Source organism: Anabrus simplex, chromosome 6, assembly GCF_040414725.1.
Source record: "Anabrus simplex isolate iqAnaSimp1 chromosome 6, ASM4041472v1, whole genome shotgun sequence".
Classification (NCBI taxonomy): Eukaryota; Metazoa; Arthropoda; class Insecta; order Orthoptera; family Tettigoniidae; genus Anabrus; species Anabrus simplex.
Window position 1 is genome coordinate 117,534,628 of NC_090270.1, and position 144,179 is coordinate 117,678,806.

The 144,179-nt window shown below is 41.0% G+C and overlaps 1 protein-coding gene across 1 annotated transcript; it reads left to right on the forward strand.

Annotated features, from left to right (window-relative positions):
* The first annotated feature begins 21,405 nt into the window (after window positions 1-21,405).
* On the forward strand, window positions 21,406-88,066 carry Ggamma30A (guanine nucleotide-binding protein subunit gamma-e). The gene is made up of 2 exons (XM_068228241.1): window positions 21,406-21,488; window positions 87,961-88,066. The coding sequence occupies exons 1-2, from the start codon at window positions 21,406-21,408 to the stop codon at window positions 88,064-88,066; spliced, it is 189 nt and encodes a 62-aa protein (XP_068084342.1).
* The last annotated feature ends 56,113 nt before the right edge of the window (window positions 88,067-144,179 follow it).

Here is a 144,179-nt window from a genome sequence, read left to right on the forward strand (position 1 = left end):
CGTATCCAAGGTGAATATCTTTAAGTTAGACTATAATCTGCGGGTTGCATAAAACTGAGTAAATAGGGGCAGCTCTACCACGCAGTATATTGTTCCCATATGTGCTATACTTCGTAACTCGTAACTGAAAGATTAATATTATAAGCGAGGGGGCTATAATCTTGTTTTGAATTATTAAAATAATGTGCACTTTTGGTATTGTCACTATATTCTCATTGTGTAAACAATCATTATTATATTAATTAATGACTAGTGTATAGTAATTGAAAAAACATCACTCATAATAAAAATAGAAAACACCGTATGACTATGGTGGTGGCGGTAGCGGTGGTACGATTCTACGACAAACAAGGAAATTACCTGAAGGGGCATATTTGATACAGACAGAAAGGACCGAACATAAGCATACTCAGCCGGATCATTCACACTCGGTTGCAGTATACAATACTGCTTCACACGAATGATTAGTGATTTGCCTATATAGCTGGTCGTCAGATTATTTCTTCATACTCGGTGACAGGCCTCTAATAGTGATGGACAAAGGTGATTCTCTTTTGCAACTCAGATGCTTAACGGTGCTCACCTTCCATAATTGTGTACTTCTCTCTTCTAGTTTCTCCCAATAGCTTCCTTAGAAAGGTACGTGTATGTATAGGCCTATATGTGTGTACTACTACAGTCGGATTCGTCGTGCTGACCACACGACACCTCACAACCTGCAGGCCTTCGGGCTAAGCAGCGGTCGCTTGGTAAGTCATAGTCCTTCGTAGCTGTCGCGCCATGGGGGTTTTTACTACTACAGTCAATAAGTTCGTGGACTGGCACTCACAGTGTAGGCAACACAGTATTCATCTATGTACGTACTACAGTCAATATGTTCGTGGGCTGGCGCTTACAGTGTAGGCAACACAGTGTACATCTATGTACGTACTACAGTCAATAAGTTCGTGGACTGGCGCTTACAGTGTAGGCAACACAGTGTACTTCTATGTACGTACTACAGTCAATAAGTTCGTGAACTGGCGCTTACAATGTAGGCAACACAGTGTACACCTTTGTACGTACTACAGTCAATAAGTTCGTGGACTGGCGCTTACAGTGTAGGCAACACGGTGTACATCGATGTACGTACTACAATCAATAAGTTCGTGGACTGGCGCTTACAGTGTAGGCAACACAGTTTACTTCTATGTACGTATTACAGTCAATAAGTTCGTGGGCTAAAGCTTACAGTGTAGGCAACACAGTGTACTTCTATGTACGTACTACAGTCAATAAGTTCATGAACTGGCGCTTACAGTGTAGGCAACACAGTGTACATCTATGTACGTACTACAGTCAATAAGTTCGTGAACTGGCGCTTACAGTGTAGGCAACACAGTGAACACCTTTGTACGTACTACAATTAATATGTTCGTGGGCTGAAGCTTACAGTGTAGGCAACACAGTATACATCTATGTACGTACAACAGTCAATAAGTTCATGTACTGGCGCTTACAGTGTAGGCAACACAGTGTACATCTATGTACGTACTACAGTCAATAAGTTCGTGAACTGGCGCTTAAAGTGTAGGCAACACAGTGAACAACTTTGTACGTACTACAGTCAATATGTTCGTGGGCTGAAGCTTACAGTGTAGGCAACACAGTATACATCTATGTACGTACTACAATCAACAAGTTCGTGGACTGGCGCTTACAATGTAGGCAACACAGCGAACACCTTTGTACGTACTACAATCAGTATGTTCGTGGGCTGAAGCTTACAGTGTAGGCAACACAGTATACATCTATGTACGTACTACAATCAACAAGTTCGTGGACTGGCGCTTACAGTGTAGGCAACACAGTGTACTTCTATGTACGTACTACAGTCAATATTTCGTGGGCTGAAGCTTACAATGTAGGCAGCACAGTGTACTTCTATGTACGTACTACAGTCAATATGTTCGTGGGCTGAAGCTTACAGTGTAGGCAACACAGTGTACTTCTATGTACGTACTACAGTCAATATGTTCGTGGGCTGAAGCTTACAGTGTAGGCAACACAGTATACACCTTTATACGTACAACAGTCAATAAGTTCGTGGACTGGCACTTACAATGTTGGCAACATAGTGTACATCTATGTACGAGTGGGGATCAAATATACACTGACTGACAGTGACAATGCAACACCAAGGAGGAGTGGTTCGAAAGGGATGGAAGTTCGGGAAAAAAACAGACGGCACGGACGAATAATTGATGTTTATTTCAAACCGATATGCAGGTTACACAATGCGCACGGCATCGACTCAGTAGGATGTAGGACCACCGCGAGCGGCGATGCACGCAGAAACACGTCGAGGTACAGAGTCAATAAGAGTGCGGATGGTGTCCTGAGGGATGGTTCTCCATTCTCTGTCAACCATTTGCCACAGTTGGTCGTCCGTACGAGGCTGGGGCAGAGTTTGCAAACGGCGTCCAATGACATCCCACACGTGTTCGATTGCTGAGAGATCCGGAGAGTACGCTGGCCACGGAAGCATCTGTACACCTCGTAGAGCCTGTTGGGAGATGCAAGCAGTGTGTGGGCGGGCATTATCCTGCTGAAACAGAGCATTGGGCAGCTCCTGAAGGTACGGGAGTGCCACCGGCCGCAGCACATGCTGCACGTAGCGGTGGGCATTTAACGTGCCTTGAATACGCACTAGAGGTGACGTGGAATCATACGCAATAGCGCCCCAAACCATGATGCCGCGTTGTCTAGCGGTAGGGCGCTCCACAGTTACTGCCGGATTTGACCTTTCTCCACGCCGACGCCACACTCGTCTGCGGTGACTATCACTGACAGAACAGAAGCGTGACTCATCGGAGAACACGACGTTCCGCCATTCCCTCATCCAAGTCGCTCTAGCCCGGCACCATGCCAGGCGTGCACGTCTATGCTGTGGAGTCAATGGTAGTCTTCTGAGCGGACGCCGGGAGTGGGGAGTGCAGGCCTCCTTCAACCAATCGACGGAAAATTGTTCTGGTCGATATTGGAACAGCCAGGGTGTCTTGCACATGCTGAAGAATGGCGGTTGACGTGGCGTGCGGGGCTGCCACCGCTTGGCGGCGGATGCGCCGATCCTCGCGTGCTGACGTCACTCGGGCTGCGCCTGGACCCCTCGCACGTGCCACATGTCCCTGCGCCAACCATCTTCGCCACAGGCGCTGCACCGTGGACTCATCCCTATGGGTATCGGCTGCGATTTGACGAAGCGACCAACCTGCCCTTCTCAGCCCGATCACCATACCCCTCGTAAAGTCGTCTGTCTGCTGGAAATGCCTCCGTTGACGGCGGCCTGGCATTCTTAGCTACACACGTGTCCTGTGGCACACGACAACACGTTCTAAAATGACTGTCGGCTGAGAAATCACGGTACGAAGTGGGCCATTCGCCAACGCCGTGTCCCATTTATTGTTCGCTACGTACGCAGCACAGCGGCGCATTTCATATCATGAGCATGCCTCAGTGACGTCAGTCTACCCTGCAATTGGCATAAAGTTCTGACCACTCCTTCTTGGTGTTGCATTTGCTCTGTCAGTCAGTGTAAATAAGATTTTATTTTTATTTAAATTCATTTATTGAAAAACACAAGGCAATTACAATTGATTTTTCCACATAGTTTCCCACTTTGTCCCAGCATATGGGCAGCTTTATGAATCCCTCATCGTAAAAAGAACAGGGTCGTGTCACCAGCCAGTTGCGCACGAAGTCTTCCACACTCTCGTCATCTTAAAATCGTTGCCCTCCTAGAGCTTCTTTAAGCGGTCCGAGAAAATGGAAATCGCAGGGCGATAAATCCGGGCTGTAAGGGGGATGGTGAACTGTAGTCCAGTGCATTTCATGTAGCTTGGAGACAGTTAGAGCTTGCGCCTCGCATTCTCGTGGAGGAGGATGACCTGTCGAATCGGTTGGGCTCGTCTTTTGCGATAATATGCAACCTTCGCTTTGTTCAACAGCTCGCAGTAGTACGCAGCATTGATTGTGCGTCACTCATGCACGTCGATCGTCGTCAATAATGTCTTTAACCGCACGAATATTTTCGCCTTTAATGCTGGTCCGAGTATGGCGATCGTATTGCTGATTTTCCACACGTTCTCGCCCTTCATTGAACTTTTTATGCCGGGAAAACACACGCGTCCTTGACGATGTTTGATCACCGAACTGTGCACTCAATCTCTTGAAACCTTCTGCTGCTGTAACTCCTTCACGAGCAAGAAATTTTATAATTATGCGTTGCGCTACCTGTTGCTCCGACATCGTGAGAGTTGCTGACGAAACGGCGGTAAATATCTAACAGCACACACTCCCCACTCCTAACGGTCCCGCCTAAGCATAGCAGAAGCGCGGGGCCAGTCCTATCAACTGTTGGATTTAAGGAACAAAAATCCCGTTTATATTTTATCGACCTTCGTACGTACTACAGCCAATATGTTCGTGGGGCTGAAGCTTACAGTGTAGGCAACACAGTGTACATCTATGTACTACTACAGTCAATAAGTTCGTGAACTGGCGCTTAGAGTGTAGGCAACACAGTGTACACCCTTGTACGTACTACAGTCAATAAATTAGTGAACTGTCGCTTACAGTGTAGGCAACATAGTGTACATCTATGTACGTACTACAGTCAATAAGTTCGTGAACTGACGCTTACAGTGTAGGCAACACATTGTACACCCTTGTACGTACTACAGTCAATAAGTTCGTGGACTGGCGCTTACAGTGTAGGCAACACAGTGCACATCTATGTACGTACTACAGTCAATAAGTTCGTGGACTGGCGCTTACAGTGTAGGCACACAGTGAGCACCTTTGTACGTACTACAGTCAATATGTTCGTGGACTGGCGCTTACAGTGTACACCCTTGTACGTACTACAGTCAGTAAGTTCGCGGACTGGCGCTTACAGTGTAGGCAACACAGTGTACACCCTTGTACGTACTACAGTCAATAAGTTCGCGGACTGTCGCTTACAGTGTAGCCAACACAGTGTACACCCTTGTACGTACTGCAGTCAATAAGTTTGTGAACTGGCGCTTACAGTGTAGGAAACACAGTGTACACCCTTGTACGTACTACAGTCAATAAGTTCGCGGACTGTCGCTTACAGTGTAGCCAACACAGTGTACACCCTTGTACGTACTACAGTCAATAAGTTCGTGAACTGGCGCTTACAGTGTAGGCAACACAGTGTACACCCTTGTACGTACTACAGTCAATAAGTTCGCGGACTGGAGCTTACAGTGTAGGTAACACAGTGTACACCCTTGGACGTACTACAGTCAATAAGTTCGCGGACTGGCGCTTACAGTGTAGGCATCACAGTGTACACCCTTGTACGTACTACAGTCAATAAGTTCGCGGACTGGCGCTTACAGTGTAGGCACACAGTGTACACCCTTGTACGTACTACAGTCAATAAGTTCGCGGACTGGCGCTTACAGTGTAGGCAACACAGTGTACACCCTTGTACGTACTACAGTCAATAAGTTCGCGGACTGTCGCTTACAGTGTAGCCAACACAGTGTACACCCTTGTACGTACTGCAGTCAATAAGTTTGTGAACTGGCGCTTACAGTGTAGGAAACACAGTGTACACCCTTGTACGTACTACAGTCAATAAGTTCGTGAACTGGCGCTTACAGTGTAGGCAACACAGTGTACACCCTTGTACGTACTACAGTCAATAAGTTCGCGGACTGGCGCTTACAGTGTAGGCAACACAGTGTACACCCTTGTACGTACTACAATCAATATGTTCGTGGACTGGTTCTAACAGTTCGAGGATCACATAGTCTTTTGACCTGTCCTTTCGCGTCTTCTTTCCATCGTGGCGATCCCGACGATTTCGAATTGATCATCACAAGCGTTTCGCTAGCGGATTTGCCTAATTTTTGGCAGCAGCTGAAATTTGCCCCTTACCGAAACTACGACATTCACAAGTTCTGCCACTGACATTCAACTATCCTTCACAACAAGGACCGTAGTTCTACTTATACTGTATGCACACAACTGTCTCTTGTTGGAACTAGCGAAGAACTGTCACGGCAACATCCTGTGGTGCAAACTCTCGGCTGTAGTGCACCGCAGCGACACTAGACGGCCAGTCCACTTAATGACTCTGCTACGTATGTGTATGTATATGTGTGTATGTTCACCCCTTAGTCCAGTTTCCTGACACGGGGTCGAGGTTGATGTGAGATGAAATTTATGGCGTGTTGTTATGGCTGGATGCCTTTCCTGACGCCAACCTCAGTTGAGGAGCCAATGAAGATGAAGTGAACGAGTGTAGGAAAATGGAAGGAATCGGCTGTGGCCTATGAATCGGAACTTTCCCGGCATTTTCCTGGAAGTGAAAACGGAAAGCACCCTCCCTATAGGGATGGTGTCAGGAAGTGTATCTGGCCATAAAACTAGGCTGAACACTTTCGAAGTTCCAATCCCAGATGATTGAGAAGAGCTCAGGGAGAAGGAGTTATGTATATATCTTTTCAAACTTGGATTTATCTTTTTCATTGGGAACATGAAACATTCTCCCTGCTTTAGATACGCGTGAATTCTACTTTTCGACTTCATTTCCATCTCGACTTGCATTTATTCCTAACTAAGTAAACTCCTGCAGTTTCCGGAAGTGATGAACTTTAGTTCCTGTAGAGCTTCTCTCTTCTTTGTAATCGAGTGTTGTTTCTATTAAACTTGTTTTCAGTCTCCTCATATCGTGTCTTGACATATAGTGGTCTAAATTTCTAGCTTGGTGGAGGGGAAGCCTCATAAATACTCCAAGCTTACTTCATCACAGCTCAAATCTCAGGTTTCCTTTTAAGGTCTTCACTGCGGTAACAGGCAACGAAATTTCCCGCTATTCTTCATCGCTGTCAGTCATCCCCTATTCTATGTCGTTACTCGTCCCCCACGACGCTGGCGAGAGGCTGAACTTAGAGCATATTAACGTTAAAAACACAAAACCAAACCAAACCGCATGGTGCAACAGCCCTGATGGGCCATAGCCTGCCAAGCGACCGCTGCTCAGCCCGGAGGCTTGCAGATTATGAGGTATCGTGTGGACAGCACGACGAATCCTCTCAGCCGTTATTCTTGGCTTCCTAGACCGGGGCCGTCACCTCACCAACAGACAGCCCCTCAATTACAATCACCTAGGCTGATTAGTCCTCGAACCAACCCTCAGATCCAGGCAAAAACCCTCACCTCGCCTGGAATCGAACCCGTGGCCTCCGGGTAAAAGACAGACACGCTACCCCTACACCGAGGGGCTGGCTAAAAACACAAAATATTATCATATTATTTCAGTGACCGAGCGCTATCTGCACACAAAATGACTGGTGGTGGTTATACGATGAAGTACAACTGGGCAGCCATCCTCTCTGAACACTAATCAGAGAGTTTCGATCCTTTTAAGAATAAAGATATCGGCAAAACAAGAGAAGGAAAAGCCACGAATGGCGTGAACGTGAAAGACTTCCTGGGCCTCGCAAATCTAATACCGCCGGGAACAAGAGTTGACCAAGGAGGGCTGCATATCAAAGAGGAGCCTCAGACAAGTGGATGACATGCCAGACTCTGCTAGGGCCCCATGATTGTAACCACGCTCCCAATCTGAGTGCCCCTGGGGTACAGAGAGTGATTATCCTCGTCCCTACTTGAACAGTCTTAAGGAGCGAATACCACCTATCAGTTGTAAGAAGTTTAAAAGCGACGCCAAATCCTACACATTGCACTTTGTATAACATGGAATGGGATAGTACTTACAATGTCCTCGTTAACGACCGGCACCCTTTTGAAGGCTAGCGGGCAGGCTGTGTTTACATTCCTTGTCCGCATGATGCCAAGATTTCCCCACCTCGAGGCACAGCGTTGTCAACTCTACTTAGCCTCTGAAAGCGAGCAGCGAGACTGGACAAAATTGCGTGCAGCTGTGCAACACTGGAGACCTGACAAGCGAGCCGGCTTCAGGGCCGGCACGTTTTTACAGTACTGCACGTAGATTTCACTGAAAAAGCAAATATGCTGTTGGTCAAGAGCCACCTGCTATTGGTCACAGCAGAGGTGACTATAGACAGTCATAAATGTAGTTACTGTCGGGGGGTGGTACTGCTTAACGTTTGAGTCGCCGGTCGATAACGAGGAAATTGAGAGAAAGAAAAAACTGAAAATAAAGGGAACGTTTCGTTTGGTGAATCTGTAAATTAATACAGGATTCCGGACCTGTGCGGTCCCTCATGGAAACTGCGGAACTAGCAAGTGAAACCGGAAAATGAGTTAATATGAAAAGAGATCCTATTAATTAATTTAAATAATCACAGCAGAAATTGATTACTTGTCCTTCCGTTCTGCATTTTACCAATTATTATCCAGTCAATGAAAACAAAGAGTAAATATTAATTACAATGTGAACAGGAAATTACCGAGAACAATGTAAATTTTATATCTGTTTTCATATTGTAGTAATTTTGCAGAAGTAAGTTCATATTTGCCGACCCAGCGGTTAGGGGTATCATACCTGCTTCTTACCCGGAGGTTCTGAGTTCGATTCCCGGCCAGGTCAGGGATTTTTATCTGGATCTCAGGGCTGGTTTGAGGTCCACTCAGCCTAGTGATTACAATTGAGGAGCTATCTCACGTTGAGATGGCGGCTCCCATCTAGGGAACAATGAATAACAGCCTAGACAATTCGTCGTGCAGACCACACGACACCTAATAATCTTCAGGCCTTCGGACTGAGCAGCGGTCACGTATTAGCCTTTGCTGTTGCGCCATAGGGTTTGGTTTACTTTTTAGGTTCATATTTGGTGATTATTTCATGTTCTTGAAAATGTATACATGGCCTGATAACCTATGCATCTGTGCAATTGTATTCAACTCTAATTATTTAAAATTATGATTGAGAGCTACCTTAGGAAAGTCTATAAAATTAAAAGTAAGCACACCTCTGCACAGAACGAAGTATTATGGAGTCTCCAAAGGGACGAGGCAGAGAAGTGGTGTCTGAATGGAAGAGAATACTATCCCGTAGGAGTTCCTGAACCTATTCTACTATGTTTGTTTATAATGTGCTTTATAAATGTTACATAAAAATATTAACGTTCAATTAATATGAGAGATGAGTGAATCATATTACTCTCACGTGGCAGAATATCCAAAATTTCAAGTATCGTATATGATACCTTAGGTTACTAACCGTTAAATGAAATGAGAAAGTATTCATAAAATATTTATGTGATTCAGTCTGCAGTGAAAAGAATCGAAAGCAAAGAAAATGAAGCAGCAATCCAGAAAGGAGTGAACCAAGGCTGCTGTTTGTCCCCCATTATTATCAGTGTTTATGTATAACAGGTGTTAAGGGAAATCAAAGAGGCATTTGGAAAGGGAATCACAATCCCAGGAGAAGAAATCAAAACCCTGAGATTTGCCGATGATATTATTGTTTTATCTGATTCTGCAAAAGATTTGGAGAAATTTCTGAATGGTATGGAGAGAGTCTTGGTGAAGGAGTACAAGATGAAAATAAGTCCAAAACGAAAGTAGGAGTGTAAGTCGAACCAAGTCACATTATGCAGGAAATATTAGATTAGGAAATGAAGTAATAAGGGAAGTAGACGAATATTGTTACTTGGGTGGTAAAATAACTAACGATGGCAGAAGTAAGGAGGACAAAAAAATGCAGGCTAGCACAAGCAAGGAAGGTATTTCATAAGAAAAGAAATTTTCTTATTTCGAACATTGATATAGGAATTAGAAAGAGGTTTTGAAGCCTTTCTTCTGGAGCGTGACATTGAATGGAAGTGAAACATGGAGGATAACTAACTCAGAAAGAAAGAGAATAGAAGCTTTTGAAACGCGGTGTTACAGAAGAATGCTGAAGGTGAGATGGGTAGCTCGAATCACGAATAAAGAGATACTGATTCGAATTGGTGAGAGGAGATCGATTTGGCTAAATTTGACGAGAAGAAGAGATAGGATGATACAACACATCTTAAGACACACAGGACTTGTTCAGCTCTTTCTTGAGGGAAGTGCGGGTGTTAAGAACGGCAGGGGTAGACCAAGCTATGAATATGACAAGCAAATTAGTAGAGGTGTAGGATGAAGAAATGAAAAGGTTAGCACAGGATAGGGTGGCATGGATGGCTGTATCAGACCAGTCTATGCACTGATGATTCAAATAATGTATTTTTCGTAGTTCTTAGAGAAGCAGACACATCACAGTAGTGGATGTATTAGCCTAGGCTTCAGACATGGAAATGGAATCTAGTGGGAATTACCGGGATAATTCTGCAGTACCCGGTGAAATTGATGGCAGCTCTGAATCGTAATCATCTTACGATGTACTCCTAGGCAATATGTCAACAACTACGAGGCAGACGATGAACTAATGAATGAATGAATAATTAATTAATAAATTAATTAATTAATGAGGGACAAAGACAGCCAAATTTCAGATGTCATATACACCGCCTACGAGATTTTTAATACCTTAGGATTAATATTGACGTAAACCTCTAAGCTTGCTCCAGCGTTGCTAACCTCCGTAATTTTAAAACTTCACAGAAATCAAAGTAAAGCGTATTCTTTACCGAAAAACCGTACAGTAACAATATTAACCGCATGTTTACTTATTTAACATTCAAAATAAACGCCAAAGAAAATTATAGATTCTTAATTAATCCATAGTAATTTAACCAACAAGAAATTGAAGCACTGGACTGTCACGCAGAAGAATTTGTTAGTACATCACGATATTATTCATAAGTTTGACGAAATCACGTTATCCATAAGATTTACTACTAGATGCTGTACTGTTACATGTTTGATGTTGCACTACAATTTCACACTGGTTAAGAAACGAGTGAACGAGTTCGGTGCGGGCTTATCCAAGAGAGTGGCTGAACAAATACGCGACTACGAGTCCCACAGTTGATAAAGTTTGAAGTAGAGTGGTCCCGGCCGCAGAGTGGGACAGAAAAATACCACGTGTCAGTCCTATGTCGGCTAATCTGAAACCAGCTCAAATTTGAATCACAACATTCAAAGCTTGGGAGTCCCCTAGAGAAATGGAGGCCACGTCATATACGTCCAGGGAAAACGGTATGTTCAAACAGGAGACAAAATAATTTTGCATACAAAATCTGAACATTTCCAATAATACAAAATGTTCATTTAAATTTCGCAGAACCGTATATGAAGCGTACGGTTTGACATTCGAACTGTACGTCGTACATAAAGGATTGAAAACCGTAAATGTGCGGTTGGCAACGCTGCCTTCCTGCTTAATTTCTGTGTAAATTCGTATCTCGCCTCAAAACAGCGATTATTTTGTCTGTTATAATTAAAAAGTGAGTGTTATTTACAACACATAGCAGTTTTGTCGGCAATATTGTATTCTACACAGCGTGTTGTCACTCTTGGTCAGCGTCCTCCCTTTGCTATTGAGATGTAAATAAGGTTTTCGAGTCTCTAATGAAATTGTCAAGACACTGGCAAGGCCAGGCACTTTACTAGTCCGCGGTGAGTTATTGTGTTTCACAAGACAGGACAAAACTGAATTATAAACATAATAGGAATATAGCCGGTCACCTTCCCTGTATGTTCAGAGATACGACCTTCAATACAGAGCAGCCGTGTCCTATTTACGGGCAGGTTGGGTATTTCAATCGCGTGTAGTTAATTTCTCTGACTCCCGGACGGGGTGGGGTGTATGTGTCTGCCTCGATACACACCTCTTCATACGTAAACCACACACCACAAGACGAAGCACCAGAGGAAAACGCAAGACTGAACACATCCCTCCACATATTGCCCGGCTCCTTGGCTGAATGGTCAGGTTAGTGGCCTTCGGTTTGGGGGGGGGGCAAGGGTACGATTCCCGGTACTTCGTCCGGTCAAGTTCTCTGGATCGGGGGCTAGGTCTTTGTGTGCGCCTTAAATATCTAAGTTAAATTCATGAAGTTTGTAAAGCAAGGCCAAGTTCACACGTGTACACACAGTTCTCACCCGCGATCCCACCAGGGTGCGGGGAAAATTGTGAAAGAAGCAGAAAAATAAGAAGTAGTAAGATTTAGCCGGTCTGTGTTTCTTTATTATTACCCATTGTATCCCGACATCAGTTGTGAACACATTCCAATGAATAAAAAAAAGAAAAACAAGCATATGTTTAGCTCGCAATTCACCCACAGCGGAATTCAAATCAAGGAATTTAAAACCGAACATACCTTTGGTTTGAATCCACTTCAAACAAGAAACCATAAGTCAAGCTCACTTCCTTTATTTCTTCCTTGGAATGTGATTACAACTGTAATTGTAAAATAGCATTATTTATTTATTTATTTATTTATTTATTTATTTATTTATTTATTTATTTATTTATTTATTTATTTTGCCAACTATGGACCGCATAGGACTTAAGGCATCTTCGCCTTTCTTCTCTTATCTTCCCAAAACCTCTTCATTCTTTCGCTTCTCATCTTTCTCTCCTCTTCGGAAATAATCCGTTAGGGCCTCCGTTTTAGTGGTTTCTCTTCAAATGATTTTAGACCGTCGACTCTTCTTCTGAACTCTCCTCTATTGTGGATCACCTGTACTGTAACTCTAACTTCTTCTGCAGCCCTCTTGACCTCTTCTACCCAATTCGGGCTGGCCTTGAACCCCAGGATGTATTTGAAGATCGTTTTGATCTGTTGTTTGTCATCCATTCTTACTAAGTGCCCGTAGAATTTTAGCCGTCGTTTCCACATTATGTCCGTGATATTTTCAGTGTAGTTGTAGGGCTCCTTATTTCTTCTTTTCTTCAAAGTCCTATCTTCCGAGATCCCAGAATTTTCCTCAGTATCTTCCTTCTCGAATTATTATTATTATTATCATTATTATTATTATTATTATTATTATTATTATTATTATTATTATTATTATTATTATTATTATTATTATTATTATTATTATTTAGAACACTAATATCTGTATTTCTCTTTTCAGGTAAGTATCGGGCTGGCAGATCCCAACATTTCTTCTTAGCATATCGTAAGGTAAAGTAATAGTCTTCTCAACGTATGATTTTGTTTCGGAAAAGAGGGAAATCGTACGTTCCTGCAGTAAAGTTAACCTGGCTGTGAATTATTTGTTGTAAAATAACAGTAAATGTGATAATCATGTATGACAATTGCATTGATTGGAAATGGAGTTCGCTACTAATGGGGATTACTTCCCCAGTGGCTATTTTCCAACATGCAGTACACACCTTTAGATATTAACATTAATAGCTCCTAAATACAGACTGCTGTTTTCGTGGTTTATCCCGACAAAGAGATCCGAGGGATTATATCATGGTCGAATCACAATGATTAAAAAAAGTATACATACCGTTGACTTCAACATCACAGTAATAAACGTTCCTGTCCAGAATTAGCTGGAACAGCTCATAATTCCATGTATAACTCAATAATACAAATCACTATACATATTTCACGTTCATAGATACACTAAATTATCGTTACATCACCTCCCCTGACGTTTAATATAATCTACAGTACATTAAATGAGTATATTTCTTTAGCGAACATAGACTCCGAATGTAGTACATGAATGCCCAGCTGCTTATTTATGAGTCACTGCAATAGAATCGTAGTCATGAGTTTGAAGTAAGAGACATGAAAATAGCGAGAATGATTGCGGTTATAAACAAGTGGAAACAATGGAAAGAGGGTATTCGGAATGAATAGATAAAGAGAAAGTTAGGAATGAATTCTATGGACGACGCTATATGCATGATTTTAGATGGGACCATATTAAGCAAATGGAGGAGGTAGGTTACCTAGGAGAATAATGGGACCGAGTAAGTTGGCCGTGCGGTTAGGGGTGCGCAGCTGTGAGCTTCCATTCGAGAGATAGTGGGTTCGACCCCCACTGTCGGCAGCCCTGAAGATGTTTTCCGTGGTTTCCCATTTTCACACCAGGGAAATGTTGGGGCTGTACCTTAATTAAAGCCACGGCCGGTTCCTTCCAACTCCTAGCCCATTTCTGCCATAAGACTTACCAGTGTCGGTGCGGCGTAAAGCCAATTGTATAATAATAATAATAATAATAATAATAATAATAATAATAATAATAATAATAATAATAATAATAATAATAATAGACTGGGCCTTGGAGGGTAAGGGAAACGGAGGGAAACCAATAAGACGAAGGTTACACTCAGATTTAATTATTATTAAAGGTAAGATGGGCAGAAGTAACCCAGGTAAGCTATAAATAGAGGATTGTGGTGGAAGATAGCAAACTCACAGAAGCTTGCAAGCCGGACCGTGAAAAACATAACAGTCTATAATAATATATGTATTTATGTGTGTATGATGAACGTTCAAAAGAATCCCGTAACAAATTGTCGACTAAATCATAATAGCATCCCTGTAGTCAGGATCTGGTTGCTAGAAGCACCAGAGTGAATTTTTTTGACAGTGACTGTAGCTTGTTTTCCTCCAATACTAGCCGCTCATGCATACAACATGGCACCAGGGAGACTCGTTTATGAAGACGAATTATTCATCGGAGTACTAGGGCAGAAGGGAAGCGTGTAAACAAACAAAGCTCTGCGAACGGCTTTCATTCACTTTCCTAACGAAAGAAAAATTAAAATGAAACTCCACAGCCTGTTTCCAGTCATTCGCCGGGTCAGGAATGGAATGAATGAAGACCCCATCTAGCGGCGAGGATAGAAATTGCGCCGACTGCCGAAGCCTGTCGCACTCCTCTGAGCAATGATTAATGAATGACAGTTGAAATGATATTGGAGAGTGTTGCTGGATTGAATTATGACAGGGAAAACAGGAGTACCCGGAGAAAAACCTGTCCCGCCTCCGCTTTGTCCAGCACAAATCTCATATGGAGTGAACGCGCTGCTACCTGAATCACGAAGACTCACTCCTAATGAAAAAAGCTATTTCTATTTTTATACTGACCACTCAAGGAAGTGGAGAAGGTGTGATAAACTAGAATGAGATAAAGTAGCAGGAATAGATGAAATTTGACCTGTCTGTCTGTCTGTCTGTCTGTCTGTCTGTCTGTCTGTCTGTCTGTCTGTCTGTCTGTCTGTCTGTCTGTCTGTCTGTCTGTCTGTCTGTCTGTCTGTCTGTCTGTCTGTCTGTCTGTCTGTCTGTCTGTCTGTCTGTTAGGTCATCAGCCCAGAGGCTGGTTGGATCCTCAAATAGCACCACCAAAGGTTATGCGGTTATAAGGAAACCACCAAAACCAATGGTAGCACCAAAATGAGGTGTACTAGGCAAGACGAGGAGTGAGGTAGTTTGCCATTGCTTTCCTCACTGAGTCAGAAAGTGCTATTGCAGCGCGACTGACCCTATGAGCAACACCTTTCATAACACTCAGATGCACTAGTCATGCTCTGACCCCAGCAGCTTCCATATTGTCACAACCATGGATGAGACCGGTACCTCGGTGAAAGCTACACTTTACTCTGGCCTGTGCCAAGAGATGGATACAAAAGTACTGTATCCATCAAGAAATGGCAGCAGGCAAATTTGACCTGTAGTGATGAAAATATAATGGAAAGAGGCACAAAATCGGTTCATAAACTATTAGCATGGGATATGAGCAAAGAACCGGCTGATTGGATGAAATCAATAATTGTAATAATCTGCAACCAAGAAAAGAGAATGATTTGCAATAACTAAAATTTAGAAAAGAAAGAGGGATCTATAGTGGAAAACAAGTTGGATGGAAACCAGGTGCGGTTTCAGACCACGGTAGGACTGTCAGGACTAGACGTTCAGTACGCATCCAATGCTCATGTTTCGGCGATCTAGAGAAGACTTATTCCAGTGTATCGGGGGGGAAATGTATATACCATACTGATACATTTACATTGACAGCCAGGTTGTAGGTAGAATTAAAGGTAAAATTCTTAGTTGAAGGTAGTTACAGGATCTGGAGAAAGGTGTAATCGTCACCCGTATTGTTCATCTTTTACATGGAACATTTACTGGCCGGTATAAAATTGCAGAGATAGATGCAGATCCATGTAAATATGGTAAGCCTTCTGTCCTATTTCAATGCGTTGATCTTAATGAGAGTATAATATCTTGGAGTGCTTGAAGCGAATAAAAGACTTGAACAGGTGAATTATTTTAAGTATTTCGGGCGCAAATTCTACGAGTATGGTAGTACAGGTAGTAAGTGATATATAATCAAAGTGTAGCGAGGAAAATTCACCAAGTTCGCACGTCCGATCGACAGTGTTCTGTAAGAATAATGTGAGTTTGCATACGTAAGAATCCTTACATCACTGTTTTCGGTTCGCCTTTGCCGTGTAGAAATAAACGCTGAGTGGACGCACCGTAACTTAGTCATAAGTCGGAGGTACAAGGGAGGTAGGCCTACATGTCTACGGGTGTAAACAGGTGAGACCAAGGACAATTGCAATGAATTGGAGTGAATTGAATTGAATTGAATTGAATTGAATTGAATTGAATTGAATTGAATTGAATTGAATTGAATTGAATTGAATCGAATCGAATCGAATTGGGTACAATATGTCACTGAGGCTAATGAGCCCCTTTATGTACCATCTAGATTGAAAACAATACACAAAACAATTATTACAGAAAAGAAGGAAGGAGAAAATTAAACTAAAATCTGAAGTTTCAATCTGATTTATTTATTTATTTATTTATTTATTTATTTATTTATTTATTTATTTAGAACCAGAAACAGGATAGCATCGAAGTACAAAAATCCATATGTACAATAATTAACCTAAAATCGGAAATGTACTAACATTTACAAAGAGCACAGACATAATCAAAATATGCTGTACAACCCTAATGCAACTAAAACGCCATGTTTTGATAAATGCCATGAACGTGGGCTTCCTCTTCCTAAATTTATCCTCGAAGATCAGATGTAGAGTTATATTCAGATTTGCTTCTAATTACGGTTCTTGTAAAATAGTTTTCGCCGTATGTTCATTACTGTATGAGTAGAATATGTGGGACCAACCACGGATCCTGCGGGAATTGCTGGCGGGTCTAAACATCCTTTGTTAACCTGTGTAGTAAATTAATAAGCTCGTTCCGCACCTGACAGCTTTGACCACTTCTGTTATGAGAGATGACAACCTCAGGCTAAAGGTTTTAACCAAACAGTTTCAGAAATTTAACCTTTCTCTCAGAGACCTCACCTCTTTATATCCCGGCTAGAGAGAAATGTAATGAAACACGGAGCAGACGTGTCTTATTATTACAGATGTTCAATTCTTTCTTGCTTACTTAACGCAACTCTGTTTCTCCAGGCTAATTGTAGTAATACTTCATTTCCAGCATCGAGTGCACACCACATTATATTGTAGTTTTCTTTTCTGCCGTTTATTTTGCGTCGCACCGACATAGACCGACGATGGGATGGGGATGGTGGTGGTGGTGGTGGTTGTGATTATTGTTTGAAGAGGAAGTACAACTAGGCAACCTTCCTCTGTATAACACCAGTCAGAGAGAGACAAAAGAAGAAGGGATCCGACAATTCGAAAAATGAAGGTATCGGCCAAAGAAAGACAAGGGCCACGAAGGGCGTGAAAATTAAATATTTCCTTGGCGTCGGAAAAGAACAACAGTTGACCAAGTGGGGTCGGATAGGAGAGATGAAACTGAGGTGCCTGGCACAAGTAAGTGGAAACAATGCCACAACTCAGCTAAGGGACCCCCAAATTAAGAGCCCCTGAGACCCCTTTTAATCGCCTCTTACGACAAACAAGGGATACCATGGGTGTAATTCTCCCACCCCCACCCACAGGGACTTAAAGGACTAGGAGTGGGAAGGAAAATTATAAACCACGGAAAGCAACAATCTTCAGATCTGCCGACAGTGTGGTTCGAAGCCACTATCTCCCTACTGAAAGCTGACAGCTACGGGACACAAACCGCGTAGCCACTCACTCGGTCTTTGAGGTCTTTATAATTGATCGTCCTATCTCTTCATGTGGATGGGGGCGGTAGAATAACATCTGCTATATCCACTGCCTGTCGTAAGAGGCGACATAAAAGGATCCCTAAGTGATCTCAACTTGGGAGCCTAGTTTGGCGACTACGGGACCCTTATCCGACTTTCCCAGTCCTGGACCTGCTTTCACTTGTTTGTGCCAGGAACCTCACATTCATCTATGTTATCCGACCTCCCTTGGTCAGCTCCTGCTCTTTTCCAACCCCGACGATATCAGATTTCGAAGCCAAGGAAGTCTTTCATATTCACGCCCTTTGCGGCCCTTATCTTTCTTTTCTTAACACCTGCATTCGTCGAAGTGTGGGACTCCCTCTCATTAGTGTTAATGGAGGACGTTTGCCTAGTTGTACTTCCTCTAGGCACCTCCAACTCCCGATTATCCTACTAAGTTACATTATATTCGGTCCAGTACAACACAAACAGTTCCCGGGATCGAACTCACCAGCTTGAGTGCAGCAAGTGCCCGGCAAGTACCGTCAAATGCTAGTTTCCTCCCCTTTTCAATTCTCGCTCTTCATAGTCCATTTTTCTTATTCTATTCCATTCCTTAAGATCAGAAAAAAATTATGATCCCTCTGTAATGTACACTCATGTTCATGAAAACTAGAACACCTTGAAAGACCAGAGATAGGAAATTCATATTCACAGGACATGTGCATTAGTATGTTTGAAGAAATGATTAGCATTTGAACCATTTCGGCCCTCAGGTTGAAGATCCACATCGATATCTCGGCGCACCACCACCGATTGGTAAAATGTGTCTATGGCTCTCGTTGTCGCTGTAAACCGAAGGTAATGGATCAGTGTGACTTGAGCAGACGTGCAGGATGCCTCGCAGACATATGCGAGAACCGTATACTCAAATGAGTGAGTTTAAAAGGGAGCGTGTTATTGGCATGAGAGAACGTGATGCATCCATCCAGGAAATTGCTGCTCGCGTGGCCTTAATGTGTCGGCAGTGCAACAAGTGTGTACAGAATGGTTCACAGAAAACCGAAAAACACGACGAGATGGGTCTAATCGCACCACCCAGACCAGCCCCCGAGAAGATCGACACCTCATCCAAATGGCATTGCAGGACATATCTACGTTCTCCTCGGCTCTGGCGCAACAGTGGAACAGTGGAACAAATCGTACGCTATCAGGAGTGACAGTCTGTCGCCGTTTATTACGCTCTGGGTTATCGGCGCGTCGTTCACTTATCCACCTAGCTTCGGCTAATGTGCATAAACATGCTAGACTGCAATGGTGTATGGAACGACGTCAGTGGGAACAGGAAAGGCAGCAGATAGTGTTTTCGGACGAATCCAGGTTCTGTTTTTTTGAAAATGATGGCCGCTTTTTGGTTCGCCCCTGACAGGGGGAGAAGCATCACATTGCCTACATTCGCACAAGACATATAGCGCTAACTCAAGGCCTTATGAGGTGGGGTGCTATTGGGTACAACCACAAATCACAGTTGTTGCGTGTCCAGGGCACTGTGACCAGTCTGGCCTATGTGAATGACAACCTGCGACCCGTAGCCATGCCCTTTCTGCACGACACCCCAGACGCCATATTTCAGCAGGACAATGCGCGACCACATGTTGCTGCACAAACACGTGCCTTCTTGTTGTCACAGGATGTCGGACTGTTGCCCTGGCCCGCCCGATCACCGGGTTTGTCGTCAATTGAAAGTGTGTGGGACATGGTGAAACGTCGGATGTGGCGCTGTGACCCAATGCCAACCATCATAGATGAACTGTGGAACCAGGTGAATGCAGCATGGATGGCTATACCCAAGGACGCCATTCGCGCCTTATACGCGTCGATGCCATCACGCATGGAACAAGTTAACAGTGCTCATAGAGGACCCAGTGCCTACTAGGCAACAGGACACTTGCTGAACTTAGATGACTGAAATACTTATCGTTTCTGCTCAACATACAGTAATAATGGACATGTCCTGTGAATATGAACTTCCTTTCTCTATTCTTTCAAGGTGTTCTGTTTTTTTTATGAAAATGAGTGTACATAAGAGCCGCCGCCCCAATAATGTGAATCATTCGTCGAGTATACGAGTACGGAGATTCGAATATTGGAGATTATTTTCTAGTCTCGCTCCGGATTAAAAAAGTACAAAAGGAGAATTCAATTGGAGCAGCTGCACGACTCCAGCATATTCTCGATTAAGGAAATATGTAATTGCAGAAAGGCTATTGCAGAATGAAATTTATATATCAATAATTGATTCGCTACTGAAGCTCCACTCTTGATTCCTAAAAGATTTAATTAGGCAAACGAAACGGACACAACCCGTAATTAGATACACTCACTTCTCTCCTTACAGATAATGCTTATGGAAGAACAATACCGTTGGTGTTCTACAGTCACTCTAGTTTATTAGAATATTGACACAGAAGTGATGAATTGCAAGACTGAACAAAAGTTCAAGGCCACTGACGTACTTTAGAAAAAAATATTTTCTCCCGCGTGGTGATGTGTAGTAACATACAGGGTGGGCAAAATAAAACTGGCCCGGAAAATATCTAAAATACTGACACGGAATTGACAGGAGAACTGCTCGTCACAGGAAATGCTGGAAACCCTGATTTCGTTGCACCAACCGGTTGCTGTCACATGTCTGCGCCTGAGCATCTCCCGAGTACGTCGCTGTGTCATGACGTGTGAGTGAAGGAGAGAAGCAGACGTGTTTAGTGACCAGTTGAATGCAAATTACACGGTACCGTATAGCGTGGAGAATAGTATACTAAACGGTTACGAATGTTGGAGGACTCCTGTTCTAGTGTCAGCTCCATCAAAAAGTACTCTGAACAGGTAGCCTAAATGGGAAATGTTGAGTGTCGTGTCGGGATTTCCCAATTACTGTAGGAAAGACTAAAGCTGTGTGTAAATCTCTCAGACCAACAGACAGGAGTGTAACAGTGATTGCATGGCTATGTCAAAGATCAATTCTTGCTCCAAGAAATGAAGTTTTCAACGTTATCAACAAGCGACTTTTACAAGAATTACCCGGTGTTGTAAAAGAAATTCAAAGTGTATCGACACAACATGCAATACAGATGGAGGTTAACCTCAGGGACTCGGAACAGAGCTTGGAATTCTGAACAGTACCCTCGAACATCTTGGAGTCGATGATCGTGGCACCAATTATCCTTTTCAAGAATATGAATATGAATCCTCCTTCCCTCTGCAACGGAATATGACTCTGAGTCAAGAACCTGATGCTGAATATTATTGAAGACACTATCATGACTGGACATGCCGCGGGGGTAGTATTCATTCCTAGGATTCAAATGATCCCTTCGGATATCCCGTTTCAATTTATACATCTGCAGTTCCCCCATTTGTTTCAGTTTCGATATGTGCATCAACAAGGCACAAGGTCAGTCGCTTGAAGTTGTAGGACTCGATCATCGGAAACTGTGCTTCTCTTATGGTCAACTGTACGTGGGTTGGAAAGACAAACACACTATACATCTTAGCTCCAAATGGATGGAAGTACAAAAATTATAGTGTATCCGGAATCTCTGTTGTATTGTTTTAATATTATTTGCGCAATCCACCAACCCAGTACATCTTAACCATTGGATGTAAAAATATTTTTTTAAATAACATAATGTAATTATTGCAATTTATGTAAAAACGATGTGTGTTAATAATTTTATTTTTTGCTTTTAAATAAGTGGTGTATAACATCTAGCTGTTGAATTAAAAACGCAGGTGAAGCCGCGGGTACATGCTAGTGTATAATAATAATAATAATAATAATAATAATAATAATAATAATAATAATAATAATAATAATTTTATTTGCTTTACGTCCCACCTGCTACTTTTTACGGTTTTTGGAGACGCCGAGGTGCCGGAGTTTAGTCCCGCAGGAGTTCTTTTACGTGCCAGTAAATCTACCATCAAGAGGCTGACGTATTTGAACACCTTCAAATACCACCGGACTGAGCCAGGATAGGACCTGCCAAGCTGGAATCAGAAGGCCAGCGCCTCAACCGTCTAAAGCACTCAGCCCGGTGTAAACAAAATGGTCCCTGATCACACACCAACGTGGTTATATGGTAATTGCCACTCCTCGGGTGGCCAACAGCTACACAACGCTTTCTCGTTCTTCCGCCAAGGCACCACGCGTTCAGTTGAGGTAGGCGTTCCCACTCTTCCAAAAGGGTGGAAGGGCTTGTGTTAGGGGTGGTGGATTTCTCACTCGCATGGGTTGCTCCAGTTGATCCCTGACTTTTCCGATCGGATGCCAGTCGGGATGCATTGCACGTGGTGCTCTTGCAGGAATCTCTAAATCATTCACCTTAGTATTACCATGCATCAATACTGCGTTCCATCCAAGTTGTCCCACGCGAGGTATCGCATGTGGCGATAAGATTTCGTCAAAGTACCGTACAGCAGTTAAGGACCCATTGCGAATGATCAGGAGATCAGTTTTCATGTTAAGATTCATCCCTACCTACACCATAACAGATTCACCTCCTTAAGCAACGATGAAATCGCTCCCCACGTCTTCTCAACACTCCCAGACCACCATATGAACGATATGATGATGGTGGTGATGCTTGTTGTTTAAACGGGCCTAACATCTAGGTCATCGGCCCCTAAGGATAATATAAAGCGGAACGGGATTCGTCCGAGAACAGCACTGATTGCCAGTGTCTTAGCTGCCAGTGCAGATGATCTCTAGCAAACTCCATTCTCCTGCCACAATGTCCTATGTCTAGTGCAGGTACTTCATGCAGGTTGCTGGGATCTTAAACTGGCCCCACTAACTCATATTCCATAAGACTGCCGTATGTCCACCAGTAGGGCTAGTGCTTTATGTAACTTGACGACTTTGGAGATCTTGTTAGAAGCACAAAATGAACCTGCTCTGTTATTTTTCCTTTGGTAGCAACACTTCCAGTCTCCTGGAATCCTTTCCATAGATACCAACTCATATTCAGAACAACCCTTAGCATTCTGGAAACGTGCCTCTGCGAGTAGTCTTCTTGTAACAGAGTAAGTACACAAGTGGTTTCATTCACTAAGGACTGCTTTTCTCATTGCCCCCCCTCGGTCAGCACGATTAGCCGTACACTACACTCCACATCAGGGCCTTTCAAACGCCCAAAATCTCGCGCGTGCTTGCTGAGGCGCAGAATTAATTTTCACAGTGCATCGGTCCCACTCGGCTCGGCTCGGCTCGGCTCGGCTCGGCTCGGCTTGGACCAACGCTTCGTCTCTGGGCTACTCAGCTAAACTCGGCTCAGCTCGGCTAGGATTTGGACCGCTACTGAGCAAGTGAGGAAGGGGTAGACACGGAGCAAGCGAGACAGGCGTGGGGAAAGAGAGAGAGACAGCGCTATTGCTCCAAATCGAGGAGTGGGGGTCTGCACACTGGTCAACCAAGCGAAGTTATCTTTTGCACCGTGCGTAGCGCAATGCACTGTTGCAGGCACCATGAGAGGCCCTGTTCCACATAGACCAACTTTGGCACACATATGGAATTAAGGCACTCATGTCTTTCACCTGACACTGGCACCTCCCAACCATGCGGACGATAATGGAGATAAAACAGGACATGTTATTGCCATAATAGTCAAATCCCCATCCCACTACGTATTCGTACAATGTAGTTAGGAACATTTAAAGACGTGACCAATTTTTATTTTGAGAATGTATTTTTTTCAGAGTTCTTTGAGTTTTAAACTTCCATCTAGAGCACTTTGGTGTACCCAATTCTTCCAAATCACATAACTTACCTTCTTGTACGTTGCGGGCAGATTTTTGTGACATAATATTCCGTTACACTTGCCTAGCGAGAATTCCACTCAATATTATTATTATTAATATTATTATTCTTTCTTTTTTCTGTCTTTCTTTCTTTCTTTCTTAATCCGTTTACCCTCCAGGGTTGATTTTTTTCCTCGGACTCAGAGAGGGATCCCACCTCTACCGCCTCAAGGACAGTGTCCTGGAGCGTCGAGACATTTGGTCAGGGATACAACTGAGGAGGGAGACCAGTTCCTTGCCCAGGCGACCTCACTTGTTATGCTGAACAGGGGCCTTGTGGGGGTTTGGAAGATTGTAAAGGATAGGGAAGGAAGAGGCCGTGGTTTTAAATTAGGCACCATGCCGGCATTTGCCTGAAGAGAATGGCTGAGATGGGAAGCGAACCCCCTCCCCTCTGTTTAGTTGGCCTCCCTAGGCTGAGTGGAACCTGTTCCAGCCCTCATTCCACTTTCCAAATTTTGTGGTAGAGCCGAGAATCGAACCCGGGCCTCCGGGGATGGCAACTAATCACACTAACCACTACGCCACAGAGGCGGTATTATTATTATTATCGTCTGAAAAGGAACTACACCATTTTCTGTACAAACATTACAAAATCAGCACAGTGATTCTTCTGAAAATCGAACAAGTACTTCTCGAGAAAATATAATGTATTGAAACGTGCTTCATTTGCCAGCCGGGGAATGCCCTGTTCGATACGCGCTACGTATGAAACGGGAGCTAGCTGTTGACATACAGAGTTGCTTCATCTTCTTCTGACAGATAAGTATTCTCTCTACTGTATTCATAAATAAACTATGACAAATTGTATTATTTAACACCTATAATATTACCGTAGGTAACAAATAAATGAAAAAGCAATGAAACGGGATCTATGAGACTACATTATTATTCTAAAGTGACATTAAATCACACAGAACCGAACGAGCTAGTTGCGCTGTATGGGCCGCTTAGCTGTTGGCCTGTATTCGGGAGATGGTAGGTTCGAATCCCACTAGCGGCAGTCTTGAGGATTGTTCACCGTTGCCATTTTCATACGATTTTTCCTTTAAGTCCTTGACTGCTGCCTTCCCGGTCCTAGTACTTTCCTAACACATCGCCACCGAAAGCCCGCCTAAGTTAGTGCTAACGCTAGGAAGAATCCAGAGTTCTATCCCATCAGGCAAGCAACTCAATGTTGAAAACATCCTAGGGATATGAGTTACGAATTTTAGCTAAATAAAATATAATCAAGTATGAGAATATATTATGTATTTATTCCTAAAAATTACAATCCTTTTCTTAATCATCGTTATCCGATCAATTAGATTAACAGTTTGCCTTTTTCTACCTCTAAGAGCGCTAATGTGAGTCAATGCGTTGTTTCACTTAAGCACGACTACGAGCGCTAATGTGAGTCAATGCAGAGTTTCACTTAAGCGCCACTACGAGCGCTAATGTGAGTCAATGCAGAGTTTCACTTAAGCACCACTACCAGTGCTAATGTGAGTCAATGCAGAGTTTCACTTAAGCACCACTACCAGCGCTAAAGTGAGTCAATGCAGAGTTTCACTTAAGCACCACTACCAGCGCTAATGTGAGTCAATGCAGAGTTTCACTAAAGCACGACTACGAGCGCTAGTGTGAGTCAATGCAGAGTTTCACTTAAGCACCACTACCAGCGCTAAAGTGAGTCAATACAGATTTTCACTTAAGCACCACTACCAGCGCTAATGTGAGTCAATGCAGAGTTTCACTTAAGCACCACTACCAGCGCTAAAGTGAGTCAATGCAGAGTTTCACTTAAGCACCACTACCAGCGCTAATGTGAGTCAATGCAGAGTTTCACTAAAGCACGACTACGAGCGCTAATGTGAGTCAATGCAGAGTTTCACTTAAGCAGCACTACGAGCGCTAATGTGAGTCAATGCAGAGTTTCACTTAAGCACCACTAAGAGCGCTAATGTAAGTCAATGCATTGTTTCACTTAAGCACCACTACGAGCGCTAATGTGAGTCAATGCAGAGTTTCACTTAAGCACCACTACGAGCGCTAATATGAGTCAATGCAGAGTTTCACTTAAGCCCTTATAACTACATTTGGTGAGGACATTTTTCAAAAAACGAAAAACGCCTGAGAGTATTGAACCAAGGAACACATTACAGAAATAATTATGTAAATAAGTTAATTTGGCTAGGATTTGAATAAAAAAGAAAACGTGTAAAGAAACAAATGATTTTAGGCTGTTTCTCCGGAATTGCATTTAGCCCGGAAGTGATTTTCGAAATTTGTGGGGGTTTTTTAGATTCATAGAACTAGCCAAGACTCACATATGAAACATTTCCGGGACCTTTAGCCCTTCAACTTTTAGCACAATTGATGAAATTGCTTAATTTTACGGTCTTTTTTGTCTGCTAAAAATGTTTTGAACTTTTAAAATAAAAACCATACATTATTGACGTCAGGAAGAACATCTCCCGTAAATGCGGGCCACATCGATATGCGTGACACAGAAAAGTGGGAAAAGTGGTAGAGAAAGAAGGAGGAACATTAATAAACAAAAAGAAAGAAAGACCTAGTTTGAATGTTTTAAAGAAATGGTGGTAGCGGAAGTGAGAGCTATTTGAAGAAGTACTACTAGTGCAGCTTGACGATCACCCCTTCTTAACACTAATCAGATGGGGGGTGGGGGTGGGAAGAAGTGGTTCGATTATTCGAAAGAATAAACGAAAGAAAGGGAACGGCCACGAATGCTATGGAATTCAAATACACTCCCTAGGCTTCGCAAACCTAATACCATCGGGATCAGAAAAGAACACACCGGGCGAGTTGGCCGTGCGTGTAGAGGCGCGCGGCTGTCAGATTGCATCCGGGAGATCGTGGGTTCGAGCCCCACTGTCGGCAGCCCTGAAGATGGTTTTCCGTGGTTTCCCATTTTCACACCAGGCAAATGCTGGGGCTGTACCTTAATTAAGGCCACGGCCGCTTCCTTCCAACTCCTAGGCCTTTCCCATCCCATCGTCGCCATAAGACCTATCTGTGTCGGTGCGACGTAAAGCAAATAGCAGAAAAGAACAAGGGTTGACTAAGTTAACTCTGATAGAAGAGCAAACACATCACATACCTGCTTTTCCTTAACATGTTACCTACGACGATATTAAAGGCGTTTTCATAGTTTTTTTTTTATGAGTAAGGTAGAGAGAATACCTATTGTGTCTGTAAGAAGAAGAGGAAGCAACTCTGTATGTCAACAGCTACTCACGTTTCATACGTAGCGCGAATCGAAAAGGACAGTCCCCAGCCGGCAAATGAAGCACGTTTGAATACATTATATTTTCTCGAGAAATACTTGTCGGATTTTCAGAATAATCACGGTGCTGAATTTGTAATGTTTTCAGGTTTAAGGCTATGTGTAGAAAACAGTGTCGTTCCATTTAAGGAAGCAAAGTTAGCACCATTATCTCATAAGATATTGACGCCATTCAACAGCACTGTAAGTCCGATTATGAGCCCCTTCGTACAGTTACTGAAAGTGGAAATAGAATGTCGATTTCTTGAACGGTTCTCTAGTTATTTGAGGTGGACAACTTACCTGAATAACCCTGTATAAGAGGGATGTAAGTGAAGTCATGGTAATATTGATAGAACGCAATATTTAATGAACTAACAAGTACATTTTCCTTACATTCCTTCAGTGTAGTCACCTACAAAGCCTATTACCTTTAGCCAAATGTCGGGAAGCCATTGAGAACCGTTGGCAAGGCGTTCTCTGTTGATGGCAACGACGCAGTGCTCTACCGCGCGGAGTACAAATGCCACGTCAGGAAATCGGCGGCCTCGGAGGGGTTCCTTCAACTTCGAGAACAGGTCGAAGTCAACAAGGACTCATGTCCGGCAAGTACGGAGGATGTTCTAAGACCTCATTCCGACCCGCACGAAACCCCTTGATCCATCGTGCAACCGTCCTATACGGTAATGCATTCTCGCCGTAGGCTTCATGTAATCCTCGTTAACATTCTGATGCATTTACGCCACAGTAAACTTCGATTTTAATCCACGATCACTGATCAACTTTTGAAAACCTGCTTTAGAACGGTGAAATCGACTCTCTTCACTTCAACACCACACAGCAACGCCACTCCAAACTGCATGGTCGTCAAATGCACACTACACATCGACAAAAGCGCCACCTGACCACTCTCATATCCTATTTACGCATGCCCGATCTCCTGCGAGTGTCTGGACTACGTTGCCACTACTCGATTTACAGGCCTCGTAAAACCTCTCCTCACATTCTGCTATCAGTATCAAATTAAATCGGAAAAATAAAGGTGTAAAATATTAAAATATGTATTAAAATCCAAAGAATATATTAATAATGACAAATGTTAAAAATAAACGCGTTATTTTAAAATGTACTCACATTTTTTCAAACCAATTTCAGATTGTGTAGATCCGTTTGCAGAATAGGTAGTTACGTTTATTCGGGGTAAAATTCATCAAACAAGCAGATATTTTCGTTTTGTTACCAACTACGGACTTTATTACTATGAACTACTGTATGTTGCTTTAAATCATAACTTCTAATGTCACATACGACTATTCAGTCCAACTATTTCGTTCTAGTACACATCGGATGTAAAAATAGCTTTGAAACACGACCTAAAACGTGTCTTTGTTTTCATCTGCGAACACGCAGCAAAATCTCTGCCAAATGTGAAGAATTTATGTTTGTTTGTTTGTTTGTTTGTTTGTTTGTTTGTTTGTTTGTTTGTTTGTTTGTTTGTTTGTTTTTCCTACTTGTTTAACCTCGCACTAACACATCGAAGGTTTTGGGCGACGGAGGGATGGAAAGGATTTGCATTAGAAGGTAGCGGCCGTGTCCTTAATTAAGCCCCAGCATTTGCCTGATGTGGAAAAAGGGACTTCACAGAAAACCATCATCGGGGCTGCTGACAGTGGAGTTCGAACCCATTCTCTCCCGAATACAAACCCAACAGCTGCGTGACCCTAACCGCACGGCCAACTCGCTCTACAAGCATTTCAGTTTATGTTCCAGAATATTACCGTGTTCCATGAAAATTCTGATGCAAATGGAACAAGTCTAGAAACATGGGCTGAGGCTCATGACTTGCATCTGATCCACGATCCGAAGCTCCCATCTTCCTTCAACAGTGGTAGGTGGGAAGTAGGGTACAATCCAGACAATATTTTCGTGCCTTCAAAAGTAGGTGGGCAATGTGTGAACACTGTGGGAGAGCCCATCCCTCGCACTCAACGTAGACCTGTCATCTGCACCGTAAATCCCGTGGTGATGCCTGAAGAGGTACCACTCAAGAGGAGGTTTAGCGAAGAGCTTTCCATGGCTAAATGGTTAGCGTGCTTGCTTTTGGTCACAGGGGTCTCGGGTTCGATTCCAGGCAGGGTCGGGAATTTTAACCATAATTGGTTAATTTGGCTGGCTCGGGGGCTGGGTGTATATGCCGTCTTCATCACCATTTCATCCTCTTCACGACGCGCAGGCGGACACTCCCCGCACTAAAAGCCATACGCAATTTCATTTTCAACTCGAAGATAATAAACATTCCAACACATATGTAGGACACCTTTATAGAATGCATACAGCAAGTTTCAAGGAAAACTATTCCGAGAGGATGCAGAACGCAATATGTTCCAGGCTTGTCCGGTGATGATAGACTGCTATTAGAAAGATATCAGACCCTTTATGAAGAGGATCCATTTGCTGAATAAGTTGTTTTCCGTGGTTTCCCATTTCGCCTCCAGGCAACTTTAGGGATGGTACCCAACTTCAGACCACGGCCGCTTCCTTCCTCTTCCTTGTCTATCCCTTCCGATCTTCCCATCCCCCTCCCCCAAAAAGCCCCTGTTCAGAATAGCAGGTGAGGACACCTGGACGAGGTACTGTTCCTCCTTCCCAGTTGTACCCCGACCCAAAGTCTCACGCTCCAGTACACTGCCCTTGAGGTGATAGAGGTGGGATCTCTCGCTGAGTCCCAGAGAAAAACCAACCCTGGAGGGTAAACGGATTTAAAAAGAAAGAAAGAAAGGAAGAAAGAAAAAGAAAATTTCGATCTAAATAATAGAATAGCGTGCTTCGTCTAATCCAGATTCATTGTTTATTATTATTATTATTATTATTATTATTATTATTATTATTATTATTATTATTAAGACTGTTGTTGTTTAAATGGGCCAAACGTCGAGAACATCGATCAAACTTCAATCGACCAATCTCTATCAAAAATAAAACTTAAATTTCCTAGCGAGTTTCAGACTTCCTGGCATTCTGCCCAGTTGTCTTCTCGAGTGACTGTCATGCGTGGTGCTTTGAAATATATGGTTACACTGACAAGCTTCACATACTGTTCACATGGAGCGCTCAACCACTGCCGCTATCTCACGAGAAACCAGACGTGAGCTAATATTTATTAAAATTCATATCAGTCTGGAACGAATTTCTCGCGTGTGGAGGTACGGGTAAATGCTAGTGGTACCGAGCGATTTCTCTGCGCGGTTTTCGTAGCGCAGTTGGGAGCTTGTATTCGGGAAATGGTGGGTTCGATCCTTACTGTCAGCAGCCCTGGAGATATTTTTCAGTGGTTTCCCATTTTCACACCAGGCTCACCGTAAAGTCATCGTCAATTCCCTCTCAGTCCTAGTTCTTTCCTATCCGGTCGTCACCTTTAGCCCTGTCTGTGTCAGTGCGACGTAAAACAAATAAAAAGAAGTGCCAGTAGATTATAAAGTCATAAGCAGCATCCATCAACTCTAATTAAAATTTATCAGGCTAGCTAACATTAGCGTTCAGTATTATTTACCTCAATAAAACAGAATACTTTGTATGAAAAGAACACAGAAAGTGGAGCGAGATTAAAACAGAAATAATTACCTTTGTTGAGCTATAAAGAGTCCCTGTGCTGTTGTAGGAATTGAATTATCTAATAGTCGTTTCCTTCTTTTTCATCCTTCTATCTCGTGGATGCATACTCACGAATGTCCACTAAAAATCTTCTTGCACTCGCTAAATGGCAGCAGAGTTACTCTAATATAAATGTTATAGCTCTATACTGCTCTCCCGTTTGGTAAGAGAGGATATGAATGGATGAACATGTATCTTATTAAAGCGAGCTTTCTTCTTTCAGTAGTCTTTTCAAATGTTTGCATTTTAAAATTTACGGCAGTAACACCGGATTACTAACAATTTGAATGGAAACAGGAATTGATTATTATGACCGTTTGGCTAATGAAGATGAAAGGCCAAGAAAGAATCAATAGGGAATGATAACAGAATCTCTTCTCTTTATTTGTATGACCTATGTTCGGGAGATACGTGGTCATCATTACTGTACAAAGGAATTAAACGTTCCTCCTCTGTGGTGTAATGGTTAGTGTGATTAGCTACCAGGCCCGAAGGCCTGAGTTCGATTCCCGGCTCTGCACAGAAATTTGAAAAATGGTACGAGGGCTGGAACGGGGTCAACTCAGCCTCGGGAGATCAACTGAGTAAAGAGGACTTCCTACCTCAGCCATCCTCGAAGTGGTTTTCCGTGGTTTCTCACTTCTCCTCCAGGCAAATACCGGGGTGTTATGTAACTTAGGGACACGGCCGCTTCCTTCCCTCTACCTTGCCTATCCCTTCCAATCTTCCCATCCCCCCCCCCCCCACAAGGCCCCTGTTCAGCATAGCAGATGAGGCTGCCTGAGCGAGGTACTGGTCCTCGTTAAAATAGATTTACACAGCAATAATAAATACATCGAATTATTCATACACAGCACTTTACAAATAATACACAATTTGTTTTACTTTCATTTCTCTTGAGGAATGCGGCAATTTCCAAATCTATTTGAAAGTTTCCTGTGAATAGTAATATTTGTACACCTGTGCACTGTGGAACTCCAAGCTGCACAACGCCTCTGATGAAGAGTGATCGCCAGGCTGAATAGCTCAGACCGTAGAGCGCTGACCTTCTGAGCCAAACTTCGCAGGTTCGATCCTGGCTCAGTCCAGTCGTATTTGAAGGAGCTGAAATACTGGCACGTAAAGGTACTCCTGAGGAACAATATTTCCGCATCTCGGCGTTTCCGAAAACCGTAAAAGTACTCAGTGAAAGGTAAAATCAATAACGTTATTATTATTATTATTATTATTATTATTATTATTATTATTATTATTATTATTATTATTATTATTAAATCCGTTTACCGTCCAGGGTTGGTTTTTCTCTGGGACTCAGCGAGGGATCCCAATCTACCACCTCAAGGGCAGTGTCCTGGAGCGTGATACATTTGGTCTGCGATACAACTGGGGAGGAGGATCAGTACCTCTCCCAGGCGTCCTCACCCGCTATGCTGAACAGGGACCTTATGGGGGATGGGAATATTGGAAGGGATGGACAAGGAAGAGGGAAGGAAATGACCGTGGTCTTATGTTATGTACAATCCCGGCATTTGCCTGGAGAAGAACTGGGAAACCGCTGAAAACCACTTCGAGGATGGCTAACCCCCCGAGGGCTGGTGCTCGAGTGTCTTCCCCTTGAGTTGGCGTACCGTTTGTTGTTATCCGTAATGGATGAGGCTAGCCTCCCCGATCGACCAGCGTCTTGTGTCGAAACGCAACCTGCACGGAACTTGGTGCACCATTCCACAACGGTGGTTTTCGACAGACATACTGCCCCTTACACAGCCTTCATTCTCGGATAGATGTCCACCGGTGTTTGTCCTTCGGCAACCAAGGATATAATAACAGCACGTTGGTCCTGTTTGGACGCATTTGGTAATAACGTTCGGCATAGCTCACGAGGCCGCATTTAACGCACGAACCTCGACACGACCCGGCTGCCACACTAATCCTTTTGCCTACATGTCCGTGCTTATATAATCTCATCGGAGTCGCGCTACATTGTATGTCCGCTCTAGTAACGCCCTCAAAGGGAAACTTTTTGATCATGCCTTATAATTTATAATTGAAATTGGACGTTAATTGTTAACTGAAAGTATTCAAGCCTCAAATTACTCATATTTTCCAAGCAGTTTGTTGCACATATCAACATTCGGTGGCTTGCAAATCAACCTTAGCAAACAATCACGGAAACGGCGTAGCTCAGGCTGCACTGCACCCTGGGACTGAATGTAACAAAATTATGATTGTAATCGCCACGTAAGGCAATAACCCAGAAAGTAAATATCGCCGCCCGATGCTCTTCTTTTCTCTTTTTTGTAATGGCTGATCACTGCTGCCAACCTGCCTGTTTACATATTAAAATCACCAGACATAACCATAACGAACTAACCTCAATGTAAACAGCGATAATGAATGTTTCCCTACCCTAGTAAATGATAAAAGTTAAGATGAAATAAATCAAGATATTCATAATTAAGTCGACTTCCACGCTCAATGAGGAATTAAGGAAATAAACACACTTTGTCACTCAAATTAATGTTACATATCTCTGTCTTTATTTTGATATACGGTAGGCGTACTATGACCATATTCTTGAAAAGAGGGGCGTGTTAAACGATGCAATTTATTTAATAAGTCTTTGCAGTGTGATTTTCGAAAGTTCCAGACATCCAATGACTTCCCTTTCTTTTGCGCGAATATTTCCTTCTGTCTTCAATACCGGTAACCAGTAAGGAGAGAGATTATTGGGCATATTTTCAGCCTGCAGGCTGGTTATATCTTCAAACTTATCAGGTAACATATAGGAATACTAATGTGCCAAGCTCCGTGAACGGAAATTAGGTCAGCTTCCAAGTTCACTGTGGATTTGAAAATAATAATGTTATAAGTTCTACTGCCAAAATTTCGTCCCGCAAGAGTTATTTCATGTACCGGTAGATCTAGACATGAGACTGGCGTATTTGAGCACTTTCATCATTTCACACAAACTATGTTATTAAATGCATTATCCAAACATGGCACAATTCTACTTACCTGGTATTAGCCAAATATATTTACAATCCCACAGAAAAAGAAAATATGCTTTATATATTCTCGCAAATGTATCACTAGTGACTTTAACGGCAATGCGGTGACAACACGCAATTCACGCTAGAACAGTGATTGAACGTTGCCAACGTGCCAGATTAACGGTAAATGTAAGACGTCGTATCGGCAAGTAGGGTCCCTAAACGGTATGGTTACCGACACTGAAAAAGACCTGCAAAATACCCAACAGCAAGAAAAGTAACTATAAATCAATACCTTATTATTACAGGGGTGAAAGGGTAAGGTTGCACCCTTAGGGTACGTCCTTACACGGAGAGGACTATATGTCACACAACAATCACTACTTCCATCTCCCTTAAGTTCAAAATGTCTAATTAGTGAGTTAAGAGTGACCAACTTAATTTTAATCGATATTATTTTATAGTCGGGTACTGTTAATTTACTTTCTATAACATGCTCCTCGGGGCTTGTGAAAGAAAGAGAAGTATTCAAACATGTGAATCAGAATCTTATTTAACTTCTGTATATGTTAACAGTTTCTGTCATAGCGAGGGCTGTACCAACTCGCTTTCTCTCCCTTTCGTTTTCAGGTTTTGGTGATAAGTTTCCGTATTCCATACATAACTTTAACAGTGTTTGGGAGTTATAGAAGAGTCCATCTCCGTGGCGTAGTGGTTAGTGTGATTAACTGCCACTCCCGAAGACGCGGGTTCGATTCCCGGCTCTGCCACGCAATCTTTAAAGTGGTACGAGGAATGGAATGGGGTTAACTCAGATTCGCGAGGTCAGCTGAGTAGAGGGGTTCGGTTCCCACCTCAACCTTCCTCGAAGTGGTTTTCTGTGGTTTCCCACTTCTTCAGCATTGTCCTCTAAGAGTCTTTCCTGGAATGCCTTTGTGGGCCATAATTTCAAATGATGCAAACAACATAAGCACCATTGCTATACTTGGCATCAGAACTAGGACTAAGCTTTATGGATTGTGAAGCTGCAAGCTTACGTTCAGGAATAATGGGTTCGAACCATACCATCAGCATTCCTGAAGGTAGGTTACCGTGTTTTCTCATTTTCACTCCAGACAGTTGCTGGGGTTGTACTTCGCTTCGCAGAGCTCGAACTTCCCTAATTCCCCAATCTACTGGCATCGAAAACCAGGGAGAGAGAGCAGTGTTTCGTTTGGAAGTGATAGAGATTTTCTCTCTGACTTGCGAACGTATTGGGAATCTCGATGTGAAACAATAAAATTGGCCCTTACTATGGAGACGGTGATTTATTTCTTATTTAGTAGAGAGCTTACAATCTTCCAATCTTCCGTAAGAAGCACTGCCGCACATGATCTAGAAATTAAATTGTGTATGGTTTTTGGTGCCGGGAGGGTCCGAGGACAAGTTCGGCTTTCTAGGTGCAGGTCTTTTGAATTTACCTCCGTAGGCAACCTGCGTGTCGTGATGAGGATGAAATGACGATGAAGACGACACACATACCCAGCCCTTGTGCCTGTGGAATTAACTAATTACGGTTTAAATTCCAGACCTTACCGGAAATCGAACCCGGGACCCCTGTGATCACAGGCCAGCACGCTAACCATTTAGCCATGGAGCCGGAATATGATCTCGAGATACAGCCTATAATAACAATATAATTAGTTAGTCCGAACTGAATCTAGTTGATTGCAGAGCTGAGTAAAATCATGATAATGACATCGAGAGAGATGAGTGACGTACGTACAGCAAAACACTGCCCTATAATGAAGCTCGCAGAGTCCATTAATGATATACAAAGTACTGGCTGTCCCGAAAGTAGCTCCTCTCCCAAATGAGGTCCAAACCAAAATGTCAAAATGATTATATACTTACACTTTCCTTAATCGCGTATTAGATTAGTTATGACATGCTTAAATGCAACAAGAATGAATTCACCCCCAACGTGGAATTGCGGGCAGATGACGCAACAATAGCAGGTCCAGTGACACGGGACAAAGCAGGTAAAGTTTATATTGATGACTATGTCTGAATATAAAACTTGTCTCCCTTCCAAATGCTTTATTTAATTAAAAACATTCATAGGATATCGAGATAAAGGGAAAAAGCTAGCATTTGTTATATATAAGCATGCAGTGTATTATAATAATAATAATAATAATAATAATAATAATAATAATAATAATAATAAATTCAAATTTTAAAATTCGTGTTATATTTCTTTTCTCGGTTATCTTTTTTTTCTTTTTTCTTTTCAGAAACAAGATTTTACAAAATTCAGGTACCAAATTTTACTTACAAGCTAAGTGAACAACTTTTAGAAAATCGAATAACAACCACCTTGAGCTTGAGCTCACTAATTATAAATTTTCCAATGAGCGCTGGGGCTTCTTTCAAAAACAGTCTAGGAGACTACCCTCCCAATTTCTTTTACAGAGTATTCAAAATATACAGTGTTTCAAGAGCACCATTTGCACCACAAAATTTTCTAGGAGACCACACCGGCCTTTCAAAGGCACCATTTAACCATTACAAGGAAGGAGCACCTTTGCTCTATTCAAATTTTACACTTGGAAACCTAGTTCCAGAAAAGGTCAAGGCCTATCAAAGGCACAACCTGCATTTTACAATTCAAACAGTATTCACTGTCTTAGACACTCAACAGTCTAACCTCTTAACATAAAAGAATTAAATTGAACTTTACAGGGGTATCGAATACCCGTTCTACCGGGCCTTTGTGGGAAACAAAACACAGGTTAAAGTTACTGGCTCAAAAATCAAAATGATGCGGGGGCGGACACTTGTACTCCTTCAAATTTTCGCTTAAAAGATTAAAACCCTATTTGGGCTTCAGGCCCGAAGGTACAGAGGCTAAGCCTATACTACTGACGTGACTAGGTGGAGAAAATTTAAGTTATAAAAGCTACAGACAGAAAATGGTCACCTAAAAGTCAAGTTAATAGGAAACTCGAGAGGTGGTCACACTCTCTATTCCCGAATTTTGGCTAAGTTTCTTAGGCTAGTTTTCAAATTTACATTAGAAGATGAAATTTACATTATTGAAGATTGGAAACCTTCCCCTCATGCTAGCTTTCAGAGGCTATCACAAAGTTATAAAATGGCTGCCATTACCTTAATCTGCTGGAATACTTGATGATGGGCGAGACGCCCCCGCCTCCTCCATTAACACACAATCAGTAGACTGGACGATCAATAAGACGAAGAGGCTCGAAAAGATGCCAGCTTTTATACCCGAGAGAAAGGATCCAGAAAACTCTGGACTAAGGCCTGACACACCCCCAATTCTTGTTGGGTTATCAAAAAGATACAAGACGATCCTATTTGCTAAAAAATAAATATACAAAATTTTCTATTGGTCAACATTTGAAGTTGGCGGACAGAGATAGAAGTGTTGCAAACTGTAATACAGCAAAAACAAAGAATAATCAACTCAGTTTAGGAAACCTTAAAATAAAAAATTGCTTTAGGATTTTAATAGTTCCTCTTCACACTAGAGGGCATGACATAAGTTTTTTTGGTAGAGAGATCTGTAAAGAAAAATCCAAACTTCTTGCGCTAGTTGTTGCGACCGTCATGTATCAGATGGCATTCTTCGAGGCGCTTCATTTCAATGAACGGGGCGGGTGTACCTCGCGGTACAATTAGTATTACTAATATTAGAGCAAAAATAAAAAGCAAATCAAAATTAAGTATTAATAAAATACAATTTAGTAGTTGATAATAATAATAATAATGTTATTTGCTTTACGTCCCACTAACTACTTTTTAAGGTCTTCGGAGACGCCGAGGTGCCGGAATTTAGTCCCGCAGGAGTTCTTTTACGTGCCAGTAAATCTACCGACACGGGGCTGTCGTATTTGAGCACCTTCAAATACCACCGGACTGAGCCAGGATCGAACCTGCCAAGTTGGGGTTAGAAGGCCAGCGCCTTAACCGTCTGAACCACTCAGCCCGGCAATTTAGTAATTGAAATTAATAAAACACTGGTTGCTCACTAAACATGTACCGTGTATAATTTCTTGCAACTGTGTACAGGAATAAATTATTCACCAAGAAGTAGCTGGTTAGGCAGGGCAGGTCAACCTTTGAAACAAGGATGGTTTTTCTTTGTTTTAATTATGACGCACCCAGTGAGAGATTGTAATTGATACCATATATTGTGGGATTTATAAGGTCCCTACCGTAAACAAAGGACGTTAGTCACACAAATAATTATATTTGTTCTTACCGAACTATTATATTGTAAACAGTAAAAATCCCATAAGAATTATTATATTTCATTTTAAGTTTGCCAAAATGTATAGCATGTTTGTATCGATGTCCCACACGTCCCTGATATTTTGTGGAATTTTTCTTCCTCCAGTTTCGCAGAGAGGCATTTAGGACCTGCCTGCACTTTCAAGCTGATACCTCCTATAATAATAATAATAATAATAATAATAATAATAATAATAATAATAATAATAATAATAATAATAATAATGGCTTTACGTCCCACTAACTACCTTTTTACGGTTTTCGGAGACGCCGAGGTGCCGGAATTTAGTCCCGCAGGAGTTCTTTAGCGGGCCAGTAAATCTACGGACACGAAGGTGACGTATTTTACAACCTTCAGATACCACCAGTTTGAGCCAGGACTGAAACTGCCAAGTTCGGGTCAGAAGTCCAGCGCCTCAACCGTCTGAGCCACCAGCCCGGCGATACCTCCTATTAGAGTACCTATACCAAACCCAAACCCCATAGCACTACAGCCCTTGAAGGGCCTTGGCCTACTAAGCGACCGCTGCTCAGCCCGAAGGCCTGCAGATTACGAGGTGTCGTGTGGTCAGCACGACGAATCCTCTCGACCGTTATTCTTGGCTTTCTAGACCGGGGCCGCCATCTCACCGTCAGATAGCTCCTCAGTTCTAATCACGTACGCTGAGTGGACCTCGAACCAGCCTTCAGGTCCAGGTAAAAATCCCTGACCTGGCCGGGAATCGAACCCGGACACGTACGCTACCCGTACACCACGGGGCCGGCTCTTAGAGTACCTATAGCGGTTTGCAAATTGGCTCGAATGTTTTACTAATGTAGTTCTAACGGATCTGACTTGACTCAAGGGCCATTTTCACTTTCTTACTCGGCTACAGGCATTTTCTGCGCATAGTACGAGTCATAACCTACGTAGTGTCAATCTCCACTCGCGCGAAGAGCTATGGGCAGAGGCTGGTAGCAAAACGAGAGCAAAAATCACCAGTGGCTATTTCTCACAACACTATATTAGGTGATTAGCACATTTCGATGAGATTAACATCTTCAAGAGCAGTCGGTTGAACTTTAACTAGCACACTGTGAAGTTCCCTCTCTCAGACTTACCACGTCAAGTGGAAGCCTCAAGCACGCCAGGCTACACATTGAAGTAATCATCAGACCGACTCAATGAACCGATACTGTACTCTTTCTCCCCGCCCCACTCAGTAATCACCCAGAGAGACAGATCCGATACTGTTCACCCGAGATAAGACAGCGCCAGGAAATAGAGAAAGACGAGGCAGAGTGAAGTGTAACACCGCTCCTCCAAGCCAATGACCTGAGAACTACCTTCTCCTGCTTACACAATTGCGAGGAGGAATTATGTACAACCTGCTTCGCAAGTAAATTTATAATATGTCTACCTACCATGATTATAAGTAGTGCCCGAATGTATTTGACATGTCATATTTAATTTCTTTATATTATTTCCATGAAAAATACAAGTGAAGCATGATTTTATGTACGGTAACTAAAATTACGCAAATTTCAAGGGACATGAAATGAAATGTCGTATGGCTTTTAGTGCCGGGATATCCCAGGACGGGTTCGGCTCGCCAGGTGCAGGCCTTTCTAATTGACTCCCATAGGCGACCTACGCGTCGTGATGAGGATGAAATGATGATGAAGACAACACATACACCTAGCCCCCGTGTCATTGGAATTAACCAATTAAGGTTAAAATCCCCGACCCGGCCGAGAATCGAACCCGGGACCCTCTGAACCGAAGGCCAGTACGCTGACCGTTCAGCCAACGAGTCGGACTTCAAGGGATATATAATCATAACTTGGCTCTTTCAACGTTATTTGTCATTTTCCGGTAATTTTTCATAATATGGTCATATTTCCCCGTGAATGTTCGTGCTTTTGTCATATTCCATTTTGGCATATCTGCTTTTAGTCGTCTCAAAGACGGATTTTTGTCTAATTTCTTAGAAATATATATTTATATGAATTAGGAGGGTAAGCTGTATAGAAGGAGACAGATGCGTATAAAACTAGAGAATAGTGAGCCTCAATATTCAACTACCGGGCGAGTTAGCCGTGCGCGGCTGTGATTTTGCATCCGGGAGATAGTAGGTTCGAACCCCACTATCGGCAGCCCTGAAAATGGTTTTCCGTGGTTTCACATTTTCACACCAGGCAAATGCTGGGGCTGTACCTTAATTACGGCCACGGCCGCTTCCTTCCAATTCCTAGGCCTTTCCTATCCCATCGTCGCCATAAGACCTATCTGTGTCGGTGCGACGTAAAGCCCCTAGCAATATTCAACTCTAATGATTTGACGTATATGAAATATGGCCGAGTAACATCCTGCGATGTTGAGCGGTCTAATTCCCGTTACAGGTCAATGTTGTCTGTAAATAGAAGACCGTTCCTACTTTAAGACTTTAGCTAAGGTAAGGGTTATTCTGCCCGAAGGCAGGTCCGAACCTCCGCAGAGGTGTTCCTGAGCCGGAGTTTACGTGCAGTAGGGTGGCCAGTTCCTTTCCGCTCCTCCATTCCCTTACCCCCCACCAACAGCGCGTGGCAACCCATCCAACTCCTGACCACGTCCAATGTTGCTTAACTTCGCGGAGATCTCACGGGGTCCGGTGTTTCAACACGGCTACGGCCGTTGGCTTAAAACTTTAAAATATATGTAATTTGCTCTTGTAATTTTTTCGGATCGCCCATCAAAATGTGATGTTTATACCATTCTACAGTATGAAGAGTCGAGAGTTACCTCAGAATTGAGTAATTAAATAAATTCAAAATATAATAATAAAATTAATATTATTATTGAATGTTCTAGATTTTTAAAAGTATATTTTCAATATTAATTTAATTTAAAAAAGCGTCAAGATTTCGAAAATGTGGCCGAAAAACTTTTAAGTCATATTCACTGTCATATTTTAATACATTTTAAGTCATAAATGCTTGCATATTTCTAACATTTTTAGGTCATAAACATCTGGGCCCTAGTTATAGGCCTGCTTCCATTGTTTCTTTTATTTCTCTTAAATTTATGACCAAAACCTTTATGCTTGCTTCCACATTAAGTTTTAGAGCCATCACCAGGCTGGCCAAATGTTGAAGGAAGGAATGAGGGACAAGACAGTCAAAAAAAGGGGGACATTCCACAATTTTATGGGGCAACTACATTTTTAGCAGCAATTTTAAGACGACAAAAATGTTAACATTTTCAAAAGCACTGTGTTACAATTTTCCTCTTTTTTGGCCAAGAGTACTCTTACTGAAGTAATAACATAGAAAAAAATTCAATCATCTTAATTGTCTGTGGGCTGAATCCACTTCATCTATGAGATATACTGAACGTCTTGTTGCAAAGTTTACAACAAAACATCTTATGGATATTACTTCGATTAGGAGATAAGTATGGCATGATAGTTTCCCATTTTGCATTATAAGCACATACGCGTTTTTTTTTCCGTCATGCCTTCTCGGGTTTAAATAATGGTTTTCTTTTTTTGTGACGAGGTAGAAGTATTCATCCTGATCCGAAGCCGAATCCTTATTGTGAACATTCGTACCGATGACAATAACACAAAAAAATTTCGTTCAGATAGAAAACGAAATACCGTATAATGCCGGACGTCCTGCAAAACGCCGCACGGTTGGTCACCCTAGCAACCACTCCATCTCCTAAGGTCTTCGAGTTCACTCACCTAACCCATCACACTGTTCTCTTCCGGTTTTTAATACACTCTCTAGCTGTAGTACCCGGAGATTCCCGGTACTTGTTTGAATGTTTACTTTTAGGATTTGTATTACCTACTAATTATGTGTGAAGTGATTTTTGTAAATTTCTTTATTGTGACGTGGACGGATTTTTACGAACCATTTTGTAGTTTTTATTATTATTATTGCTAGGGGCTTTACGTCGCACAGACACAGACAGGTCTTATGGCGACGATTTTGTAGTTTTAGAATTACTGTTGTGTGCGTAATTTTCTTTATAACCCCTTCTTACCCTCGTGCCAACAGAGGCTGAATTTGGGCGTAAATGGTATGCAGTGTCACAATTCATCTCAGCGACCCCAAAAACTATGGATTCGACTCTTAATATCGGTCGTTTATGATTCTATTTACATGTCATCCCCTCCCTACCCCCACCCTAGAAGTGCTATGAGCGTCTTGTCCCCACAGTATTTTTGTTTCAGATAGTAAGTCATATGTATGCCAATTTTCGTTGAGAACTATGCTGGAACATACACACATGCATCCATGTGTTTTGGATATTTTCTTCTTCACTCCTTTACAGCCCCAAGCCAACGGGGCTAAACTTGGACTTAACGGCATCCGGAGTATCAATATCATTTCAGCGACTCCTAAATCTATGGATTTGACAATAATTTTGGTCATTTTTAAATATCACCCCCTCCCCCCCTCTTCCCTAGAGGTGCTGGTGGTGTTGTAATCCTACAGTATTATTTTCCGGGCAGTAATTCATAGCGTCATAGTATCTTCTTCTTCTTTTTCTTCTCCTTCTTGGATGTTGGCTGTCATCAGGGCGATCTGGTTCTTGTTCTCAGCAACTCGAAAAAGTGTGGGGGTGCAGAGCCCATACTATTCTCGTAGATTCCGTAGCCAAGATATTCTCCTCCTTTCCCTACTTCTTCCTTCAATTTTACCTTGTAAGATAAGCCGAAGGAGTCTTCTTTCTGACGTTGTGCATGACCTTTAGCTCTTTGTTCAGACGTTGGGGTACTTCAGTGTTACGTATTCTGTCCATACATTTCAGAGCTATGTTGGAGCATACATACATAAATTTGTATACAGTGAGATTGTAAAAAATAATCACTCTCCAAGAAACTTGTCAGACTCGCATGAAAAAAGATGATGTAGATCGTTGTAACGTTGATCTAAATAACTACAATAGCAGAACAAAAGGATGGTTTATTACAGAAAACTGAACTCTTGAAGGGAGACTCTGATATCCTGTGAGTCCACTTCTAGCTTGGATGCAAGATGTGATACGAGCGGACATGGAGTATCCTGCAATGTATCTGTCCATGTGTTCTACCGCTGGTGTTCTTGATCGCTCTAGACTGGCGCCATAGGTGATCCCAGACATGTTCAATGGGCGATAAATCGGGCAATAAGGCAGACCATGGAAATTTGGAAATATGTTTAAAGCATTCCTGCGATACCCTTGCTGTGTGTGGCGACGCACTATCCTACTGTAAAATGCCTTTTGGAAGGCCTGCCTTTAAGCAGTACATCTGCGGCTGCAGAATGTCCTGCACATATCGCTATGCTGTCAATGTGCCTTGTACCACTACTGGAGGTGACGGATTGTCCTACGGGATGGTCCCCTAAACCAGTCCAGCAGTGGGGATTGGATGGCAAACTACAGCAATGGCGGGATTGAGGTGCCTCACTATGTGGTCTCTACACGCGAAGACGGCCGTCATCAGTGCACAAAGAGAACCTAGATGCGCCACAAAAAACGACACGATTCCAGTCCTAAACAGTCCAGATTTGTTGTTCGCGGCATCACAGTAAATGGAGGTGTGGTGGGTGGATGCAATGAAACAAACTTTCCTTCAGAAAAGCACCTGCAAATGATTCTAGCAGGCACAGGGTCCTGTAACGATGATTCTACATGTACCTGGATGAACATCGTTAACAGCTGGATCTGATCTTGTCGGAGGATCGGACGACCCTTTCTTCTGGTGGTCAATCGAGGGCGTCCTCAACCCAGTTGCTGTCCCAACACGCGATAACATAACTGCCTAGGTGGCAAGCAATTCGTCGCCATGATTATCCAGCCTGCACATTCCAATAATGCGCCCTCTCACAAAGTCTTCAAATTGGCGAAATCTCTTTATCCGCATCATAGAGGTATGTTGAGTTGTCGAAGATCTTACCACAACCGGAAGCAGCGTTCTACAATGAACAAGTAGCGTCTTATTATTATTCTATGTTTCCTTCTTCTTCTTCTTCTTCTTCTTCTTCTTCTTCTTGTATCATATCTTCATTGGATGTTGGCTGTCATCAGGGCGATCTGGTTCTTGTTCTCATCAACTCGGAAAAGAGTGGGGGTACAGAGCCCATACCATTCTCGCAGATTCCGTAGCTAAGATATTCTCCTCCTTCTCCTAATTTTCCTTCCCATACTTCTCCTTCCAACAATTTTACCATGAAAGATAGTCTGAAGGAGTCTATATTTATCATTTCGAATAATATGGCGAAAATACCCAAGTTTCGTCTTTTTAATGTTGTCCATGACCTCTAGCTCTTTGTTCAGACGTTTGCGTACATGAGTGTTATGTATTCTGTCAAGATTCTGTCAATCCATGACATTCTTTTTTTTTTGCTAGGGGCTTTACGTCGCACCGACACAGATAGGTCTTATGGCGACGATGGGATAGGAAAGGACAAGGAGTTGGAAGGAAGCAGCCGTGGCCTTAATTGAGGTACAGCCCCAGCATTTTCCTGGTGTGAAAATGGGAAACCACGGAAAACCATTTTCAGGGCTGCCGATAGCAGACGTCGATAGCACCACATCTCAAAAGATCAAAGTTGTTTTGGTTGTGTTCTCTATTAGGGTCCAAGTCTCGGCACCATAAAATAAGACAAAAAATACATAACATCGAAGTAAATGGAGACGTAGATTGATCTTAAAGTCCTTGTTACAGAGAACTTTGCTCATTCTCTTGAATGCAATCCTTCAATCCGGGACCTAATTTGAACAGCATTTTTCCAGCTGTGATCAAGCACGCTGTCGAGATACTTAAAGCATTGGTCTTGCTCCAGTGATTGCCAGCACGTTCAGGATTCCTGGTGACAAGACTCTTCAACTAATCACGTCACTACGTTAATTATTTAACTATCTGTTCGATATGTAAAGTGCATATCGAGTTTATCAGCAAAATGACAACTCCTTCTTGATCTGTAATGTATTTTATTGATGAGTGTATTGCATGTCATCTATATATACGCGGTAATTAATTTTATTGATGAGTGTGGTGCATGTCATCTGCATATGCTACATCAAGGAGCGTTAAGTGGTGAGTTACGAAATGTTTTGTAAATTCGATAAGCGTCTGGAATTGTACATTTGTAACGAGATCATGTATCATTAACCGCAAAGAGTTTTACCAGGCGAGAGCTTGAGAGTAGTCAGATGTGTGGTTCTTTCCTCTTAAAAACCACAAGTGCCTTAAGAGACTCTAACTGTTGAAAATATTAATTGTTTCTGGTATGACAGAGCGCATAGTATTTTTATTTTTTTTACTTTTTACTTTTATAATAAGTTTGATGTATCCACAAAAATGCACACAAAATATTGTCAATTGTGTACACTGTTTTATTTACGAGTTATTTACACATATTCTACACACACGCACTAATATACTGCCATCTTGAAATAAAACACTTCTACGAAGAAGCAGTAGAAGAAGAAGACTGCCACAATAGCATGTCAGCGTACTACTAATTCACATACTCGATTAACGACTTGTACTCTCAACTCTTGTTAAACAACAACTACCCTCAAGACTGCCTCTTTCTATACGTTACCTGGCCAGGCTTCTAGAATAATATAACACAACACATTTTCTCGTAATTTTGAGAGTCTCCAATAGCCTATTTACAATGTAAGAAGTTGTTTTCTACACAATTCCAGGCGCACATTGCCTTGTTCTGGACTTATTACAGTGTGTTGTATAATTTTGCATTGGATTATACATCATATATACAGGTAATAATAAATTATATACTATGAATTACGTGTTCTTACATTAAATAAACTCATATTCATATACATAAAGCAGATGTTTCATGACATAACCTCACAAATAACACGACCACGATTTATACCAAATAAAGTTCGTACACAACTACGTAAATAACAATAATATTAATAATAGAATTTAATGCAGCCAATGGCCAAGAAATAAATACAATATCGTGCATTGATCATTCACTACAAAATGAGGTCAATGGCGTTGTTCTTTCCGTACACTCCCGAAGATGGTACCAATAAGAAGAAGAAGAAGAAGAAGAAGAAGAATTCCAGCTCGAATATTGTTTCCAATTATGCTAGTCTATTACACTTGCGCCAAGTTATTAAGATACTTTACAGAATAACGTGTTATACAGGGTGGTCGAAAACCACGTGAACCAGGTATATGAGCGTTAGAGGTTTGAGGAAGAAGAATTTGCTTTACGTCGCACCGACATAGATAGGTCTTATGGCGACGATGGGATAGGAAAGGCCTAGGAGTGGGAAGGACGCGGCCGTGGCTTGAAATAAGGTACAGCCCCAGCATTTGCCTGGTGTGAAAATGGGAAATCACGGAAAACCATCTTTAGGGCTGCCGATAGTGGGATTCGAACCCACTATCTCAAGAATGCAGTCTCACAGCCGCGCGGCCAACTCGCCCGGTCGTTAGAGGTTTGGTCACGCTGATAAATAACTGGAAAAATAAATATATATCTCGCGCCGTTGTAATTTTATCAGCTGCTGAAGTTAGCCAATCAGATTGCTTCACGGGCGAATTCAAATGGGCTGTACGAGGCGGTGTCGCTAAATCTGCACGTGGTTTGGACAGGCTCGAGTGCCATGTCGAGTAATGAGCCTCGAACACAAACACACCAGTATTTTTTTTTTCAAATAACATATCAGTATGACCAACGCTGTAACGCTCATATTCTTGGTTCACGTTGTTTCCGACCACCCTGTGTTTAATGAATCCGTCCCTCTATTCAATCATACCGCACTCATTAACATGTCCTCTATTTGCGTCCATGCCCCGAGCCAAGCCTCAGGGCAACTCCGTGGACACCGCTGGTGTAGCAAATTGCTCCTCACTCGATCAGAGTTAATGTTGAATAGGCTGTCCTTACCCAGCAAGGGCTTGAGGGTAGGTACAAACCAACACTTCTACCACGCCTTTAGAGTCTGTGGACTGGAAGTCGACTGCAGATGATGAACCAGTCACTAAGGACCTCTCGCAGACCATCTCTGACCATTAGTCGTTCGTGGAGGATTACCGGGTCCGACTGACGGAGGTACTTTGAGAAGTCAAGTTTAACAGGATTTGTCAAGCTGCCACTAAAAGCGTTTTCAGTAGTAATATTTTTGTTGTATCTTATTCGATCTACCCATTTTCTGTCAGAAAGACATATTCTCCGACACAACCCGTCCATGTTTTTGCTTTTGGTTTTACGGCGACCATGGGATTGGGCAGAGATTTTATTGGCATGGAATCGAACGTAGCCTTAATTACGGCAAAGCCCCAGGAAATTCCAGGAGTGAAATGGTAAGCCATCTTTCGAACTTCCGAAAGTGGGTTTCGAACCCACAAAAGTGACTTGAACGTCGCTGCCAACCCCTCGGTATGTCAAAGAGAACTGGCGCTCTCTCTCAATCGCCGGGCTGAGTGGCTTCCCGAACCCAAGTTGACAGGTTCGATTCTGGGTCAGTCCGGTAGTATTTGAAGGTGCTCAAATACGTCATCCCCCGTGGCGATAAATTCACTGGCATGTAAAGGAACCCCTGCTGGACAAAATTTCTGCACATTGACTTCTCCGAAAACCGTAAAAGTAGTTAGTGTGACGTAAACCATTATTATTATTATTATTATTATTATTATTATTATTATTATTATTATTATTATTATTATTATTATTATTATTATTATTATTATTATTATTATTATTATTAATCGTTAGGGCCACTAAGGACGCAGGATCTCAACTGTGTGTCTTCTTGCTGTCCCACCACGTTTTTATCCTTTCGGAGTGTGCTTCCTTCCACGCATCAGAATGGATGTTGGGACTTCTTCTTAGAGAACCTGAGTGGTGCTCAGAGTTGAATGTCTGTTTCTGAGGTTCCATGCTTTAAAAGATCTTTACCGATCTCCACCAACCAAGGAGGAATCATTTTGAGACTTCTGAAGTAGGATAACAAACGTTTACAGGGCGCGCGGCTGTGAGCTTGCATCCGGGAGATAGTAGGTTCGAATCCCACTATCGGCAGCCCTGAAAATGGTTTTCCGTGGTTTCCCATTTTCACACCAGGCAAATGATGGGGCTGTACCTTAATTAAGGCCACGGCCGCTTCCTTCCAACTCCTAGGCCTTTCCTATCCCATCGTCGCCATAAGACCTATCTGTGTCGGTGCGACGTAAAGCCCCTAGCAAAAAAAAAAAAAGTTTACAGATTCTCTCAGCTGGCAATCTGAAGAGCTGAGCGTAAAATGTTAGCCTTCTTTTCCGGATTACGCGTCATATCTTTTCAGTGTGGGTGTATATTTCTAAGTTGCTGCGAAGTCTGTAAACACCATCTTTGAGATTGGTAACAATAATTTTTCCTTAACTGCGAGTTTTTCAAGCAGGCTATGCGTTCGAAGTGTATTATTATTATTATTATTATTATTATTATTATTATTATTATTATTATTATTATTATTATTATCTCTATCCATCTATCATGCATCTACCACCCTGATGAAGACGCTGGTTCAGTATTAAGTCCTTACGTCTCAGAATACTGGCCGCTTTAAGGGATGTTATCTTCTAGACCCATCTCTTTATTTTCTTAAGTCATTAAATTATTTACTTAAAATTATAACTCTGTTATAATTCACATAAACCTAACAATTTTATATCGATGCACTTCTAATACGTATTCATGGAGCAACTGTGGTTAACAACTCTCGCAAATGTAATCCTAAAAGTTGTGTCATCCATGCATATTTTGAAACGTAACGTGTCATGTACACCACCTTTCATGCGAAAACTACTTGTTCAAAGTCTTATATTTCCAATAATTGACTATGGTTCAGTCGTATACAACGACTTATCTGAAACTTTGAACATAAAACTACAGAGGGTACAAAACGCATGTGTTCGTTACGTTACAAATGCCAGGCGTGATCAACACATAACACCCTATTACATACAGCTACAATGGTTGAAACTCCATGAACGTCGGGAAATCTCAGTAGCTGTTGCTACGCAGAAAATTCTCAAACTGAAGACACCATCCTACCTTTATAATGCATTTAAACCTATGGAGTCGGTACATAACAGAGATAATAGGTTTACAAAAACCACCCTTCAAATTCCCCTTCATCGTACCACTAAATTTAACAAATCCTTTGTTTGCACTGCATCACGTATCTTTAACGTCTTTAATCTTCACCGTTTCGCAAGTAACACTAACTGTACCCAACTAAAGCAGTTCTTAACATCTATCTTTCTGGAGGAGTACGTCAAGAGGCTGAGATCAGGCATTCTTGTGTCGAACAATCAGGAATATGTATATTTCGAAGAAAATTGTTTCTCTGCTTTAGCTTTATATTCTTTAAACCCATGTAGTCCAGAATAACAGAAGGGCTTAATGATTTACTTTCTTACTTTTTATATAATGTATGTCTTAACCTTACTGGATTTGGTATCTGTATTTTCATTTTTTTTTTAAGTTTCTTGTTTAGTTTAATACTTTAATATTATAAAAATGTAGTTACTGTTTTCATAAATCTGCATTGTATTATAAGAAGACGCTGCATAAAGGGGCTTTTCAGTCTCAGTGGCATGTAAATCATGATCAATAAATTCAATTCAATTCAATTCAATTCAATTCAACAGAGCCGTATCGTCCGGTATTGCAGTGGGAGATATCATTCCCCGTCCAGTTAGTTAGAGAACCACAGGTGTCACCAGGTACAATAACTAACTTCTTTGTGTCATCAGAGTACATTTGCGTGCTTCATGCTGGGCTGAGAGGAACGAAGAGTACTGTTTAGACATATACTACGTGGGGACCGAAGACCTACACCGAGTGACAGCAGTTCAGGCTACCCGCCCAACATGGTGGCAACCAGAGTGTGGTGCGGGCGTGTATATCCCCAAAAGTGGAAGGGTGAGCCTCCACTTCTCTCTTCACCTCACGGGGAAATACGAGAAGTTATGTTTTAATCTGTGTTTTCAGTACCCATTGGAGGTGAATAAGGCTGCTATTTTTATATGGTATCGAGTTCTACCTAAAGGCATATATTCCAGAAAGAATGGGTAAGACAAACTTGAGAATGTCAAGAATGATGTAATGGACTTTTGTATAAGTACGCAGTCAAATGAAAACCGAACACCCGTCATAACACACATTCCGCGGTGAAGTTGGCAACACTGGTGTTAAGTACTGGTACTGCCATCGCTGTGGTAGGAGAACTTCAGAGTGACAACTCACAGGTGCTCGCAGTAGTTGGGTTATGTCCTTGTTGGTGCGCGAACTGGTCTAGTGTGTTCGTCCAGCTGTAGAAATGGAGGCAAGCAAAGAAGAGAAGAGAAGTATGGTTCGTTTTCTGGTAACTGAGAGTGCTGTAATACGCAAAACTCATCGTCGCATGTCTACTGTTTATGGCGAACACTGCATGTCCATGACGAGTGTACACGAGTGACATAGGAGATTCAGAGAAGGGCACACATCACTGCAAGACGATGCGCCATCGAGCCATTACTCCCGATGTGATAGGGCGGATTGATGGCCTTATCCGGGAAAACCGATGAATCATGGAGGAAGAAAGATATTCGTAGACGTCAGTTTCATTCAGACGAGGAAGTGCAAGAGTAGGTGCAGTTGTAGATCCGTCAGCGACCTACCTCTTTCTGCAAAACTGCATTTGATCGTCGCGTCTCCCAGTGGGATAAATTTACTAACGCATTTGGTAATTACTTTTGAATAAAACCATGCCATGGTCACGTTGTAGCGGCTGCTCGGTTTTCGTTTCAATTAAATTCGTAAGCAATTCAGACGTAGAAATGTGTGAAGTGGTAGTCGCTTGTACACACAGCGAAGTTAAACACTAGAACTTAAAGTTATTTAAAAGATATATTCTAAATATGCTAACAATATTCATGCCCAGGGTAGCCCTCACCCAAGCTCCATCGTAGACTATACGTTCCTATTTAACGACTGCTCTATGGGCTAGTTTATTCTCTGAGCAGCCTCTTGAATCATCCGGTATTTCAGTAGTTGTTATGCCAGTCGCTGACGGCAAAATCACTTCGCATGTATATCATTAAACTCATAAACTAATAAAATATTTTGCCCTGGGTTCATGATGGTGAAAGTAATATCTGACCTCTTTCCTTCTACTTCCGTTAATCTAAAAAATGATACACTTGTGCAAGAGTAATTCAGTACCCCATTTTTAAATAGGGTGTATATTTTTTTTTACACTAATTGAGATATTTTCACAGTTCCACTTGTTGTTAAACATAATGGCTAAGATTATATTTATGAACATTTCGAAGTGTTCTTTATTCAGTCTGAAACGTTAAATTTGACTGAAAAGATATCGTTAGATGTCTGGATTTTAAGCATATCCCTTGAGTGAATATAAGAGTTCCTATTTGTGTATAAAAGTCATTTATCAGTTCTGCTAAGTTCAAATGTATTTTAACGTATTCTAGTTTCAAAGAGAATATTATTATTATTGAATATCCAGTTACAAACCCTATTTTACGAGTAGCATATCAGGGCTATAGATAGTGAGACTAAGTTAATACATGACAATTACATTCAAAATGGAGGTGACTTACAAATGAGGTGGAGGAATTTAGCAAACACGTTATAATAGCATCTTCTCTTAAATACTATAGTGAGAGATGGTTGGTATTCAATATTATACATTTATAAATGCATTAATAATTAATATTTACTCCTGTCAAAAATTGAACACTCAAATAAAAGATGAACCTTTTGTGGCATTTCACGAGTACAGCTATAGGGCTTCTGAATATTGATTTTAAACCCCTCGAAGTAGACCCAAACTTCCCATATCCTGTCAGAAACTGAGTTATAATATGACCGAGCTCGACAGCTTCAGCCGCTTAAGTGCAGCCAGTATCCAGTATTCTGGAGAGAGTGGGCTCGAACCCCACTGTCGGCAGCCCTGAAAATGGTTTTCCGTGGTTTCCCATTTTCACACCAGGAAAATTCTGGGGATGTACCTTAATTAAGGCCACGGCCACTTCTTTCCCACTCCTAGCCCTTTCCTGTCACATCGTCGCCGTAAGACCTATCTGTGTCGGTGCGACGTTAAGCAACTTGTAAAAAAAAAAATGTTATAATATGTTCATGTTGCAATAACGTACTTTGTAGTCTGTCTTGAATATGTGGAAATAACAAGTCCCTTGTTAGCCGGCCGTTGGTACTGGTGATCCATTGGTGATTCCATATATCCTGTGAATACTCCGTCAGTTCCTTTTTTACAAGAGACACAGGGCACTTTTCATATATATCAACAAAGCGTCAGAAGAAGTAGTAACTGCTTTGGCAAGTTCATTAGCTCTCTCATCCGGGAGATCGTGGGTTCGAGCCCCACTGTCGGCAGCCCTGAAGATGGTTTTCCGTGGTTTCCCATTTTCACACCAGGCAAATGCTGGGGCTGTACCTTAATTAAGGCCACGGCCGCTTCCTTCCCACTCCTAGCCCTTCCCTGTCCCATCGTCGCCATAAGACCTATCTGTGTCGGTGCGACGTAAAGCAGCTAGCAAAAAAAAAAAAAAATTAGCTCTCTCATTTCCATTTACGCCGTCATGACCTACGACCCATTTCATGCAGATATGTTTAGTGTAGCCTAATAATGTGTGATCTTATATTAAGAGTCACCGGATGAAAATCATATTTTTCTTGGATTGCTTTCAAAGCTGTCTGAGAATCACTCAATATTTGAGCAGCAAAACTGTGCTTTTTAATCCACATAACTGCCTCTCGTATAGCGCACAGTTCTGAATATGAGGAAGATAGTCTAATTTTTTCAGCACACACCTCCCTGTTATTCTGTAGCACTACAAAAGCACATCCTATAAACTAACCATATTTTTATTTGCTAATCCGGGTCCCATTCTTTTAAATATCGTAATGATGTTGTGTGTTGCACATTTCTTGCACCAAGATAATTGGCAAATTAACTTGGGTGACCTGCTATCAATCAATGCATTAGCTTGCAGCTCAGGAGTAACTCATATGAACCTATCAGGATACAAAACAATCCCTTTTTTTTTTTTGTTAATGTGAGCTTATCTTTGGCAATGGCTGTTAAATGTAGAGTGGGATTCCCGCCAGAACAAGGGCTGCTTTCGTGGATATTGTACGGTAAGCACGAATAATTCTGAGTACAAAACCTCTTTGAATTTGGAATAGTTTGGCTTGAACCCACTTCCCTTTCAATACATTATGATAAGCAGATGCTCCATACAGTAATAAAGGTTCAACTGCTCCATGATACATTGTCATTAATCATTCTGGATTAAGACCCCATGTCAACCCGTATCAATAGTGAAGCCAGACAGCAATTTGCTAGGTTTGGTAGACAGAGCGTTAAAGTGATCTCTAAATGTTGGTTTTCTGCCTGAAACAACACCTATGTATGACTTGGATCTACCAGTTTTATAACATGCCCATTCATGTGAACTATAGGTGTTTCAACTTTCCTCTTCTTCGTAATGAACATGCTGCTTGTTTTCTGAGGGTTAAACTAAAATTTATTTTCAAATCCCCATTATATAGAATTGTATAGAATTGTGCAGAATCCTGGACTGCATAAAGAACCTTGAGGACAGCCTTTTGTGACATTTTTGGTCAATGTAGTACCGCTCATTTTGAGCTTTCCCTTTCTATTATTAAAATAGTTTCTAATTATTATATGCAGGTTTCTAGGACATCACTTTTTCTTCAGCTGATGTAATATTTTCGGCCACCAGGCATTGCCAAGCGCTCCTGAGATATCTAACGAGATCAGCAGAGCGGTCTTATCTTTTGTAAATACCTCTTCTATCCACGCGACTACTAGTCGTATTGCATCCTCTGTTGACTTTTGTGCTGTGAACCCAAACTGGTTGTCATTTAAAAGATTGTTACTGCGCAAGTAGAACATACTGTAACTCGATCAATTAATAGCTTTTCTAATGCTTTTCCTAACTCTGGCCATAGACATATAGGCCTATAAGATTTTGCACTAGTTTTGTTTGAAGAATTTGGTTTTGGAATAATTTTCACTTCAGCCTCCTTCCAACAGTCAGGAATCACGCCAAGTTTCAGGCACATACTAAACATGTTCAAAAGTAATTTTAGGCAACACATTTGGATGTTTTTATTATATTGGCTGAAACTCCGTCTATCCCTGGGAATTTATTATCACGTTGTTTGTTTATTACACATTGAACTTCTTCAAGTGTAAAGGTGCAGTGTTTGTGAAATTTCTGACATATTTCTGAAAATTATTATCTTGTGATTTTTCGGGGAAGAATGTCTCCAAAAGTACTTTTGCTTTTTCTTGAATTGTGGTTGTGAATCCATTCGCTGTTTGCAAGGTTGTGATATTATTATTGAAATTTTCAGGTGTTCGTATCATTTTATACACAATGTTCCAAGGGTTACTGGTCTGTTGTGCAGAGCAAAAATATTTCCATGCCTCATTTTTTGTTTTAATTATTTTCATTTTAAAATCCGATTTAATTCTATTATAAGCCTCTTAATATTGTCGACGAAGTATTTCACAAGAAGATCGCTTGAATCCCCTTCATGACGCTAAGACCCTCTTTCTCATCCGATCTAGTTCCGAGTTCCACCAGTAACTTATTACAGGTTTCTGCGACAATTTCGGAAGATGCACTTCACAGATAATATATATAGTTTGTGTAAGATCATTTATCATCATATTAAGTTGTTTTCTCGTAGTTACTTGTAGTACCAGTTCTACTATTCTTTCAAGTTTCCGAGCAGCCATCTGATAATGAGTCCACTGAACATTCTTTGTTCTAAAAATACGTGTAATGGAATCATTAGCACTAACTGTACTTACGTCTGCTTTTATTTTTATAATAATAAGTTTATGATCAGAAATACTAGGAGCTTCACTCACTTCCCATTCCACAATGTGTTACTATTATTACTATTATATTACTATCATTTAGACAGAAAGTTGGAACTAGTCCATTAAGTATTATTAGATTATTGGAGGAGAAGAAATCGAAAAAGTGATTTCCACGATTGTCGGTCACAGGAATTCCCCATGCACTATGTTTAGCATTAATATCTCCAATTATTAAGAGGGGCTTGCCTCTCAAATTTACACTAAGTTCGTTGAGGTCATTTAAAACTTCACTGAAATCATTCTTAGATTCACAGTACATATTACATATACAGAAAGTCCTACCATTTAAGTCAACACCCACTACAACTCTGTCAGGATAACTGAAAAACGGACGTTGAAGTTGTTACGATAGCGGCACACGGTCTATCGCCGTTTTGCACATTATTATTGGTACGAACTGTACAGTTCAGACCAAATCCAATGACTTTGTTCCCTCTGGTGTTCGGTTCTTGTACGCACAGAAGTTTTATAACATGTTTCGAGTTTAAGTTATTAATGTTATGTATCATTTTCTGCGTTGGGACAACATTTTTGTAAGTTTTGCAGATATATATTAATTTCAGTCATGATTGATGTTTGATTTGATAATATTTACGAGTATTTGATAAATGGGACAGTCAGTTGATGTGGCAGGATGATCCGTCTTCAAGTGTTCATACCTTGTTCTAGAAGACATTTTCCGATTTCTGTTCTTGCAATTAATGCATTCAGTTTTACTTTTAGGACAGTCTTTTGTTTCACGTAAATCAGAACGCTGAGAACAGATTAAAGGAATTTCACACTCTTTCGCAAAATGATTGAAGCCGTGGCACTTGTAACACCGAATCACACGTGTATACTCGCTGACTGGACGACTATAATAACCGATATATAACCTTTTTGATAGCATTATGATGTTATAAACACTCGGTGACATTTCAAACACAGAGAACTGCGATCTTTCATTCCTTGACTTCCTTAGAAAAGTTTTTAGGAACGCACGCGTATCTAGGAGGCTGCGATTCACGAGAGGATTTTGTTCCAAGATGGCTTCCGTCAGCTCCTCCTCCGGAAAGTCCACCTCGATCCTATGTATCATAATTCGAGGATTTCCTTTCTTCGGGATTCGTGCATACAAGTTAGATTCCGTCTCCTGGAAATGGTTTACAATGTTCTTACACTCGTAATTATTTCTTAATTCCAATATAACACTCTTATTTGGAATTTTCTTGATTTTTAAACTCGTACATACAGTGAAGAGTTTGCTGCGAATCTTTAACTTTAGTAGCGTCCTTTGGAGACACCAGCACAACATTAGCTGTTTTCTGTGAAACTGGTTTAGTGGACTGTGTAGTGACCTGAAGAACATCCGAGTAGCTCTGTTGTTTGCTTTCAGCTGTAGTAAGTTCTTCCCTTAATTTGAGTGTTATTTCTTTAAATGAATTAGTTTTCTTGATATCATCTGATGAATTAAGTACTTTATTGTTCCATTGTTTGTTGGTCCTTATGTCAGAGTTAAGCATCTTCTTCTTTATGAAATGTATGTGATTTTCAGCACTACGATATAATTCATGCACATGAATACGCTCCGGCATGAGAGAACCAATCGAAGAATGAAACTTTGCCAGGGAAGAGATTTGAATACAGACTTCTGAGCTGACAGTATCGCGCCAAAGTACGCTACGGTGACACTGGCTGAAATCAACGGTGTGTTTGTGTTTGATGCTGATTTCTTTGGCGTGGCTCTCAAGTCGTTCTTAAGTCACGTGCAGATTTAGTAACACCTCCACGCAAAGCCCATTTCAATTCGGCCACAAGTGATCCGATTGGCTGACTTCAGCAGCTGATAAAATGACAATGTTGCGAGATATCGACTTATTTCTTTCAAATTATTTATCAGTATGACCAACCCTGTGACGCTCATATACTCGATTCACGTTGTTTCCGACCGCCCTGTATATATATATTAGCCCAGCATGTACTTGAAGTGGCGAACAACGAAAAGCCAGTTCTAGGATGGCCAAGATTGTAGTTTTGTTTTAATAATCCCGCGGCTGAGTTTATCACAGATGGTCAACAAATCAGGCTTCAGTTTGTGGAAGAGCTGAAAATCGGAACCTTGAACGGCATTATGCTAATCCTAGACTACGGTATCTGTCCATTTATAACGAAGGGCTTACAAAAGAATGTGTAAACATCTGTTTTATCAATATTACTGACCAGAACTCATGCTGCTAATGAACTCGAACACCTGATGTATCGTATATCAGTTTCATACCAACTGTGACCATTTCCATTTCGATGCGTAACTAATGGTAGCCTCGGGCTCAAATGTGTGGTAATAACCAGTCGCTGTGAAGCTGAATATAATTCTAATTCATATGTGACTGTCATAAAACCGCAACGTAAAATCTCTACCCATCAGACAAAATCCATCAATCTATCAGAATATTTAATGTGCCTGCAGCACTGACAGTTATAATAAATATAGGTTTAAAATATTTTTCATGTCGTTCGTTCTGCAAAATCAATATGTTAGTAGCTACACAATGTCATTCTGAATGAAATTGTAAAAATATATTTCTATATATAGTCGAACCTCGCCATAAGAATATTTTCTGGCCCAAGCAGGTCATAGTAATGTTACTAGTAGATTAAGGAAACAGAAAATCGCATGCATGATACTGTTTGTACAAGTTAATTCAAGGTAACATGCAAAGAGACTAAAAATTAAAAATCACACTTCGTTACTGTAGCGTTTTTCTAATTGAACTACGTGAAAATGTAATGCATCACACAATAGCACGGAAATATATTTTCCTACAGAAGAAATCAGTTCTTTGTTCGATTTTTTTTTATCAAAATGAAGGGATTTTTGTAAGATAATGGGACCTCATAGACGACCACTTTGAGCCTTAATTTTCATAACACCTCGATCTGCCATATTCAATCGTATGCGCGCAGGGTCGAATTTTCCGCCCGTAACACTATTTCCTCTGTTTTCATTTTTTAAGAAATGTTGCCAAAGTAGATTGCGAGAAGCACTATTTCTTTTTCAAGTGCTAATTATCAGTTTCATTCCATAGTCAAAATCTTTAAACGCCGCTAATTTTGTTTCTGAACTCATTGAATTTCGTTGAACCGAGTCCATAACTTCTTTACAACCATGCACTAGAAAATGACTGCTAAGATTGCCTATTTTTAATGTCATATACTTCAGCTCTCATCGATCCCTAGAAACCCTCTTCCTCGGGTCTTTAGCCATACCACGTATCGTCCTCAGGAACCAACTTATGGCTTTCCGAAAATCATTTAAAGTCAAATACGTATCGTTACAATAGGGTATTTCTGAAATTTCTTCATCGCTGCAAAGTATAGCGATTAACGTTTAAGACAGAATTTTCTAAGGCTATACAAATATATAGCATGATGAGGGTTGGTCGTTATATCGAGCATCGTTATATGGAGGTTCGGCTATATCTTAAGAATGTATAAAAAATTAAAATATTGTATTGTTGGCTAATTATGTACGTAATTGCACATGGTCCGACAGTTAATGTCCATCTTCAGGAGTTAAATTTGTGTATGGAATCATACACAAAGGACGTTAAAAATAAAGCGCGCTAAAAGGTTAAAGAGCACTAAAGGGTTAAAGCGTGCTAAAGGGGTAAAGGACACGAAGGCTTAAAGGGCTAAAGGGCACTGAAGAGCTAAAGAGTGCTAAAGGGCTAAAGGGCACTAAAACCCACTAAAGGGCGATAATGGGTTAAAGGACACTAAGTCTGGAACACTTAGTTTCTGATTTTGACTTTATAGAGTCTTTTTTGTGCACATAAATCCGATCGTAGTTCCTGTGGCTGCGTTGAAACGCAATTCCATTAGTTTGCACTCTAAAACGACTTTGCCCTCAGACTAAATTCGTGCATTGAGCGTGGAATGCATCACAAGGTCGTGGCTCAGACATTGCCTAATCGAGAAAGCTCAGACAAGCTCATGAATCTGGTGTAGGTTCTAATGGCGACACCGTTTAAATAGGCCCAATGAGCCGAACTAAGCTCGGTTTGCCAGGTAAGCTCATAAATTCGAGCGCCTTGGACTGACTGAGTCGACTGAGCTTGGAATTGTTTTGAGCTAAGTCAAAGCAAGAGTCAAGCTGGGGGAGATGCGTGAGCTGTTGTCAATTGTGCGTTGTTAATTACTTATATCGATACTGAAGTAACGAAAATATTATTCTATTTCACGCCTAAATGTTGTCAGTCAGTATATCACATAGTTTAGGCAATATCAACAACAAGCCGTTCATGGGACACTGCTAAGTAAGAATATTACTTTGCATTTGAGCGTAAAACGTTCATCAGAAACATGTCAAACCAAACCCCACGGCACAAGAGCCGCGAAGGTCTATGGCCTACCAAGTGACCGCAGCTCATCCCGAAGGCCTACAAATTACGAGGTGTCGTGTGGTCAGCACGACGGTTCCTCTCGGCCGTTATTCCTGGCTTTCTAGACCGGGGCCGCTATCTCACCGTCAGATAGCTCCTCAGTTGCAATCACGTAGGCTGCGTGGACCTCGAACCAGCCTTCAGATGCAGGTAAAAATCCCTGACCTGGCCGGGAATCGAACCCTGAGCCCCCGGGTAAGAGGCAGGCACGCTACCCCTACACCGCGCGGCAATGTATACACAATGTATAAATAAACATAAAAATGTCATGGAGACGCGGGTTGGAACCGATAACGATTGAGACGATACTGGGTGACACGGACGATGACGGATGGCGCGGACAGAGACAGAAATAAAAGGATAATATGAACCACGAGGTTGCCACGCGGGAGAGAAGGCAATAGCTGCCAGTTAATCTTATATTAGGTTGTGTTTTGTTAGGTTTCACTGGTATACAGAGTGTATCAGAACTGTACCGACAAAGAGTCAGAAATGCTCTTCGTGTTATGTTAAGAACGATGTTGCAATCGGATTGGCGAAGATAATTTTTGTTTTGGAGAAAATGACTTTACTTTGTTACTTCCAGGCGCGTGATTCAGATTGTCGAACTTGTATTTGCTATGCCACAGAGTCGGCTGCTGCCTGTTGCTGTGCTTTGAAGAAGGGAAGGGAAGGGAAGGGAAGGGAAGGGAAGGGAAGGGAAGGGAAGGGAAGGGAAGGGAAAGGAAGTGAAGTGAAGGGAAGGGAAAGGAAGTGAAGTGAAGGGAAGGGAAGGGAAGGGAAGTGGGAAGGGGGAGACAGAGGTAATGCTCGGTGCGAATACAAAAGTTTCTCGTTCGTTTCACATAGTCACTTCCCAGCCACAGTAGGCAGTGTACAGTTTATTCTGCACAAAATGATTACTATGCGAATAAAAGCAAAAGCAAAGCAAAGTCATCTCCGTACAGGCCATGAAGGCCCTTGGAGGAGTGGAAGGTAAAGGCTTCCACTATCCGTAACCTCAGCACTTGATGGGGTAGAGTGGTTAGCTCTACGCCCGGCCGCCTTTGCCCCCAGGAATTAATCTGGTACTCATTTTTGGTGTAGGCTGAGTGAACCTCAGGGCCATATGCACCTCCGGAAGTGGAAATCTCATTTCTTAAATTTTACGACTTCTTGACGGGGATTCGAACCCACGTCCTTCCGGGCGAACCGAGCACGCCTTTACCGCCTCGGCCAGGCAGCCCCTTATTACTATGCGAATCCCATACAAAGATAATATGAAATTGTACCAAGAATACAGGCGGTTTTGCAGGTCTTTCGCGACTTACCACACATCCTGAACAGAGTCCAAAGGTCACTACTACACCGTTGTGAACTGTGCATAGAAGTAGGAGGGGGGCACATTGAAGATCTACTGTAATCAAACTATTGGGCGTATTGTTTCCTTCGCCGAGCTCGATAGCTGCAGTCGCTTAAGTGCGGCCAGTATTCAGGAGATAGTAGGTTCAAACCCCACTGTCGGCAGCCCTGAAGATGGTTTTCCGTGGTTTTCCATTTTCACACCAGGCAAATGCTGGGGCTGTACCTTAATTAAGGCCACGGCCGCTTCCTTTCCACTCCTAGCCCTTTCCTATCCCATCGTCACCATAATACCTATCTGTGCCGGTCCGACGTAAAGTTAATTGCAATAAAATAGAAAGAAAAAAAAGAAAAGGTCCACAAATAACAATAGCAATGACTGTCATAGTGATATGTCAGAACTTTCAGATCCCCAATTATCATTCAACTTCTAGCAAGTACTTCTCGTATGGTTCTGATTTACCCAAGTTTCATCTAAGTAATAAACTTGGGCATTCCCTTCTGGTCTAATTTGATGCATTGTCTTCAATAATGCATCCCTTGTAACATCAAAAATCATAACGTTCCATAAGGGACTTTATTTCGTCATTACACTTCATATGCCTGAAACTCATACCCTTTAAAAGACGTAGTACTTCCCTGGAATCAAACAGACTCGTTTTCTTGCATAGCCGCCATCAATTTCTTTGCTGTTGTAAATTCACCTTCATCACACATGCCATGTATTTTGCTCCTAAGTACATCTTGATTAAAACCATTTAAATTCTTCACTGCCGTTTCACGTTTGTGACGTTGGCCTGGTGACTTTCATACTATGCTCCTAATTGCCTCTAATGAACACTTACTTTCCTTAATTATTCTCTGTATAGTTCTAAAGCTAATACCACACGCTTCAGCTGATCGTTCATGTGACTCGGCAAAGTCATAAATCGGCATGCCAACATCTTAAAGTACTTACACACAGCAAAGGTTCGCTCTCTGGCTTGCTTATGCAGAACCTTACGCTTATGCTGTTCACCTCCATGAATTTACTGTTAATGTCGCGAAATAAACACGGTTCACTTCATATAAAATTTACATTGAGTATTTACCTAGCCATCACAAGCTCAAGGGGTTTGCTAAGCGGATTGGCTTTCTGCGGAGTAGTGACGTAAATGCGCAGAATCTCACTAAACCGGGCCGTAATCCTTTACGCCGCGCGCCATAGCACTGGTTGATCTACAGCCATAGAGCGAAACGAACGCACTGAGCTACTTTAACATACTTTTTTGTGTTTTATTAGCAGCGAATTATACATAGTAAATAAACATTTTCAAATGCGCACGAAGTGACTTGACTTGATTTGGCAACTCTATGCGTTTGAGTTTGGGCCACGATAGTCGGCCACAATCGACCTAAGAGACTTCCAGAAACTCATTTCGCTAAGACTCAGTGCAGCTCGGTTATTTTTGTTTTGTTTTTTTGTTTTTGCTATTTTGCTTTACGTCGCACCGTCACAGATATTATGGCGACGATGGGATAGGAAAGGCCTAGGAATGGGAAGGAAGCAGTCATGGCCTTAATTAAGATATAGCCCCAGCATTTGCCTGGTGTGAAAATAGGAAACCACGGAAAACCATCTTCAGGGCTGCCGACAGTGGGGTTCGAACCCGCTATCTCCCGGATGCAAACTCACAGCTGCACACCCCCTTAACGCACTGCCAACTCACTAGGTTTTTTATCATTAATTACAAATGAACCACTAGGCCTGTTTCAAAACGAGTTATACCAATATTTCCCTTGTTTAATTCTGCATTAGAGTGTAAAAGACAAACTGTTTTGCTTTTGAATTTCGTTAATTATTTTTTATTTGTGGTTGTAGTTAATATTGTCTGCTCTCTCCTCAGTTGGTGGCTATCCGTGACTGGGAGAGAAGTGTTCATTCATTTATTCATGCATGCATGACAATTTTATTCGGTCATGGAATCATTCAAAAAAACTCATTCATGCATTTATGTACACCTATGTATAGTGTCTATGAAAATGGAGGAGAACTCTGTACAGACTTATGATAAATAAAATAAATTTAAAAAATAGTTAATATTGTCCAGGTTTTTGGCTTCCTCTCTACGAACCGCTCTCTTAAAAAAGAGATATGGAAAAATACTTGTCTGGCGGTAAAGAAATTTCTATATGTTACAGCCACATGTAATCGTAAGTGTAATACTCATGCTACAATTTTTTCAACCACCCCAAAAAAAGTTTTTATTATTTTTCTACAGCAACTTTTTCTCAGCCTAGGATAAACGTACAGCGGTAAACGTGGGCTTGTTTTGAAGCACTCAGTCGTGCTTATTAGAAACTACAACCACTGTAACCGAACAGCGTGATACTGAATGTATGAAAAATAATATTGATGGGGAGTTGTGTGCGCGCTGGACCGTGTGATTAATAGCAGGCGGGGTGGTGAAATCGGGTACAGCGTTGCTGCGTTCAGTAGTAAACACAACGCGCAACGACCACAGTTTTTTGTTTAGTTTGAATCTTCAATTTTATTTCCTCGTACAAATTCCTCTTCCCATCACCTTTTCTCATAGGGATATGGGGCGTTCAATTGAAGGTTTACAAATGTTTGGCTTCCTAATTTAGAAAAGTCACACTGTACAATTTGTACAAGGGTTATTTATATTACTAGTTACATTACTAATATATCTTTACAATATTGAATTCTGTCAATATTTTTCACCTGAAAAATTATTATTTTCCGTTGAATCGGAACTGCTGCCATTCATGTCGATTATGACTGGCTCGAAATGAGGGACATTTCCAGGCAGTTCATCTTCTTCCCAGTGGTTAGTCTTCCATTTTTCTTAGTTTGTTACTTACATTGTTTTCAGAGTGTCAAAAGTGTAGAAATTAACATATCAATAAAATCCCCCATATATTCCAACAGTTTCAGGTGGAGGTTTTTAATTGTGGTAAAGACCTTATTCATGTAAAAATCGCGTATATTATTTCGTATTGTGACCAAATTAAAACCATCGTGTTGAATTTTTGAACGCCCCACCTTTCAAACACTGCTTCTTTCTTGACCTGAATGACATATATCTATCAAGCAGTCTCCAGCCCACTTAGGCTGAGTACCGGCTCATATCAGTCGATTCGTTTGAGTGAGTCCTATTCTCAGGCCCATACAGACAGGCTAAATGCACACCTTTACCTCAGACATGCTCTTTTTATTAATTTGACTTACGCACTGGACAGACCATGTAGCCAGCTAAAGTAATAAAAAATACGCTTAAATTATACCGCAGTGAAGCAGTTTATTGCGTTCAAATTTGAAGAAAAGCTCCTTAAACCTGTCAGCATGGTCAACCGACTAACATTAGAAACTCCATATTCTCTGCGTATACATGAAAGGTAACATAACTGTCTAATTTCTGTGGGATCCTATATTTTAAACCAGGAATTTATCTTGTGAGCATTTTCAAATCTTTTAATTGCAGATCTGTTCCGGAATTCTATCAGGTCAAGTTTCCGTCACTCTCATATGACTCTGTTCTCTTGTTATTATTTCGTGTGGCAAATGAAATGGCGTATGGCTTTTAGTGCCGGGAGTGTCCGAGGACATGTTCGGCTCGCCAGGTGCAGGTCTTTCGATTTGACTCCCGTAGGCGACCTGCGCGTCGTGATGAGGATGAAATGATGATGGAGACGACATATACATCCAGCCCCTGTGGCAGCGAAATTAACCAAAGATGGTTAAAATTCCTGATCCTGCCGGGAATCGAACCCGGGACCCCTGTGACCAAAGGCCAGCACGCTCACCATTTAGCCATGGAGCCGGACCGTATGGCAAAGAAAAGGATGCATGAATATCAAACTTGCTTAAACAACAAAAACTAGCCTACAGTCTACAAATCTTCAGAGGTGCACATCCAGTGAAGATATCTAGTTGACAACTTGACAGCTCCTTCGGTGGCTCTCTGTATCTCTTCTGTGGCTCCATTGAACTTACGTAACAGACATTCCATTACCACATGGTGGATAGTTTGTGGCATATTCCCACACTCACAATAGGGATGGTGGTGATGGTGATTTGTTTAATTACAACTAGGTAATCATCCTCTCTGAACAAATTAAGTGGAAAAGAAATTTAAAATAAAACAAAACTATTCATTCAACGGAGGGATTTGAAAAAACAACTTTAAAAATACAACAAAATTATTGTATTAGCCCGAAAAGGTCACAAAAGTATCAAAAGGGAACGTAAGTTCCTTGAGTATAATAATTTCATGTGGCTATTTCTAGCCAAGTGTAGCCCTTGTAAGGCAGACCCTCCGACGAGGGTGGGCGACATCTGCCATGTGTACGTAACTGTGTGTTATTGTGGTGGAGGATAGTGTTATGTGTGGTGTGTGAGTTGCAGGGATGTTGGGGACAGCACAAACACCCAGCCCCCGGGCCATTGGTATTAACCAATGAAGGTTAAAATCCCTGACCCGGCCGGGAATCGAACCCGGAACCCTCTGAACCGAAGGCCAGTACGCTGACCATTCAGCCAACGAGTCGGACAGTTCCTTGAGTTACAGAACACTAAAAATTTAGATACCCATGATTAATCCACTCTCACACATACAGCGAATGACGAGCAGTACTCTCGTCATCGGCTAGTATGACTTCAAGTATCTCCAGAAGGCCGAGGCTCCGTCTTAGGTCATAGAGATCGGCGCACTGTATGAATATGTGGGCTACGGTGAAGTCGGTATCGCAAGAACACACTGGAGGGGTCCCTCTTTAGGAGATAAGAGTGCGTAGATATTCCGTGACCTATCCTCACCCTACACAAAAGTATGGTATCTCCGAATCGGAAGTGCCACCTTTACGAATAAGGCGGCAGCACTTACCCCTCACGTACGCTGCTAAAATTCGTGAAATGCCGCAACGTCCAAGCTATCAATGCATCTTCAGTACCCGATACCACCAGATGCACCAAAACCGACCGAACGCCACACGGCCAGTTGGGATTCGAATTGATAGCTCGTGTCGTTAGTTAGATGTGGCTATCGGTAGTTGTCTTCAGGGGACCTCTTGCTAGATGCCTCCGTGGTTAGTTCCGCGACCGGATAGGCTAGATGTACTCCGTGGTTCCAAGGTGAATAAGGATGCCTCGATTCATCAAAAGTATTTCCAGGACTTCGTCCATCATTTTTTTTTTCTAGTTGTTTTACGTCGCACCGACACAGATAGGTCATACGGCAACGATGGGACAGGAAAGGGCTAGGAGTGGGAAGGAGGCGGCCATGGCCTTAATTAAGGTACAGCCCCAGCATTTGCCTGGTGTGAAAATGGGAAACCACGGAAAACTATTTTCAGGGCTGCCGACAGTGGGGTTCGAACCTACTATCTCCCGAATACTGGATACTGGCCGCACTTAAGCGACTGCAGTTATCGGGCTCGGTCGTCCACCAGTATCCGGCCACGCAACTATATTCACATACGTTCTAAAATCGTTGAAAATGTGGGCTGCTCTTTCGTGTCCGATAATAATCGCACGAAAATTTTGGTCCCTAATATCTGTAGCGTGTGAAATGCGGAGTTCTGCAGTTTGCACTCAGTGACGAAAGAAACCACTTTCTCGTGTGTACCGACTCGTTAAGGTCCCTGCATTCTGTTGACACCGGATTCCTTCCACACCCGCTGGTACAGCAGATTTATGACAGGTTGTTTGATGTTGGCACCAGAATCACTTCCGCATGGTTCCCCAACCACGTTGGTATTGCGGGAAATGAACTTGCGGATGAAGCAATAAAAGAAGCGGTACTTTTACCTCCTATACCTGTGAATGTACCAGCTAGGGATATTTGTTCTTAGCTAATTCGAACCCTCTTGGTATCCTGGGAATCGGAGTGGCTACCTACCGGTCCTCTTTCCGGCACTTATGAAGTCAGAATTGTGACCTGCCATTATTTGCCCATATTCGGTTGAGGAAAGTCTCCTAGGTAAACTGAAATCAGGCTGGCAGGACCTGCTACAAATCCTAGCTGGTCAGAATTTGATGGGGCCCAATCTTCCCGCCACACTTGATCTAAATTAAATCCAGTTTGAATCAGTCTTTTGCACAGTTTCCATGGAGGGTTTATTGATTTCAATCTTTCAACCTTTTCCTGGATATAGTCATGATGAATAGGTATCTGTGGATTCCCTATACATTCAACTATATTTCCTTGAGTGCTAAATATCTACGAAGTGGATGATGTTGGACATCACTGGAAGCCATTTTTATATGAGTTGATCTGATGGTTCCAGATATTGTCCTCATTGACTCATGCAAATGGATATCTACCTTCTTCTTGTGCGTAGTGTTGAGCCACACAGGATGCAGTGTACTTAGCTACCGGGTAAACGAAACCAAGCGCTGTTGCTCGTAGAACAGCTGTATCTGCTCCTCAGCCGGTACCAGTTAATTTCAATCAGTCAATACTGATCTGCATTTAGGGCAGTCGCCCAGGTGCCAGAATCCCTATCTGTTGTTTTCCTAGCCTTTTCTTAAATGATCGCAAAGAAATTGGAAATTTGTTGAACATCTCCCTTGGTAAATTATTCCAATCCCTAACTTCCCTTCCTATAAATGAATATTTGTCCTCTTGAATTACAGCTTTATTTTCATATTGTGATCTTTCCTACTTTTAAAGACATCACTCAAACATATTCGTCTGCTGATGTCATTCCACGCTCGGAACATTTGTGCAGGATGTTGTTCGAGTTTTGAGTTTCACTGCATTTCTGTATAAATATTCCTTGCTTTGAATATATACAAACGTTAAAACCACTTACTCACACTAAACTCCATAAAAATGAAAATCCTTTATCTGATTATAAATTAATTGTATTTCAAATAATAGAAAAGTAATATCCTGCCAAAAATGTTACATCCGCTTTATGAAATTAAAATCATGTTTGCGGTTGGAAGTCAATCTTCTGATGAAATATTCTGCCTTCTTTCCATTTCGCATGAGGCATTTTCGCTTAATGAAGAATACTACACTAAGCGTCCGATCATCTTTCGGCAAGGAGGGAAATGTAGTAATTAATGTTATTGTTTTTACGTTCAGCTAACTACTTTTCTACTTTTAACGGTTTTAGGAGACGCCAAAGTGCCGGAATTTTGTTCCACAGGAGTTATTTTACGTGCCAGTAAATCTACTGACACGAGACTGACGTATTTGAGGACCTTAAAATACCACCGGACTAAGCCACGATCGAAACTGCTAATTAGGGGTCAGAAGGCCAGTGCCTCAACCGTCTGAGCCACTCAACCCGGTACGAGAGAAAAGTATATATGATTTGCTTCTGGCTAATAGGAAATGAAACCTCACGATGATTTCTATGTTCAGCGATTATGAAAATCCACAGCCTGTTTCCAGTCATTCGACCGGGTGAAGAATGGAAAGAATGAAACCCCACCTAGCGGCGAGGATAGGAACTGTGCCTGCTGCCGAAGCCTGCGGGTAATGACTAATGATTGGCAGATAAAATGATATTGTAGAATATTGTTGGAATGAAGGATGACAGGGAAAACCCGAGTAGCCGGAGAAAAACCTGTCCCGCATCTGCTTTGTCTAGCACAAATCTCACATGGAGTGACCAGGGAACCCAGCGGTAAGAGAACGGCACGGTGCCGCCTGAGCCACGGAGGCTTAGGTAGTGAAAAGTGATTTATAGTGGGTTTTTTTTTAACTTACAGGTTAACGGGGTTGTAAGGCCCGCTGAACATTAATGCAAGTAGAAGGAAGAATTCCAACCCCTTAACAAATAAGAATATCGGCTCAGGGAAGGGACGAACTACGATATTCCCTTGTCCTAGCAAACCTAATATTGCGGGCCGATTTTCGTAGCGCAGTTGGTCAGTTGTCATCCATACTTTTCCAAGGCAATGGAATGGATCTCACCTGAGACTGGTAGCGTTTGAGAGTGTTTGAATGGGACAACACCGTGTCATTGCTTTCCAGTACGTTAAATACGAGAGTCGAGGTATAAGTCATGGCAACTATATTTTTCCTCGCGAACAGGAGACAACACGAAAAATCTAAGATATGCATTTGAAAATATAGGGCATGTACTCATGCATAGTGCCTGAAGACAAATTCTGACTTCAGGAGATTCTCGTAGGAAAGTGGCAGAACACAAGCCATTGGTAAACATTGTTTTATTATGGTATAGACAGCAAATACACAAAACTACGTACAAATGACAGGTCTCCACTGGTTACAGACCTCATCGATCACCATTATCCGTGCATCTTTGTCCATGGACAATGGACGGTCTGGGCGAGGCAAATCGGCAGTTGATACTCTACCCCGTTTGAACGTCTCCACCCACCTCGCCACCGTTCTATAGGGCATGGCATGCACACCTAATGCTTCCCGCAGCTCTGCATGGCATTGGCGTGCATTTCTGCCTCGGAGAACTGCTATTTTAATATACGATCACTGCTCCTGCTTGTTGACTTTGTGACGCTCTCACTCACACACTGAAATTCGGGGCATGCTTAGACCAACACTGTTGTTTATATACACCATCTAGTGGCATCATACACAAGTACATACCGTACGTTTCCAAATTCATATCTTAAGACTTTCCGTGTTGTCTCCTGTTCGCGAGAAAAAAAAAAGTTGCCATGACTTACGACTCGACCTACGTAACTTATTTGGGAAAACGGCATAATGCTCAGGCGTCACGTTAAAATCTACGGGAATTAAAGGGACGTTAAACAAATAACAATGTTCATTATTATTATTATTATTATTATTATTATTATTATTATTATTATTATTATTATTATTATTATCTAACACCGTGTTATCGGAGAATTATACGAGGTAGAATCAGAAATTTCGGAAACTTAGCATGCAGTTCTGTAACCGCACTTGGCTTGATTACACAAATAATAATAATAATAATAATAATAATAATAATAATAATAATAATAATAATAATAATAATAATAATAATAATAATAACATACATTATCATTATAGACTGTTATGCTTTAAAGCGTTCAGTTTGCAAGCCTGTGTGAATTTACTAAATACCGGGCGAGTTGGCCGTGCGCATAGAGGCGCGCAACTGTGAGCTTGCATCCGGGAGGTAGTAGGTTCGAATCCCACTATCGGCAGCCCTGAAGATGATTTTCCGTGGTTTTCCATTTTCACACCAGGCAAATGCTGGGGCTGTACCTTAATTAAGGCCACGGCCACTTCCTTCCAACTCCTACGCCTTTCCTATCCCATCGTCGCCATAAGACCTATCTGTGTCGGTGCGACGTAAAGCCCCTAGGAAAAAAAAAATTACTAAATGTCGCCACAATCCTCTATTTGCAACTAGTGTTGTGGCCTCATTTAGTTCTATACCTCTTATCTTTAAATCATTAGAAACCGAGTCTAACCATCGTCGTCTTGGTCTCCCTCTACTTCTCTTACCCTCCATAACAGAGTCCATTATTCTCCTAGGCAACCTATCCGCCTCTATTCGCCTCACATGACTCCACCACCAAAGCCGATTTATGCGTACAACTTCATCCATAGAGTTCATTCCTAAATTAGTCTTTATCTCCTCGTTCCCAGTACCCTCCTGTCATTGTTCCCACCTGTCTGTTCCAGCAATCATTCTCGCTACTTTCATGTCTGTTACTTCTAACTTATGAATAAGATATCCTGAGTCCACCCAGTTTTCGCTCCTGTAAAGCAAAGTAGTAGTAGTGGTAGTAGTAATAATAATAATAATAATAATAATAATAATAATAATAATAATAATAATAATAATAATAATAATAATAATAATAATCGTATGGTCTCAGCTACCGTGTGCAGATATTTCAATTTGACGCCATCTGGCTGTCTGCTCGTCAATTTCGACGTTCCGTTTTACTCTACGCCACCACTAGATGGCAGACCGAGTAAACCGAAACTCTCTTGGGCGTCTGTGGCTGAGATTTTTAATGAATTTTGTCGGGTAAACACCACATGTGTCACCAGAGATCTTTTACATGCCGACATCGTACGACATGGAGTGTCGAATGGACTTTTTACGCCCTTCAAAAATCCGACTACTTCTGCCGGGTTTGAACCCGCTACCTTGGGATCCGGAGGCCAACACTCTACCGCTGATCCACAGAGGCAGCTATAATAATAATAATAATAATAATAATAATAATAATAATAATAATAATAATAATAATAATAATAATAATAATAATAATAATAATAATTGTTACCGTATTTTTGTGGTAGTTAGAGGTGAAAGAAGGTGCGGGGTGGTGAACAGGTCTCAAGCTACGAAAGTAAAATTAATTTAAAATTTAACAAGGTTATATTTTCTTTTCAAAATTAAGAAATAACAATTACGGCAGGTACAGAGTAGCAAGGCAACAAAAGGTGCAATTACAGTATTTACAGTATTTAGGCTTCGAGCCCCGAATTCACACTTCTAGGGCAATTAGCCCAACTTTACTCCAAAATAAGTTTTACCAGAGGGGCCGAAAACCCCATTCATAATCCAGAGCACTTGCTCCAAATTACACAGAAAAGCCTCCTCGAGGCATACAACACTTAATTTTCAAGAAAGAGCCACACGCTCTCAAACTTTAAGCCTCTCAAAGGCCACACCAAACTCCACCTTCAAGTTGTCCTCTCAGGACATAGACACAGGGGTAACATACCCAACCTACTGAGGTCTATTAAATGAAAAAGGGTAATTACATGACCTCTAAAATAACAATTTGAGAGGAGGCGATCTGCACTCCTAATGTATTTTTTTCAAAACCTAATTTGGCTCTAGGCCACTGATGCAAGGGCTAATCCCATACTACGGAGGTGACTTTAGAAAAGAAACAAATTTACATAATGTTAAGGAAGAATAGGTTGAGAAAATAAGTTCACCTCAAAACAATATGAGTGGGAGCTCGAGAGGGTTAAGCACTCTCTATCCCAATATGTAGTTTAAAAGATAGAATAGATACAAGTTTCTTTACATTTTAAGGAAGGTTACATAATGGAAAAACTTCGGACCCGCCCCGAGAGTTAAACTGCTGAGCTAGCAAGGAAAGAAGTTATTAATCGGCCATTACCTTGTTGTTGACCGCTGCCGACGAAAGAGGCGCTTCCCGCCCCCTGCTATGTACTTTACACACTGAAAGATGGAACAGAAGTGGCCCGGAGACCCTAAAATCAGCAGTTTATATACTCTCGCGGAAAGTTCGAGGCGTTAGGGGAATGAGAACACCCTCCCACAAAAACTTTATTGGCTGACCAAGGAAACCCCTACACAATATGAAGAAGAAACACATAATTGGTGGAAAATTAATTCAAGAAATTCGGGATTGGCTAAATACAAAACAAGGGGAAAGAAAGGGTTAATATTGCCAACTTAAACAATGACTGAAAGAAATTTAGCAAAGAACAAACTTTTGAAATTAAATTTTCTCCAAAAAAAACATTTCTTTCACTCCGCACTAGGGTGCACTATTGTTGATCTTCAGTAGTGTCCTCTAGAAGAGAAAGTTTACACTTCTTACTACAAGCAAAACAAAAATACGTCGAAAATGACACAGTTCAAAAACTCCAAATTTTCCACGTAGTGACATCTTCTGAGAAAGCAGAAAGTCAATAAAGTTCAGACTTCCTCCAGCAGAGGAGTTTCAATTGGCGCACATTTTAAATTAGCGGCGTGGAGGTGTACCGCCCGGTACAATAATAATGAAAATGAAAATTTAAACACGGTAAAAGAAAACTTAAGGTTCAACAAAACATCGCAGCACAAAAACGTAAACAAACAGGTTAGGAAAGACAGCAGCTACAGAATGGATGGAGCCGATGACTTAGATGTTAGGCCCCTTTAAACAACAAGCATCATCATCATCATCATCATCATCATCATCATCACAGAATGGATGTGGAAAGTGGCATGGAGCCCTGAGAGGTAATGGAACGTAGCCTTTTGCGAAGAAAGAAAACGTAGAGCATAATTGCCTTTGAATTACACACATTTATTTTAATAAAAAGGAAACAAATCAAAACTCAAAATAGAAAGATCTTTACAAGCGTAAATTAAAGTATTATACCGCACATGTAGACATGGGCAGTGCGCTAAAAGAAATTTAATCACGGATTGTGAATACATAGAATGACTATACAATGATACATGTTGATTAAAATGAGGGCTAAACCCAATCTACGCAAAAGTAGAAATAAGACCAAACGCAGAGGTACAGAATACCTGCATCACTACCTAAAATATTTCAGATAATGTGCATAGATTTTCCTTACTTATGTAAGGCGACACAGAAACACGGGGAAGCAAATCCGAAAGGTAATTACTAGGGAGCGGATTTTTATGTGCTAAAAATGTGAAAAATATTTATTTTTTATGTACTGAAAAACTTTAAAATATGTGAAATAAAATGAAATTATTTTCCTTTAAATATCACATAACTACTCGCGCTCAAGAAGTAAATAAGTATAATGTTTTGTATTAGAATATGGTGCTACCAAACGTGCTCCTTAAGGCAAAATGGTGTCTGTGTATGGAAACGTGCTGTATGGTATATTCATTTTTGATATGCCAGAGTAAATATTATGAATGGTTATTTTTTAAAGGTAATGTTTTGTTTAAATATGGCAAAAGCAACCTATCATCTTTGAAAAAACAGTACCAGTTCGTACTCACCCATCATACGCTGGACTATTATTTGCTAGAAGTAGTCTCAGAATTGCAGTGAACAACAAAGGTCATCTCCAAATTGTCCATCACAAATGCATGCCGATTATCTCTAAAGAACGCCTTATACTGCGAAAACGATCGCTCCACATCACAGGAAGTCAGACGAGCATAGTTAAAGAGAGGAATGTCACCAACAATAACGCCATCAATTTCGCCAACATGAGCACCCTCTAATACACTAGAAATTTGGCACATTGTTGGAAATCCTCTGGTTTTCCTGAACAAATTTTGATATTTGACCTTTAACAGTCCCTGTACCTGCGAAGCCGGGAGTGAATCTAATTTATTTTCAACAGCGCGCACTTCTTTCACTGTTTCGGACAACAGGTTTGTGGATTTTTCAAGTATGTCTATAGTTTTACACAAGAAGCTTAGATTGGCAGATATAAACGCCAAATCATTTTTCAAAGAGCTGTCTTTTAGTATCTCTTGAAGAATCTCAATTGACGACACGTCGTTTTTATCTAGCACGTTCACAACGGATGCAAAACTTTCGAAATTGTCTGCGTAGTATACCACAGCGCTAAGCCAGGTACCCCACCGCGTAACAATAGGCAGAGGAGGAAGCGCAACATCCGGGTTTTTCTCTTTAAAGAGATCGATTCTTGAGGGTGCTTTTACGAAGACTTTTTTGCCATTAGACACTAATTTATCCACTTGAGGATACTGAGCCCGCACAGTTTCACATAACCTGTGTAGAGCATGAACAACGCAAGTTACGTGTATCATTTTCGGAAAGCTCACAGAAAGGTCTTCGGCTGCCTTTTTCATCTAAGCTGCACTTTCAGTAAGGAAAAGCATTACATGGTCGTATTTTATACCTTATGGCCAAAGTAAGTGCATGGCTTCATTGAATAACCTAGCTACAGTGACATGGTTTGCAGCAAGCATTTCTTTACACGGTAGCAAATAATGTTCGCAAGCAGTTTTGTTCTTCAACACACCAACTACAACATTTCCTACTTTTCTGCCACTTGAATCAGTGGTTTCGTCAATGCTCACCCACATTTTTTCGCTATCACATACTGCCCGAATTCTCTGTAAAGTTTCTTCGTAACATTTTGGGAGATAGTTTTTCCTTAATGTGGATTCGTCTGGAGGCTTAAAATTAATGTACTTTGTTAGGAAATTTCTCAGTCCCGGATTATTTATTTTACCAAGAGGAATGTCGGCGCAAACAAATGCTCTGCACACATCTAAATAATACTGGGAATATTTAGTTGGGCCTGCATTTGAAGTAGCTGGTTCAGCTATTAGTAATTCTCGCGAATGCACACGCGAAGCAGCCGAAGTATGCTTATTTCCAGACAAATGCTGGATTACTTGAGAACGTTGATCTGCACGTACTGTTTTACCACACGGTTGGCAAAATAATACTTTTCCATCGGTAGTGAAAATGCTGTTAAATTCCACTACATATTGTTGAAGACGCGACCTTGTACTCGACTTCTCTTTTGGCATTATTTTGCAGGTTACGACACACGCATTTACGGTGAATCACTTCTTCAAAAAAAAAGAATAGCAGCGTACACTGAAGGAAATATTTCTTATAAATCCATACAAAATCACACGACCACGGGAATGATATATGGACCCGAACAGCTAACCTTACTCTTAGGAGTGATGGAATTCCACTACCTAATGGTGGGGCAATATTCGTCCGAGTTTCCCATGTCGTAACGGAATTACGTCACCTTATATCTCGGTGATTGCCTTACGCTGATATTCTATAAACAAAACCCGAGAGGGCTGACTCATTAAGAGTTGGAATGACCTCATGCAAGGAAACATCTTGTGCAGCAAATCAAATCGCTGTCTAAATGTAACGACGTAGCCAGTGACCAGCAAGTTTGAGAACTTATGGGGGGAAGTCCATAAATAACCGAAACGTTCAGATACATTATGTTAAATACACTGTTAAGAACAATACCGTAATCGTAAAATGAAAATATGAGCATTGTTTTATAACACAGAAGCATTTTAAATTTTATTGATCAACAAATATTGCCGATTTATGTGCTTATTATAGATTTTCTTAAAATATGTATTTACATTTTAAAAATGTGAAAATATGTGTTTTTATGTGAAATAAGATTCAGTTTTTACACTTGGGGATGCACAATAGGAATAATGAACTTCGTAACTTGCGTTAAAACTTACGCAAAAAAAAATGTAATTACATAAAAATCCGCTCCCTAGTAATTACATTGTTAGTTACAAAGTTAAGGAAAAGAATATTGCCTCCGAAACAAAGGTATAGGATCTTAACTGAAAAGCTAAGTCATTTCGACAAATTTAACGGTGAACGTGAAATTCGAGGATAAACTCCTGCGTAAGAAAAAGAAATTATTACATTTAAATAAAGTTGAAAACCGAAATAAACGTAGAAACAGTGCTGAGACCGGGTTTTCCCACGAGGGGACCGAAGGAGGAGTACGTCCGCTGACTAAGATTGTCAGATGATCAAAGAGTGTCCTGTCAATCGCCTCCAGTGTCAATCGCTCCCAGCGTAAAATGTGTGACAATCGCTCCCAGTCCGGTCCAGTTGTTCACCTTTGAAATCGCCCCCAGAAGGGGCCGTTCTCATTAAAGAGTATTCCTGAGAGTTTTCCCCACCACCTCTCAAATCCAGCAGTGTTCTGCAGGCCAGCTACGGTGATGGTGATGGTGAGTATTGTTTTAAGAGGAAGTACAGCTAGGCACTAATCAGAGAGAAAAAAAGAAAGACAAGGGCCACGTAGGGCGTGAAAATGAAAGACGCTTTATAGTTCTCGCAACCTAATAGCTTCCGGGTAAAAAAAGAACAAATGTTGACCAAGGAAGGTCGGATAGGATAGATGAAAGTGAAGAGCCTGGCACAAGTAAATGGAAGCAATGCCAGTGCCCCGTGGTCGCCATCCTACGGTCCCCAAGTTCAGACCCCCCCGGGGACCCCTTTAGTCGCCTCTTACGACAGGCAGGGGATAACGTGGGTGTTATTCTATCGCCCCCACCCACAGGGAGAGGTCAACTACGTACGGGCAAAGTGTTACACTGACTGTGTGTAACCATCAGTTGTGTTTAGGACTACTATCTGACTCCCATCACACTTTATCCAGGATTTGGACTGGCTACATACAATATAATTTGTATATAGGCGTGTTTAAAACCAGTTATTGGCTTCGTCAGTTACTTTGTGCTAAAATTAACCTCCGTCAGTTTTAAGCATGGACATTTACTATATTTTCATTTCTCCCTGATTCTATTTACACTATTTACATATTTACTCTCGCCAATCAACGATGAACCTACTGGATTTCATAGCAACTCTTCAAAGTTTTTGGAGATGAGAAATTGTTTTCAAGCAAGCGACAATATCACCACGTTCTTCATATTTTTAAACTGTTCTTTCCAGTCTGTCATCTAGAGCGATGTAAGCGGTCTTTTTTCGTTTACCTTCCATACTGAGCTGGGCCCTTATCAGCGCACATGCAGAACTCTCTGCTTCTTTCTTTAAACATTTGATGAGGTCTTTGATTCGAGGATTTTGTCTTCCAAGTTCGGCGTTAATTTTGTTGTGCCATCCCTCGACGGAGTTGGTGGTTCGATGACGCCTGCCGTAACAACTCCAAATCTCGACTGGAACTTCTTCATTCTCCATCCACCTTTCTACGAAATAGTCCAAAAATGCAGAACGTTTTTCATTGTCAGGTACTCTGGAATTAATGTATTTCCAACAAGCCATCGGAAACATCCTCAAGTCGAAGAAACGCTAAAGAAGCACACATGCGGATTAACATTCTCACTTCTTCGTTCTTCACATACTCACAAGTAAGTTCCAAATATTGAACTTTTCTCCATATGCACTTGTTCATGTGGAAGTAGCATCCCTTTACCTCAACTGCTGGAAATACAACTTTAATGGCCGAAATTGCAGCCGATTCAAAATCGACCATCACTCTCGCTGGATTCCACTCTGGTATGGCCTCAATAAGAAGGCGAAAAAGCCGAATATGTGCTTCTTTTCTTTTGTTTGGCAAGATAGCAAATACAACTGGTTATATATTTCTTTCGTTTTTTTTTTAGCTTCCAATGTCTACATGAATGGTATAAATTTGAGAAAACTGTTTACTGCAATTCTTAAAAGTTCCATCAATAAAAAATCCTTGCTTATTTCTCAAAGCTCCTTTTCCTAAAGTTCCACTAAAATAATAAGTCGCTCGCCAGTGGAATCGTCTTTCAAAATAAAATTACTCCCGTCTATCATGGTAAGCAGTTCCATTTCCAGGACGACTTCTTCAGACGATTCCGGTTCTCGTTGATTACCTTGTGATTTGGCTCTGTGACGATATAATGCCCGCGGCTGTGAGCTTGCATCCGGGAGATAGTAGGTTCGAATCCCACTATCGGCAGCCCTGAAGATGGTTTTCCGTGATTTCCCATTTTCACACCAGGCAAATGCTGGGGCTGTACCTTAATTAAGGCCACGGCCACTTCCTTCCAACTTCTAGGCCTTTCCTATCCCATCGTCGCCATAAGACCTATCTGTGTCGGTGCGACGTAAAGCCCCTAGCAAAAAAATATAATGCCCTCTTCGTAACTTGCTGTGCTGTTATTTCGGTTACGAAATCATGGCCCTTGCTGTGGAGATTACCCATTTGTTCGCAGTATATTTTATAAACTAGCGTGTCCTCGCGTGCTCTCTTCTTCGCCTGATTGAGAGCTTTTAATACTTCTAAGCGAGCTTCATCAGGAGGTCCACATTGATGCTCGCTTGAAGACAGCACTTCACCACGTTGGCTATTGATTGATCCTCAGCAACGTGCCGATCTCTTCCTTGTACAGCACCAAATTAGAGTTTCATCTTCTTTTGTCCTTTTAACTTTGTACGAGTAACCTTGGTAGTGGGCACGCGGCTTCCCGTGACTGTTCGTTGAAACTTCCATATCAAGCACAACTAGAATGCACTAAATATATATGACCAGAACACTATGACACTCGGAGCAAAAATGAGAGGAAGTAAGGGTAGCAGGCAAGTGCAATTTTTAGAGTCCCGTGGAATTTCCCGGGAAGGGGCCGGACAGTGAGTGAACAGCTAATGGACTGGGGGCGATTGTCACACATTTTAAGCTGGGAGCGATTGTCACTGGGGGCGAATGGCATATATTCGATCAAAGACCCAGCTCCTACTTCGTTCCCACAGAAGGAGCGGGGTGAGATCGAGAAACAGGAAATGGTGCATCCACCAAAGCGAACCAATCAGAATACGGAATTCACCTTCGAGTTTCACATTCACCAATTACATTAACTCTTATTTTCTCCAATCAAAAGTCTCTTCGTTCTTGCTGACACAGCGATAATAAATGTTCGAGGAAAGTCTTCATTTACGCAACAGGAAACGCGCTTCCAGAACTGCAGTTTCACAAGTTTTGACAACAACAAAAAACGAAAATATTAAAATTCACAGATAAATGACCATTTTGATGCATAGAGAAGATGGATAGATCCAGGTTTACGAAATCGAAACAATTCTTCCAGGTCCAAACAGAATAAAATCTTATAGAACAACAAAAAAATTAAAACATTAAATTAAGAAATTTTAATCAATTCCCACTGCTCTCTTTATACTGTTACAAGCTCCTTTGGAGTATCGATACAAATTTATTTTCAAACTACTCCCCATAGACATTATACTTCACTATTGCCAGCGTTGATAAAGCTTCTGTAAGCACTGCTGGAAGCCACCTTCTTACAAGTTCCCCTAATGCTTCCTGCGATGCTGTTTTTATTTCATTTCCTGAAGTAATGTAACGTTCCTTCCGATGTTTTTCAACCTTCAAGAAAATGGGGAGAGTAGCACTGCCGCAGGGTTTACGCGTGGCAACTTTGGAGTGTTAGTCACGTGAAAGAAATAAAAACGTATAGATGCTGGCATTTCATTTATTTGTCGTGCCACATCAGTACTTTGCTGTATACAGGGATATGATAAGAGAAGTATGAAATGTGAGGACTACACGAGCCATCGATTCACCGAGTGTCCCACGGCGTCACTTGAACTGCCAACAGCATCTGTCTCCATAACGTTTGCGCCTCTCAGCTTTGCTACGGTATCTAATCCGACGTATTCGTTCGGTGGACGTCGTTTTAAGCTTATTGGATCCCTCCTTCGCTCTGCTTAGTAGTTCAATACGTTCTCAATGTTGGGTTGTTTTTCTTTCCCCCGCTTATTTTGCATGTACTTGGACGTTCTGCTGCCTACACACCAATACTTCCCAGTTTTCACTCTATCGTCTGAAATGTTCCATTATCCACTACTATACTATATCAGCACTAGGTGAGAGAAACTACTCTACCTGCTGAAATCAGCTTAACTGAATGGTTGTAGTGTGAATAAGTGTGCGCCTCAGGATTTCTTTTTAGCTGTAAGGAAAACCATATTAGGTTATTATTTTAGCCTATTATGCATATAGTATATATTATGTGCTTTGATTTTATGTCATCATCCGAATTTTTTATGATGATGATGATGATGATGCTTGTTGTTTAATGGGGCCTAAAATCTAGGTCCAGTATTCGGGAGACAGTGCGACTGAACTCCACTGTCCGCAGCCCTGAAGATGGTTTTCCGTGGTTTCCTATTTTCACACCAGGCAAATACTGGGGCTGTACCTTAATTAAGGCCACGGCAACTTCCTTCCCACTCCTAGTCCTTTCCTGTTCCATCGTCGCCATAAGACCTATCTGTGTCGGTGCGACGTAAAGCAACTTGCAAAAGAAAAACATCTAGATCATCGGTCCATTAGAATTTTTACAATCAACTTCATATATTGTAATACTTAATAATATTATTGTGTTTACACTTGCTCCTAACTTTAATTTAAAGTTTCAGCATTTGTCATCACTTAACTTTAAAGATCTGAATTATTTGATTATTAATGTACTGTAAGTCTTAAATATAACATAAATTATGTACGTTTGAATGTTAATATAGTTTATTTATTTAAATTCGTTCTCAATTATATTAATTCAATGTTAACTATTTTAATTATTTTATTATTCTCTTGTAGAATAAAAACAGCGTGGTTAAGCGTATGAGAGGTATTACATCCCTATCTTCGCCACTGAACAAGGCACTAAGAAATAAATATGTTGCTGAATATTTGAACCTGATAAAAACAGGATTGGTCAAGAAGTTGGATCTGGTGGAGAGAAAGATTCTGAGGAAGATACTGGAACACCAAAGAACAGAGGATGGATCATACAGAAAAAAAGGAGACCAAGAATTATATTTCAAGACGGAAAAAACTCAGATACCATCCGGAAGAGGAGAGTCGTGTTCTTTGGACATATCTACAGGATGAACCCGGGAAGACAGGCTAATCAGATAATAAAGTTTTCTGAGATCTGAAAAACTACACTGCACTGGTATCAGGAGGTGAAGAAGGATTTGGAAGAAATGGGAATACAAGGATCGTAAATCAGCAACGGGGATGCGTATAAGTCGATGATCAAGGCCACCAACAGGTTTCAAGGAAAAGTTAGTTCCCGCACCCAAGCGCCGTGGACACAAGAAAAGAGATTGCAGAGTGAAAGGATGAAGGAGTACTGGACGAGGATTAAAACCCAGAAACAGATGAAGCTGAATTCGAATTAACGTGGTCCATAGTCGGTCAAAACGAAAGAAGAAGAAAGAAAGAAAGAAAGAAATAAAGTATCTTTGTTCTTTATTCCATTAGCTACAAAACCAGACATACCTTCCGACCGATCCTACCCCCTTCCTGTTCTCACGTATATAACTTCCGTGCCCTGTTTTGTTTGGTCCTTAGTCCTTCCTCTTTACAAATATGACATTACGTTAGATCTACGTGCAATGAAACCATGGTTTCTATGCGTTTCAAAGGTAAATTAAAATCCGTTTCACCGGGCGAGTTGGCCGTGGGCGTAGAGGCACGCGGCTATGAGCTTGCATCCGGGAGATAGTAGGTTCGAATCCCACTATCGGCAGCCCTGAAAATGGTTTTCCGTGGTTTCCCATTTTCACACCAGGCAAATGCTGGGGCTGTACCTCAATTAAGGCCACGGCCGCTTCCTTCCAACTCCTAGGCCTTTCCTATCCCATCGTCGCCATAAGACCTATATGTGTCGGCGCGACGTAAAGCCCCTAGCAAAAAAAAAAAAATCCGTTTCATCGATTTTTTGAACGTGACTTTGCAAAGAGCTAAGTTGGGTAACTAGGCAGAATATTTAAGAACTACAAGATTTCCAAGTTTGGTGAGCTAATCTGAAACCAGTATGGGCTTTTATTTTAACTATTTGCTTTATGTCGCACCGACACAGGTAGCACTTATGGTGACGATGGGATGGTGTGAAAATGGGAAAGCACGGAAAACCATCTTCAGAGTTGCCAACAGTAGGATTCGAACCCCTTACCTCTCGGATGCAAGCTGGCAGCTAGGAGATCCAAACCTCGTAGCCACTCGCTCGTTCAGTATGGGCCTACGAGAAGGATATTGACATGAAGAACATACGCTTCCTCACGGAAAATATGGACTGACGCCAGTATGGAAGAATCAGTCCCAAATTTCGTATTAAAAGTTCCTTCCGTAATAAAATACTTCTTGTGTATTTCTTTGTACATGTGTAGAATACACAATTTTTTGATAAATGTCTTAGTTCCTTTATGGTAGGAAAGTGACAGTGTATTGTACAATTAGTAGCAAACTTTGTCATTTAAACTCGTTCTAAAATATTAGGACAAGAGTGTAAATAAACCTCCATGTATTATTATTATTATTATTATTATTATTATTATTATTATTATTATTATAGTCCGCCTCTGTAGTGTAATGGTTAACATGATTAGTTGCCACCCCCGGAGGTCCGGGTTCCATTCCCGGCTCTGCCACGAAATTTGAAAAGTGGTACGAAGGCTGGAACGGGATCCACTCAGCCTCGGGAGGTCAACTGAGTAGAGGAGTGAGGGGTTCGATTCCCACCTCAGCCATCCTGAAAGTGGTTTTCCGTGGTTTCTCATTTCTCCTCCAGGCAAATGCCGGGATGCTACCTAACTTAAGACCACGGCCACTTTCTTCCCTATTCCTTGTCTATCCCTTCTAATCTTCCCATCCCCCACAAGGCCGCTGTTCAGTATAGCAGGTGAGGCCACCTGGGCGAAGTGCTGGTCCTCCTCCCCAGTTGTATACCCCCTACCCAATGTCTCACGCTCCAGGACACTGCCCTTGAGGCGGTAGAGGTGGGATCCCTCGCTGAGTCCGAGGGAAAAACCAACCCTTGGGGGTAAACAGATTGAGAAAGAAGAAAGAAAAAATAATAATCATAATTTTATTTGGTTTACATCCCACTAACAACATTTTTATGGTTTTCGGAGACGCTGAGACGGCGGAATTTTGTCCTGCAGGAATTTTTTCTTATTTGCCCATAAATCTACCCACACGAGGCTGAGGTATTCAAGCACCCTCAAATACCACCGGACAGAGCCAGGATAGAACCTGCCAAGCTGGGCTCATAAGGTCAACGCTCTACCGTCTCAGCTGCTCAGCTCGGCTACATGAATTAACTAGACAAGAAATGTCTACGATAATATGCTCCTTCCTTTAATTCGGGTTTATATACTGTACTTAGAATTTTTTTGTCGATCTCTTTTTGTTTTAGCATCTGTACCATTGTACAACGTAGACCGAGTATATGAATGTTAGAGGGTTAGTCATACTGATAAGTTTTTTAAAATCGATTTCTCGCGCTGTTATAATTTTATCGGCTTCTGAAGTTAGTCAATCAGATCGCTTCGCGGGCGACTTCAAATGGGCTTTGCGAGGCGGTGTTGCTAAATTTTGACGTGGCTGAAGACGGGTTTGAAAGCACGGCGGAGGGCGGGTTGATGCGTATACAATATTTTTTTTTTTTGCTTTACGTCGCACCGACGTCTTATGGCGACGATAGGATAGGAAAGGTCTAGGAATTGTAAGGAAGCGGCTGTGGCCTTAATTAAGGTACAGCCCCGGCATTTGCCTGGTGTGAAAATGGGAAACCACAGAAAACCATCTTCAGGGCTGCCGACAGTGGGGCTCGAACCCACTATCTCCCGATTACTGGATACTGGCCGCACTTAAGCGACTGCAGCTATCGAGCTCGGTGATGCGTACACAAATGCTACCAAAGGGCATTTTGAACATACGAGTTTCATGTGGTATGCCGGTACGCTCTTCTACTGGGGGTTTTCTATCTACGTGAAGTTGTAGAAAATGACTTCTAACAGGGAAATAAAACACTTCCGAATCCATGTTCATATAACACATCGTTACGCCTCAAAATAACGTTATGCGACAATTTTGAGCGAAGAAATACTGACCCGCAGCGATGATTTTCGTGCAATATAAAGAACGATGGCGCAATCACATTGGCGGAGAAAATGTTTATTTTCGAGAAATGAGGTCACTTTGTTACTTACAGGCGCGCGATTCAAATTGACGAACTGGCTGTATTCATTGTGCTAGAGCGCAAACCGCTGCCCGCCGCTGTGCTTCATAGAATGGAGGAAAAAAGAGGGTGTATGATAGAAGTAGACAGAGATAATGATCGGTGCGAATTCAGAGGTTTCTCCTTCGTTTAGCGCAGTCACTTCCCAGCCACAGTAGGCAGTATACTGTTTGTTCCGTCCATATTAAGTTTGCGGTATAAATGAGTGAGAATGGCTCCGTTTCGGTACATCAACTAAGAAATGGCTGAGATGCACCTAGCCAATGACAAATAGCAACGAGAGAGAAATCGCACTGATTTATGGCGTCCGGCACTTTAATCGCTGCCAACCTCATCATTCAATTTTCGTGTCCATTGGCAGGCGACGGCGTCGTAGTGCGCACGTTTCAGCATCGGTTTGGTGTCAATATTTGGGCCGGCTATTGCTGGTGGCTATTTGCTTGCTTGGGCCGTACGTCCTTCATCCTCGCCTGAACGGTGATGAATACTGCTGTTTCTCTGTAGAATCACTGCCTGGATTGAAAATCCACAGCCTTTTTCCAGTCATTCGACAGGGTCAGGAATGAAATTAATGAAGCCTCATCTATCGGCGGGGATGGGAATTGTGCCAGTTGCCGAAGCCTGTCACACTCCTCTCACTGCCTGGATTATTGTAAGATATTCCCGTAGGTATTCGGTAGCGAATGGGGCTGTGTCATAGTGGCGCTCAACCACATTTCACTTACACAGCACTTAAATTACCATTATCCTGGGAGATGAGTAGGCCATGGCGGGCTAGTTAAATGGCCTCCACGCTCGGAAAAATTTAACTTCCATGGACTTTTCTTGTTACGTGAAAATCGAAGTAGAAGGAGGGAATATTGGAAATTTACTGTTTTTTTCGTTCGATATTTCATTACTTTCACAACATTGTGAGTAAAGGAATGCACGATCGTGTAGCAGCAGCGATGAATCTTTGCGGATGTTAAATAATAAAGAACGTTACTAAGACCAACAGACGAGAGGAGAAATGATCAGGTGCATTCCTTGACTAACTATTCTGTCTTCATTACTGTGCGTGTTCTTGTACTGCGTGTGCAATTACGGCTACTTAATATTGGATATAGCCTGTAAGAGACACGGACAATTTCGCGCGAGGTGAACGAAGAAACTTGTGCAATCGCGCGGAGCATTATCTCTGTCTCCGTCTATCATACAATCCACTTCCCCTCCTTCCCTGAAGCACTGCGGTGGGCAGCGGTTTGCACTCTAGCACAGAAAATACGACAGTTTGTCAATTTGAATCGCGCGCCCGGAAGTAATAAACTAACCGCATTTTATCGAAAAAAGAAAACTTGTCTGCGCCAATCCGATAGCATCATCGTTCTTAACATAACACGAAGAGTATAGTTCATTTTTTGTTAGTATACTTTATATAATAATAGCCATAGTGGTCAATGTATAGTTCTATAGTTCATATAGCACTTAACTATTACAGAATTTTGTCAGCGAGATTTGTCTGCTTTTGAATTTTATCACATAGTATCTGTCAGAATCTTCATATTTTCCACAACTTATTTTCCCATGTCCCTCCTCGCCCATATACTCTGACCCTGCAAGTTACTGCCGTTTCTTAGCACAATTTCTGCCATTAGGATAGAGAAAAATTGCACCCTAATTGTTCTTCGTCCTTTCGCTTTGCCCACTCTCTCCACATCGTCCATGTCCACTTCACTGAAATTTATCTTCATCCTATCCCGTATGACGTCTACCACCTTATAGATTAAATCAATCTTTCCTTCCTTCTCACCTTCTTCCACACCGTATATAAATATGGCTTTCTTCATTCTCTCCTGCCTGTACCCTTCTGCTTCCTTCTTCATCATCAACACCTCCTCTTCTAGATGTTTCACCTTCCCTCTTAATAACTCTATTTCTTTCTCATTGTTGCACACTTTATTGTTCGATTCCTCAATCTTAGTTTCTAACCATTTCTTCATGTTCCCTATCTCCTTTCTCTGCTCTTACATCATGTCCTTTATATCTTGCACCTTATCCCAGTGACAATGTTCTCGTATCACTTCCTTCGCTACCACCTTAAGTGCTGCCAAATCTTCCATGCTGAATGTGCCACTGGTATTTGGGGTCTGTGTTTAATTCCACCCCCACCCCCACCAATGACCAGAAGCACTGCTAACACTGCTGCTACCAGCACCGCTTCACCCCATTTCACCTCCTCTTCTCTTATTGCCACTCCATTCTTGGCATCCTTCCTCAGCTTCAGCTGCCATCTCCCAATCGCGGCCCGGTACTGCTCGATACCAACCATGTTCCCGGCACGCACTGTACAACGCAACCTCGCTCCTCGCTCGCACAAGCCAGACTGATATGGTATCTATCACATTGGTTGCCACAGAGTTTACACTGGCACAGTTTACTTGGATCATGGTAGGTATCTCTCTTGCAGATTTTGTAGTGGAAACCATGGACCGCAAAGCGAGTCATGGTGTGCCTCAGTTCATAGTTAGCCGTTATCCCTGTTGATTATCGCGTCTGTGGAGAAGAAATCTAGCCATATATCTTCCCTTTTGTCCTGAAGTTCCTTTAATAGGCTCCGGTATGCACCTGACGTGGGCAATGATAATTCAAGCCTTAGATCTTCAATATAGAAGGGCTCTCTGGCGAGCAGGTATACCAAACGTGATGGAGTAAACTTAGAGACTCCCAATGCTTTTTTCAGAAAAATAGCTTTTTACCTTTTCAATTTCTTTGATGTCTTCCTTTTGCAGTTGGTCCCAGATTAGTGTCAGGCCGTAGGTTAATATCGGTGAGATCTTTCGCTTAAACAATTTCAACGCAGTTTCCAATGACATTTTCTGTATATTCTGAATCCTGTTCATGACAGATATGGCAATTGCCACTTTCTCCTTGATGTGGTAGCTGAACGTGTTCCCGATTGTCTGTACTGTTAATCCAAGATACTTAAACTGTGAGACAACTGTTAGTGGTTCTCGTTTGTAGTATATTATATCACTGGCTGCTGGCTTGCCACCTTTCCTGAAAGTCATTGTCACTGTTTTCTTCTCATTTAGTGAGAAGTAAGTGATGTAAGTTTATCGAATGTTTCTTAAAGGATTTTTAGTTCACGAGACACCAGTACCATGTCGTCTGCGTATGCATATATTTTCACATTTCCTGAAGCAATGATCCTGGGAATGTCCGCAGTCGCAGTATTGAAGAGCAAGGGGCTGATTGGATTTCCTTGTAATACTCCAATCTTCTGCTTTAGTGGGTCTGACACTTTATATATACACCCTGTAGTTCATGCAATACTGAACCATGGATGGCAGAACCTACCCGGCCAGAGTTCATAGATGAAATGTTATCACATAGCGGTTTTTCTAGGTTCTTCTAACGTGTAAGGAATGTGTCTTGGAAGTTTGGCCATACATTCTGTTTGCACAGTTGTACGAATGCGCTTACTTTAAACCGTGGATCATACTCTGACTGATACAAAACTTCTTGATTTTTAAATACGATTGAATAACTTGCAACGTGATGAAACGTGTTCAGCAGAATATGTTTTTCGTTGTAACTGTAAATATTTTTGCTTGCTTTCATTGAACTCTTTTCATCGTATGAATGTATAATTTCTTGTCTCAAAATAATGCATAATATTATAATTTCCATTACTTCCTATGATACTACTGAACACTCTACGACCTGATTTTACCGAGCTCGATAGCTGCAGTCGCTTAATTGCGGCCAGTATCCAGTATTCGGGAGATCGTGGGTTCGAACCCCACTGTCGGCAGCCCTGAAGATGGTTTTCCGTGGTTTCCCATTTTCACACCAGGCAAATGCTGGGGCTGTACCTTAATTAAGGCCACGGCCGCTTCCTTCCCACTCCTAGCCCTTCCCTGTCCCATCGTCGCCATAAGACCTATCTGTGTCGGTGCGACGTAAAGCAAATAACAAAAAAAAAATAACGACCTGATTTTTAACTTTTTGTTGCAGGATGCGAGAATATGTTGAAGAAAATGAGAAGAGCGACCCTCTCATCCATGCGCCTGACAAGAAGAACAACCCGTGGGCAGAAAAAGGGAAGTGCGTCATAATGTAACTGTTGCTACATCCACCAGGAAGATCTGCCATAACATCATGTGACAAGCAGCAAATTAAACCTGGACTGCGCATTTACAGGACGCTTTGGAAACGGTGTCGTTCGATGGTTCTAATAAATGAATCACCGATGATAAAGAACGGTGACAAAATAATACGATTGAGGAGAAACAAAAAACTGAGACCAAATATTAATAAATTGCTCTCTATGTTGATAGAAAGCAATTTTATTATGCACGTTGTCATTGAGCTAACATTAATATGGATGGAATGTTAAGGGCGATATTGAGGTTATGTATTACCTGCTCTAAACACAGGGAACAAAATATTGTTTGTTGTATATAGCGCAAGGGTTAGCATATTATTACCACCAGCTAAATGTGTTTCGCATTTTAATTACATTTTGAAAGATATAGCTGAGTGCCCAGGATTTGTTGAGAAGTGTATCTGCTTCATTAGTTCATGAAGTATTTGTTAAACTCAAGAGACAATTTAATCGTATAAAAATGTATTCTTAAACTGTATAATAGTTCCTCCATACGCTTGCCTTATCAGTTGAACAAAATTCAAAATTCCAAAGAAGTATTTTAGTTTCTTTCTTTTGTAAGATGATGATTTCTCAAGTACGAGATTTTTTTTTTCAGAAGAAAGATGGATGCTGTTATCGTGGAGGAAATATTGCAATAATATTTAATTAAAAGTTACGCTCCTGTAATGTCTTGTTACATTTGTTGTTGGTCGGGATGCTCTTTTTCGCAAGAATACATTTTCCTGTCAGTGTAATTTGGACGAGCATTTTCGTGTTTATCATAATTATTATTAACGACTGGAAATTTGTGTATTCGAATTTATTATTTATTCTCACTGCTAGCCATCGTATAAATATCACCTTGTGTAAGTCGATCATTCTCTTAAAAGCATACATTCTTTGAATTTATGTATGTAATTAATGAGAAGTGTCAAATATTAATGTAGGTTCTTGTTGAAAATATTCGTAATCCTTAATCCTTTCATTAAACGTGCCCAAACATGCATTTGCGTTATCTTAAGCTCTCGTAATTTTCAAAACTAAAACTATCCTCAGTTATGCGCCAGTTTTGCTTCTTAAGACTGTCAAATTTACAATAAAATTAGATACTTTGTACACATTTAAATATTGGAAATAATTTTGGAAAACTTGGGGTACAGGGCAAAGACTGATATAAATTTCACGAAGAACTGGAAAATGTTTTCTTTATTCTTGCGAAGAGAGATTATTGTAATAGAAGTAATATACTGTGCATGTATTTTTAATTCATGAAGTTCATTTCTTGAGTGGTTTCCACTAACTGCCATGAAAATTACTATTCAAGCGGTATATACATAACCTGGTTTCTATTGAGAAAAAATGTGTCCCTTTTTTTCACACTGATGGGGGTCTTATCGGACTTACGAGATGATTCCGTACGCATTTTTTAAACCAGTACAATTTATAAAAGTGGACCTTTTCTAATTATCAGTCCAGATCAACAGTTTATATGAGAACATCTAGTTAAAACGCAGTGTGATACTGTCGATAGATTTAAGTCCGAAAGTTCCCATATTGGTGGACAAGTCAGGTTAGTCTACAAAATAAAGAAGTGTTGAAACTAAACATCGCACTTTACATTCCTCAATAATGTATAGGGGCCGTAGTAAAATAGGACCATTACATTTACAGTATATATATTTTTAATTTTCTGTACCTTGCAGGGTGTATTGTCACTCTGTTTACTTTTAAAACTCTGAAAATGGTACCTCATTGTGCATATGGACAAGTTTCAAAGGTTAATTTTAATACTTAGTTAATACGGTTTAATTCAATAGCATTGTATGTTTTTACCTTCTCCGGTCATGGTTTGAAACGTCCACTTGTCCCAAGCCTCGAAGAGTAATCATAGTTTATAAGAGTATCATAGATTTTTTAGACTGATTATCATTTGTAATAGCTCAGTGTAGATGATGATGTTGCAGCAATTAAATCGCGTTTACGTGCAATTAATTAATAATATCCAACTAAACGTAAAAACTGCAAAATAATAATTATCGTAATATTCATCCCTGATAAATTTCCTAGTAGAAAGTAGGTCCTAATGCATAAACATTCATACAGCTGAAAATCATTTTTAAAGGTAATAGAATATTCTGTAGAGAAACATGTGAATTTAAATGCGTATGACTTAATAATATAAATGGAAAATAACATCTCATTTCATCTAAATTTATTTCAATCAATTTTAAGCATAAGCTAAACATTTTTGTCCTATGTCGGTATGTGATCTGTTGCTAATATTATTTTCTCGGCCCAATTAATTTGGTGACCAATTCTAAGACTGTCAAATATATACATACGTACTGTACCTATGAAACTGACCAATTTGAATAGCCTCCTAGTACTTTCAATTAATGTTAAATTTGATCTTTTCAGTTCTTATGATTACAACAACAAAGGTGAGGTTGTGAATCCTTCATGACATATATAATACAATCGACAATGAGCTAGAATTATCTTTTAAGCACGACCATTCTGAATGACCTAGTTATTGAAACAAATTCCTTCCATTGTGAATATTTCAAGCTACCACATTCATATAATTGAAAACATGTTTATCATTAACTTGTTCCATTATATTACCAAATCGATGTATAAATGTTTCTTCCGATTCCATAACGAAAAGTAACCATTCTTAAGAATAATGTTGTTTTAATGTTATTCATCTTTTACCCACAGTCAGTCTGCTATAATTCAATGATTTTCAAAAGTATTATCATAAATTGTGGTCGCCAGAAACACGCAATGAAGTTTCATTAAACAATTATTCTACGTGTAACCAAACTAAAATATTCTACATTGTAGAATGGAAAATATTTAAATGTAAAGAAATCCTATGTTGTGATCTAATAGTTCATGCATTTAAGTACATGAACGTAAAATTAGTTAAGATAGTTCTTCATTTCTTCGGAATTTCAAATACGACAGATGTTAAAAATAAAAATGTTCGATCAGCTGCGTCAAACTTATCTTATCATGTGAATTTAAATTTTAATATCGAATACATTGCTGTTATATGATGTATTTTACTGTACTTAACTTCTTTGTCGGAGATATTTTAAAGGAGTTAATGGCAAATATTGTTGTTTCGTCTAAAGTTTTAGTCTTTTCTTACAATGAAATTCATTCAACTGCTGTTTTCTATGTGTTAGTTATTGCCATTGTCATAAATCATTAAAGTAATTAAAACAAATTTTAACTTGTATTACGTAAGATAAATATAAAGTTTTGCAACTTTGTGTGCACGATACAAAGCAAGGAACTAATTTCTCTTCAATACGATCTCTACTCGTTTGCTGAATGCATACTGCGCAGCGTATTTTGAACTGTACCAATGAGTTGTTTACCCACAAGTAGAGCCATAATCTTTTTGCATTAACGGTAAACGCGGCAAAAAAACTATTTTGAAGCGATTTTGAAAACTCTTAACGAGTTATATGATTCTGGTTAAGAAATTACTGATTTCGTTTACACGATTTAGAACGAATTAAAGCTATAAGGCCAGTTTAAAGTGGAATTTACTTATTTTGCGATAAGTTCGAAATGCATGGAAAGTAACGAGCCTGAATTATATTCCAGTATTACGTGTGGGAAGAGAAACAAGATAGAATAAGGATTTCTTGATTCGACAGAAGTGCCTGCTCATTATAATATTGTAGGAAATCCTTTAATCTATATTGAGCGAAAGCTATGGCCATGTAGGGTGAAAGGGTAATTTATTATGACTGTAATCTTTATTAGGGTACATTACAGTCCTATTCAGTATTACATAAGGAATAAGGAATGATTATCAATATTGTTTCTCTTTATATATCTATATTTCCTCACATAAACAGTTCACAAATCACACGAATGAGACTTTCTATGAACGTTTAGAAAATGATTACAGCAAAATTCAAGCGATGGTTCAAGAACTACTTCGCGAAATAACGCGAAAAATTGCTTCCTTTTCATGAAATCGAACATAAATTAATTCAAAAAATTCCTGTCTTTGGCGATAAGCTATACAATCTCAGTAATAGGAGTCCAGCAATTCGCTGTGACCAGCCTCATATTCAGACTAGCAGAACACACAGTAACTATCGTTGATGGACCGATAGTTGGCGTTGTTACTAACTTCTATTTGCACCTATTGTTCATGTACAAGCTGGCAGGTGTGGATTATTAGTTTAAAGTTATAGCAACCTCCGCACGCTTTGATATCCAGGACCTGCTCTGGAAAGCGTGCTTTAACACGTAAAAGTGTAAATTCCCGGAGAACCATTAAAAGTTACTAAGAAAATGCATATCATCTTTCTGGTAGAAAGCTGAACTGTAAGTACATATGCTGGGTGTGATTTTGTAATACGACTGACCATTTGCTCATTATTTTGGTTTTCAGCACATAAAACATGTGCAAGATCAGTAAATGAAATGATTAATTATTGAAAAATCACAATAGGCCTATGGTTGAACTGAATCTGTTTGTTAGGTCATCAGCCCAGAGGCTGATTGGATCTTCAAATAGCATCTCCAAAGGCTATACAGTTACAGGAAAAACCACAAAAACCAGTGGCAGCGCCAAAATAAGGCGTACTAGGCAAGATGAGGAATGAGGTAGTTTGCCATTGCTTTCCTCACTGGGCCAGACAGTGCTATTGTAGCACGAGTGACACTGTGAGCAACACCTTTTATAAAAATCACACGCACTGATTGTGCTCCTAATGTCATTATTTGACACTACCAATACCCCAGCAGCTTCCATGTTTTCACAGCCATGGATGAGACTGGGACTTCGGTGGAAGCTACACTTTGCTCTGGCCAGTGCCCAGAGTATCATATCAAATTTCATCTCAATTGGTCCTGAAATTTTGGTGTGTTTGAGAGAAAAACAAACGGATACTCTCTCATTTTTAAATTATTACGCGCTTGTTTGCAAATAATATAGTTTCAAGTCAATATGTAGAAATAGTTCATAATTATTCATGTCATAGTTTCCTCTGAATTTCGTGGAATTCTGTTCACCGATATAGACGTCATTTCATGCTTATTTTGAGGGAATATTAGCATAATTATCTTCAAAAACTGACCAGAAAATAAGAGGATTGTAATTTTGAAATGCATCGTTCCTCGGTAAAAAAAAAATATATACGACTGTCATGTGAAATAAGTCATCTCTCTTAATTCTTCACGATAGCCTATTTTTTTTCCCCACTGCGAATAACCCGGTACACTAACACACTCTTCCATTGAAGCAAAGCTCGATATTTGCCAGTGACGAAGTTAACTGGTGGAATTTGATGCAGTTCCTAACCTACGAACGGTCCAAGAGGTGGAGGAAATACGTAATAAATACAGTTACAACATCCAAACTTTTAAAAAATACCTATACTATAGGCATTTGCTTATATGCATCATTAAATAGCCGCTATATGGCAGCAAACAACGTTGCTTCGTATAGCTTTCGATCGATGGGATGCCTCACAAGCAGCACATTGTTATGGCTTTTGAAAGCGGCAGTCGCTGCGGGCGTGGGGCATGAAAGTGTACATTCTTTTTAATGTTCCAGTGCAGTGCTGAGGCATGAATCAAGTTGTTATCTCGAACAATGGGCAGGCTGTGAGTGAAAAAATTTTCGTTCAGTATTTCCTTTCTTTTAATGTTGAAAACAAGGTAGGGATCTCCATAGTACGAAAAACGTAAAATTAAGCATTTTCCTAAATTGTGCCGAAAGTTTAATGGCTAAAGGTCCAGGAAAGGTTTCAAATTGTGAGTCTTGGATAGCTCTATGAAACTAAAATACAAATTTCGAAAATTACTTCCGGCCTAAATGCAGTTCCGGAAAAACAGCCTAAAATCACTTGTTTCTTTACTAATTTCCTTTTTTATTCAAATCCTAGACAAATTAACTTATTTACGTAATTCTTTCTGTAACGTATTTCTTGATTCAATACCCTCAGGCTTTTTTTTTATTTTTTTGAAAAATGTCCACACTGAATGTTGTTATAAGGGCTTAAGTGAAACTCTGCATTGACTCACATTAGCGCTCGTAGTGGTAGAAAAAGGTAAACTGCTAATATAATCGACAGGATAACAATGATTAAGAAAAGGATTGTAACTCTTTAATAAAGAGTATACTGTCATAATTTATTATATTTTATTTACCTAAAATTCGTAGTTCACATCCCTAGGATGTTGTCAATATTGCGTTGCTTGCCTAAAGGGCTAGAACTGCGTACTTGTTTACAGTGTGTCACGCCGTGCGATATGAGCAATTCAAGTTATTTTGGAGGCCTTTCCAGTCTTGTAAATGTTCCTAAATATAACCCGTTTTCTTCTTTGAATTCCGAAGAAATGTGTGACAAAAAGAACAGATAAAGGAATATGTCTTATTTAGACATCAAACATGGTGACGGCAAGCTGACAAGGGAATTCCAGTTATATTGATATAAGCTAAATTCATGGCTGACTGGTTGTTTCGATACAGAACCAATAAACGTTATTGTTATACGCGTGTTTTGTTTTTGTGGGAGAAAATATAGGTGTTTGCGTGGTGTAACTGTCACTAAAATGTTTTCAAGAACTCAGTCCTTTACATCAGATATAGATATTAGGCCAACGGCCGTAGCCGTGTTGAAACACCGGATCCCGTGAGATCTCCGAAGTTAAGCAACATTGGGCATGGTCAAGATTTGGATGGGTTGCCAGTCCCTGCTATCAATGGTGTGAAAATGTTGCTCATAGGGTCAGTTGGTGCATGCATTTCAGTGGGCTTGGCAGACTGATATGTCACCCTAGCCACCCTAGCGCACGTAAACTCCGGCTCGGGCACACCTCTGCGGAGATTCGGACCTGCCTTCCGGCAGAATATTATCCAAAAGATCCAAATAGATATTAGAATGTTCTGATATTGGGTCGCAGTATTGTCAATTATTCATTACATCTGTTCAGCTTGATTGTAAATGTCACTATATCTCGAATAGATTCTGAGAAATCGTTTGTCACTGAAGATCTTAAGTATTCTCATATTCTGATGCTGAGAGTTATAAAACTAGAAATATGATTCTTACAGTGGTTACATTGCAAGTTCGTATGTGCGAGACAATGAGTTTGAACCATGAACCGCTATTCTGTCACGAATGTCAGACTGGTTTCAGGAACCGGGACATGATTCACTCAGCCCCATGAGGACAATTAAGGAGTTATCTGAAAGGAAGTGACCTAAGGCAAGTATTGACATTAACGGCAGTGAGGGTCCGTCTTGTTAACCATAAGACACTCGGTCCTGCTCCAAGAAAGGCAACCGTCACTCAATAGGCCAAGGTTCTAGGTCGAAGACTTAGAATATAAAGCTGCTACCAAATTCAGTACACCAAGTGAATATCAGTACAGAAATGTTTCCGGATATTTTCGAAGTATCAGTTCAGTTAATTAACAACTGTCATTTACCATAATTTTATTTATTCAGGGGTGGCCGGTCCAAATGAGGGCTGGGAGGGCTGCAAGCGGTTGTTGATGTTGCTACACTACTGAGAACCTACAGTGTATAGGCCTTCTCTTACCAAAATGTACTATTAAGAAACCTCAGAAGATGTAGTTAGGTCCAAAATATCTGCAAGCCAGATTTGCTCCCAATGTGGTGGCGAACAGCCAATACTGTACTTATTTTTAGTTGATCCTTAATCTCAGTGAAATATGCTCTAATGTTCAAATGCTTCTGAATGTATCTTTACCAGCAGACATTAAGCTGCTGGCACAGATACACTTAATTGAATAATTTGACATTGTCTCTAACATATAAGAACGTGAGCCTTGAATGTATCACATTCTCTTCCTACAGATCAGAGACTATGGAGATTTCGGTTCTTTTGTCCTGTACCCGAAACCTGCTTTTAAGAGATTAAGAGTCCATTCTGTATGTATTCAAACAGTAACATTTTTTCACATTTTACATCCTCCCAATTTTGTTATTTTGCTTGTTTCCTGATAAAATTAAGACATGGCTGCTCTCGGATAGCACTATTTTCTAACATAGCCTACTTAAGAGTAATCCGTACAGAAAAGCTAATTATGTTATCATTTCAGCTCATTTACAACATCGAAAGTACGACGCGCAGGTTGCCTACCGGAGTCAAATCAAAAGACCTGCACCTGACGAGCCGAACATGTCCTCGGACACTCCCGGCACTAAAACCCATACGCTATTTCAGTTTCATCGAAAATGAAAACCAATTCCGTGTAAATACTGTACTCTATAATGCCCTGCTTGAGCGTATTACTCTACATACGAAAGGAGAAAATAATGTATACTGCATCTTACTGAATAGAGTAAATCAAAACAAACATACCAATATTACGTAATGGACTGAAGGAAAAATCGTTTTAAAAATGAGTTACAGATGATAAAACTACATATATAACATTACCAAAGTAACCAATAAGTTAAATACCGGTACTATTCAATGCTGTGGAAGTTATCATTAGTGATTCTCGTAGACAAGCTACTAGTGTATTGGTTTCTACTTACTTGGGTGAAATTAACAGTTGTAATGATAGTGTTACAGCCAATAAAATGTGTATTATTTGTTATATTTACAAGAGTAACAATTATGAATACATCAGTGATATTGATAAGAAGTACTTGTTTTTATTTTGTCCTAATGTACTTCATCATGATAAGATACGCCTGTGATCAAAGTAGATAATTTCAGTCCAAGATTTGCATCTCATTTCATGGTACTGAAATGAACGTCTTTGATTTCTCTAGCTTTTATTGATAAGATGTCAGTGATATTTGGAATAATCTGTATTTAAAAATGTTCTAGTCATTTTGTTTGTAATATTAATTTTATTTTGTTGTGAATTTAAATGGTCTTATATTATAGTAATATTCACATAATTGTAAGAATATTTTATTGCTGTTTTTGAGTAATACACTATGCATAACAATCATAAGAGGTACCTACTTATTGTGTTTTACGTAAAAGAACACTTAAAGTTTGTATGCCTTGATAATCGAATGAATGAGTATGCACCAAAATGTAGATCTATTTCTTAATCTTCTAGTCCAACTTGGCAGCTTTATAAGCAACAAAATCACTAAATAATTACTGATGAATAATATATTTAAATTGTTTTACAGTTATTTTATTAATTTATGTGGCTTAATGTGAATGTATATCCCGATTATATGAACCATTTGTAAATAAAACATAATTTCCAGTCAGATATTTCTTAAATGAACCACCATTTCATCTATGTAAAATTATATTTGCAAAATCATTACAAATAAACCTTTGTATAAGTTCAGGGTTTGGTAAATTAAGTGTACTGACATTGCTTTCATTTACCACCTAAACAACTGTCCATTTTAACATCTACCCATTCATCTAACATCAGTATTTTTAATTATTTTGATCAGGATATCGGGCAAGAGTTCAATCACAAACTAACATCCAGTGTATCATTTCATGTTTTTCTCTATGTATGTATATATACATGGAGCTGCTGACGTTACCCCAGGTTCCTAACATGAATCTAGAACAACATCAACAGCATCCTGTTACTCGACAAGATCATCACGCTACGTTCTCAAGGCAGACATTACTCAAGAGCACTTCCTAGTGACAGGTATTTATGAATAAAGATTCTTACCTGTACCTACATACTCTACCCGTTATGACTGGCCTACAGTGATGGAACAATGATGCACCCCAAGGGTGCTCAGTAAGGAGTTGATCTGGGTAAACTGAAAATAATGTGGATCCAAGGAAAAATACGACCATGTCAATAACAAATAAAGGGCCCAGTTATATATAAAATTCTGCCAATTTATTAAGAACATTAGCCATGCTGACTAACTGCGATTATGGATATGACTGCTACGTTAAACTTAAATGTCAAATCAACATAAAATATGGCGAGCAAATTTTTGGTGTTATAAATAAAGATTCCTATTAATTATAGCAAATGTTTATCGAGTAACAACATCGGTTAACAATGGATTTTACTTGAAAATACTCTAGATTAATAACCATGAAATGCTCTTGTTCAAAATTTGAAAAGAAATTTAATTTCAGTTAATGCTAAAATTATTGGTATAGGCAATTAAACATCGAACTTATCAAACTTAATATCATAATCACTTTAAGTGTAATTTCAAATTACTAATTAATTGATTATGCACTTTTTTCATTTAATTAAAGTCAACAGAATGATCTAACATCTGTTCAAAAATCAATTCACGTAAAACTCCGTTACATACATACATACATACATACATACATACATACATACATACATACATACATACATACATACATACATACATACATACATATATACATACATGATCATTATAGACTGTTATGCCTTTCAGCGTTCAGTCTGCAACCCTCTGAGAATTTACTAAACGTTGCCACAATCCTCGATTTGCAACTAGCGTTGTGGCTTAATTTAGCTCTATACCGCTTATCTTTAAATCGTTAGAAACCGAGTCTAACCATCGTCGTCTTGGTCTCCCTCTACTTCTCTTACCCTCCATAGCAGAGTCCATTATTCTCCTAGGTAACCTATCCTCCTCCATTCGCCTCACATGACCCCACCAACGAAGCAGGTTTATGCGTACAGCTTCATCCATCGAGTTCATTCCTAAATTAGCCTTTATCTCCTCATTCCGAGTACCCTCCTGTCATTGTTCCCACCTGTTTGTACTTCTTGCTTTCATGTCTGTTACTTCTAAATTATGAAAAGATATCCTGAGTCCACCCAGCTTTCGCTCCCGTAAAGCAAAGTTGGTCTGAAAACAGACCGATGTAAAGATAGTTTCGTCTTAAATACCGCTACCTTTCCACTTATTAAGCCATGTAAATGAATTTTCACCAAATTAATTAAATAGTACGAAATATCATAATCCCCTAGATACATTTTAGATGCTCAGTTTTACTCTTAATTCATCCTCGGCTTTAAAATTCTTAGGTTTCTGTTTCGTCTTCTGTTCCTTGTTAGTATAGTGTATGTTTATGAAATGTTAAAGTATTATTGTAACCTTCTAGATGTTTAGTTTTTAATCTTATTCTTATATCCTCAGTAGAAAAATGTATCTTACGCTTTTTATGTATTCTTTCATTAGATTTTGTATGTTAGGTGATACATTTAAGTTAAAGTGGCAGTTAGTTACAGCCAAAGGGACCTCTGGTCCTACTTGTAATTAACTTTAAATAAATATATTTCTATTTCTATTTCTACAGAATACTGCTGATCGCAACTGCGAGCTCACTGCATTAGCTTTACTACAACTTGATTCAATCTTACTTACTATATTACCATCCTGGGAGAATATGCAACCTAAATACTAGAAATTATCGACCTGTTCTAGCTTTGTATCACCAATCTGACATTCAATTCTGTTGAATTTCTTACCTACTGACATCAATTTAGTCTTCGAGAGGCTAATTTTCATACCATACTCATTGCACCTATTTTCAAGTTCCAAGATATTAGACTGCAGGCTTTCGGCACAGTCTGCCATTAAGACCAGGTCGTCAGCATAGGCCAAACTGCTTACTACATTTCCACCTAACTGAATCCCTCCCTGACATTTTATACCTTTCAGCAGATGATCCATGTAAACTACGAACAGCAAAGGTGAAAGATTACAGCCTTTTCTAACCCCTGTAAGTACCCTGAACCAAGAACTCATTCTACCATCAATTCTCGCTGAAGTCCAATTGTCAACATAAATGCCTTTGATTGATTTTAATAATCAACCTTTAATTCCATAGTCCCCCAGTATAGTGAACATCTTTTCCCTCGGTACCCTGTCATATGCTTTCTCTAGATCTACGAAACATAAACACAACTTCCTATTCCTCTCGTAGCATTTTTCAATTACCTGGCGCATACTGAAAATCTAATCCTGACAGCCTCTCTGTGGTCTGAAACCACACTGGTTTTCATCCAACTTCCTCTCGACGACTGATCGCACCCTCCCTTCCAAGATGCCAGTGAATACTTTGCCTGGTATACTAATCAATGAGACACCTCGATAGTTGTTGCAATCCTTCCTGTTCCGTTGCTTATAGATAGGTACAATCACTGCTTTTGTCCAATCTGAAGGTACCTTACCAACACTCCACGCTAATTTTACTACTCTATGAAGCCATTTCATCCCTGCCTTCCCACTAGACTTCACCATTTCAGGTCTAATTTCATCTATTCCTGCTGCCTTATGACAATGGAGTTTATTTACCATCCTTTCCACTTCCTCAAGCATAATTTTACCAACATCATTTTCCTCCTCCCCATAAGCTTGGCTATTTGCAACATGACCAGGGTGATTTCCTTTTACATTGAGAAGATGTTCAAAATATTCCCTCCACCTCTCCAGTGATTCCCTGGTATCTATTATGAGTTCACCTGAATTACTCAAAAGACTGTTCATTTCCTTTTTCCCTCCCTTCCTAAGATTCTTTATTACTGTCCAGAAAGGTTTCCCTGCTGCTTGGCCTAGCCTTTCCAGCTTATTACCAAAATCTTCCCATGACTTCTTTTTGGAATCAACTACTATTTGTTTCGCTCTGTTTCTTTCATCTACGTACAAATCCCTGTCTGCCTCGGCCCTTGTTTGGAGCCATTTCTGATAAGCCTTCTTTTTACGTTTACAGGCTGCTCTCACTTCATCATTCCACCAAGATGTTCGCCTTTTCCCATCTTTACACACAGCTATTCCTAGGCATTCCCTTGCTGTTTCTGCTACAGCATCCCTGTATGCCACCCATTCACTTTCTATATCCTGAACCTGCTTACTGTCTACTGTTGGAAACTTCTCACTAATCATATCCATGTACTTCTGTCTAATTTCCTCGTCCTGGAGATTTACTACCCTTATTCGTTTGCAGACAGATTTCACTTTCTCTACCCTAGGCCTAGAGATACTTAGTTCACTACAGATCAGATAGTGGTCTGTATCAACGAAAAATCCGCGAAAAACTCGTACATTCCTAACAAATTTCCTGAATTCAAAGTCTGTTAAGATATAGTCTATTATGGATCTGGTACCCCTGGCCTCCCATGTGTAGCGGTGAATAGCCTTATGCTTGAAGAATGTATTCGTAACAGCTAAACCCATACTAGCACAGAAGTCCAGCAAACGCTTCCCATTCCCATTAGCTTCCATATCTTCCCCACATTTACCAATCACCCTTTCGTATCCTTCAGTTCTATTCCCAACTCTCGCATTGAAATCGCCCATTAGCACTATTCTATCCTTGCTGCTGACCCTGACCACGATGTCACTCAATGCTTCATAAAACTTGTCAACTTCATCCTCATCTGCACCCTCACATGGTGAATACACGGACAAATTTCTTGTCCTAATTCCTCCAACTGACAAATCTACCCACATCATTCGCTCATTTGCGTGCCTAACAGAAACTATGTTGCGTGCAATGGTATTCCTGATAAAGAGCCCTACCCCAGACTCTGCCCTTCCCTTTCTAACACCCGTCAAGTACACTTTATAATCTCCTATCTCTTCCTCATTATCTCCCCTTACCCGAATATCACTTACTCCTAGCACATCCAGATGCATCCTCTTTGCTGACTCAGCCAGTTCTACCTTCTTTCTTCCATAAGCCCCATTAATATTGATAGCTCCCCATCGAATTCCATTTCGTTCGCCAAGTTGTTTCCAAGGAGTTCCTCGCCTGTCAAATGGGAGTGGGACTCCATTACTCCCATAGGTCCGAGGCTTGCTTAAAATGTTCTGATCTCGGTAAATTCACGAAGCAGGATGCTACCCTACTTGCACATAGTCCAAGTGATGATCTCTCCTCTAACGGGTTATGGACCACCGGTGGATTGTATAGTCCTAGCCGCCTGAGCACAAGGAGGGCAATGACTCAGAATATGTCCGAGATGCCCACTCCCATTCCATAGGAACTGGTATCCCGACTCTCAGGACCACTTACTAGGCCACTCAGCCGTTGCCCATGGTTCACGAACTAGGACGTGACTACAGTAACCCACAAACATGAACCATTACATAACTAAAATAAATATTATCGCTCTCGCCATTAGGAATAATTAAAAATAATCAAGGCAGAAAACAGTCAACAACACTGATGAATCACAAAAATTAACGGTGAAACAACATGACACAAAAATCTGATGAATGTGACACACAACGCTAGAAGAAAAATCAATCTAATGACTACACACATCACCAAACTACCACTAATCACGTGAAAATATATATCCAAGAAAATATTTACAAATCCAGAATCGCAAATATATTTATTTACACGTCGTAGATTGTGAAATATTAATGTTCAACTTAGAGAGTCGTGACAACATGAGAACATGATTACTTATTTAGAAATTTAACATGCCATAATTTTAATGTGAGGAACATAAATCTCATGAAACATCTCCCTCAATAGTAATCAAGAAAGAACTCTTACGTAAGTTTCAAAAGTACGGTATCTCTGAAAATCATTAAGCTGATATGAGAAGATATTTTCTTGCATCGCATTATAGCTCAGTTTATTTAAAGTGCCTACAAAAGTCCATTACTTCACAAAGTGCTCCAGTCATCAAGTGTGAGGGAAAATAACGCATCCTTGAATCTCTATAATATATTTCATAATTAATTACACTATCATCAACATCACCACATTACAACAGCATAAAACACATCATTGGACTCCTCGTCGTGAACACGAAAAATTAAATAAATCATAAATGACCTTGACATTATCCACAGTAAAGCAAAACATTATTCAACTCCGCTAGTCAAATCAATGCGAAGCACAAATATTACAAATCCAGCGCTAATTTAATTGATTATTATTATGAATACCCTAAATGATGCATGGTTTATTATTATTATTATTATTATTATTATTATTATTATTATTATTATCATTTTAGGAAGGCTCGGCTTGTGCCGGTAACATAATGGGCTGACTCGGCCTAAGCAAGGAGTCACCCTCTTGATTATGAAACTACAGGTACATAAATGTACAAATATTTACAACAGAAATAATTACAACATATACATTTATACAATAAATACAAACAACTTCAGACTTCTTATGTCCCCGTTTTGGGAATCTGTTCTTCAGTATTACTGGAAATGCGGCCTGGATCTTCATGCTGTTTGGCGTGAGTCAGAGGAAAAGTCGTTCCTAGGAACTTCCTCACAATGTGGCAAGTGCTCAGGAGGGTGGCTTTCTCTAGTTCTACGTATGTGTGATGATGCAGGTTTAATGCGGCCAGAGAGCTGTGCAAGCATTTTGGAATAACACCGGTACATGATATTACTATTGGAACTGTGGTGACTGATTCTAGTTTCCACAGGCGTTGTATTTCTATTGCCAGTTCTGTGTATTTTGATATCTTTGTGGCTATTGTTGTTTGCAGATTGGAGGTATTTGGACAAGCAATTTCTATAAGGGATGCGGATCTTTTTGATTTATCGATTAGAATAATATCTGGCCTATTGTTGCTGAGCGTGACATCGGTTATGACTTCTCGGTCCCATAGTAGTTTATATGAAGAGTTTTCGAGAATGGGTGGAGGTGTATATTTCCAATATGCAGTTGATGACTGAAGAAATCCACATTTTACAGAAAGTTTCAGGTGAATGATTTTTGCTACCTGATCATGTCGGTGCTTATAATCGGTGTTGGCCAAGTGTGGGCAACCAGAGATGATGTGCTGTATGCTCTCTGTAGTTCTGGAACAGCGGCGGCAGTTGTCTGAGACAACTGTTGGATCCTTCATGATAAATCTACGGTAGTTCCGTGTAGCTTATTATTATTATTATTATTATTATTATTATTATTATTATTATTATTATTATTATTATTAAATATTATCATACCAAAGATAAGGGATGTTTAATTTAGGATGAGTTTCTAATCTTCGATGCCATGAGGTAAGATGATTTTTAAGATGTTATGCAATCCAAGAACCATAAGAAAATGATTATGGTAACTGACACAGCATAATTAACCAAGTTTCTGATATTATTATTCCATTAAATTTATGATGGGTGAACTTGATATTACTTAGATTCGTGATCATTAAATGCTACTCCTCCATCTCCACGTGATCATTTTCAGAAGAAATATCTATCATAAATTTCAAAAATATCAAAATACATTGGAAAATGCATCTCACCAAAGCATGAAACTCAAAGAAAAATTGTACGAAAATATACTGCCACAAAAGATTGAGAGCGAATAAGACATGGCTACGCCCATCACAAGACTGAGTTACATTAATTCTAACAACACAACAGATATCAAATATACATTAAGCAATAAAATATTGATTTAACTCACATTTTTCCCCCATTTCGGACGGCTGGAAATTGTCCTGGGATTGATGACCATCATGAATAAGCCGCTTCACATCGTAATGCTACCGACCTTGGTTTCACTCCTTAGATGATCATGTTGAAGGTAAGGTGTTATCATTCCAAATGACTAAGAAATCCATCATAAATTCTGTTAACCCCACGTTTAAATCCACGATGTTCAGCACCATGCGTTCTGAAATAATTTTTCTCCCTCGAAGAGAAAACGTTCCAAGGATAGCTGAAACTTGTACGGAAAGAATGAGTTCAAGTTATTTATGGTGCAATAAGTTACCAGTCTGATACAATACGTACAATCTATGAACAAAATATTGGCGTCTCAGAATGTCAGTCAACGTGACGAGAATCAAAGCATCTGAAGCAAGTGATAATAATATTCTTGGCTTACGTCCCGCTAACTACTTTTACAAGAAAGTGAGAATGGTCCACGAGTTAATCTGAATTTTACTTCCCTTTTGTCTCACGAAAGGTGGTCATTCGATTGATATCCTGCCGGACTGAGTGGCTCAGACGGTTGAGGCGCTGGCCTTCTGGCCCCAATTTGGGAGGTTCGAACCTTGGTCAGTCCCGTGGTATTTTAAGGTGCTCAAATATGTCAGCCTTGTGTCGGTATATTTACTGGCACGTAAAAGAACTCCTGGCGGGACAAAATTCCGGCACCTCGGCGTCTCTGAAGAGTAGTTAGTGGGACATAAAAAACAACACAATTGACGCGTTCCACCGATATTCTCCAGCACTATTATGGAGGTATACGGAGAAAGGTGGAGGAAACGGAGCGAACGTGCAAATACAGCGAGTTCGTCAATTTGAATCGCGACTTAATTTTCTCGAAAAGAAAAATTTTCTCCGCCAATCCGATTGTATCATCGTTCTTGATATAGCATGAAGAACATCCCTAATTTTTGGTCGGTATAGATCTGATACACCCTGTATTATACGAGGGCCGTAAAGATAGTAGTGGCAATATGGATAGAACAAATATTTAATGAACTAACAAGTACAACTGCATTACATTCTTTCAATGCAGTCACCCACAAAATCTATTACCTTTTGCCAAATGTCGGGAAGACGTTGAGAACCGTTGGCAGGGTGTTCTCTGTTGATGACAGTGCTCTACCGCGCGGAGTACAGATGCCACGTCAGGAAATCGGCGGCCTGGAGGGGTTCCTTCAACTTCAACTTCATAAACTTCGGAAACAGATGGAAGTCACAAGGACTCATGTCTGGTGAATACGGAGGGTGTTCCAAGACCTTCCAATGCCACCGTTGCAATAAAAGCTTGACATTGTTTGTGACATGACAACGTGCGTTGTACATACCAGTACCATTTCTGCACGTCGGTGAGTTGTTGTGGTACCCAAGGGGCCGCAATTTTCCTCATGTTAAGACATTTCGTCAGTATGTGCCACACAGTTTGATGGCCGAAACCAACCTATATGGATAATTTCCAGACAGTCAAACGATGGTCTAAGGAAACGAGACCACTCACGATGGCAATCTGATCTGATGGACGGCCGACCTCTGCGGTGCAAATCCGCAGTCTCACTCCGACCCGCACGAAACGCCTTGACTCTTCCTGTACGACAATGCATTCTCTCCACAGGCTTCACGTAATCCTCGATAACATTTTGATGCATTTTTTGCTTGGGGCAACCTCGATTTTAATCCACTATCGCTGTTCACCTTTTGAAAACATACTTTAGAGCGGTGAAATCGTCACTCTTCACTTGAACGCCACGCAACAACACTCCCAACTGCAAGCCCGTCAAATGCACACTACACTTCGACACTGACCTCTCCCATATCCTATTTTCGCATGCCTGATCTCCTGCGAGTGTCTGGACTACGTTGCCAGAACTTGATTTACAGCCCTCGTAACAGAGAAATAAAGAGATTAAGAAGAAGGTGCAGGTTTGAAAGAGATAGTTAGGAATGGTCGTGGAAGCAAGAAGAAGGAACTTGCGAGAAAACTGAATTTAGCAAAGGAGTCGCCTAAGAATAACAAAGTATAATCGGCAGTCATATGAATTTTAGTGAAAAATGGAAGGGTATGCATAGGTTACTTTAAGGCAGAAATAAGTTCCAGGAAGGACTTTCCAGGAATATTACATGAATAAGGAGAGTATACGTTTGAGGATTTACAAAAGGTAGAAATATTTAGTCAGCAATATATCAAGATATTTAAACATAACTCATTTTCAGATAGAGGAGGTGAATAACACTTTTAAAAAAAGCAAGCACTCATTACTGTATCTATGATAAAGATATTCACAGAGATACAAACGTTTAAAACTAGAAAACCTGCCTGGAATTGATCGTATTTGAGGGGATATACCAAGGGCAATGGGTTGGGATTTATTATCATATCCGAAGAACTTACTTGATTATTGTATGCATTAAGAAGCTATACCGAACGAATGGAGAGTAGTTATAGTCAAAGGAAAGGGTGGCAAACATAAAGCTGATAATTTTACAGACAAATCAACTTTACAAGTGTGGCATAAGCTGTATGAAAGTATTCTATTAGACTCATTTGCAAAATTGCTAACTGGTTTGATATAAGGCAGTTCGAGTTTAGGGTAGGTAAATCCAGGGAGGATCACTGGTAGCACTCTACAAAGGTATAGCTGTCTTCTATATTCAGAAAGTTAAATGGACTGCATCACTATTGATCTTTTCGAGGCTTTATGATAGGTTAGATCATGCGAAACTAGACGAAAATGACGGTTACTAAACTAGTCAAAATAACTCTGTGTGTTTGTGTGTGTCTTTTGTATACCCTTGACAGGATGTGGCGATATGTCAGCAATTGGTTTCGGTCGTACAGCTGAGAGCTTGAATTCAAGAGATAGTGGGTTCAATTCCCTCCATCGGCAGCCCTGAAGATGGTTTTCCATAGTTTCCCATTTCCACACCAGGCAAATGCTGGGGGTGTAACTTAAGGCCACAGCTGCTACATTGCCAATCCTGGCCCTTTCCCACCTTTGCGTCGCTGAAAACCTCCTATGTGATAGAATAAAGAAAATTCCTGGCACCCTTCCTTCTACTACTAACTCCTCCATGGCTTCTGATCTTCTTGAAATGAGGCCAAAGTACCGTACCTCAAGACGACTCAGTTGAATTAGTGGCTATATTTCTAGAAAATTCAGAGAATTAGAGAAGGTGAAGCTTTATCTGACCATGTAATGATTAAGAGGGGCATTCTACAATGCAATATTATTGGGCCTTCGTTTTCTTATTCTGTATACATATAAATGATATAGGTAAAGAACTGGAATAACAGGTATGACTTTCTGCAGGTAATGGTATACTGTAGAGAGTAATCAGAGTTGGAAAGTAATTGAGTGAACGTAATCGAATTACTTAATGTGATTACATTCTTAATCATTTTTACTCGTAAGCGTTATTTTTACAAACTGTAATTTTACTTGTAATTTACTTGAAAATGAAAATCCACAGCCTGTTTCCAGTCATTCGACCGGATCGGGAATGGAACGAGTGAAGCTTCATCTAGCGGCGAGGATAGGAATTGTGCCGGCTGCCGAAGCCTGTCGCACTCCTCTGGGGCAATGATTAACGAACTACAGATGAAGTGAAATGATATTGGAGAGTGTTGCTAGAATGAAATATGACAGGAAAAACGGAGGTACCCGGAGAAAAACCAGTCCCGCCTCCGCTTTCTCCAGCACAAATCTGACATGGAGTGACCGGGATTTGAACCACGTAACCCAGCGGTGAGAGGCCGGCGTGCTGCCAATTTAGCCACGGAGGCTCCTGCAATTTACATCTCGAACTAAATTGTAATCGTTACATTCTAGTAATTGATATACATCGCGCGGCAGCAGAAACGGGAAAAAAATTACGAAGATTGCTTTTTCCGTTCTACTACAGTAAAACCAGTAGCTTCACCAGTTCTGGATGAGGTACTTTCTTACATCTCCAGTACTTCGAAAGACATTCCAACGATGTTCTTAAAATTAACTACAGGTATTTCTTCAAGTGCCCCTATATAGCGAATTTTCATTAAATGCAAAGATGTACTTTCCCCTTTACGACGTAGAGGGTTAGTGATGAGAATTTTAGGAACCTTTCTTTTTTTTACCCTACAAGTTGCTTTACGTCGCACCGACACAGATAGGTATTATGGCGACGGTGGGACAGGAGAGGGCTAGGAGTGGGAAGGAAGTGGCCGTGGCCTTGATTAAGGTACAGCCCCAGCATTTGCCTCTTGTGAAAGTGGGGAAACTACGGGAAACCATCTTCAGGGCTGTCGACAGTGTCGTTCGAACCCACTATCTCCCAAATCCAAGCCCATAGCTGCGCGCATCTAACCGAACGGCCAATGCGCTCAGAAAACCAATAGTGTATTTGCGAAGTAAATGGAGAATCATTTCAAACGCTAAAAGTCATTAACTAAAATAAAGTCCGCCTCTGTGGTGTAGTGGTTAGTGTGATTAGCTGCCACCCCCGGAGGTCCGAGTTCGATTCCCGGCTCTGCCACGAAATTTGAAAAGTGGTACGAGGGCTGTAACGGGGTCCATTCAGCCTTGGGAGGTCAACTGAGTAGAGGTGGGTTCGATTCCCACCTCAGCCATCCTGGAAGTGGTTTTCCGTGGTTTCCCACTTCTTCTCCAGGCAAATGCCGGAATGGTACCTAACTTAAGGCCACGGCCGCTTCCTTCCCTCTTCCTTGCCTGTCCCATCCAATCTATACCCATCCCTCCACAAGGCCCCTGTTCAGCATAGCAGGTACTGGGTGAGGTACTGGACATCCCACAGTTGTATCCCCGACTCAGAGTCTGAAGCTCCAGGACACTGCCCTTGAGGCGTTAGAGGTGGGATCCCTCGGTGAGTCCGAGGGAAAAAACCGACCCTGGAGGGTAAACAGATGGAGAAGAAGAAGAAGAACTAAAATAAAAATGATGGGAAACGATCGTTTGGAAAGTTCCAAAATATAATTTAATCTCACTTAGAGATCTTCTTCTTTTACCGCTTTTCCCACGTCTCTTGGGTCGCGGGTGCAAACTGTGTCGCACAGATGGATTTGGCCCTGTTTTATAGCCGGATGCCCTTCCAGACGCCAACCCTATATGGGGGATGTAATTACTATGGCGTGTTTCTGTGGCGGTTGGCAGTGTAGTGCGTTGCCTGAGGGTATGAAGAAGAAAATGTTGGGACAAGCACAAACACCCAGTCCCCGAGCCAGAAGAATTAATCAGACGCGATTAAAATAGCCGACCCGGCCGGGAATCCAAGCCGGGACCTTCTGAACCGAAGACCTCAATGCTGACTATTCAGCCACTGACTCGGACTGTCTCCCTTACTGATGGTAACCACATAATGCATCTACACTAGAATCAAAAACAAATGAAGTAATATCTTTTCCTTCACTTTTGTACTGTTCCAGCCCCATGCGGAAAAAGATGGGTGATTTCGAATACCGTTCTGTAGAGTGATTGTAATTTTACTGATTCCGTGTTGAAAATGTAGTTTGTAGTGGTAATTGAGTAAAATATTTCTCAAGTAACTGTAACCGAGCACAATAACATTTTTCTTGTACTCTTCCCACCACTGAAAGTAATAAGTAAGTTTCAGGATTATGAGCGACTGCAACAAGACCTCCGAAATTGTGGGATGGACAGCAGACAATCATATAATGGTAAACGGATGAAAAGTCAAGTTGTAGGTTTCACCAAGAGGAAAATTCCTTTCAGTTTTAATTACTGTGTTGATGGAGTGAAATTACCTCATGGGGATCACCGTAAGTACGCAGATGTTTATACAACCTGTGACAATAAAGTTCGGTGAATAGTCCTGTACTATCATCATAGATGAACAGTGCACGACAGTGACCTTATTGTCCTTCGAAACAGTCCCCTCCCATTACTACGCACTGCTGAGATCGGCGATATATGTCCTGGAAACTTTGCAAGAAGGCTTCCTTTGGGATGGTGTTCAAAAGCCTCGTCACGTTTCGTTGGATGTCAGGAATATCATCAAATATCTTTCCTTTCAAAGCGAGTTTGAGTCGTGGGAATAGGAAAAAGTCTGGAGGATTGAGATCTGGCGAGTATGGAGGATGTTCCAAGTTGCAGCACCCCCTTTTCTGCCATGAACTGTTTGACGATATTGGCTGTGTGTGGGCGAGCGTTGTCATCGACAAAAATCCATGAACCTTGTTGTGCGTACTGGGGTCGTACCCTTCGTAGACGTTTCATGAAACGGGTCAAAATACCAATGTACCGTGTACCGTGCAGCATTCAACGTCGTTCCCTCAGGTACAAATTCCTTGTGGATAATGCCTTGACTATCGAAAAAGGTGATGAGCATCGTTTTGATGCGTGACTTTTCGGCTCTGACCTTATTCCGACGAGGCGATCCCGTAGAACGCCATTACATGCTTTGCCGTTTCGTTTCACGGTCGTACCTGAGACACCATGTTTCATCCTCAGTGACAATACAGTTCAAAAATTGGTGTCGCATCAGCCGTTTTGACAAAATCCTGTGAAGCCTCTAAACGTACCCGCTTCTGATCGTCCGTCAAGTGATGTGGCACAAGACGAGAACACGCTTTCATCTTCCCTAACTTCTGGGTAACGATTTGTCGCACGGATTCGCGGTTAATCTGCAGTTCATCCGCTACCATGAGCACAGTTAATCACCGATCGTTCGTAATTGATGTCCTCACTTTCGCAATGTTTTCGTCACTGACGGCGGTCGCCAGTCTTCCGCAACGGGGATTCTCAGAAACACTTTCCCGGCCTCTCGAAAACGGGTGAACCACTCATACACACACTTCAAGGACAGTGCTTGATCTTCATAAACACATCCCAGCATCGCATGCGTTTCTTTCGGAGTTTTGCCAAGCTTAAAACAAAACTGTACATTGATCTTTTGGTCGTTCATGTTCCGGTTCGCAGTTCAGAACCAACGCACTAAACACGCACTGTGTCAAACAGGTCTTACACGGCATACACACGATGCTCAACTGAACAACGTTGGGAGCAGGTGGTCAAAACCTGCTGCTATGCAGATGCAGCGTTGTGTGTCGCCAGTGTTGCCGGATCGCACAAAAACACAGTCATCAGTCAGTAAACATAAAGCACAGTCCTGAAACCCCTAGGGCCTAAATACTCTCTTTAGGCATATGAAGAGATCTGTAACCTTTATATACAAACCCATTTATGTGAATACCCCAAGGAAGATATTTCCTTATACAACCTTGACAATAAAATTCGGTGAATGAAGTAAGAACGGTCGATGTAGTAGGGACAGGGTGTAAAAGTCACTGGTAAGACCACAGGTAGAGTATGGTTCCAACGTATGGGACCCTCGCCAGGATTACTTGATTCGATAACTGGAAACGTTTGCAAGGAATGCAACACTATGTGTTCTGAGTGATTTACGACAAAAAGTTAAAATATAAATATCTATAGCCTGTTTCCATTCATTCTACCGGTTCAGAGATGGAATGAATGAAGCCCCATCTATCGGCGAGGGTAGGAATCTTGCCGGCTCCCGAAGCCTGCCCCACTCCTCCGGGGCAATGATTAATGACTGACAGATGAAATGAATTGATATTGGAGAGTGTTGCTGGAATGAGAGATGAGAGGAAAACTGGAGTACCCGGAGTAAAACCTGTGCCGCCTCACTTTGTCCAGCACACATCTCACATGGAGTGACCGGGATTTGAACTACGGAACCCAGCGGTGAGAGGTCGGGGCGCTGCCGCCTGAGCCATGGAGGCTCTCGACAAAAGAGTAGTGTTACAAAACTGTTACAAACTTTGAGCTTGGAAGAATAGAAGTAAGGACATGAGCTGATCGACTAAGCAGTATGTTGCGAGCTATAGCGGAGAGATGGCGTGAAATGACATTAAAAGAATAATTAGATTAAATGGAGTTTTTAAAAGCAAAAAAGATAATGATATGAAAATAATCTTGAATTCAAGGGGACAAATTGGGGCAAATATCTATTTATAGGAAGATAAATTAGGGATTGCAACTAATAGGTGATCTGCTACTTCACTGACAGTGTGTCCAACTCAGGATCCAAAGTTTGCGGGTTCGATCCCAGCTGAGATAGTTGAATATGAAGCATAGTCAACAGCTGAGAGGTCAAACAATATCAATATGGGAAAGTGCAAGACAGTGATGATGGGTAGAGGAAAGAAAGAAAGAAAGAAAGAAAGAAAGAAAGAAAGAAAGAAAGAAAGAAAGAAAAGAGCTATTAAAATTGTGGACGTCCGCCTCTGTGGTGTAGTGGTTAGTGTGATTAGCTGCCATACCCAGTGGCCCGGGTTCGATTTCCGGCTCTGCCACGAAATTTGAAAAGTGGTACGAGTGTTAGAACGGGTTCCACTCAGCCTCGGGAGGTCAATTGAGTAGAGGTGGGTTCGATTCCCAACTCAGCCATCCTGGAAGTGGTTTTCTGTGGTTTCCCACTTGCCCTCCAGGCAAATGCCGGAATGGTACCTAACTTAAGGCCACGGCCGCTTCCTTCCCTCTTCCTTGTCTATCCCTTCCAACCTTCCTATCCCCCCGCAAGGCCCCTGTTCAGCATAGCAGGTGAGGCGCCTGGGCGAGATATTGGTCATCCTCCCCAGTTGTATCCCCCGACCCAGAGTCTGAAGCTCCAGGACACTGCCCTTGAGGCGGTAGAGACGGGATCCCTCGCTGAGTGTGAGGGAAAAACCGACCCTGGAAGATAAACCGATCAAGAAGAAGAAAATTGTAGACCTAGAACTAGAAGCAGCGGAGCACTTCAGGTATTTCAGAAGTGAACTTGATGGAAAATGGAAGACTGGATATGGAAATCAGTAGAAGAATACAGCTTCGGAGTGTTTTCTGCCATCAGGTACAGATTCCAATACGGAACAAAGATGTACGAATGAAGGCTAAAGAATGAATGCACAAGGGATATTATGTACCTATAATGACGAATGCAGTAGAAACCTGGACGATGACACAAAGAGATGAGAATAGAGTACAGGTAGCTGAAATTAAGTTATTGAGTACAGAACACAAGGAGGGACAGAACAAGAAATGAAGAGATACGGAAAGAGTGTAAACCTTATTGAAAAACTCAAGCAAAACAGACTGAAATGATTTGAACTTCTGTGCTGGAGGAATTGTGTAGCGATTCTATACCGGATACCTTAATCAGCTCGCCTACAGCAGAGCACTCAGTTGTCCGACCTAGTAATTATTTGTTCTTGAGGTCTATTAACAGGTTAAAATGGTGATTGGTAATCAAACTTCAGTTATGAGAAAATTCCAACAGAAGTGCCTAAGCAAACCCAGATCCAGTCGTAGAAGTCGCTCGCCCTATGCTTTAATGAAGATGCCGTTAGCGACATAAAGTTGTCTTGTTAGCACGTGTTTATGTTCCTTAGCAGAAAGGAGTAGTATCGGTTCGTCGGCCCCTGAATCTACAAGGTAGCCTACTTGTAGCCCGTGGAATTGTCATGTACGAACAGGTAGCGAGACTGCATGCTCCTATCACTTACCGCATCCCGTGAGAAGCGTTCTAGTTTTCCGTATCTTTTCTACCACCAGCTAGCTTGGGATGATATGCGCAGGGTTCTGTGCACTTTCTTACCCTGTCCCCAAATTTGAAATTGTACGAACAAAAGAAAATCTTTTGGATAATACCTGGTTGGAGTGCTTGAGCGTCATCTTCGCCTTCGCGACCTTGATTCAGATCTTGCTCGTAGTTCTTGGATTGTTGAGGTTAACTCGGCTATTTGGACTTCTAACCGCGATATTCTGTCTGCCTGTTACAGGATTTAGCTCTACACGACCAGCTTGATCATTTTGAGCAATGTAAATGCCTTCCGTTCGACCAGAAAACTCTATAATTATATCTGCCATTATTGCAAGATTGTCCAGGATAGAACGTGCCGTGACTGGTAATCTAGGAATGCAAATTGTTCTTAGAAAATCGCCCTGCATTCCCGCTAAATTTCTCATTTCTCAGATTAACTGAGAAGGCTTCTTGTCACTTACTGTAATTCAGTAAGTTATTTCTTGACTTCATTTCCCTCTGACTCCTCGAACTAGTGAATTAAGCGTCTTTTGAAGTTTGTAAATGGTGATGAAAAATAAGGCTTGGCTAAAAATTCGGACACTAATTCCGCCACATTGGCTTCTAACGTACCTAACACGTGATTAAATTTCGTAATCTCCGCTGTCATTCCTGCGGTGGCAAACTGAGTCTATATTTGTCTGAACCAACCCTTCATGTTTTTTCGCCAGATTGGTGGAATTTTCACAGTTACACAAGCTATCTCATTTTCATTAATTTGAGGTCCAAACCCACCCGATTTTGCTTGTCCAGTGAAAAAACGGTACCGGGACTTTCCAAATACATGAAAGGGATTTATAGGCTTGGCCTAATACAGTGGGAAGGCAACATTAGTGGTACTTCCACTAATTTTCCCATTAGTTTGTTCAGTGATATTTATGCCATAAATGTGTGACATTACATTGACATATTACAATGAGACTAGAAAATCCTCTGATACATCAAAATTCCGCTAGCAGCTAATTGCATTCTTTCGTTGCTAGAAAGATTTAGAATCTGCCCGATTTAGCGGGAAATACGTTAATTTGACCCTATGGCCACAAATGGCAATGGGGAACTCCTCAAGGCAGTATTATTGGACCTTTACGTGTTCTTATATACAGTATATGAATGATATGAGTAAAGAAGTGGAATCTTCTTATAAATAAAGTTGATCGTGTCTGTTTGTCTGTTTGTTTGTTCCACCATCACGTCGAAACGGCTGGATAGATCTCAACCAAACTTCATATTTAGAGTATACTCACCCCGGGGAAGGTTTCGATATGCACATCATTTTAAAATCTTTGAAAAGACGGGGGTTTTATAGGAAAACCACAACGGTTTTATTTTCTCTTATACTATTATAGGCAAAATATCGAATTTGTCGTATAAGGACGAGACAAAGCTCAACTTAATCCTCTTGACGCAAAGAAGAAAACTCGGTAAGCCCTACGGGCCCTAAAACCAACCGTTACGGAGATATTGGCACCACACTACCCCTGCTCTAGGAATCGAATAAAGAAATGAACTGCCGTAACCATGGCGACGTCAGCTCCAGGATTCTAGAGCAGTGAGATTATGTATGTACGTTTGGGCATAGCTGCCAACCAAAATTGGTACAAATAAGACTTAATATCTGGAAAAAATATACTGTTGTGTAAGGCACTCATAGGACTCCTTTGGGCGGGGATGGAAAGGGGGTGAAGTACGGGTATAAAAATCTTACTATATATAGAAATGGAAGTGTGTGTGTAAATGACACATCTCCTCCTAAACCACTGGAGCAATTTCAACCAAACTTGGTACACGTATTACTTACTATCGAGAGACGATCACTGTGGGGGTGTAAGCCATCCCTAGCGCCCTTAAGGGAGATGGTCAGGGGGGGTAGTTAGAATAATAATCGAGAATAGTGTCGAATTCATAGTTTTCGGGGTCGCTGAGTTGAAAAGTAATACTCTAGAAATTTTTAAAGTCCAGCCCCCTTTCAGGTGGGGAGCTAAGGGGGGGGGGGGTGAGATATAGAAATAATTAAAAACAGTTTCGAATCCATAGATTTCAGGGTCTCTGAGATGAATAGTATTACTCCGGATTTTTTGCAAATCCAAGTGGGGAGCGCAGGGGGTGAGATATAAAATTAATCGAAAAACTACAAATAAAAATATTATCTTCTTCTTCTTACTATATATAAAAATTGATGTATGTGTGTGCATGGGTGTGTGGGTGTGGGTGTGTAAATGACACATCTCCTCCTAAACCACTGGACCAATTTCACCAAACTTGGTACACTTATCAATTAGTATCAGGAGACAAACCGCGTGAGGGTAAGACACCCCTAGCACCCTTATGGGCAGGGGGCGAGGGGGGTGGTATAAAAAAATAATCTAGAATATTATCGAATCCATAGTTTTCGTGGTAGCTGAAATAATTAGTGACACTCCGAATTTTTTTAAATTCATGTTCACCGGGCGAGTTGGCCGTGCGCGTAGAGGCGTGCGGCTGTGAGCTTGCATCCGGGAGATAGTAGGTTCGAATCCCACTATCGGCAGCCCTGAAGATGGTTTTCCGTGGTTTCCCATTTTCACACCAGGCAAATCCTGGGGCTGTACCTTAATTAAGGCCACGGCCGCTTCCTTCCAACTCCTAGGCCTTTCCTATCCCATCGTCGCCATAAGACCTATCTGTGTCGGTGCGACGTAAAGCCCCTAGCAAAAAAAAAATCATGTTCAGCCCCCTTTGGGGTGTGGGTGAGGGGGAGTGAGATATAAAAATAATAGAAAACAGTGTCGAATCTACAGTTTGCTGGGTCACCGAGACGAATGGTGACAATCCAGATTTTATATCTCTTAGTGGTGGAGGGCGGGAGGGGGACAGTCTCATTGACAGTTGAAATCCTGTACATCGTATCTATAGTGCGACGGCTAAACACATATAGTTATCACTTATTAATTTTTGACAGGATCAAATACTTCCCAGTCGATTCGAGCTTCCATAAGGACGAAGTTTTACTTGAAAACTAAATAATCTAAAACTTGAAATCAAACACATCTAAATAATTTTAAAACTACATAATAGATCATAACATATCAATCTGCAAGTCAAAAAGGAATTCTATAAAAATTCACATCACACATAACTAACTGGTAACGCAAATCTTAAAGGTAAATATTCAGAAACTATCCGGGCAACGCCGGGTACTACAGCTAGTCAGAGATAAGGCTTTTTGCAGATGATGTTATACTGTACTGTATAGAGAATAAGTAAGTTACAAGATTGTGAGCAACTGCAAAATGATCTCGATAAAACTACTACTACTACTACTACTACTACTACTACTACTACTACTACTACTAAACGTTTTCACTCCTCCCTTGAAGGGGGAGGCGGGCCTCTTAGACGGTCACGCCGACTCTCAGGCCGGGAGAGTTGTTACGGTGAAGGAGATGTGCGGGGAAGGTGAGAGGATGGGCGGCCGTGGCCTACACTACGAACTGTCCCGGCATTCGCCTTAGTGCAGGAGAATGGAAAACCACGGAAAAACATTCTCAGGACAGCCGACGGGTGGGGCCAGACGTGAAGTCCAGCCCTGTGCCCTTGACCCGTCTCCCGAATGCAGAGGCGTAGAGCCACGGTAGAGCCGTGGCCACCCCTCCTCTGCTCGGTTGGCTGGTCAGAGTACAGAGCTGTTGGACCACGGACAAGCCGCGGCCTCTTAAGGGACGAAACCCAAGGGCCGAAACCCACTCTGCATCTACCGACCTCCTCGATAAAAGTAGAAAATATCACAATATGAAGATAAAATTGGAATTCAAGAGGACAATCTGGGGCAAATATTCGTTTATAGGAAGGGGAGTTAGGGATTGAATTAACTTACCAAGGGAGACGTTCAATAAATTTCCAATTTCTTTGAAATCACTTAAGAAAAGGCTAAGAAGACAACAGACAGAGAATCTGCCGCCTGGGCGACTGCCCTAAATGCAGATCAGTAGTGATTGATTGAAATGATGCGAACTCTATTGGAGACAATAGCAAACTGCTCCGGCAAATCACGACCAACGGGCCAATAAAACCGCAGATTGACAGTCTCAAATTCAATTTTTAGGAGTGAGTTTTGTGGCTCGCTGGCAAACATAAAGGTAGGTTCTCTCCTCTATGCTACTTCAGGTACCATTTTACATCATTTTTGCAAAATGTTCTCATTTCTAAACTTGCACCTGCGTGAAATGCTGTCATATTGCATAAACTATGGCCATGCGGTTAGGGGCACGTAGCTGTGAGCTTGCTATTCGGGAGACAGTGGGTTTGATCCCCATTGTTGGTAGCCCTGAAGATGGTTTTTCCGTTGTTTCCCATTTCCACACGAAGCTGGGGGCTGTACCTTAGTTAAGGACACGGCTGCTTCCTTCCCACTCCTAGACCTTTCCTAACCCATCGACGCCATAAGACCTGTGTCGGTGCGACGTAAAGCGACTTGCAAAAAAATTACATGAACTATAAAGTATGTTCGTTTCCGCGAGACAATCTAGCAAAGCCAAGACTAGGATAATAACGTTCATAATCACTTGCCTTTCCTAGGAACAGCTTGAATAGTATCCTTGCTGAAATCTTGTCGGAGTCAGCTGTTCGAAGAGATGTCACCAACAATTAATTTTAAAATACCCTAGCCTTCGTGCAGTGGCACCTAAATCTACGGGCTTTGCGGATGAAGTAGATTCCATTGCAACCTGTGTATGGTGCATAACAGTACTTAACAGGAACATTGCGAGCGCACGGCGTAATAATACCTTAATCAGCAGACATAGGCCTATATCTTGATTTAATTATTTGAGTTGAATTCATTTTAAAAATGAACACAAATTTTTATTTCGATCCTTATTTACGATGTTTTTATTAAATTTCGTGCGGCTATTGCTAGCCTGTAAGACAGACCCTCCGACGAGGGTGGACGGCATCTGGCATATATAGGAAACTGCGAATTACAAGGAAGTTGGGGACAGCAAAAATATCTAGCCTCCGAGCCAAGAGAATTAACCATTTAAAATTAAAATCGCCGACCCGGCCAGAGATCGAATCTGGGACCCTGTGAACCGAAGGCCATTACGCTGACCATTTAGCCGAAGAGCTGGACGTTTTATTATATGATTAGCGCCAAATATTTTAATTTTTTGAATAACTCCCAGATTGTTATAGATGTAAATGACCCCAGGATTTTTACTGTAATGAATGAACACGGGTTGTGAATGACCCCAGATTTTAATTTTAGGTAATTGACCCCAGATTTCTTTATTTTTGTGAATGGCATAGATTTTTACGTTTAATGATTGCACACAGGGTTTTTTTTTTATAAACGAGCCCAAATATTTACTTTTGGTGAATGCAAATGACCCCCAGGACCCAAGATCTTTATATTTGTGCACGACTCCATATTTTTATATTTGTGGATGACCAGATTTCTTGCTTATTCATGTTTACTGAAACATTTTTCTAATACTATAATTGTATTATATTAAAAGTAAAACCAATTACATCTTGCAGTGAATAAGACAAAAAACCTGGAGATAGGCCTATGGTTGACTTGTTTTTTAAACTGCATGTTCCCTCACCGCACACAAAATGTGCACATATTTCATCTGACTTCTAATATACTTTTGTTGTTCACTTGAAAATTTGTGGAAGTTTTTTGTCCGATTTTATGGATCATCTCGGATGAGTGAAGGAGAAGTATCTGGGGCCACTCCCGCTCTTATATACATTAATGAGCGATATTTCAGAGAGTTAAACATTGAAAATTAAATTCCACAGCCTGTTTCCAGTCATTCGACCGGGTCAGGAATGGAATGAATGAAGCCCCCATCTGGCGGCGAGGATAGGAATTGTGCCGACTGCCGAAGCCTGTTGCACTCCTCTGGGACAATGATTAATGAATGACAGATGGAATGAAATGATACTGGAGTGTTTCTGGAATGAATTATGACAGGGAAAACCGGAGTACCCGGAGAAAAACCTGTCCCGCCTCCGCTTTGTTCAGCACAAATCTCACATGGAGTGACCGGGATTTGAACCACGGAACCCAGCGGTGAGAGGCCGGCGCGCTGCCGCCTGAGCCACGGAGGCTACAGAGAGTTAAACATTATTAAAACATAATTATTTCCGTAACACTGTATGACATAAGGTTGCACTGATAATAAAGGTATCAACATTAGGCAACGAGATTTTTTTTTTCATTGAGGCGTCTTCGAAAACTGTAAAAGTAGTTAATGGGATATTAAACTAATATCATTAGTATTTATCCGTTTACTGAGCGAGTTGGCGGCGTGGTTCAAGGTCAGGTAGCATTAGAGAGATGATGGGTTCGAACCAAACCATCGGCAATCTTGAAAAATGTTTTTTCATGGTTTCACATTTTCACACCAGGCAAATTCTGAGGCTGTACCTTAATTAAGGCTACGGCCACTACCTTCCTAGTCCTAGCCTTTCCCCTTCCATGCGTCGACGAAGACCATCCATGTGTTAATGTGCCGTTAGATCAATAAACCAGTGGCAATTTTTAATTTTATTTTTCCGTTAAGAAGTGCATGGTGGAAAAATAATTAAAGTCAACAAGATCCATGTGTTTGTTATTTGTTTTTTTTTATTTCATGTTCTCTCACCACGTTGTAAACAGGTATGCATTGATTCAAGAAGAAAATGTCCAACATATTCGAAATCACTTTAAAAAAGTCTTGGTAAATAATTGATACCGAATCTGCCACCTGAACGGCAGTCCTAAATGCAGATCAGTGGTAAATGAAAAAATAATGAAATTATAGGTCATTGAAATAGGTTGTTCTAGAGATTTTCTCTCAAAACGTCGCGCGTTATGAGACTTGGAGAAATAGGGAACCCAACATACGATATACTTTTGTAAAGAAGAGGCAGACTATTGTTGTTACTTGCACTACAGTTGGATAACGTCACAAACGATTAGACTGAACAATAGAACGGTTGCGTGTTAGGCTTAGTGGTAAAAATAAACTCCAGTCTCTCTCATTTATAGGAAGGGGAGTTAGGGATTGGAATAACTTACAGTACCAAGGGAGACGTTCAATAAATTTCCAATTTCTTTGAAATCATTCAGGAAAAGGCTAGGAAAGCAACAGATAGGGAATCTGCCACCTGGGCGACTGCCCTAAATGCAGATCAGTATTCATTGATTTGTTGCAGTATGGAAGTTAGATAGGATGTTCATGAAAAGTTGGCCGTGCGGTTAGGGGCGCACAGCTGTGAGCTTGCATTCGAGAGATAGTGGGTTCGAACCCCACAGTTGGCAGTCCTGAAGATGAATTTTCCGTGGTTTCCCATCTTCACGCCAGGCAAATGCTGGAGCTGTACGTTAATTAAGGCCACGGCCGCTTCCTTCTATAAGACCTATCTGGGTCGATACGACGTCAAGCAAATTCTAAAAATAAAATAAAAAACTATCTGTGTCGGTGCGACGTAAAGCAACTTGTAAAAAAAAAAAAAAAGATATCTTTAAGTTACAATATGTTAACAAACACATTTTCACTGTTGGCCGGCTTGCGTACCGGTAACGCTCATCCATGCGTAAGGTTGTGGAATTGAATACAAACACAGTCGATCGATATTTAAGAGTATTCTGTGATTTAAAGAACTCTTCTCAGTTCGTCGTTCCCGCCAACCAAAAGGTTCGGTTCGAACTCTAAGACTAGAGCAGATTGAAGTTTCAGTAGGCTATAGCACAGTCTACTCATTTCCAAAATACGTTTGTTTTTGTTTTTTTACGATTGGCTTTACGTCGCACTGACACAGATAGGTTTTATGGCGACTATGGGATAGGGAAAGGCTAGGAGTGGGAAGGAAGCGGCCGTTGTCTTAATTAAGGTACAGCCCCAGCATTTGCCTGTGTGTAAAAATGGGGAACCACGGAAAACCATCTTCAGCGCTGCCGACAGTGGGGGTTCGAACCCGAATGCAAGCTCACACCTGCGCGCCTCTAACCGCACGGCCAACTCACTCGGTCCAAAATACGTTATTTGGTATTTTCATCAACTTTGTGTTGCGTCTATGTGTGTATGTGTGTGTGTGTTTTCATTCGTCCCTCTAATCGGCGGAAGTGGGCTTTTCTAGGTCACGTCTTCTCTTAGGCCATTAGTTTCATTATATTGAGGTTTGAATAAATTTTAAAAATACAAAATTTGTGTTCAACAATTCATACGGTATACAGTATATCTAGGACATTTGTTTTATTGGATGGGTAAAAGATAATTTGTTGTGCTACTGGTAAATACCTACAATTCAGAGGATATTTCGAAATGCTGTGTTACCTATTTATTTATTTATTTTTCTATTGAAAAAGATTTGTTATCAATTAGGTACTTTATTAGGTACCGGTAATGAATCTGAGACGTGGGTGTTTGACTTATTTTACACATAAGCCGTATTTAGCCATACCTCTATGGTAAGTGGTTCTAGAATCACACGTGTAATTCGCTGGTTGGTTGACTTCGTTCTCAACTACTATTCGTCGTTACGTCATGATGCGAGGTGGGGATGATCCAACTGTTCGCGTGATTTTGTTCTGTATGTTTCGGTCAGTACTGGAGGTCAGAAATGGAACCAGAGCTGCTCTCGCGAACACCTGGCTAACACGTTTGTTCGAGGTAAGTGTGTTCAATGGAGCATGTAGTAGCGTTAGAACCACATTATCTCCTGGAAACTCGAGACAAGTTTTTTTAACGTGCATTCGCAACGTAAATTACACAACAATAAAATTACTCATGTGTCTGTAGTAAATGCATATAAAGTAATAAAAATCAAAAACCTATTTAGAGTCTCGGGCGTTCTCAAGGTATTAGTCTGTGCATGTAAACTGGTTGTGCGCTAAGTGTCTTACATTCACTTACTTTCAGTCCAGGGTATTTATTGCGTGATTCAACAAACTCATTTCGTGGAAATCATCTCTTTTTCTTAACTAGTACCCCCATTCGTCTGTTTGTACATGGAGTTCTGTTAAACTAGTCATCGCTTTCGCATATAGGCCCTATCTTATTCTTACCGATCTCTAAGCTGTAGAATTTGCCTTAGTACTAATTAGTTCTCGTAACTTCGTGGAGCATATTACTCCAGACGTATCCCTAATTTAGACTATTTTTAACCCATAAGTGGCTTGATTCCTGCCCCATTCAAGATTTTCATCGTTTTACTTATCGGGTTGGCATCTTTGATAATTATGGACGACTCTCTCAAAATCCGTAATCCGCATTTTATCTCAAATGTCTACTGTAGAATGTTTGGTCTGCTTGTAGCATCAAATAAAATATTTCGACCTCCAACTTAGGCAATGGATAGAATTCAATTTCACGAACTTTCCAGAACACACTGACGCACGTCGTGCTTCGAATGCTCTACAAACTCAGAAAATATGCATGCTGATATGCACAAACTGTTGTAAATATGCACTAAAATTAAAACAATACACTTACCAGACGCATTATTTAATTTTAACTCTTGTTTAATTTATAAACATGTTTAATTCCTTGCAAAATGATGCATGTCAGTAGATTTCAAGTTTTTCAATGTTTTCAGGAGTCTGTAACTTCCTGTTGTCGGTCAGAATTAATTTATACGCTGAAAATGATCGTTCTGCGTCGACGGATGTAAGTGGGTAATACTTGAACATTGGCACTGATTGCTCGGAACATACTTCTCGCAAAATCTTTAGGCATTTTTTCAGTTCAATCTGGTGAAAAACACTGCAGTAGACAAAGAGCAAGTTAACAAATGAACGCACTTCTTTAAGCAAACCTCGGGAGGCTACTGTAAGGAAAAGGAAAGGAAGGTCAGAAAGAAGGAAATAGCTATGTGAAAAGCGTTATCCGTCTACCTGCTTGTGTTGCGACACTGAAAGCTTTTTCCTTGATCAGGGAAGGCTTCTTATGTTGCCAAGGAATGTAGAAAGTCCATTAGATTTTTCATTTCGTTCAGAAATCTGAAATAATCGTCACTCATAAGAGAATGTATGTATATGCTCTAACGCTGAAAATATGCACTAACGTTCAAAATATGCATTTGCATATGCTTTTTTTTAAATCCGGGTCCTAATCATTACTCGGCACCACTCATCTCGACAGCTTCCATATTGACACAGCCATGGATGAGACTAGAACCTACATTTGCCTCTGGCCTATACCAAGACATATGCATATTAAGAAATAGCAACAGACGGAGATGATGGTACGTTAGCGTTATTTATAGAACTTCTTGCATTTCATGTTCTAGGTAAAAGAACTCTGTAAATTCTAAACAGAAATGGGTTACTTGCAATGACGTGCGGTCCAAATGGGGCAAGGAGGGATCATGGCAGGTGTTTACAATTCTAAAGCATTGAAGACTCACATTGGCATTCCATATGCCTCGAAGAAACGCCAGTCTATGTATTTAGTTCCTTCACTATTGTTACGCGGACTTGCAGGTCTCCCCAGCACAGAACACCAATATCTCCCCAGTCTGACGGCGAGCAGCCACCGCTGTTTATATGGCATTCAAATTGAACCGATTTATTGGGAATAAGGATGCAATGATTTAATCTCGGTTGTAACTACAAATAAGTGTTACTAACCATTAAATCGGCAAACTATGAACTAATAGTTTCCCTTGATGAATACCTGAGAAAGCAAGGCCAACGTAATATTTCACATGCTTCCAGAGAATGCCCATTAGTGTACTAGGTGACAATTTGACGGGTTCGATCCCAGCTCAGTCCGTGAGCCTCCTGAGCGAGGGTGCGGGTACGCCACTGAGGCTGGCCATTGAAAGAACGTTTAAATCGTTAGACTTTTACACGAGTCAGCTGGAAGCAAGATGCTAAATTAATACTTGGGAACGCTGATTGTCTACAGTATACTCTAATTTATTTCAAATCTTGGCCCAGGAAAGATTAAACAAATACAATTTTGGAAGTTGAATTCTGACTTGTTCTTGTCCGTCTCCGATGGTATTACGTATGGAGGCCTAGGGAGCCTTTCATTTTCACGCCCTTCGTGGCCCTTGTCTTCCTTTCGCAGATACCTTCATTTTTCGAAGTGTCGGACCCCTTCCATTTTTTTTTCTCTGATTAGTGTTGTATAGAGGATGGTTGCCCAGTTGTACTTCCTCTTAAAACAATCACCACCACCACCACCAGTGATCCACCGAAGCAGCCAGTTAAAATGGACCACTCCCTCGAATACAACAAACCATCTTGGCAGACTGGTTTGATGATAGTCTTCGTATTAGATCAATGTTCTTGAATCCTAGTAAACTGCATTACCACGCTTCTCTTAACCCTCCTGCAGAAAACATAATTTCCTCGCTAGTGAAACTGTTGCACACGTAGCTTCTCACCACAGATTCAGAGAAATACTAAAATCTCTGCCGTAGTCTTCTCAGCTAAAGTTCGCGGGTTTGATCGCGGTTTAGTCTGATGGTATGTTGAAATACCCCAGCATCCTTTTGCTATGTTTACTCGTAGGTAAGATAACTCCTGTACGAGTCTCGGGAAGTTTTCGCAAACCGTAAAACATGGTAAGTGGGACGTAAATCCAATAGCATGAACTTATTTTGAACTAGCAAATGTACACGTGGTTCGCTACGGTATACTACATTGTATATGGATTTCTCTGTAAATTATTGTAAACGCAGTGAGTAAGATTAGATTAAATTGCATGCCTCTTAGCGCCATCCTAGAAATAAAACAGAGCTCGATCGCTGCAGTCGCTTAAGTGCGGCCAGTATCCAGTATTCGGGAGATAGTAGGTTCGAACCCCACTGTCGGCAGTGCTGAAGATGGTTTCCGTGGTTTCCCATGTCCACACCAGGCAAATGCTGGGACTGTACCTTAAGGCCACGGTCGCTTTCTTCCCAGTCCTAGCCCTTTCCTGTCCCATCGTCGCCATAAGACATATCTGTCTCGGTGCGACGTAAAGCCAATAGCAAAAAGAAATAAAACAGGGGGGACGCCATACGTTGTTTTCGAAGTAAGGTAGGCATTTGGCAAGTTTTGAGGAAAATTAGACCACATTTCCTACTCCCAATCACAATAGAGTTCGGGAGTTTCTACTATAACGACAGGCTCACTTGGACATTGCCATTCACAATAGATGGAAAGTTTTCATTATAAAGACAGACCCTTTTTTCTAATGCAAGTCATACCAGAGTTCAAAAGATTTTGTTATAATCGAGAAATACAGCGCTATCTAATGTATCAACAATCGAGAGCCAATAAGTCATAGGACCCCCCCTGTGGGTGGGGGAGGCAGACTAATTCACCCACGGTATCCCCTGTCTGTCGTAAGAGGCGACTAAAAGGGGCAACCAAAGGATGATCGAATTAGAACCATGAAACTACTTGTGATTGGTATCACCACGTGGGGAACGCCATGGGTCGCTTTTACTTGCGCGTAGTACCACTACGTTGGGTACCAAATAGGTTTGTGATTAGTAGCAAACGAGGGCTCGACGGCTTTTACAGTACCTGTGATTAGTAGCACTATATGAGCGACACCATGGGATGAAGGAACCCATGGTTCTGGCTTTCCTACGATTAGTACCCACTATATGAGGAACACCACGGGATAGTAAGAGTCCCTGTGGTTAGTACCCTTATGTGATGAACACCATAGGTTTGCGTTGCCTGTAAATGGCGCCGCAATGTGCGAAACAGCGTAGGTCTTTAATACATATGCGAATTTCATTACCTGTGAGTAGTACCAGAATGTGTGGAATACCGCTAGTCTACGCTACTCTTGATTAGTACCGCAACATGACAACTACTTTCCTAGCGATAAGTACCATTGTGAGGGGCCGTTGACTTGGATTTTGGACCCCTTTTGAGTAAAAGTAATATCGATTCAGTATTGTGCTATAGAAGCAGTCCCTTGGTCAGTACTACTATTCTACGCCAGCTTCTGTGCATGTGAGGCACTGTGGGTCGGTTCCACTGGTCGTTTTAAATTCATATCCATCCATTCATTCTTCGTCCTCGTGTGTTGAATTGTGGTCAGTGGATGTTTTGGGGCTTTTAATTTGTAGTGTCATTTCGTACCATCAGGGGCCGATGACCTCGATGTTAGGCCCCTTTAAACAAGCAGAGCAGCAGCAGCATCATCAAAGTTGATGATCTCTCCAAATAGAACAGCGATTGTGCTATCCGTTTTGTATTACGATTTACCGTTTAGCCACCAATTATCCCGAAACAAAGATCTGCACAGTCATTAAAATACATCCATATTTCGATATTTTTCGGGGCCAAACATATTTGAATAGCTTTGAGTTTTCCTCAAAGAAAAGTGTCCAGGTTTCGGGATTAGCACTCGCATACATACGGAGTAATTAAGGAAGAAATTAATACAGTTAAAAGTTGAAATTAATAGAAAATAAGATTATAACTGAAGACAGCCGGATAGAACAAATACGTAAATACCAATTGGATGTAATGGAAAATCAAATGTCTCTCAATAAATTATGATGTATGAGTTACGGATATAAGTAAGCGGTAACAGAGGAGAAATTTAGGCGCCAATATCCCGCAGAATGGCCGATTGACGTCTTTTACTTTCTACCCAAGGAACAATCACGAGTTTACAGGATGATGGCTGAAATGGCAATACGTTACTTTACATGTTTTCAATCAATCACTACTGATCTGCATTTAGGGCAGTAGCCCAGGTGGCAGATTCCCTATCTGTTTTCCTAGCCTTTTCTTAAATGATTGCAAAGAAATTGGAAATTTATTGAACATCTCCCTTGGTAAGTTATTCCAATCCCTAACTCCCCTTCCTATAAACGAATATTTACCCCAATTTGTCCTCTTGAATTCCATCTTTATCTTCATATTGTGATCTTTCCTACTTTTAAAGACACCATCCAAACTTATTCGTCTACTGATGTCATACCACGCCATCTTACCACTGACAGCTCGGAACACACCACTTAGTCGAGAAGCTTGTCTCCTTTCTCCCAAGTCTTCTCAGCCCAAATTTTGCAACATTTTTGTAACGCTACTCTTTTGCCGGAAATCGCCCAGAACAAATCGAGCTTTTTTTTTTTTTTTTTTTTTTTTTTTTTCTCCAGTTCCTGAATCAACTAATCCTGGTAAGGGTCCCATACACTGGAACCATACTCTAGTTGGGGTCTCACCAGAGACAAATATGCTCTTTTCTTTACATACTTACAACCCCTAAATACTCTCATAACCATGTGCAGAGACCTGTACCCTTTATTTACAATCATATTTATGTGATTACCCCAATGAAGATCTTTCCTTATTTATACCTAGGTATTTACAATGATCCCCAAAGGGAACTTTCACCCCATCAACGCAGTAATTAAAACTGAGAGGACTTTTCCTATTTGTGAAACTCACAACCTGACTTTTATCCCCATTTATCATCATACCATTGCCTACTGTCCATCTCACATTATAGAGGTCATTTTGCATTTGCTCACAATCTTGTAACTGATTTATTACTCTGTACAGAATAACATCTGCGAAAAGCCTTATCTCTGATTCCATTTCTTTACACAAAGGTCCAATAATACTGCCTTCAGGAATTCCCCTCTTAATTTTTACAGGGACAGATAAAGCTTCACCTACTCTAATTCTGAGTTCTATTTTCTAGAAACAGAGCCACCTATTCAGTCACTCTTTTGTCAAGTCCAATTGCACTCATTTTTGCCAGTAGTTTCCCATGATCTACCCTATGAAATGCCTTAGATAAGTCAATCGCAATACAGTCCAATTGACCTCCTGAATCAGGATATCTGCTATATCTTGCTGGAATCCTACAAGTTGAGCTGCAGTGGAATAACCTTTCCTAAACCCAAACTGCCTTCTGTCAAACCATTTATTAATTTTGCAAACATGTCTTATATAATCAGAAAGAATGCTTTCCCAAAGCTTACATACAATGCACGTCAAACTGACTGGCCTGTTTTTTCAGCTTTATGCCTATCACCCTTTCCTTTATACACAGGGGCTACTATAGCAACTCTCCATTCATTTGGTATTCCTTTATGCAAACAAAAATCAAACGAGTACTTCAGATATGGTACTATATCCCAACTCATTGTCTTTAGTATATCCACCGAAACCTTATCAATTCCAGCAGCTTTTCTAGTTTTCAACTTTTGTATCTTACTGTAAATGTCATTGCTGCCATAGGTAAATTTTAATACTTCTTTAGTATTAGTCACCTCTAACTGGACATTATCCTTGTAACCAACAGTCTTTACCTACTGCTGACTGCACTGGCGTAGCCAAGGGGGGGGGGGCATGGGGCCGGGCCCCCCCAAAAATGTTTCCTGAACTAGAGCGAGGATCAGCCGTTGTTTTACGTACGGTACGAACAACTAAAAAATTAAGGCCGAAATATTAAATTAACGTAGCTACAAAGAATCTACTAGCAGGGCTCAATACGGCCATTCATAGTTCTCCATATTTGTACTGCTTGAATGAAAGGAAAACGCTTAGGATTGTGATGCGCGGGGATATTTCACTGTAGAGGCCTCAGTATTGGGAATGCAACTGTGTGCTGACAAATGCCAAAAGATGAGGAAAAGGGCAATTAGCCAGGGATTACTCAATAGGGGGCCGGAACGTGACCACCGAGATAACGGTGTCCACGGCCAGAAACAGTTCAAAGCTTACAACATCGTGTCAGCTTTTGCAGATCGGTTCCAGGAAACTGGGGTTGTACCGTGGTTGAAAGATGTGCTATGTTGAAGTTGCAGCGTTCGGAAGACTGTGACAGGATTGTGAGCTGCACGTTAGTTCCTCATTTTGTGCCATATAAGTAACTGGACCGTTTTGTCACTAAGGGCAAAATAATGTGCATCCTCGGTAAGTTATTATTTTTAAATTCTAGCAAGACAGATCTCAAATGCGTGCCTTAGTTCTATAGGTAGGTCTATATATTTTGTCAAATGCCCGGGGACTGATTGGAACCTCAAATGGCACCATCAAAAGTGCATGTAACTATCTTGTAATTAGCGGACGTGATAACTCAGTTCCAATGGTTCTATCTTCTCATCAAGACGGCCGAGGCTTGAGTCGCAGTCGATGCATGAAACATTTTGAAAATGGGAAGTCACGTTATATTGATTCAGATTCTACTTACAACACTAGGTCGCGTGCCTTACCTTTTAGTACTTTTGAGTCATAACCGCATCATTTATGATGGTGTATTTTGAGTATCAACCATTCTGCGGGCTTACCTTGTACCTCAAATGGTGAGAGGGTGCAGTGGCGTACCCACGAAATAATTTGTGGCCAAGTCTAGGCCAGTAGCGTGGATACAACTTCTCCTTGGAAGGGGTTGTGAAAAGATGTTTTATTTTGTATTTAGAATTTGCTTTACGTTGCACCGTAGGTCTTATGGCAACGATGGGAAAGGAAAGGGTTAGGAGTGGGAAGGAAGCGGCCGTAGCCTTAATTGTATGCTGTATGTTCAGTCTTCAGCCGTAAGGCTGGTTCGATCCTCAACAGCTCCGCCATCAGGTGTGAAAATGGGAAACCACGGAAAACCATCTTTAGGGCTGCCGACAGTGGGGTTCGAAGCGGATGCAAGCACACAATTGTGCGTCCTTAACCGCACGGCAAACTCGCCCGGTGAATATGAAAATAAAGCCGGTCCTACCGAATGCGGTGACGGATCTTCCGTAGATATTGATGGTTTTGATTGTTACCATGTAATTATATCCAACAATCGAATCATAGCTTCTGTACTCTAAACCGGCTGCATTATTGAAACTATTCGTAAAATTGATAATATCGCTCTTCGTTTGTGAGGAAGTAGAATCTTCATTTCCTTTTTTTCTTAAAAAAGGAACCACTTTGGTACTACGCCCCGTGAAGGTGGCTACCTGCCAGATCGTAGATATTTCGATCACGGGAGACTCATGGCCAACTCTATTGCACCCACAAACAAGGCTGTATCTTCCCGATCCCATGCCTTTCTTAACTCTGTCAGTGGCGGGCATCGAATGCAGAATGCCTTAAGTCTAATTCTAAAATAAGGAGACCTAAAGGTAACAAGCCAACCCCGCGGTGTAGGGGTAGCCCCGGGTTCGATTCCCGGCCAGGTTAGGTTTTTGTACCTGGATCTGAGGACTGGTTCGAGGTACACTCAGCCCACGAGATAATTGAGGAGCTATCTGACGGTGAGATGGCAGCCCCGGTCTAGAAAGCCTAGAATAACGGCGGAAAGGATTCGTCGTGCTGACCACAGGACACCTCGTAATTTGCAGGACTTCGGGCTGAACAGCGGTCGCTTGGTAGGCGATGGCCCTTCGGGGCTGTTATGCAATGGAGTTTGCTGTACAGAGAAGGAAGCGACACCCCTGCAAGGCTCTTTAGCTTCCAGCTAGTTCTTCCGTCCGGTCTCGTGCATTTAGGACAGTTGGAAAACGTACACCTTAATAATGCTCTTTATTAAACCTGTGTAAACATACTAACTGAATCTGTTTATAACAATAATCACAATCGCCTCCTTTTCATGTGATTCGGTTGGTTGAGTCGCTGTCCTGAGTCAGAGTTCGCAGGTTCAAATCCCGACTTTGGTCGGTGGCTCTCAAAACGGTGTTGAAATAACAACAGCTCCATGTCGTTGGTTTCTGGCACGTTAATAAAGTTATACATACGAATATTAGCGTCATAAAACTAACTTTATACTACTATATTCTGCACCCCAGGCTTGCGATGGAAACTAATTAACAATTTGCTTTACGTCGCAACGACACTGATCGGCTTTATGGTGACTGAGGGATAGGAAAGGCGTAGGAGTGGGAAGGAAGCGGCCGTGACCTTAAATAAGGTACAGCCCCAGCGGTTGCCTGGTGTGAAAATGGGAAACCACGTGAAACCATTTTCAGGGCTGCCGACAGAAGGGTTCGAATCCACTGGCTCTCGGATGCAAGCTCACAGCTGCGCTGCCCTAACCGCTAGGGAAACTAATAGGACAAGGTAAACACTCCCTAGCATATGTTGTGACGTATATTTTTCTTCACCAACTAACAAAATAACTGTACCCATACCCTTACATTCTATATTTACTTATTTATTAGTGCCTTTTTTACAGTGGCGAAGTTAGGGCTCGAGGCCCTCTCGTACACTTAACCACACACTAATCAAAATCTTAAATAAAATACTGAGATACGTAAAACAGTTAAAACTACATTAATTTATATAATTAAAAATAAATTTAAATAAATTATTAACTAAATTAATATTAAAACGAATTTATATTAAAAAGTGCGGCTCCATGGCTAAATGGTTAGCGAGTTGGCCTTTGGTCACAGGGGTCCTGGGTTCGATTCCCAGCAGGGTCGGAAATTTTAAACATCATTGGTCAATTTCGCTGGCACGGGGGCTGGGTGTATGTGTCGTCTTCATCATTTCATTCTCATCCCGACGCGCAGGTCGCCTACAGGAGTCAAATAAAAATACCTGCACCTGGCGATCCTAACATGTCCTCGGACACTCCCGGTACTAAAAGCCATACGCCATTTCATTTCAATATTAAAAACTCTTAAAAATGACTAATCCTCAGGCATTCACACTTCAGCCAGTCCGCTGTCTTCAGCAGGTAGTCTCGGCAGGTGACCTTAAATCTTGATCTCTGACCTGAGCTGACAGGGAATTCCATAATGTGGCGCCGATCACCACAAATGATCTATTAATTTTATTTGTGCGGTGCAGTGAAATAGGAAGGATCTAGAACGTGTATTTAAGTTGTGAAATGATGATAAAAAGGTGAATTTAGAAGAAATATACAGTGGCTGACTTTCAGCTAACACTCCTAAACACGATCGTTAAAATGTGTACCTGCCGGCGTTTATCAGGCTTCAGCCGTGAGACAGCCTGATAGTATGGGGTGGTGTGAAAATCGTACCCGATGTTGTAACTAAATCGCAGGCAGGAATTCAGTGCTCGCTGAAGTTTGTGTTTCTGCTCTCGCCATATCAACTAAAACGTCACAATAATCAAGAACAGGGAGAATGAGTGTCTGTATTAGTTTGGCCTTTAGCTCGAATGGAAATATATCCCTCTGCCGTTTAAGAGGGTGAAGCATTCCAAAAGTCTTTATACGTATTTCTTTCGTGTGACCAGAACAATCAAGTGTTTCATTCATAATTATGCCGAGATTTTTAACCGTTTTACTGTAGGGAATAATGTTACCATTCGGTAGGATAGGCGAGATTGCGACATTGTTTGAGCAGCTCAGTGATTTTCGTGATCCAATTATGATTGCCTGAAATTTTGTGGAGTTTATTATAAGAGAATTTCGTTGTGCCTGAGATTTTGTGGAGTTTAGTATAAGAGAATTTCGTTGTGCATATATACTGAGTCATGGGAGGTCATTGTTAATATCTTGTCTTGCAGTGTCGATATGTTATTTCCTGTCACGAATGGTATGTCATTGATATAAATACAGAAAAGTAAGGGCCCTAGAATACTGCCCTGTGGGGCACCACTAAGTTTAATTTTCCATTTAGAGGCCTTGTCGTTTACAGTTACACGCTGTTGATGGTTACTCAAATAACTAAAAAACTTAAGTGCAGCCAGGTCGAAATTTAGCAGTTCCATTTACTTTATCATAGTCGGAATTTCTATAGTGTCAAAGGTGCTACTGAATTCAAGAATGATAAGTATAGTGAGCAGTCGTTTGTCTATAATGTTTCTTCTTACCTTGAAAAGTGCTGTCGCGGTACTGTAACCCTTCTTAAATCCAGATTGCAAAGGGTCCAAAGGAGCATTTTTATTTAGGTATTCCAGAACTTGCTCGTATACTAAACGTTCAAAGGCTTTATAAAGCGCAGGGAGTATGGACACAGGACGAATGCCAGAGAGTGATTGCGGGTCTAAACTCTTAGGTACCTACCAGTATAATATTCAATACTGTCTGTTTTCCAGACAGTAGGGAAAATTCCGTTTAGTAAACAGTAGTTCAGTGTGTGCGTCAGTATAGGCAGGACAGCACCAATAATGTTATGTATAAAAGTAATAAGATCATCTACACGCGTGGCCTTTGATTTAATCGAGTACAAAGCCTTTTTAACCTGATTTTCTGTGACTGCGAAATGTGAATGTTGGATTGGCTGGAGGGGAGGGCGGTGAGTCGGTGCAGTTAATTGGGGTAGGTTGAATATTTATTCTACTAGAGTAATCGTTCAGTTCAAGTAGAATGTCAGGAGTTGTCTGGCTCTGATGTTTTCCTATTCGCAGAGCTCTAAATTGGTCCCAAGCGCGATTGGAATTAAAGTTGTTAGCTAAATTTCGGAAATATGCACATTTTTTAAATTTCTGATTAACTCTCTTTGTGCGATTTCTTAAGATGCGGTAAGATTCGAAGTCTGTCAGTAGCGTAGCCAGGATCGGCCAATGGGGGGGGGGGGGGTTACAGTTACAAAATTAAGATATAACATAATGAAAGTGCTTGTGCTTGTGCGTGTCTGGTACGCGCATGCATGACTGTCATAAGGATACTGATACAAGAGTGAATTACTGTATGTGATATTCAGATTGAAATACACTACAAAATTCTTACTTTAAAATACAGAACAAGAACAATATGATTGAGGTCAGCAGTTTTATCTCAAACGGTATGTTCAGTTTACAATCTAAAATCTAATTTTCGAGGCTTCCTACAAAATAAATTTAACACATCTATTGGTTTTACAACTGTGTCTCTGTGAATGTTCAAGGGAGCCAACCCGTTGAGTCGACTTTCACTTGTGGTATTTCTGAGGTAGGTTTTAAGGCGTCTTAATGTTGAAAATGATCTCTCACTGGCTGCAGTGGTGACAGGTAGGGTGGCAAACACTCTCAACAAGCAGTAGATTGCAGGGAGTTTATCTTGATCACATAAAAGAAGTTTATTGTTTACTGTCAGTTTCTATTTATTTTCCTTTTGTGAAAATTCAATGGGGGGTTCTAACCCCCAGTAACCCCCCCTGGCTACGCCCCTGGTCTGTGTCATCTAAGGTTTGTTTATAATGTCGAAATAACTAGTGACGGTGGGCCATCATTCTCTTAGTTTCAACATCTAGCCATGGAGAAGGACGAGAAACCTTTACTCGACGTGTATGTGTGTGTTTCTTTGCCGCATTAATCGTATAAAATGTCACTTCTTTATAGCTTATCACATGACCATTATTATAATAAAATTACCGTATTTATATTCTGGCTTGGGGACTTGGTGTTTGTCCCAACATTTTCCTCTTCATATTCAAACAACATACTACACAACCAAGCACCAAAGAAGCACACAACAGTGAATACATCCCTCCATATAGGGTTGGCGTCGGGAAGAGCATCCGGCCGTAAAACAGGGCCAAATTCACCTGTGCGACACACTTCGCACCCGTGATCCCACAGATGTGGGAAAAACGAAATAAGGAGAAAATGATGATGATGATTGCTATTAGCTTCCGGAATCCGCACGAATACACCACTCTTACTTGGATCAAAGGACACTCATTTCCTTTTTAGGTATTCTATACCACCTAAACTCTGGAAATTTGGACACCTATCAAAATAAATGCCCCCCCCCCAAAAAAAACAACGAAATCCTGGCTACGCTACTGGCTGACTGAATATTTCTGCCTTTTGAAGATCCTCGCATACACACTGCTGGCAAGCAGTCGGAGACGTTGCCGTGGTAACCTGTAGGTTCGTTGTCGGTCGGTCTGTCGTCACTCAATGCAGTGTCATTTGAAGAGTAAGCTAAATTGTGAACATAACAAAAGTTTTTTTATAATGAAGAGACGTTTCACATACAGTCCACGGATTTTACAGAAAATCAATAGTATATGTATACCAGGAAAGGGAAGAAAACTATTTGATCTTTAAATCTTGTGCATATGAAAACCTTCCCCAGGATGACTATAGTCTAAATATAACGTTTTGATCTATCCAGCCGTTTCGCCGTGATGGTGGAACAGACAAGACACGAAAAATGAAAAACCACTGATACGGCCTTGAGTTGACCTAAAACGGATAAATATCTGAAAAATTGGCGAAACAAACGAAATTACTGGCAGCGGGCCCCGTAAAACTTTATTTATATAGACTAGCTATAGAACCAGTCATTGATGGGACAATCATATAGCATGTACAAAGTTATCTAACTCCCCAGCTACTTTTCGCCAATATCCAGGCAGTCTGTTTTACTCGGCACGCTTCTTGTCGGAGATGAGTGCAGCTGAAGAGGCAAATCACATCACAACAGTGGTCAATGTAATGTTACTCTTCATCAGTTTTAGGAGATTTCGATATTTCAGGCCTTAACACTGTTTTCTTCCGAGCCTGTGATATTCAGGCATCTTAATACAAAAGCATTGCTTAAAGCAATCGTTCCTTAGCGATTGTTTCTCATTTTTATAATGTTTTCCTAATAGACGTGGACCGGTAACCACGAGGTTTTACACCTTGACAATCGTGAAACACACCATCGCCAGTTAACACGATTGAACACTATTTCTGTGTTAGCAATGCTCGGTGTTGATATGGACTAGGCAACAAAAGTCGAAATTCATGAATTCTTTTATCGTAGTCGGTATGGTAAAACTGTAAGAAATAAATGATTGAAACTTGTATTCTCTAACTTTTGTTACGGTGTGTAATACAACTTTTCGATAGGACCAATAACATAGATAAGTTACTTAAAAAATTAAATTTTAGGCACCTTTCCCTAAACTACCATTTCATCCAGTATGAATAAAAATTGTTACGGTAGACGGCAGCATCTTATTCCCAGACTTTACATGCGGGTTATCATTAAATTCTGTAGACATAAATGATCGGACATTTAATGCTATGTAACTTGAGTTTTATGTAGTATTTATCGATAGGACCATTAATAGCATAGATATGTAATAATTAAATTTTAGGCCTTCCCCTAAAGTAGGCCCTACCATATCATTCAGCATGAATAAACTTATTTATAGCCTAGATCAGGGGTTCCCAACCGGTGGTACGCGTAAGACGGGAACGTTTCAGGTGGTGCGCGTGGGTGATAAGAGCATAGAGATAATACAGATAAGAGTACGCAAGCACCCGGTCTGGTACATCGAAGATAGGAGAGAATAGAGGGGATATCTCTATTTCTTTCTAACGAGGCATGCGTAGTATACCTACAGGCATAAGCGGTGAGAGCAATGGGATCTGTACGTTATGCCGAATGGATACAGCGCTCAACTGAAATTATGCCGAAAAGACACGGCACCGAACTGACGTTTTGCGTAATGGATACAACGCCGAATAAGCATTATGCCGAAATGATGTAGCGCCGAATGGGCATTAAGCCGAAACGATGTAGCGCCTAAGACATTTACAATAAAGCGATGCTTGGTGTTTATATGGACTAAGCAACAAGTCTAAATTCATGAATTAGGTACCAGTACATTATCATAGTCAGTATGGTAAAACTGTAAAAGACAAATAATTGGACATTAGCTGGAACTGATACTATTTCTGGGGAAATATTCATGTGCATAAAAACCTTCAGAGACTAGATAGGAAATTCATATTCACAGGACATGTGCATTAGTATGTTCTGAAGAAATGATTAGCATTTGAACCATGTCTTCCCTCAGGTTCAAGGTCCACATCGATTTCTCGGTGCACCACCACTGAACTCATTATTTTAACCATGCTGGTTAATCTTGTCTGTATCGACTTATATTCAAGTTTTATAGAACACTTTCCTGCCTTGTCAATACTTGACATATTTTATTATACTTAATTACTATGTGTTTCGAGAGCTAACTACTCTCTCCTTCAGCGGTACCAAAACGTCAAAACTAAATCTTTGGACTTGATACATTGTACAAATATAGTTATCAAAAGAACAATTATATATAAATCTTGAAATTGTTAAAATATTTCTTTGTGTTTAAACTTTTACTTACTTACCATGTCATTTATTACAAACTTTAAAATAGAAAATTTCAAATCACAAAATGAATAAAACCAATTAAATTAGTCGCTATATGTTAAAATTTAAAATCTGCTCTAATCTTGGAACTTGTCTTTATTTACATCTAAAAAAGAAATAAAATGTTTGTCTAAATTTAAATTTACTTTGTCATTTAGTAAAACACTTTAAAATAGAATCATTTTCAATTCATAAAATAAATAACACCTATTAAGTTAGTCACTGTATGTTGAAAAAAAATATTTTCTGCTCTCTTCTTGAAATTTCTCCTTTCCTTAAGTCTGCAATATTTCTGAGATCTTTCACATAAATCAGAATTAACCTCCTCCTTAATCCTGTCTGACCATACTAGCCATTTTAACCACCACCGAATGGTAAAACGTGCCTGCGGTTCTCGTTGTCGCTATAAACCGAAGGTAATGGATCAGTGTGACTTGAGCAGACATGCAGGATGCCTTGCAGATATGAGATAACTGTACTGTCGAATGAGTTTGAGAAGGGGTGTATTATTAGCATGAGAGAACGTGATGCATCCATCTGGGAATTTGTTGCTCATGTGGGACGAAGTGTCGGCAGTGCAACGGGTATATACAGAATGGTTCACAGAAGGCCACAAACACTGAGATGGTCTGGTCGCATCTCCCAGACCACCCTCCCACCTCCGAGAAGATACACTTCATCCAAATGGCATTGCAGGATAGATCAGTCCTCCTTGGCTCTGGCGCAACAGTGGAAGAACACATCGTAAACTATCAGGAGTGAAAGTCCTTCGCGGATTATTATGGTCCAGATTAGCGGCGCGTCGTCCACTTCTACGCCTACCTTTGACTGCGTGTAAACATGCTAGGTGGCAATGGTATATGGAACGATATCACTAGGGATAGGAATGGCAGCAGTTAGTGTTTTTGGACGAATCCAGGTTCTGTTTCTTTGAAAATAATTGCCACATTTCAGTTCACTGCAGACAAAGGGAGAGGCATCACATTAACCGCATTCGCTCAAGACATACAGCGCAAACTCAAGACCTCATGGTGTGGAGGGCTATTGGGTACAACCACAAATCACAGTTGATTCATGTCCAGGACACTGATCAGTTTGACGTACGTGAATGACATCCTGCAACCCGTAGCCATATCCTTTCTGACAACACTCCAGATGCCATATTTCAGCAGGACAATGTGCAACCGCTTGTTGCTGCATGAACACATGCCTTCTTGTTGTCACAGGATGTCAGACGTTGCCCTGGCCCGCTTGATCACCAGACTTGTCGCCAAACAAAAATATGTGGGATATGGTGAAATGGTGGGCGTGGTGCTGTGACCCAGTGTCAACCACCAAAGATAAACTGTGGAACCAGGTGAATGCGGGATGGACGGCTATACCCCAGAATGCCATTCGTGCCTTATACGCATCAATGCATCACACATGGAACAAGTTATGAGTGCCCATGAAGGACCCAGTGCCTACTAGGCAACAGGACACATGCTGAACCTAGGTGACTGAAATGCTAATTGTTTTTCTGCAGAACATGCTAATGAACATGTCCTGTGAATATGAAATTCCTCTCTAGTCTTCAAGGTGTTCTGGTTTTTATGAACATCAGTGTAGTATCATATCTGAAATACTTACTTGATTAATGTTTGCATGAAGGAGGTATACCAAATGAATGGAGAGTTGCTATACTAGCCTCTCTGTATAAAGGAAAGGGTGATAGACATAAAGCCAAAAATTACAGGCCAGTCAGTTTGACATTTGTTGTACTTCAGCTTTGGGAAAGCATTGTCTGATTATATTAGATGTTAGCAAAATTGACTGGTTCAACATAAGGCAATACAGGTTTAGGAAAGGTTTTTCCACTGAAGCTCAGCTTGTAGGATTCCAGCAAGGTACAGCAGATATCTTGGATTCAGAAGGTCAAATGGACTGTATTGCGATTGACTTATCTAAGGTATTTGAGAGGGTAGATCATGGGAGACTACTAGCAAAAATGTGTGTAACTGGACTAGACAAAATGATAATAGGTGGCTATATTCCTAGACAACAGAACTGAGTAGGTGAAGCTTTATCTGATCTTGTAATCAAGTGGGAAATTCTTCAAGGCAGTATTATTGGACCTTTGTTTTCTTATATATATGTCGTGAATTAGAATCGGAAGGCTTTTTGCAGATGTTATTCTGCACGGAGAAATAAGTTACAAGACTGTGTTCAAATACAAAAAGACCTAGACAATGTTGTGAGATGGGCAGCAGGGAATGGTATGATGATAAATGGGGTTGTCAGGTTGAGAGTTTAACTATAAGAAAAGCCTGTTTAAATGGTTGTTTATGGGATGAAAGTTACTTATGGGGATCACTGCAAGTATGTGTGTTAATATAAGGAAAGATCTTCATTGGTGTAATCACATAAATGGAATTGTAAGTAAAGGGTACAGATCTCTGTATATGGGTATGATGGTATTTAGAGGTTGCAGTAAGGATGTGAAGGAAGGGGCATATGTCTCTGGTAAGACCCCCAACTAGAGTATGATTCTAGTGTAGGGACCCTCACCAGAATTACGTGATTTGAGAAGTGGAAAAAATCCAAAGAAAACCAGCTCAATTTATTTTGGATGATTTCCAACAAAATAGTAGTGTTATGAAAATGTTGCAAAGTTTGGGCTGGAAAGACTTGGGAGAAAGGAGACGAGCTGCTTGACTAAGTGGTATGTTCTCTAAGCTGACAGTGGAGAGATGGCATGGAATGACATTGGTAGCTGAAAGTTTGAGCAGTGTTTTTAAAAGTAGGAAAGATCACAACTTGAAGAAAAAGTTGAATTCAAAAGAAATTGGGACAAACATTTTTTATAGGAAGGGGAGTGAGGGATTGGAATAAAAAAAAATTTGCAATTAAGAAAGGACCAGGAAACCAGAGAGGGAATATGCTACTTGGGCAACTGCCCTAAAAGCAAATCAGTGGTGATTGACTACTGGCTCATGTGCATTTTTAAAAATAAAGCAAAGGATTGCTGTCCTACACAGATGAATAGGGGCCATGCTTCAGGCCTGAGTCTGGAAGTAACATTGTATATTTTGATTTAGAATAAGTCTATGCAGTAGTTCAGATCCAGTACTGAATACTTTAGCAATACTGTACTGTCCCCAAAATGTATAAATCCTACTCCTTTCAATGTTTCCAAAACTATAGAAAAAGTTAAAAATGTCATTGTTCTGTATTGAAGAATATTAGTTAAAATTGAAATAATTGATAGAGATTCAACCTATTCAATACAAAAGAATAAGAAATGTAGTGAATTACATTCCCATTAAAAAAATAGGTAGAAATGGTACCAGTTTCGACCCTAGTCCAGGTCATCAGCCGATTAAGACGATAAACAATGCATAGGATCAGTAGAAGGGGCGAAATAAAAATGAAATGGGTGGTAGACACTGTAAAACCTAGAAGTAAAATGCAAATCACTCAAAAGAAAACAGTGCACAATTCTCTGAGCAGCACCAAGGCACAGGTTTTAGTGTCTACCCCATTTCATTTTTATATCGCCTCTTCTACTGATCCTATGCATTGTTTATTGTCTAAATCGGCTGATGATGACCTGGACTAGGGTCGAAACCAGTACCATTTCTACCCATTTTTTTAATGGGAATGTAATTCACTACATTTCTTATTCTTTTGTATTGAATAGGTTGAATCTCTTTATCAATTATTTCAATTTTAACTGTAAAACTATAGAAGCTATCAAAAATGTAATAATTGATTTAGTCTCACCACGAACCTACTACACTGGCATAGCAGGGGGAGAGGTGATACTCCCACATGGCATGACCCAAATGGCGGATAGGGGGGGTCCTAACCGGCTTGCCGGCGGACTTGAGGGAAAGAAAATACCTCTCGCGGACCAAACGCACAAACTCCTGTGGGTGGGGGATGCAGACGAAGAATTCACCCACGGTATCTCCTGCCTGTCGTAAGAGGTAACTAAAAGGGGCGACCAAGGGATGATCAAATTAGAACCATGAAACTACTTGTGATTAGTACCACCACGCGGGAACACCATGGGTCGCTTTTACTTGCGCGTAGTACCACTATGTTGGTTACCAAATAGGTTTTAGATTAGTAGCAAACAAGAGCACGGCGGCTTTTACAGTACCTGTGATTAGTAGCACTATGAGTGACACCATGGGATGAGGGAACCCATTCTTCTGGCTTGCCTACGATTACTACCCACTATATGAAAAACACCGCAGGATAGTACAAGTCCCTGTGGTTAGTACCCTTATGTGATAAACATCATAGGTTTGTTGCCTATAAATGGTGCCGCAATGAGCGAAACAGCATAGGTCTGTAATACATGTACGAATTTCATTACCTGTGAGTAGTACCATAATGTGTGGAATACCTTGAGTCAACGCTACTCTTGATTAGTACTGCAACATGCCAAATACCGTAGTTCTACTTTCCTAGCAATCAAGTATCATGCAGGGGCTGCTGACTTGGATTTTGGACCCCTTTCAACTACAAGTATAGATTCAGTATTGTGCTATAGAAGCACTCCCTTGGTCAGTAATACTATTGTTCTAAGCCAGCTTCTGTGCATGTGAGGCACTGTGGGTCGGTTCCATTGATCGTTTTAAATTCATATCCATCCATTCATTCTTTCTTTTTCCTGAATTGTGGTCAGTGGATGTTTTGGGCTTTAAATTTGTCATTTCATCTCATTTTGTACCATTAGTGACTGATGCCCTTGATGTTAGACCCCTTTAAACAAGCATCATAGATTTAGTCTCAATCTACCTAAATAGCTTCAAGGTCAGATGATGCAATTGTGAGCAGCTTGTACATCCACCATTTTGTGGTGAAACCGGAGCATGTGGTAAAATTAATCTCGGGACTGCAATGTGATGGCGAGGTGTAGTTAGTTTGTCTATGTGACAGCTAAATCTGTTATACACTGAACAATTGAATTAGATGCCTAGCTAGTTGCATGCAACACCATTTTTCATCCTGATGATGGCAGTGGCATAGGATCAGACACTGGGAGCGTGGTTAACCATATAGCCTTGCACTGCCTTCCATAGTGAATGGAGATTGGTCAGAGATCACTCTTAATATCATCCCAGATGTGCTCAGTAGGGCTGAGGTCAGTTAACCTTGGGGTCCACCGGACCAGGCAAGCATCCTCATGTCTGAACCAACTGGCCACAATTTGGGAGCAATGAGCCAATCACAATCACGCTATACATACCACAGGTCTCTTGAAGGGTGCTGGAGATAAATGGTTCGAGGTATGAAAGCAGGTTCCTATATCATTCACCGGTTAGGAATGATGGCAGATATACAAATTATTCATTTCATCCCACCTAAACAATCTCCATATCAGGATAAAACCACCAGCCTGTTGCATTACCTGATGTTTGCCAATGCATTCGTACCCTGCCATCGGCAATACCATCTGGTACCTAGACTCTAAGCTGATGACTTTGTTCCATGCTTCAACAGCCCTGTGGCAGTCTTTGTGCCTTGTGATGTGCAGTGACTGAAAGTGGCTTCTGAAGAGATGGTTCAGGATGGTAAGGCTACATGCACTATGCTGTTCTCCAGCATTGAATTCCAAAGTGATCTGAATTGTTTTTGAATGTCTATCCACTCTCCCCATCAGAGGTAGCCAATGGAGACTTCTCTCATAAACGCATACACCTCAGCAGTTGACTTAACCAGTAGTGGGTTTTCCTGAAACAAGATACTCACGGTACAGTTTTGACATGGTAGCATGTGGAAAGCTCAGTGTTTGCAACACTTCAGATATCGAAGAACCCATGTCTGGGACAATCAAACCCCTGCCAAATGCAGATATCTTCATGTTTTTCCAATCCTGTGCTAAATTATTATTCACACAGCCAGTAAAAGATTTGACCAAATCAGTTGTATGCCACATTGTGCTACTACCTTTACTGGGCAGCCAGTGCTGTTTCATCAAAGTGGCAGCTATCTCTTAACTAAATTTCTCATCAGTATATTTGTGAGAACTTGATTAGGCACATAGAAAACTTCGGACGTATTTGAAAATTTTGTGAAAATGTCAAATTTGAGTAATGTAAAGATGGCAGCCAGGCACAAGGCATTAGGAATTCAATGACATTCCTCGTTAACT

Coding starts and splice junctions, on each gene's coding strand:
- Ggamma30A (XM_068228241.1), top strand. CDS start 21,406: ATGTGCATCAACAAGGCACAAGGTCAGTCGCTTGAAGTTGTAGGACTC. Junction 21,489..87,960: donor TGCTTCTCTTATGGTCAACT/GTACGTGGGTTG, acceptor TTTTTGTTGCAG/GATGCGAGAATATGTTGAAG.